The sequence below is a fragment of the Chrysemys picta genome, chromosome 4, assembly GCF_011386835.1.
Source record: "Chrysemys picta bellii isolate R12L10 chromosome 4, ASM1138683v2, whole genome shotgun sequence".
Taxonomy (NCBI): domain Eukaryota; kingdom Metazoa; phylum Chordata; order Testudines; family Emydidae; genus Chrysemys; species Chrysemys picta.
Genome location: NC_088794.1, coordinates 55,386,069 through 55,511,104, shown reverse-complemented (window position 1 = coordinate 55,511,104; position 125,036 = coordinate 55,386,069). Strand labels below are relative to the sequence as shown.

The following is a 125,036-nucleotide window of genomic DNA, read 5'->3' as shown; positions in this document are numbered from 1 at the left end:
TGGTGAACGCTTTGCTATCCTGGAAGCGGTCTGTACTGCCTGTGTGAGTTGGCCAGAGGGCTTAGTCACTGAAGACCCACCTAGCAAGGTCAGCAACATACAGGGGGCACCAAGAGCAGGAAAACGACTGCAGCACCATACTCAGCTGCTAGGAGGCACTCAAGAAGTGAGGACCTCCATTACAGCCTAGTAAAACTTGCCCCCAGTAACTCATTTGTGTATCTACCATTACCTCTTCATGGGGGGAGGGTAAAACAACTGGGGGTGGGGGGTTGTGGCAGAGGCTTGAGGCAATTAGGACTGTGGTGAACTTGAAGATGGTGGGCATTACAAATGTTGGTGAAATAATTGCTGGCTTTAAGAGAATGGACTTTCCAAATTGGACCAGAGCCCCGGATGGGACTTGTGCCTATAGTTGCCTACCACGAGGAATACATGCGTACATAAACTGCAAAGAGTGCTAACCCATCATAGGAGGAGCAGGCCCTGGTCAACCACAGCGCAGATTCCTTGACACTGACGTGGGATGTATTGGCAAGGTGCATGATGCCTGGATGTTCTGGAGATCAGGATTTCTCCTTCATGGAGAAACTGGGACATTATTTTGACCACATGACACTATAATAAAAGGAGTCATTGTCCCCATGGTTATTCTAACCCTCTTACCCCACCCCCCGCCCCGTTGCCATGGCTTAGGAAATCATATCCTGATTTCAGAGGAGCTGGCAAAAGAAAGTTCAGCTGCACACTCAGTAGCTGTAGGATTGTGGCAGAATGTGCATTTGGCAGATTGAAATCCTGTTAGCGCTGCCTGCAAAACCATTTGGAGGCGTGTTGTCAATGCAGTCTGCATTATTGTGGCTTGCTGTATTCTGCACAATGTCTGTGAGGACAAGGGGGAACATTTTTTGGTGAGGAGTAGAATCAAGTCACTACTGGACTGCTGAGCCGGTAACAGAACCGGACAGTGCTCCTGTCATGACTGCTGGATCTATGCACACAATGGAAATCAGGGATGCTTTGTGTGCCCACGTAATGGATTTGTACAATCCCATGCATGAGGGGGAAGAAAATGGTATTTAAAGTTGGATCAGGTGCCTCAGGCAAAGGGGAACCCCCTTTATAACTTGAGCCCAGTGGGGAGGGTACTCAATGGGATGTGGGAAACCACTAGTTCAAGTCCCTCCTCTGCCTGAGGAGAAGGGATTTGAACAGGAATTTGCCACATCTCAGTAGTATGGAGTCATGCAACTTTCTCTGGTCCAGTTCTTCTTAGCATAAGTGCAATGTGCCTCAGGCAGCATGTGACCAGGATTCATCCCTGATTTTGGTTCGCTGGCTGGATCATAAGCTTCCCTGGTCTGGGCCGGGTACTGATGGGGGGTGTGAGGTGATGCTGATCCATGCCCCCCCATGGTCCAATTACTATTGATTTACTTCAATTAATGAAAGTGGAAGATCTCCAATAGGAGAGGGTGAGGGAGCACTGCATCACCCAGTGGTTAGAACACTCACCTGAGAGGTGGCAGATCCCTGTGCACTTGGACTTGAACCCACATCCCGGGTGAGTACCCTATCCAGAGCTCTTCCTTCCTCCAGATGTTTACTGTGAACTTGCCTGAGGGGCCCGATCTGGTAGACAGCCTCTCAGCATATTTGCCAGAATGGGCCCCACATGTGACTTAGGGGTGCATGTGTCTTTCCTGGTTTGTGACTCACGCTGGGACACAGGCAGGAGACCAGCATCCAGGTGCCTAGAGTGAGGCAAATGTGCACATGCTCGGAGCAGAAGCATAAGTGTCTAGGAAACTTTTACTGCGAACACTTAGGTGCTGAGTGAATTTAGGGGCCTACAGGGTTTTGCAGCTTGTGGTAGCACTTAAGTACTGTTGTGGATCACACCCTACGTGCTGACACAATGCAAGTGTTTAATAAAACACATTAGGATCTACTTGTTTTTTTTTAACCTCTAAGTGTGTAAGATGACTCCCTCAGTAACAGTGCTGGGGCGGTTGGTATCCGTTGGGCTTTCAGATGGAAGGTCAGTGTTTCTTTGTCATGGTCATGTGGACGAGGAACTAATGGAGCACAGGGATTTGTATATTGTGTCATTACTGAGCGTTGTGTAAGGGCTTGTCTACATGGGGAGTTATTCCAGATGACATATTCAGGGGAAGAGATAGCTCATTGGTTTGACCATTGGCCTGCTAAACCCAGGGTTGTGAGCTCAATCCTTGAGGGGGCCGCTTAGGGATCTGGGGTAAAATCAGTACTCAGTCCTGCTAGTGAAGGCAGGGGGCTGGACTCAATGACTTTTCAGGGTCACTTCCAGCTCTATGAAATAGGTAAATTTCCATATATTTCTTTTTTTAACTCCACATGTGGATGCGGAACTGACCAGCCCAGGCAGTCTGGCCATTGACCAGTGTCACTGCCCTAAGCTGCCATGTTTGGCAAAGCCAAATCTTGGGAAATGGGGCGGGGAGGGTACAAAGTAGAAGCCAGAGAGTAGGGTTGGGGTGGGAGGGAAAGAGACTCCAGATATTGAGGTGTGGGGAGAGGGGGCTGGGTGGTGGAAATAAAACAGTGGGATGGGGTGAAGGGAAGGGGGAGTGAGGAAGTGAAGCATGAAGAAAGAGGGATCCAAGATACAGGGTGGGGGAAAGGAGAGAGCCCCCACTGGCGCTTCCTTGAGACCCTACTCACAAGCAGGTTTGTCCCCCTTGCCTTTGTAGCGCTAGGAAAAGCTACTCTGATGTCAGTACAAGGCAGTGGGGACACTGACATGAGCAGTGCCCAGCTGGAGAGGTCACATGCACTGCTCATCCTCAGGGTGCAGGTGGAAGTGGGCATGAGGGAAGAGAGGAGCACAACTTGCATTTTTCAGCCCTGGATAGCCCCACCTCTCCCACCACACTCCTGGGGCAATCCTGGGGTGTCTGGTAGCTGGAGAGAAATGGCAGTTGTTTCATTTCAGTTAGTGTTGTAGGGGCTGATGACCTTGCTTCTGTTCTTTGCTGAATGAAGCAAGGCCCTACTATCAACGCAATGGCACTTCCATCCTCTGTCTCTTCTGTGATTTGAATGACCCAATGCCGGCCTTCAGCCAGCATGGAAGAGGAAAGGTGGAAGATTTGAGCGCATGGGAACAGGAGCTGACTGGGGGAGAAAAAGAGTAGATTAGGACAAAACCTTGGTAAGCCGGGGGTGAAAGAAGAGGAGAGAAACTGAGAGTTGGAGTAGAGGATTGAGCTGGAGGGAGACTGGGACTTGTTGGGTGAGGAGACTGGGGCTGGGTAGGCAAAGCGAATGGCGATGAAGAGCCAGTTGTGGGGAACAGACAGGTTGGAGGGGACAAGACAGAGGGATCAAGCTTGGAGGAACTGGCAAAACGTTCTCTGCTCAGTAGAGCAGATACTCCCCTCCAGAGCCTGAAATGGAATCCAAGACTCCTCCGTCCCACCATTCCTCCAGTCAGCAAATACCTGAGACTAGTGGCTAACTGTCTCATCCCCCTCTAGTGCAGTCCACAGAGGACAACCTGCTATTCTTCTACTTCCCCACTTCATTAGCTCTGCAGAGGTCTGTGCAGTTGATCTAAAGGTTCCAAGCCTGCTAATGAGCCATACTGGTGTCAATATGGTGGAATGTGGTCCCCCCCCCCGCCCCCAGTTTGCTTTTTTAAAACCTGGGAAACTACCTACAAAACTATGTAAGAATATTAAGGTTGCAAAGTCAAGCTCTCAAAAGGTAGGAAATGCCAGAATTAAGGCTGTACAACCTTCAAATTTGCCCCTTGTGCATATGCATTTGTCAAAATTATCAAGGCTAGGACCTGTATAAGGTATAACTCCTCCCCACCTATGCCAATCTATGTAGCTAATCCTCATTAAATACATCTTCACATTCATTGTAACTGACTTTCATGGGACTTGTATCAGGCCCTGAGTGGAAACCGCTTGGAATCTTGTCCAACGCCTTGCTGTGCGTATAGAAAGCATGGACCAAATCAGCAGAGCCACTCACAACTTTCCAATGTCCATTTTATTCTTCATTCTATAAAATGTATAAGTGCAGAAATGTATTACAGGTTATTGACAATACTGATTATTAATCACCTTGGCATTGCTATGTGGGTTAATAGCAAAGCCCTTTATGTGTCAAAGTGATTGAATTTAGTCTCCTCTTTAACTGGATGGAATTTTTGACACAAACACTTATATAAATTGTTAGTATTATTGCTACTTTTTAAATTCCTGAGATATAAAAGCTGAGAGTGTTTTCTCTCCCACTTAGTTATAAACGTCCTCCAATCAACAGCGTGTGTTCATCAGCCACAAAGCTATTGGGTGTATTGCAAACGCTGTGTCCACTTAAACTGATATCCGCACGCAAGGAAATTTTCTGTAACAAAAAACAATGAGATAGGAAAGAAAAAATAACAACGTAGCAAAGCTCCACTATTTACTCTGTTCTTTCCCCAGAGTAGCTTCTACAGACAAGGCCAAGCACTCTGAAATGCATATCACTCCAAAAACTACTTGCCTGCTAAGAAAGCAAAATATTAGTAACTCAAATAGCCCTGAGATATCCATGAGGAAATAATATGGCATTGTCCAAACTTCTCTCACGACTGTTCAGGGTGGGAAAATCTTCACAGCTCAGGAAGGAGATAATCGTCTGATGTATGGGTGACTGCAGGTGCAGATAGAGGTTGCTTGAGATAGGGTGGCAAAACAGTTTTCATTCTAATTCCGTTTTCAGTTACCAAGAATTTTCTGAAACATTCCTCTCCTGTGCTATTTCCCATGTTATTCTCTGAGCTATGATAGCTCTGTAGCACTTGTAGGATATGAAAGTAGTGAAAGCTAATTCTGATCCCTCAGTAGATATACCTTAGGGACACAGCACAAAGAAAATCTAGTGAGTAAGATGGGACCTTGCTGCTCTTTCAGGGTAGAATCTCAAAAGAAAGGTGTAGTGTTGTAACTAGGCTGGTGGGGCTGAGTTTACCAGCTCTGATATTTGATGAATGATGTTAAGTTTATTTCACGAGTCTCAGGCTATAAAGCATTGGACACAAACTTCACTTTACCTGAAAATCACGGATGTAGGTGAGGAAAAAGCTGAGGAAGGAGAAAGCCAGAGACCATTCTGAGATTGTGCTGATGATGTGAACTATGTAGCCCTGTATTGAAGAGAAAATACATCTATGTAATGAGGCTGTTTTTTCAGTCTCCAGTGGCAGAAGGCTTATATTTTGGCATTTCAAAGGATGTTCTCCTAGATCTGTCAGGATGTTCCCATTACCTCTATCTAACTCTTTCATAAGAGAATGAAGTAAGCTGAATTTACCTGGTGTCTGGGAGGGAAAGGGTGACGTATTCTTTCCCCAGAAGGGTGCAGAGACGTCATGTGCAGATGGCTGACAACTTCTAACTTTCTATTTTTTGGAAGTCATGTACCTTGTACACATTGTTTCTAATGTATATTGGGGGCTAGAGTGTTGCTTTACTACATAATGGCCTCTAAAGGTCAACTAACAAAGTACAGCTACATCACATGTACCTTTAACTTGCCCACTTTCCTCTCTTCTTCCTTCTTTCATCTCCTGCTCTCTTCCTCTCTCTCCATTCTTCCTATTAATCTCTCATACCCACTTCAGTAACCCACCAAACAGCAATGAACACGCAGGCTTCATCTTCAACGCAGAATGCTACCATGTTAAAATGTGACTGAAGAGTCTTGTTTGCTCACCACAAAGTTATGATCAGAATTGTCAGCCAAGACAAGGCAGGTCATGTACAGCATAGTGGCTGCTAGTCATTAAACCTGTACCTGGCGGGCCGGTTTGTTTACCTGCCATGTCTGCAGGTTCGGCCAATTGCAGCTACCACTGGCCACGGTTTGCTGTCTCAGGCCAAAGGAGGCTGCGGGAAGTGGCGCAGGCCGAGGGATATGCTGGCCACCGCTTCCCGCCGAACCTGCAGACGCGGCAGATAAATGAACCGGCCCAGCCCGCCAGAGTGATTACCCTGGCAAGCTGTGTGCCAAAGGTTGCCGATCCCTGAGTTACAAAGTCTGCATTAGCCTTCATACCTGGAACACTTTTTCCAATGCTAAATGCACACAACTTCCTTTATGGAACTGTCCTACCTTTTCCTCCCCGCTTTCAAAATCCAACTTACTTTCTCCTGTGGGTTCCAGTGCAGCTTCTGTACTAGGTCAGTTCCATACAAGCCACTGTACAAAAGGACCGAAGAAACAAACACTAAAGAAACAAGGTAAGGAAGATGCGAGATGCTAAATGGCAAATTTGGAAAGAATGTTCAAGTTAAAGTCTAGACTAAGTTTCACCCTGTGGCCAGGTATCTGCATAAATGGGATGGGCATCTGGGCTCTGAAATGCATTTACAATAATGAACAGTAACCTTGAGGTGAAACTGAAAGCTACTCTTTGCAAGAAAAGCCATAATTTCTTACCCCATAACTAGGGCCCTACTAAATTCATGGTCCATTCTGGCTTAGTCAATTTCACGTTTTCAGATGTTTACATCTGAAATTTCATGGTGGTGTAACTGTGGGGGTCCTGACCCAAAAGGGGGTCGTGGGGCAGTTACAAAGCTGTTGTAGGGGAATCCCGGGATTGCCATCCTCACTTCTGTGCTGCCTTCAGAGCTGGGCTCTGAAGGCAGCAGCCGTGGAGCTTACGGCAGCTGGAGGAGGCTCCAGGAGGTGGAGGCGAGTGTGATCTCCCCTATCCTGCTGGGAATGCCTCAGCCATGGGCTCCTAGCGGCTAGTCCAGGCCAGTGGCAGATTAATGCATGGGCCCATGCCCAGGGGCCCCTGAGAAAAGTGGGCACCCTGAGCCCCGGTGGGAGCTGTGGGGGAAGAAGCCCCAAGTCTGACTCCCGACCGGGCTGGGGAGGGACAGGACTTGCTCTTCCCCTGCATGGCTGCTCTTGGGCAGAGATCAGATGCACCCCCAGGTACCTTCCCTGGCTGCAGGAAGCTCCGGGTCTGTGCTGCCTCTGGAGATGGGTCTGATCTCCCCACCGATAACTGAGATTCTTAGTCAATTAATTCCTTCAGTCCTTAAAAAAATAATTAATGGAGGGGGAACAGTGAATCAGTGGAAGTTGTGGTGGTGGGGAATCACATGGCTGATGTTTGGATGACCGCATGGCACAAGTGGGAAGGGGCAGATTCATGGATTCTAAAACCAGAAAGGACAACTGATTAAGTCTGACTTCATGTATAACACAGACTACAGGACTATCTTGAACTGATTCCTGTTTGAATTAGCACGGATCTTTCAGAAAAACATCACATCTTGATTTAAAAACTTCCAGTGATGGAGAATCCAGCACAATCCTTAGCCATTGGAACAACTTCCTAACGCCCTTGTTGTTAATTTGTTTCTTACTTCTAGTCTGAATTTGTCCCGCTTCAATTTGCAGCCACTGGATCTTGTTATATCTTTGTCTCCTAGGCTAGGCCTACACTTGGGGGGTGTCGACCTAAGATACACAACTTCAGCTATACGAATAGCATAGCTGAAGTCGGCGTACCTTAGGTGGATTTACCTGGCCGTGAGGACGGCGGCAAGTCGACCATTGCCACTCACCCGTTGACTCCGCTTCTGCCTCTCGCAGCGGTGGAGTTCTGGAGTTGACGGCAGAGCGATCGGGGATCGATTTTTATCGCATCTACACTAGACGTGATAAATCGATCCCCGATAGATCGATCACTACCTGCCCAGCTGGCGGGTAGTGTAGACATACCCCTAGACTGAAGAGCCCTCTTATCAGTTTGTTCTTCCCCATGCAATTATTTAAACTATAATCAAGTCACCCTTTTGTTAAGCTAAACAGCTTGAGCTCCTTGAGCCTAGCACTAAAAGCATTGTTTCCAATACTTTCATCTTTTTCGTGGCTCTCTTCTGAATCCTCTCCAATTAATCAACATCCTTCTTGAACTGTGGACACCAACACTGGACACAGTATTGCACTACAAAAGTGATTTTTCCTCCCTTGGTATTCACTCCTTCTTGTCAACTGTTGAGAATAGCCCACTTCCACCTTAATTGAATTGACTCATTAGCACTGACCCCCCACTTGGTAAGGCAACTCCCAGCTTTTCATATGCTGTGTATTTATACCTCTCTACCGTATTTTCCACTCCATGCACCTGATGAAGTGGATTTTAGCCCACGAAAGCTTATGCCCAAATAAATTTGTTAGTCTCTAAGGTGCCACAAGGACTCCTCATTAGTATTGCAGTAGTGCTTGCAACAAAGCCATTTACAGAGGTAGTAAAACCTCCCTACTCAATATTCTCATTTATACATCCAAAGATCTCATGAGCCTTTTTGGCTACAACACTGCACTCAGAACTCATGTTCAGCTGACTGCCCAGGTGTCTTTTAGTCAATGCTTCCCATGACAGATGCCCCTATGCTGTATGGCCCATCTTCTGTGTTCTAGATGTATGACTTTCTATGGAGTTCTGTTAACACAAGCTGTCTGCTTGCAATCAGTTTACAAAGCAGTCCAGACAGCTCTATATTCATGACCTGTCCTCTTCATTATTTACCACTCTCCCCAATCTTCATCTGCAAACTTTATCAATAATTTTGTTTTCTTCCAAGTCATTAACTAAAAATATTAAATAATGTAGGGCTCTGAACTAATCCCTGGAGGACACCAGTTGATACACACCTACTCAATGATGATTCCCCATTTATAATTAATTTTTGAGACCTGCCAGTTTTTAATCTGTTTAATGTGAACCATGTTGATTTTGTACTCTTGTAGTTTCTTATCAAAATGTAATGTACTTTGACTTGACAGGGTAGTGCACTACAACAACTTCAGCTCCTTTAAAACTCTTGAGTGCAAGTTAACCACACCAGCTAATTTTTAACATGTCTATCTTTAGTAGCTGCTCTCTAACATCCTCCTTAATCACAATTGGAATGGAGAGTATTTCATTACCATATCAGAGGGGTAGCCGTGTTAGTCTGAATCTGTAAAAAGCAACAGAGGGTCCTGTGGCACCTTTAAGACTAACAGAAGTATTGGGAGCATAAGCTTTCGTGGGTAAGAACCTCACTTCTTCAGATGCAAGTAAGTCTTGCATCTGAAGAAGTGAGGTTCTTACCCACGAAAGCTTATGCTCCCAATACTTCTGTTAGTCTTAAAGGTGCCACAAGACCCTCTGTTGCTCATCACCATATGATATATTTATATCATCTGGCTTTTTCCCAAATACAGAACAGAAATATTTATTGAACACTTTTACCTTTTCAGTTTCTTTTTGACAGGTCAACCATGTCCAGCTAGTAATGGACCAATACCATTGTTAGGAACAAAAGGAATCCTACACTTAAGGATAAGATGTTTAACGCTGCTGGCCATAGGATTACTCCTTTTGCTTCCCTTACCAATTTCCCACAATTCATATTATTAATATAATTCAGAAGCTGTCAACTTGCCCTTTCTTCCATTTTGTGGGTGGGTGAGTTTTATTTGAAATAATTACTTTCACTTCCCATATATACTAGATTGGCTGGTGGTTTGGGGGTTGTTGGTTTTTTTTTTTTAAACTAGTGTGGCCTTTTCTTTAGCGTGGCTCTTTAGGTATCTAGTAAAATGTTCTTAAATAGTTCCCAATTATCCATTATTTTTGGTTTAAATCCTTTGTCAACTGGTTTGGCTCATACTTATTTTCAGCTTTGTGAAACTAGCCCTTTTTAAAACACCAAATGTATATAGAGTCCAAACCAGTATTCTATATTTGCCCATAACAAGTGATCAAGTTGTGATTACTTGTACCTAAGCTTCTGCTAATTTTTAGTTCTGTGATCAGTTCCTGTTTTTAGTCCTGTGATCGTGTGCATTCTGTACTAGTTTACATTTTGAAATGGATTGAAGATGTATCCTAACCTAGAGCACACTCCCATACTCTAAATGCAAGATGACAAAAGCATGGTTAATCCAGGGTTTGCTTGTTTTTATTTAACTACTGATGCTCTCCCACTAAAAACACTGGTCTCTTTCATGCACTTCCCCTTCTCAGGCCTTAGTGCTTTGATACCACATTTCTTTGCCATCTTCAACTCTCTTAGAATGAAGAATCTACTTTGCAACCTCAGTAAGTGGTGAACCATCCCTTCTGCCTGCCTTGAACTAGTGTGACAGATTCGCAGGATTAACTTTTCTTTCTGATGTTAGACAAAACCCATGAGACTACAGAAGTAGAAAGCACAATGTAGATTGTACGTCTATAGACTAGTATGTATTCTATGGTCACACGTTATTTAGCGCTGACAATTATTTAGAAGAGACCCTACACATTTTTTTGCACATTTTTCACAAACTTACTCTATTTTATGATCTAGCTTATACTACTAGTGTTACTTGTATTTCACAACAAAGGATACTGCTTGCTATGCTTGATCCGCACCAGAGTAACACAATCACTCGGATCCAAAAAAGTTTTGGCTGCATCGTGTAGGAAAGAATGGTCTGAACCAGTATGTAAATGGCTCCTATTCCAAACGTTAGACAGGCTCCAACTACGTGCATATAAAACAGAGTATATTTCTAGGTGGAAAGACAGATATAAATAAAATATAATATGTACATAAAATATACAGAACACAATTTAGCTTATTGCAGTGCTGATAGCTCCACTTTATAAAAGCTTTGCCTGCAGCTGCCACCACTTCTAACTGGGATCTCCTCACATCTCTCAAGTTAAGCAGTGCTGGGGCAGGGTCAGTACTTGGATGGGAGACCTTCAAAGGAAATCCACATATGGTTAGTAGCAATTCAGCAGCTGCCAACTCTCTGTCAGGACATGTTGTCATGGAGCAATTGGCTGCTGGAGGGCTAGTCTTTCAGATGAAACATAAAACTAAGGTCTTGGCCACTTGTGGTTATTAAAGTTCCTGTGATACTTTACTCAAGAGCAGAGATTTTAGTAAACTGGCCAGAACAGTAGGGCTTTTAGTTAGCTGCAATAATTAGGGCTATGTTAACAGTGAACGGACTTGAGCAAAATAGCACGAACTTCTTTTATTTTATTTTTTAAAACAATCCTTGTTTTCAGTTATCGGGGTGTATGTGGGGGGTCATCACCATGGCAGAATAAAAGCTTTTACTGAGCTTTCATTGGCCACATACTTCTTATAATACTGTTGTCGCTAAGCATAAACCTCCTAAACAGCACATTATTTGACTTGGCAACATTCAGTGTTCTCAATTAAACTAGTTCGTCTGTCATCACTTCCCATCATTCAGACACACAAAATTCAATGTCAAGTCACAGATTCTCATCTAATAATGAAAAGATGACAATCTGACTCCTAGGACGGCTGTGTGAAATACAGCCTTAATGAGACTGGTCTGTAAAAAACTGAACAGTACTAACAAAAAGAAAGTGGAGGAATTATTGAGGAGGGTTTGAGGCAAGTAAAATGAGAATAGGCCCATCAGACAATGGAATAATATCACCATGAGAATAGTACCAGTAACCTGCACATATACAGAGTCTTCCATCTGAGGATCAAAATATTTTTATGAAAACTGATCCTTCGTAACCTTTGTGGTAAGTATTCATATTTCCATTTTACAGATGAGTAAGCCAAGGCACAGAGTTCAAAGCCGACATTTTCAAAAAGGCCACTGATTTTTGGGTTCCCAACTTGAGACGCTCTGGGCCTGACTTTGAGCTGCTCAGCACTTGCAGCTCCATTTCAAGTCACTAGGAACTGCAGGTGCTCAGCACTTTTGTCCATGATGCACAAAGTGTATCAAGCTGGACACAGAACTGTCGAGTCGCCTGTAGTCAGTAACCACTCTTGCAAACTTGGCTGCATGCTATTTGTCCAAGGAAGCCTGTAGTTTAATGACAAGAAACCATCAAGGTCTTATCACATGATGTATTCAAAGAAAACTGGGATGCAACACTGAAACTGGATAAAGGAAGCCCTGCAATTATGCAGATGAGGGCAGGGATCAGATGGCCTATTAACCCCTTCTATCCTAAAATCAGAGGTGAAAGTAAGTCAGTATGGTCTGGTACAGCATATTGGCAAGAGCCGGTACACAGCCAACCGTACCAGCAGGGGGCAGCTTCCCCAGGCCAGCAATTTAAAAGGGCCCTGGGCGGCCCGGCAGCAGCCAGAGCCCCTGGCCCTTTAAATCACGTCCGGAGCCCTGGGGTAGCAGTGGCGATTTCAAGGACCCGGGGATTTCAAGGCCCTGCCCCTTCTTCCTGAGGCCCCGCCCTGCTCAGGACTCCAGCCCAGTGTACCAGTAAGTCCCTTAAGTTACTTTCTCCCCTGAGTAAAATCTAAGTTTATGAACACAACAGGATCACACAATACAGGCTAAAACCTAGTGGTTCTACTCTGAAAAGTGACTCTGTAAAAATGGAATCATGGGGTTCTCTGTTTGTGTCTTAATTACTTTAGATAAAATTGGCTCGGTGTATGTCTTTCCTAACTGCCAGTTCTGCAAACTCAAACAAGCTGGAGTCTCTTGTACATCACCACCAGTAATAAAGGTTCTTCAGGTCAAAGCAGGTCCTCAGTGACACCAGTGCAACCCCACTGAATGCAACAGCATTGCACTGACTGGAATTTAGTAAACAATTTTTATGTAGGAGAAATAAATTTCCCCTTACTCCCTCATAGGTATGTTCGCTCTTCAGTTCTAACAGGGGTTAAGAACAATAAAAGCTTCGCATTAAAACCAGCAGTTGGTCCTTTGAATAAGAAAGGGTCACTTTTACTTATTTTAAAAGTAGAATAGAATCACACTTTAAGTGGAATACATATTTCAAAATTTACAGTAACAAATTGTAAAACACTCTACTATTATCAAAGAAACACAGGATTTTCCATAGAAAATCAGACTGTTGGTGCACTCAGACAAGTTTTTTGTCTTTGGTCAGTGACCAGTTCCTGATGCTCAGAAGGAAGGAAGGAAGGAAAAAAATGCACATGGCTGACTGTGCATGATAGATTCCTCCTCCCCCCACAAATCCTCTTATATCCTAAAACATGAGACTGGCTTCCCCTTATTTTAGCTACGTAACTACAGATGAGATTAATGGTAATGAAATCATCCAGTCCCTTACAAAATCTGGCCACGTATTTAATCAAATGCCAATAAATTCCCAAGGCTGACCTGACTCTGTAGAAATCAGAATTTAAATTGCGTGCTGCTATACTGCCATCCAGTGGTCAAATATGTTTTTCTATATTGCCAATGTAGAGCTCAAGACTCGGCAGAAGCAGAGAAATTTTCTTTGGGCTTGTCTGTATGGGAAAATTGAGCTGGATAGCTATAGCACAATAATTATTCAATTACTCTGCTATAGCTATGCGTGTCAATTACTCCTTGCAGACAAGCCTTTGGCCTCTCACATGCACCCATCTGGGCGGAGTTCTACGAGGCAGCAGCCACTGACATCCTCAACAGTTTCTGCATTGACCACTACCTGGGGTTCTCTGCTTGGTGTCCTCCTCCGGAACCCTTTTGCTCACCCTTCGATCTTACTCCACTTTCTGCCCCCCCCTTGATTTATCCTCCATAATTAGTGGAATATAATTTCTTTTTTGGCTCCTTTTTTCTGTGGGATCCTCCTTGTTAGCATTGAGAGTCAAATATGCTAATAAGCAAAGCTGCCAAGTTCTGGTTTGTACCATGTGCCATTTTATGTATAGTATTTAATTAACTAACTTGTATATAAACCCTAAATTTAGGCCTAGTCAAACAAACCATCCCTTGATCATTGGTGGGGTTAGGACATGGAGCTGAATAAAACTTGGCATCTCTAGCCAGAGTAGGTGAGTGGCCACAGGGAGGGAGGAGTAGCTAGATGGGTGCCTGCTGGGAGGTCAAGAAGTGCTGGGCCCGTGGAAGGATAGGAAGTGTTAAAGCTCCTGAGGGCAGCTGGGGACCGTGGGTGCTGGGGCTCCCAGTGGGCAGGGGCAATGTGCTATAGAGCATGTGGTACAAGTGGATTTGGGAGAAGAGAGTAGGCTGGAGTCTGAGGCCAGTAACAAGCTCCTCACCTTGTGTTTCTGCTCCCAGCACATGCTCTAGCCACTTCCTGGCTTCTCACTTCTGGCCCTAATCCAACAGGGGAAGGAGGCACCTGGATCCTTGTTCAGCAGGCTCCCCAGCAGCCAAAAGGCTGCATAACTACAGATTAAATGCCAGCATCCTTTTGGCAGATCAGCTGGATGGATGAGACTCCAACTGAGATGTGGATATGCATGACATGGCTACCAAATGCATGACTGGTGACACCTGGAAGCCCTGCATATGGCGTTTCTTGCTTGTGGTGTGAATATTTAAAAGGTTATCAATTTGAGAGAGGGAAAACTCTGAAAAGGAAGATAATATTGTAGAGAAAAATAGACATTTGAGAGACAGGAGAAGGACAGAGGTTACTAGTGCTTGTAATTCTTCCAAAAATGTCTGTCTGTTTTGAAAGAAAACACACAAAGGACCTGCTTTTCAGAGGTGGTGAGCACCCCCAGCTATAACTTAAGTCAGTGGGGGCTCAGCACCTCTGAAATCTGATCCAAAATACTGAATTGTCCTTCCAGTATAACATCCAGAAAACTGCAGACAGAACACAAACCTGGAAGTTGGCAATAATGCAAAGTCCAAAGCAGCTTATTATTCCAAGCGTAAAGCCAGCCTTATTTAATCTGGCGATCTTGGGTTCTCCTGGACTCAGAGCATAAACTTGTTTATAGCGAACATACACAGTAGCAATACCTGTGAACAAACAATCCAAATGCAGTGAGGCTTGAGTAAACAAGGAGACTATTCTTGTCAACTATAAGGTGATAAGAGACAGAGGTCATTGTTATTTAAAAGGCAAAAACTACATTAAGGTCTGGTCTACACTAATGACCGAAGTCAATCTAAGTTACGCGAGTTAAGTTACGTAAGTCATGTAACTTAAGTCGACGTAGCTTAGATCGACTTACAGCGGTGTCTACACTGCGCTATGTTGATGGGAGACACTCTCCTGTCGACACAGCTTCCGCCTCTTGAGGAGGTGGAGTACTGAAGTCAACAGGAGAGCACTCTGCCACCAACTTATCCTGTCTTCACCAGACCCAGTAAATCACAGCTGCTGCATCAATCGCAGCAGTGCCAATTTAGCCACTAGTGAAGACAAGTCCTAAGAGAGCAAAGTGAGGAACTCAAGTCAGGAAATAAAGTGAAGTGACAGAAATGCAATTACCTTCTGATCAAGGCATGTAGTGTTTATGATCCCAGATAAGATTAAACTGATTTTTAAAGACACATGAGATTCCACTTCCCCGATGATGTCACTACTGGGCACAGTTAAGGTTACTGACTTGTCCTAAATGTGCATTTTCATACCTTAACTTGTCTTGATTTCTTTTAAGCTTAACCTTAACTATGAGTTTCCTGCACTAATAAATGCTTGGTTTGGGGATAATTACAACAATCCTATAATGCATTTCACCCTAAATAACTGATCTGTACTCTCAGCCTCATTCTCTTAATGTAGCTTTTGTCTGGGAATTATGGGTAATTTAGTAATAATGAAACTAAGTAACTTAGTGTTCCTGTTTAATAATTTGTATTCCAGAAGTGTTTACAATGTGCTAGAGGTCATTTTATCTACTTACCTAAGAAAGTGGAAATATTTAACATAATCCCAAATAAGCATCTTTCAGGAGGTATTGTCCCTGTGTCACTGTAAGAAAAACAGTATATAAAACATGGTTCTCCATCATGTACTGTAAATTTCCACCAGAGAAATGCATCTTTATAAGAGGAGGGAAGGAAAGGAGAAACAGGGTCATGAAGCATTCAAAGCAGTTTCACCTATTTTGTTGTACACTACTTAAGCAATTTACTGTGCTAGTTTCTAGGGATGCAGAAGCCAACATGACTGCCTTTTTGTTATGGGCACAATGTTTTTAGAACAGGAACAATATGTACAATCCAACATAGCTATCCTGTTTGTTTATGTTAATTCTCCATAAAAAGTTAAAAGACAGTTAAGGCTGTAAAATGAAGCACTCTAAAGTCTGGAAAGGCCAAAGTTAAGGTTCCAACAGGACATATAGACAGGGGCAGCTCCAGGCACCAGCGTGGTGCGACCTGCCAGTTGCTGTGAGGGCGGCAGGCAGGCAGCTTTCGGTGGCATGCCTGCGGAAGGTCCGCCGGTGCCATGCCTTCGGCGGCAATTCGGCGGCGAGGACGCCGAAGGCACGGCACCGGCAGACCTCCCGCAGGCATGCCGCCGAATCCGTGTGACCAGCGGACCGTGCACAGGCTCACCGCTGAAAGCCGCTTGCCTGCTGTGCTTGGGGCGGCAAAAAACATAGAGCCGCCCCTGCATATAGATTACAATACAAGTTTTAATTACATGATCACGCATTTTCAAAGGACACTTGCATCATTTAATGTGCAGGCTGGACTGTATACTGTGAATGTGGGAGCTGTTTATTATTTTTTATCTTTAACTGTTCACCATGTGGTCCCATATGTTATTCACTGCACACAATCAAACATCTGCCTGATTCACTATAAACAAGGCAGACTTGCAGAGTTAAATTTTTACACCTGTAAATGAGGGTCAAGATGTTCAAAAGTGACTAATCGGTTGGGAGCCTCAATTTTTGGGTACCCAACTTGAAATATTTTAATGGGGCCTGACTTTCTAAAGTGGGTGCTCAGCACTTTCTGAAAAAAGGACCCCTTTAAAGTGTCTCAAATTCGGCTCTCAAAATCTCTGGAAAATCTTGCCTGATATTTCTGTATCTCCATTACACCACGGTGGAACTCTGAGTAAATCTATCAGGAGATCAAAAAGGCAGCAGCACTAATCATAACAAAGGCAAAGATTGGGTATCAAGGCTCCAGGCAGGCTGGTCTCGCAAACTCTAAGGGTGAGGCTGCCATACCCACATAAGTAAGAAGTAATGTTAGAAAGGAGAGTTTTAAAGAGATTAAACAATTAGTGAAAAGTTCTTGCTGCTAATTTAACTTGTAAAGACCCAGTGCAAAGGCCAGCATGAGGCCTTAGACCTGTTTAGGAATTAAGGACCAAAGTAGGAATTAAGTGGCACATAGGCTTGGGGCTGGCTTTCCGCATGGGGTGAATGTCATCTTATGTGACTAACAACGTTTTAATACTCTTAACAGCAGCTAAAAATTGTGTGTGTGAGGATTTAAAACAAACAAACAAAAAAACAGAATCAGAAGGTAACACTGAAATCCTGGCCTAAGTGAGAGTAAACCACATGATACAGAAGGGCAATAAACTAAAGAATATCAGAGATTAGATATAAATATACATTCTGGAATTCATGGAAAGCTAATTCTCCCTAGGTTTCATGCTGGAAAGATAGATTTTTTTTTTTTTTTTTTGTAATTTGCACAAAGCATGATACCTTTTTTGATAAGGGCAGTTACAACTCATCTCTAGCAGCTCAATAGTCAATGGATCAATTTGTGAAGGCTGCCAGTCCTTCCACCAAATGGAGGAGAAATTAGAGAGGGAAGATGATGGTAGGTCCAGCCACCTGAAGGAGGACAGCAGCAGAGGCACATGCAGACCCTTAGTACTTCCAGAGAGATGTTAAATTCTGTGACTGTGGTTGGTTAGCAGAACTAAGAATTACCCATGGCTGTCTATAACACTGCATTAGCAACTGATTTTAGTTAAAAAAAACATGTTAAAACCAAAGAGGAAAACCTCCAGGTTTCAAATGAAAAAGCCATATTGTCATAGAACACAGGTTTCCAATCTCAAGATTGCATATGTAACCACCCTGCCCTTACCATACGGCTAGAAAGGAGGGTGTGTCTGGATGAATCCAAGTACAGAAAAGGCTGAGAATTGGCCTCATAGAACAAGAACTCTGGATTCAGATACTTATTCTATGGCTCTATGCCTCCAGTTATCCAACATCTCTAGTGATCACTAAAACACCCTATGATATCGTAATGACATTAACACAGGCCATGAAAACCTTAAAATGTAAATGTTTGTGTTTGTCCAAAAAATTAAACTAAATTAAATTAACAAGACATGTACTGATGTTTGTTTTTAAAAAAAATATCATCTTAGTTTAATGTTAGAACTGCTAATCCCAAAACTATACATTTTAAACTACAATTTTTAAAATTTTAGGGGAAACATTTGCATATAAAGGAAAGGCCACTTCTGGCATGAATACTGTGGTATAGTTAACAGTGCAACAGTTAGAGTTTTACTGACCTGATGTATGGCACCAAAGGGTCAATATGACGTAGAAGGACTGCGGTAATGTATGAAAATATGAAAGAAGCGGCTGACCAAACAACCAAAGCCGAAGGCAAGAAACAGAGGCCTTGCTGAAACCACCACATTGCAGCACTGTTTCACAAGTCCAAATGGTGTGAAGAATCAAATATGCAAAAGATCTTTGGTTTTGTCTCAGTGGTTTTCTCTTCTTGAAGCCAAAGAGTGAATTGTGTTAACATGCAGTCTCCATGCGCCTCCTGTTATAAACAGCCATAGTAAGAGAAGACAAATTGGATTTAGTATCACTGTCATTGAAAGCACAACAGGAGGCTTTCAGGAAGTCACTGCTCTCTCAACACAGAAGTAACTTTAATGTGAAAAGCAGAAATTTCTTTTGGAAACTTTCATACTGCAACTCACAGAAGAAAACTGGAGAAGAAACTCACGGATGTCATTTTACTGCCTTAACATTTGTCTGCTTCCACAGCTGTGTCAGGAGAGCCACTGTGTTGTGATTCTTTCTCTTCGACTCTATTTGTGCATAAAACCTCTTCAAGGTTAAGCCCCAGGGATCAGAGAGGATAGTGAGTGCAGTGAGTACAGATATGCCTCAGTGACAGTTTTACCAAAGAAAGGAAATTGAAGGTTCTACAACTGCTATTAACAACAAACTGGGCATATTTACAAAGTGACCTGACAACACAGAAATATTAGTAACTCTTGCACCTATCGAGCAGCTTCCATCTGAGGCTCTCAAGACACTGTACCACGTCACATTTAAGTCAATAAATATGTGCATAGATTTATTTTGGCAAGAGCTGGCTGCTGCCATCCAGGACCTCCAGAGACAACCACCACCTAATCCAGCTGCAGAGAAAGTTCCACTTACACACCTAGTTAGTGAAGTGCATCATGCTGTGTTTATACACCTATCCAGTTTTGAAAATCCGAGCCTCAGAGCAAGATTACCCTTCATACAGAGCTAGATGTACAGGCACAATGTGTAGCTGTGTCACCCCCACAAGAGCACAGGGAAGGAATTGTAATTCCTCCCTTGCTGCTGGGGGGGGAGAAATAGTTTGTTACCGGCTCCAAGCAGGAAGCTAAAAATAGAGCCCAGTTCTACAAAATCATGGTCTTGTGCTTTAACCACAAGGCCAGCCTTACATTTGAGAAACAAAGGTCACAGAAACTGGTTAAGCCTAGTAGATGTAAGGGTCCAAAGAGATGAAAGATTGGAGACTGTAAACAGAGCAAGGGACAGAGCAAAGAAGACAAGGAGAAGTGAGCAATGAGGAGAGAGTGGTGATCAGAGAGAGTCAAAGACAGAACCCTCAGAAAAGAGCAGAGCCAGATGATGAATAAGGCAGTGCGGAGTTAGTTCAGAGCTGGATAGAAAATACAACATTGAAACTAACCAGAATGAGGGTGGTCAGCTGCAGTGACAGGAATAGAGAGCCAGACATCAAAGTACAGGAAGAGAGACTGAGGGAGCCAGAGTGGTAGAGGATCCCATGGAGGGGGAGGGAGAGACTAGATAGAAAGGAACAGGTGGTATGGGAGGAGAGAATCTGAAAGTGAAGAGAAGGCTCCTCCTCTTCAGCCAGTGGATGCGGAAATGGGAGAAGGAGAAACTAGATTCCAAGAAGAGAGCAGAAGCCAAATCAAAGAGGGAGAGATGGGTCTCAGAGTGAGGAAGTGGGAGATAAAGTGTGAGGTCCCATCCCTGAGTTACCTCTGAGCCTGCTTGAGTGTAATGAGTCATCAGTTACCTACAGGGTTCAGCCAATCCACAGGCGAGATCCCGCCAGGTGATCCCAAGGCAGGTACATAGGCTCCTGGGAAGCAGCCTCTCTAGTCTGCTCAATGTCACTGCTTGGCTGGGAACACTGCCCTTACTGCTGCTCCTGCTCTAGCGTGTACCTGTGGCTGTTTTCCACCTAGCCCGCCCCGGTTCCAGCCTGCATCTGCTCCTATCTCAGCTGTGAACTCTGACAGAGATAATAGACTGACAGGCAGTGGAGTAGTAGGAGGAAGGAGAATGGGGATGGCAGGTGAAGAGTCCAAAGGGCAAGCATAAAGGCAGGAAACAGAGCAGGAATAGGAGAGGAAGGATATGAAGAGAAGAAAAGATATGGTCCAGAGCTGACAACCTCCTCCATGTCCCAGAGGGTTGGAGAATTTATTCTATCCAGGTTACCCTTCTGTTATGAACTGATCCAACCCCTATAAGACAGGCCAGACATACATCTTCATCTTACCCACTCTTTGCATATTGCCCTGAAACCCCAGTGTATCCCATGTCCGTCAGTGGTGTCTTTATTCTGCCCTTTCCCCACGCAGGGGTGTAGGATTTGTGTGGAGGCCAGCTTGACAGCACATGGCTGCCAGGTATCCCTCCCTCAACTGCTTCCCTGAGGTTGGTCACTAATTTAAGTACTCTTGGTCCTCTGCCCACTCAGTCTGGGTCTTACATGCTACACCAGCACCAATCCTCTGTCCACCACTTGCTGATAAATTTGGGGACCCCTTCAAGTATGGGGTGTAGAGTCTAAGCATAATAGTCGGTTGCCATTAATCAGGCTCTGGAACCCTCTTGATGTGTGACAGAAACCTACTTTGTACTTGATAAAACCTGAAGAAGGGGTGTGGGTTACATCATACAACAAAAAGGCAGATGTATTTTGCTACGATGCATGTTAGTCTCTAGCATGGAGATGGAAGGTGGATGGGGATACAGAGGCAGAATGAAGGTTTGGTGGGAATCTGAAGTGCACATGTACTAACTTTCTGCCCCTTAATATATCATTTTCAAGCTATTAATAAAATAACACTAGCACTTTCGTGAACTTCCATTATAGGACTGCTGTCGAAAGTCTTAAAAGAGCAACACTCCAATCCAGAAATTACAGAACCTGAACTACCAAAAACGAAAATCAACCTTCTGTTGGTGGCATCTGCCTCAGATGATGAAAATGAACGTGAGTCAGTCCGCACCGCTTTGGATCATTATCGAGCAGAACCTGTCATCAGCATGGAAACATGTCCTCTGGACAGTTAGGTTAGGTTAAAAAACCTATAAAAAAACAAAAACAGTAAAAACAATTCAACATTTGTAAGTTCAACTTTCATGATTAAGAGATTGCACTACAGTACTTGTATGGGGTAAACTGAAAAATACTATTTCTTTTGTCTTTTTTACAGTGCGAATATTTGTACTAAAAAATAACATAAAGTGAGCTTTACCTTGTATTCTGATTTGTAATTGAAATCAATATATTTGAAAATGTAGAAAACATCCAAAAATATTTAAATAAATGATATTCTATTATTAACAGTGCGATTAAAACTGTGATTAATTGTGGTTTTTTTTTTTAATCTCGCAATTAATTTTTTTAATCGTTTGACAGCCCTAATTGGAAGTGTTAGCAGACCCCATAAAGAAAAGTGTTAATATAACAAGATGTCAGATAAGTGTTTTAGGCTTATAGATTTTAAGGTCAGAAGGGGCCATTAATCATCTAGTCTGACCCCCTGCATCACACAAGCTATAGAATTTCACCAGTAATTCAATGCTGCCAACTGTTCTGATTTTATTGAGGATTTTCTTAAAGCTGCTCCCACAAAAGTCATGTGAATACACTAGAATCTCAGCTTTCATTTTTTAAAATTAAAGTAATTGTCTGCCTTTGTGGGAAAAACCTTGAAAACAAGAGCTTTAAAGACTCAAATACCAAAAATAAGAAGAACCCAAGATCCACTACTTTAAAAAGTCTTTGGCTTAAAAGTCACAACTCAACATGTTTAAGTGTTGTACTTGCTTGGTTAGAAATATAGTGATAACTTTCAAATCAGTGGCAAATAAGCATAAAGTCTACACACGTTCTTATGAGAAATTAAAGAAAGTCATAAGTAAAATTTGAGCTTTATTAAGATAGTTTGAGCATACCAAAAATACTAATGTACACATCCACATAAAAGATAAGGCAGAAATAAGACTATACAACTCTGTCTGAGAAATAGCTTGTGAGATACAATACTGAACTCTTGTTCAGAAATGTAACTGTCTCCAAAGGAAAAGAATCCTGTTAAATGTCAGGTACTTCAATTTAGTTATCAACTTTAGCGAGCAGAGAATTTGTCATAAAGTTAGTTATCATATATTGGACTATTACGGCAACTAAATTAGTAGAAGTATACAAAAAATGACAAACATACAAAATTATGTAAATCTAGCTAAAGATATAGAAAAGATATGACATATTGTAGTATTTGAGAAACACGATGATGTAATCAACTATATCACAGTGCAATGCTCACAAAGAGGCACTGAACATACAGCCTTAACTTTGGAATTTCCTGCCTTTGAGTGCTTAACTGTGCAACATCAGTTTGACTAATGTATTTATTTAATCTATACATAAGGTCACTATAATATTAAGATGTAGCACAAGGTCAGACTTTCTGAAGAATAGTAAGGATGTACATGAAAGAATACAAGTGACAGTCCATATAATTGTGCTTTTGTGAACATCCAATGCCAGGATTTTTTGTACAAAATTAATTCACACTAGCAACTTCTTGTGCCTTCTATATTTTGTCCACCAAGCACCCATTCTCAACTCTTTCAAATTTCTCTTTAAAACTCACTTCTAAGAATTCTTCTACTCTCCTCATAGCCAATCTCTTCATACTCCCTCACCCAGACAGCTGCCCTGTGTCCTGCCTTTTTTTTTTTTTTTTTAAATTGTCTAATTAAGGACTGTGCAGTTGGAGCTATGTGGGCAGATGCCTGTGTATAGGTAGGCCTTGCACAGTGTAAGCAGAGAAAGGAGTGTGTCTTCACTTTATCTGTAAAGTGTGCTGTACATTTATGGTATTGTATAAATGATTAACAATTTACTCTATGAAGATGTCCTATGGCCTTCTATGTAAAGAATGATGTAAACAAATACTTTAACTCCCTTGCTACATCATAAAAATCCTCCTTTGCCAACTGGTCTAGATAGTCACAAATGTAGGTGTCTTTTTTCCTGATGTAGTTAAGTATTTTTAAATAGTTATCTCAATCTCTGGCTCTTTATATCCATTTTCTTAAGGAGTTTTTTTTTAGCCTTCTGTTGGATAGAATATTAAAGCACTTAATTACCTATAATTACACTTGATAAATAATGCAAGAGGGAGAGAGAAATGATCAGGACTAGGCAAAGGCTAGAAAGGATGATTTTAAATGAAATCTGAAAAAAAGACAGAACTGGAGAGGAGAGAACTCCCACAGCTGCCGGGGTAAAACTGTGGAGTGAAGGGGGCAGAAATGAGGTGGGGGGAAATCAATAGGCTGGAGCAAGTCAATGAAGAGCTTAAAAACCTGAAAATTCCTTTGAGGATAGGTATGATGTGGTTTTGTTTCTTTGAATGTGTGCGGTGTGCAGGAACATTCTGCACATGATTAAGTAGAGAGATCTAGGACTTTATGAGGCTATGGAAAAGGGATTTTGTAATAATAAAGATGAGAGGCTGTCAAGGCATGGATGAGTTAGAGTTAAAATGGTTGCTAAGATGGCCTGTATTGCAGAGTAAGCAGAAATCCCAACAGCAGCTGTGAAAGAAGGAAAATTCTGAGGTAAGGATGATGTCCAGGAATACAGGAGTTAAATGAAAGATACAGTGTGACCCTCTCAGGAAGGGATAGGAGATGAACGAGAATGAACTGTATCTGAGATTATTTCCATCCCTGAGACATTGTGTTGAAGCAAGCAGGCGCACAGGTGCACATTACTTTGTCAAGACAAGCCCAAAGAACGGATAGGGAGGAGTCATTAAATGTGTCAAAAGGGTTCATCTGAATATTGTATTGTCTCAGGGTAAAAGCTAAAGGTAAAGCTAAGGTGACTAAAAAGGAGGAGGCGGGTTGGAAAGCCCAGATAAACAAGGAGTAATAGACACCACCACAAAGTAAGAGTATTGGTGCACAGAAAGAACCCCCTGGCAGTTAGTCTTATCTGAGCCAGGCTGAAGTGAAGATTTTAAAAGGTGGCTGGGCAGTGGTGGAGCTTTAGAAAGGAGATCCCAAAGGAAAAAGCATCAGTTAAGTAAGCAGGAAGGGTGAGGAGAGATGGAAGGGGTTGGATAACATCAGGACGGAGGGAATCAGTGGGGAAGGGTAACAGGAGGCATGAAAAGAGCCAGTGGACAGGGCAGGAAGAGGGGGTGGGGAGCTGGATCAGGACAATGGGAGGTGTAGGGATGAGATAGTACTGCAGGTCAGTGGTAAGAGGGGGTGGGGGGCTGGAGACATGGCAGTGGGAGGTGTGAAGGGAAGAGACAGGAGGAGGTGGGGCAGGAGTCAGTGGAGGATGCATGGCCAGGCCAGGGAGGCTGTATGTCCGGCGAGAGAGGGCGGGCAGTGGGGGGTGGGGTGAAGGGAGCAATTAGTGGGGTGGGGGGGGTGGGGCACAGGGGCGGTGAGATGACAGGTACAGAGCGATGGGGTGAGGGGGGCAAGGCAGTAGGGGAATCAGTGTTGGGGGTGAGTGGGGGGGTAGGATCAGGACAGTGTAGGGGGATAGGAGAGGGGGGCAGGGGAGTGAGCGGGGCAGAGTGGACTCAGACCCGGCTCTAGGGTGGCCAGATGTCCCGATTTTATAGGGACAGTCCCGATTTTGGGGGCTTTTTCTTATATGGGCTCCTATTACCCCCGCCCCCGTTCGGATTTTTCACACTTGCCCTCTGGTCTCCCTGCCCGGCTCGGTGGCTGACAGACCTGGGGGGAGCGCGCGCACTCTCTCTGCCCCGGACCCCCCCGCGGGTGCCTTACCTCGGGCTCTCCTGGCTCATCCCCATGGCCTCTCCGCACCAGGCAGCGCGCGCACGGCAGGGACAAGGGTGAGTGAGCCCAGGGCCCGCGCGCGCCACACGCCCAGCCCCGCGCGCTCCCGAGCCGGGCTCCCACACCCACCTCTCAGCGCGCGCTCCCGAGCCCCCTTCCCCCTCCCCCCCCGTCCCCGGCTCATTTACGGCAGCCGCAAAAGGGACGTAAAAGTGCCGCCCGTGGTTGTGCGGAGGGAGGCTGAGGTAAATGCCGGGTCCTCCGACGGAGCCTGAGGGGCCAAGCCGCGAACTCCGCGGGGCCTCGGCCTCCGTGTGACCGGCTCTTCCGGGGAGGCGGCGGCGGCGCCGTCGCCGCGTCTCTCTCCCTCCGTCTCTGGGTGTTTGGCCCCGGGCTCCCTGGTGTGTGCGGGGTCCTGGCTCTAGCCCCGAGGGGTCCCTGCCTTCCGGGCGGGCGGCCTGAGAGTGCCGCGGCGGGGGAGAGAGCCGGGGGGCCGTGTTGGGAGTGGGGTAGGGGTGTTTCCGTCTGGTCGTGTAGCTTCCGGCGGAGCGAGTTCTGGAGCTTCCCTGTGTGCGGGGCGATTTGCTGTCCCGACTCATCCCCCCTCTCCCGCTGAGCGGGGCCAGGGCTTGGGCTTCCCTAAAACATCGCTGGGACCAGCAGCCACTGGCAGGAAACCTTGCAAAATTCCCTCCGGTTTCTCAGAAAATCGGTGTCCTGGAAAGCAAATGTAGCTGAAAGTCCTGCAAGCTCTATGGGTTACTCAGCGACCTAGGGGTTTGTGGTAGCTTAGAAAAGTCAGTTGTATTTAAATGTCGTCTTATGTAATTCTTCTGTTTCTCTTCTTCCCCTCCCCCCAAAATGCAACCTTCTTTCTTCTGGAGTCCTAGGTATTTGTTATTCTAGTCAACAATTTGCATTCCTGCAAATTGTCTCTCCAAATGTAATCCATTAATACACTAGCTGGAGGTTTCTCCTAGAATAAGCAGCAGTGAACTAATGAACAGTGTTGATGCTTATGTGAGCTTTAGGCTGTAGAGTTAACACAGGTAGGTGCCGTCAGAAGAGACCATTCTGCTTCAAATTGCATTCCAGTTTCTACTGCAACTGGAAAAGCTGGAACCATATTGGAGGCTTAAATTAAATATTGGAAGTGTACAGTGATTTATGGAAAACTTAATTCTATCCATTCCGTGTAGTTATACTCCCCTCCTCCTACCTGAATTCGTTTAATTCTGTGACTTGACACCATGCCCTCCTCACAGGAGGAGAGCTGAGTGTACAACATAGTGTTTGGGTAGGGTTTTATTTTGTTTTTAAATGTACATGCTACACTCTATATTAGGCAATTTTGAAGAAGTGGGACTTGCACTTGGATTGGAAGATAGTTAGGTTTGTGATGGTCTTTGGTTTCTGATGCAGATCAGTGGTGTATATTTCTACTGGCGCTAGAAACAAGGCCAAGGGCAGCAGTATATTTGCCAAGAGAGGCAACAAGGAGTGAAAGCTAGTGCTACTTGTGGCTATAATCTTTTTATGTGCTCATATGTTCATAAGTAGCTGAACTGAGATGACACTTCCATTCCCCTCAAAAATTCCTCTCTGCAAATGCCTCTGAACACTGTCTTAGGACACATTTGGTTTGCAACTGGTCTGGGCTGTCAAATGTCAGACTTACAATTGCGTTACGCTTAGAGGTTGAATGCTACTAAGTTATGCACATTTTCTTTCTCTTAAATATGTCTGAATTCCTTTATGTTCCAGGTAGATCAGAATCTTAAGACTTCACAACTATAACCTGCCAAATAAAAATTCCAAGGCTAACCAATCCATGAGTGGGCATCGATCCTCAAGGAAGCGATGTGGAGAGTCCCGCTTAGAATCCCCTATGGATTGTGGTCATGTTCCTGCTACAGTGTGTGTGTTACGCAAGTTGGTTCAGTTGCCAACACCGCCATTGTCAAAACACCAGCTAAAGCGGTTAGAAGAACACAAATATCAGAGTGCTGGACAGTCCTTGCTTGAGCCACTAATGCAAGGTTACTGGGAATGGCTAGTTGGAAGAATTCCAGCCTGGATTGCCCCAAATCTGATCACCATTATTGGACTGTTAATAAACATATGTACAACAGTAATATTAGTGTATTATTGTCCAACAGCTGCGGAGCAGGTAAGAGATGGGCTTTTAACTATGACACACTTCATATTTAATGTGAGTAGCATGGAGCCAACATTATTGTGGCTGTGTTCTTGTGTTTGGGTTGTGTTGCACTGAGTGATCCACCATTGTTATTTTGAGCTGTTCTGTGGACACACATGCTTTGTGTGGGTTTTTTTTTTTTTTCTTCTTTTCTTAGAGGTCTTCCTACTTTCATTTCCTACACACATGCTTATAAGTGGATTTCCATGTTGGCACTTCATGAAGAAAACAGTTGTGTTCTGCGGCTCGCTAGTTACACTGGGGCAAGTGGAAGTGATGTCAAGGGCCAACATGCACTAATGTTGTGTTTGTCTGGCCCTGCCCAAACACTATGTGAAACATTCAGTCAAGGAATATGTAATATCACAATAGAATGGAAAGGGAGCTCAATCTGTTCTAGTAGCAATTGTGCAGGGGCTGCTGCAGGCAGAGAGGAATTGGTTTGCATCCTCACAAAAAGCTGCTGAGTTCCTATGGAAGCCTTAAGAAAAGGAAGCTGGAGCTATCCTATCCTGGCATTGCATGTATAGTTACCACCTGTTTGTTTTGTGTGTGTGTGTTTTTTACTACTTGTGGTTGGACTGTGGTCACCTGAAGCTCGGTGTAGACTAGAGTTTCTTGTTGTTGTGTTGTAATTCAAACTGAGTTGATAGGTAGGTCTAATGCTTCTTGGTGCATGCAGGGCTGTGAGTCACCTCATTACTACCTGCCTCCAGCATGAGGAAGTCTTGCCTGTGCTAGCTGGGTGATAGCTCCCTAACATAACGAGCCTGTCAGCCACTCAAGCACTCTCCCATGGGCTACACCATCCTTGGCTTTGCCTTGCAGATTGACAATAGATGCACTGCAGCCCCTGACTCCCTTTGAAGTGTTACCATGTGGTATCCAGCCTTGATCACCCAGTATACCACAGTTTTTTTTAAACCATAGACTATGGCTCCTGTATTATGTGTAGGGGGGGGATAGCTCAGTGGTTTGAGCATTGGCCTGCTAAACCTAGGGTTGTGAGTTCAATCCTTGAGGGGGCTGCTTAGGGATCTGGGACAAAAATCAGTACTTGGTCCTGCTAGTGAAGGCAGGGGGCTGGACTCAATGAGCTTTTAGGGTCCCTTCCAGTTCTGAGATATACACTTGAGTTCAATTATAAAATAAAAATTTATTAAAGAATAGATTCAATTAAAAACAACAAGCCAGTGTGAGAGATGGGAACAAGGGTGGTTTTATAGGTCATCAGAACATGCATTCTGGAGCCTAAACTTAACTAACAAGTTATGCTTATATCTTAAGCTTATCTCACTCAAAGTTCTTTCCAGCATTTTCAGCCACGCGTGCCTGACCATCCTTTTTTCATTAAGCAAACTTTGCAGTCAGTTTACTTCCTCAGTGAGGGATGCCATGGTGTCTTTCTGCATACCCATGTATACCAGAACAGGCCTTTTAATATCCACCTGAAAATAGGTTGGTTTGAAAAACACAAAAAACCCACCATTATAAATGCTGGAGGCAAAGTGGGGTTTGGGGTGGAGGCTGACAGCTTGCGTCCTCCCATGTAATAACCTTGTGACCCCCCCCCCCCCAACCCCTGAGGGGTCCCAACCCCCAGTTTGAGAACCCCTGGTCTAAGAAGACAAATGCTTAAAGTTCTGGCATCTGCCTGCATCCCTTCTTGCTATTATCACCAGTGGAGGCATACTCTTTGGAAATAAGTCTAGTGTGTTAAGGTAGTGAATGCTGCTTTAACTTTGTTCCCCTTATGTATTTCAGCGGTCTAGTTACATGATCACATACTTCTCAAATAATACAACACATTATAAAACTTGTTCTACACTATTAACTGCAATCTGTTGTAGTACAATATAATACTTACTCCTGGGGGAATTCTGCACCACAGCATGTGTGCAGAATTCATGTCCCCCACAGATTTCTCTGCTTCCCTGCAGAAAAATGACTTTGATAGGGATGCAAAGGGAAGCTGCAAGAGCAGTCCTACACTACTCCCGAGCAGTGCAGGTACATCATTTCAGGCGTCAGGAGCAGCTGGTGGAGAGGTAAATCACTGCAGGGCTGGGGACACTCCAGTCAGTGGCTCCTGTCTTGAGCCAGGGTCAGCTGCTAGTCTGGCTGGGCTGGAGGCAGGAGAGGACGGGACTTTCTCAGCCTTAGCCATTCCTTGCAGGAGAAATGTTAGACCCACCAACCAACCTCCCCCAGCTGCAGGGAGCTCAGCATCTTCCCCTGCTTCCTGCCCCCATCGCTTCTCGGGTGGGGGGAAGGGGCACCGTGTGGGGAGCTGCTCCCCCATGCATCTGGACCTCCCATACCCAGACACCCCTGCCAAGCCTCCATCTGGTACATCCAGAACCCCCCTTGCCCTCCATATCTGAACCTCAGCCCCTGCATCTGGAGCCCCCCTGCCTCTGGACCCTCACCCCTGCACCCAGACCACCCCCAACTGAGCTCCCTGCACTCAGACCATCCACCCTAATGCCCCACCCCCTGAGCCCACACATCCAGACCCCCCATGCCACTGACACCCCCTCCCATGAGCTGCACCCATACCCCACCCGATGAGACTCCCCCTCAGCACCCAGACCCCCTCTGCTGAGCCCCAACCACCTTCACCTGGAAGCCTCTGCAGAGTCCCATTGCTGCTGCACCGGGGACCCCCCTCCCATGAGCCCCTGTGCATTCAGATCCCCCCCACATCTAGGACCCCCCCCTCACTGAGCTGCCTGCACCCAGACTGTTCCACACAGAATCTTCTCACCCCACATCTGGATTTTCCCCTCTACACTTGGGATCCTGCCTCGTTGAGCCTGTGGCACAAAGGGGCAGGGCTCAAGAGTGTTTCTGGGGCAGGCCCAGGCCTTGTGCTGTGTCAGGGTCAGGTGCAGCCTCACGGCTGAGTCCGTGTCCTGGGGCGGGGGGATCTTCCACCTTTGTGCAGCCACTGGCCTATGCACCCCACTGCCATGCTGGTGCTTCTGCATTTATTTATTGACAAAACTTGCACAGTTTTAAAACATTGTGTGCAGAATTTTTAATTTTTTGGTGCAGAATGCCCTCAGGAGTAGACAGTGTACTGTGTATAACAAAGGTCATGAAAGAGACCAGGTGGGTGGGGTAATATCTGTCATTGGACCAACTTCTGTTGGACGGAGAGCGAGAGAAGCTTTTGAGCTACACAGAGTTCTTCCTTAGGTCCGGGAAAGGTATTCAGGGTGTCAGATCTTGTTTTTTAGCTCTGACAGTTTTTAGCATAAGTAGTTAGCATGTATTCTAAGGGACAATTCAGGGTGAAGTTAATGAAAGTCACTTGTATGAAAATACACACTAAAACATGCTTAGACAACATATGTAATACTGAATAATGATAGTGAAAAGTACAAGCTGGCAGAGAGGGGTTTACAATTTAAAATAACTTTCAATACCTCTGTCCTAAGTGTATCTTGGTAATTTTTACTGTAAATACCTTAATGCTAATTATTTTAACTGGATATAGAAAAACACACATGGATCTATTTAGGAAAAATCTCAATTTTTAGTTTGTACTTTTCCATTTAGAAATAATGTTAGGTGTTTAAAAAAAGTACATTCTTATGTGAAATTCAAATAACATACAATACTTGGATGAAGTAACCTTTGACTGTTATCACCATAGTATGAGTATCTACTGCAAGTCAATGTGACTTAGATGTTTTTGAAAATCTTACTGTAATCAAACAATATAAAGTTACTACAGCTCTAAAGTATATTTAGTTTAGTAGCAAACAGCTAGTGATATTCTACAATAACAAATTAGTGTTCAAAGGGTAACTGTCTCCAGTGGGGAAAACTGTCCTGTTTTGTGAAGTGCATGGGTACTAACAAAAATTATGAAAACGCATATCTTAGAGGAACTTGTATTAAAAAAACAAATTTATAAGTTGAAATTGAAAACAGTGTAAATGTATAGGTTGGTACTCTAAGATTGTAGGAGAAAACTGCATGACAGTGAAGTAATATAAAGACCTAAAACTACTGTAGTATGTGTGCACTCGGAGTAAAATGAAGTTTCACCCAGTAAACTGCAATGACTCTTAAAGTATTGGATCCATGTGATTTGCTATAGTGTGTAAAATTGGGCTATACCTGTATGCCTACCTTTTTGCAAAGAATTCTGAGAACCTCGGGGGGGGGTGGGGGGGTGGGGGAACTCTAGTAAAAAACATTATTATTTATTATTTGCATAACTCGTATTGCAACTGACCTGGGTTTAGTTTTGAGCTTGACACGTAGGTCATGATCCTACCACTGTGAAGCTTATTGCAGGATTGGGGCCTTATTTCATATGTACCAACATTCAGAGTAAAGGCTGTCCTGTGGGTGCATGCATAGCTAATTTAGGGCTTGTCTGCATGGCCCCAGAGTTCAGATTACAGAGGTGTGAACTGCAGCTCACACTAGTGTGCTATGCTGTAACTCTCCCGGGTAGACCCTGTGGGCATGAACCTGAACTAGGTACCTTTTATGCTCTCTGTATGTGTGTGTGTGTATATATATCTCCTCAATATTTATTCCACTCTGTATGCATCCGAAGAAGTGGACTGTAGTCCACGAAAGCTTATGCTCTAATAAATTTGTTAGTCTCTAAGGTGCCACAAGTACTCCTGTTCTTTTTGTGGATACAGACTAACACAGCTGCTACTCTGAAACCTAGGTACCTTTTAGTTAGCTTAGCCCTGTTTGAAAGAAGACTGTTAACATGAACTTGATACCTTTTAGCTTGCAACAGCAGTGTCCACATGAGGGAGTTGGAGTGCAGCATACCAGTGTGTTCTGCAGTTCACACCCCTGTAGTCCAAACTGGCAGGGGGAAGGTGTAGGCATAGCCCTAGTGGCATAGCAAGTATATGCATTTCATGGTGTATAGCAAATGAGACATGGCTCTGAAAGAGTCTTGTTTCATTTGTTACACATCTGTTTAGTGTGAATGTCAGCTTCACTGTGCTTCCATAAACTACTCATGGAAAATGGAACTACTTGTGCATCTCTCATACCCCCTTTTGTAAAGCACTTTGAGATCTACAGGTGAAAAAGTGCAAAGTATTACTGGTCCCACTTTGCAGACATGAAAACTGAGACAAAGATAGGTTGAAGGATTTCCGTTGATGGCGCTAATAGCGACTTAGACTTAAATCCAAATCCTTTGGTTCAGTGGTTAGATTCCTTGATCTAGCTAAGACTTGGCACCTGTTTTGTCATCTGTAAAACAGGGATTTTAATACTGAATAATGTACCCCACAGCCACATCTGGATTATTAAAGAGGAATATTTATGGTGTTTTGAGTGACCACAGATTGGGAGAAAGCAGCGTTACTTAGAAACTGGAAGAGCTGTAGGGGTGAGAACATAGTTCCCTAGCCACTGAGATTTTTAAAAACTTCACTATGTGAGTCTATCTGATCCTGGACATCTTCTCTCAGCACAACATGCTCGTGTGCTCCAGGATTTTCAAAGAATGGATACCATCCGCAACCTACTTTAAATAATTCCGATGTTTGAATGCTGAGAGTTAGATGCTCAGATCTGCAGAGGGCCACCCAGGAATCATAAAAGTGCCTAGAGACAACCTTAATTGTGCCCCATTATGCAAATGTGTTACTATACAGTTGTTTCTCAAATGTAGACTGGTACTGTGTGGTGGTTTGTTTGTTTGTTTGTTTGTTTGTTTTTCTTCAGCCTTAGATTAATATAAATACTGCACTTTCTTAATGTAGCTCTTTTTTTTTTTTTTTTTTTTTTTTTTTTAAATGTGGAATTTTTAGTTTCTTGCATCTCGCCATTTTCCCCTACCCCCAAGGATCAACTATCAAAAATGTATTCATGAATATTTGCAGTACCTGCAAATATAAAGTATTTTGGTAGGAGAATAAAGATCTGTTTAGGGCGTTTCAAATCTTTAATAACCTTTTACTGACCTTCACTTTTCTTTCCCCCACCTCCCCCCTTAGGCACCTCCGTGGGCATATCTTGCTTGTGCATGTGGCCTTTTCATTTACCAGTCTTTGGACGCTATTGATGGAAAACAAGCAAGAAGAACCAATAGTAGTACTCCTCTGGGAGAACTTTTTGACCATGGTTGTGATTCACTGTCCACAGGTATTGTCACTTGTAACTGGAAGATGATGGTTAAATAAATCTATTTATTAGGAAAATCTCTAAAATATAAACTAGAATATAGAAAGAAAAACCTTTGTCAGGGATGCTATTGAAGAGATGAGCAATTTGATGCTATTGTTACATTGCCAAATAAATCTTCTTTAGGTTGTAATTTTTTTTTTTTTTTTAAGCAGAACCTAAATCTCTGACTAGTTTAGTGTTACACTGATACTGCTGAATCAGGGCCTAAATCCCCTCAAGGTACATAAGAATCTGTAAAGCTCTAAGCATGTAAGTGGTTCTGTTGACGTTATGGCGTCTACACATGTGGCTTGCTAATTTTGAGCCTAATTTAGTAACTTTACCTAGCTTATGTTTAGAATACAAAGAACACTTCTAATTTAGTTTTAGATATCCTTTATTAAAACAATTTTAAAGTCCGATTTTGGGCCTAAACTATGACACTGGGAGTCCAAATTCAGCCCTGACTCTGCTCTGTTGAAAGCAGAGGTAACTTTAAACCTGTGTCTTCAATGAAAGATTCAGATTCTTTTTGTTTGGGTACTTAGATCACAGTTTATAAGACTCTAACATTTAAATTTTGATGGATGATCACTCTATTTTGACTTTGTAATTTTAGATGTATAGAATGCATAGTTTACTCCTGAGGGCATTGCGTGCCAAAAAAATTAAATTAAATTCTGTGCACAATATTTTATTTTAAAATAATGTAAATTTTATTTGTCAAATAAATGTGGAGGCTCCAGCATGGCTTTGGTGAGCACTGGCTGTACAGAGGTGGGAGATCACTGTGCAGCTCTCCCTCCCTCTCCCTTCTCTTCCTCCTCCTCTTCTTCCCCCCCCCCCCCCCCCCCCCCGGTACACGGATTCAGTGGTGAGGCTGTACCCAACCCTGACACAGCGCAAGGACCGGGTCTGCCCCAGGAACACCCCAGGGCCCTGCCCCTCCATGCCAGGTGTGGACAGGCAGGCTCAGCAAGGCAGGATCCAAATGTGGAGGGGCTTAGTGTGGAGGGGATTCAGGTGTTGGTTGAGAGGATTCTGTGTGGGGCAATCTAGGTGTGGGTTCTGTGTGGGTCAGTGGGTGATCTGGGTCCAGGGTGGGTCTGGATGCACAGTGGCTTGTTGGGGAGTGGGGAGGATTCTGGGTGCAACAGTTAGGGGACTCTGCAGTGGGGGGGGTCAAGGTGGTTGTGGCTCATTGGGGGAGGCCAGTGTGGGGGAGTGGGGATCCAGGTGCAGCTGGTTTGGGTTTAGGGGGTGAGGATCCAGGTGCAGGTGGCTTATTTGGGTGCTCCAGGTGCATGGGGAGTGGGGCTCATTGGAGTGGTTCTGAGTGTGGGGGGAGTGAGGCTTGGTGAGAGGGTCTGGGTATGAGGGGGTCTGGATGCATGGGTATTGGGCAGATGGGGGAGCAGCTCCCTGTACAGGGATCCCTCCCTTGGCAGCTGAGGAGTGATGGGTGCAGGAAGTGTGTGTGGGAGTTCTCAGAGATTCCTGTAGCTGGGGGAGAAACCTGGGGTTGGGTCTGACCTGGCCCCGGATGCCATGCAGGGGAAGAGGAAGTCTTGTCTTCCCTAGCCTAGCCGGGACTAGCAGTTGAGCCTGGAGCAGAGTAGGAGTGACTAGCTGGGTCTTCCCCAATTCCACCCTCTGCCCCACAGCGATTTACCTCTCTGTGGACTGCCCTGGGCACCAGGAACATACTTCTGGAGAGGGTTGCATGACCGGTCTTGTGGCTTCCCTTTGCTTCCCTGTCAGTCAATTTTTCTGCAGGGAAGCAAAGAAATCTGCAGGGGACATAAATTCTGCACATGCGCAGTAGCGAAGAATTCCTCCAGGAGTAACAGTTGCCTTTTTTTGTCATTCTCACATGAGAAAACTTGGGAATTTCTTTTAATGAAACACGCAGTGAAAGAAAACGGCAAACTTGAACAAAAGTAAACAAAAACAAGGAAATTCCAAATTAAGAGCCTGATCCCATAAGTTGCTGAGAATCTCTTTTAAAGTGCTGTGCCCCCTCTCAGCTCCCATTGACTTCAGTAGGAATGGGTGCCCTCTACAATGGGTACCCTCTGCAAACTCTCTTAGCTGATGTTCTGCAATTCTGTTATGATATTTCAGGATTAAGATTATGCAGAGATATTGTAGTTCACAGTAATGTATAATCAACAGCATCTCAGCAGTTACCCTGTGAGATGCTGAGCACCCTCAATGAACAGCAATAATAAAGCAATGAAACATTTGCATTAATTGAACTGTTTTTGTTTATTATGTGACCTGTAATCTTTGTTAAAAGTCTTTACAGTAAATCGCTACATTATATAGTAATCTCACAGTGCCGCTTTCTCTGGGTCCTTTGCTAGAATTCTGTCTCCTGTATGGCTTTGTAAAGATTTCTTTGTACATGCTTGTTTACTTTTGTCTGATTTTCTTCTGCAGTCTTTGTGGTTTTGGGAACTTGTATTGCTGTGCAGCTGGGGACGAATCCTGACTGGATGTTCTTTTGTTGTTTTGCTGGGACGTTCATGTTTTATTGTGCACACTGGCAGACGTATGTCTCTGGAACATTGCGCTTTGGAATGTAAGTAACTCAGCTGAAAGTAAAACTGTAAACAGTGAAGTCAGTTTTCTGTTCAATATATGTCCTGTACTAAGATTCTTAAATTAGTAAAAGTGTGTGTACATATGAATACATATACGTATATTCACACACTTTTTTATAACCTGTGTTGACTACTATATATTGGTGTCTCTGCATACAAAAATAACAAATAATTTTTGAGCCTCTTGTTATCAGGAGAAGAAAAACTTCTGCCCTCTGAAATAATTGCTAACAACTTCTGATGTGAATTAAACACAAAATAATGTCTAATCAGATAGATGGCAACGTGATTTCAGTTATGCAGTCATTCCTGTGTGTCTGGGAAAAATCAACCACCACATTTGCACAGCAGTTCATTTTTGCAAGATGTGCATGTTTAACCCCTGAGCGCTGATCTTAAATAATAAGTTTTACTTAATTCTTAATAGAATGTGGTGAGATTTTTTGATGTGGAAAATTTAATATAAATTGACATTTTTGCCTACAATCTGAAGCCCTGACCCTGCATTGGGGTCTGTGTTAACAGATCCCAAGTGCTTGTGAGAAGTCTGTCTCTCTGGGAGTGAAATTTTGGCCTTATTAAAATCAATTACAAAACTTCTGTTGATTTAAGGGGGGGCTAGTGCGGCAGGATTTCATCTAGAAGACTAGGCTATTAGGTTCTGATGGAAGATCAAGTCCCTAATCAATGGCTGTTGTGTAATCCTATTGGCTCTATATCTACATATGTATGAAGTCAATCTGCCAAGTATATTTCAAATGAGGTTAAGCAGCCTATTGAAGGATGTCCTCTATGCTGAACAAGAATCATAATTTTATAACATTTATAGAAATTTTTGATATTCTATTAATTTTTGGTGGTTTCCAGCATTAAGGTACATGCAAGGTATAAACATTATTCATTAAATGGTCAGTCAACAGGTTTCTGGGTATTGCAAAATTTTATCAAACTAAAATAATCAAGTTCTGGACCTTTTGGCTGAAATAGCCCCTTAAGGAGAAATTTAATATTTATTGATCTCACCTGATAAGTCTCGTTGTTAGCTCATTGACTAGATTTCTGATAGAACCATATGAAACACCAGGATAGCCAGTATTCCATAAAAATCAAGGGTCAGACTCTAATCTCAATCACATAAATCCAGAGCAACTTTAGCAACCTCATTGGCTTCTTTTGAGATTCATGTTGTAACAGATGGAAATTTGGTCCCAGTTCATGGACTTATCCACATAAGACTTATGCCCATAATGTTAGGTCCTTCTTCTTTCAGAACACAATAAGGGCGCCACCCTGGGACGGCCGAGCACCTTCAGCTCCCATTGAAATCAGTGAGCATTGAGGACAATGGGCACCCTGCAGAGACCATCCCAAAGAGTCTGATTTTTTTTTTTTTTTTTAATAAAGGCCTAAGCATGGCTTAAATGTTGAAAGTGCAAGTTATAATATATCTCAAACTATCTGATTTCCAGGTGCAGTCAGAGAAGTAGCCATGTAAATATTCTCATTTCCCCATATAAACTCTTAAGATCCCTTTCACTGGGATCAATGCACCAAAACTTGTCTCTAATTTTACAGATGCCATGTTTCAAAATCTAATTCTACAGGAACCTCACTGTTAAAATGAAAAATATCAGTATTTTCTGATAAATCAATATTTATAATACATCTTAAAGGTCACACAATTATATTATGTGCTCAGGATTACAAGTATCAGATCAGCATTTGTATAATGAACTCATACTTTTAACCATTCCCACTGTCATAAGGCTAATAGGCTTACAACAAACTCATTAATGTCTTCCACAAAAACCTGAGAATGAATATTAGGAAAGAAGACAATAAACAGTGCTAAATATTAGCTTGTCTCTGAAGCTTTCTCTTTACTAATCTTTGGACTGTAAGACTTATTCTGCCTACCTCCTGAGACTTGCAGATATAGATGTTGGTAGCTCTCATTGACTGCTTCCCCTTGGATGACTTGGCACTTCTATTCTACAGTAACAAAGGCTATTTTTGTTGCGGCTTTAGTAGTAAAGAATTACTTTGTTACCTGACATGTTAACAGCCACAAAGTCAGTGGCTATTTTGGATTTAATTGGAAATTAAAAAGTTGAATATGAGAAGTATAGCTGAAGCTTTGGAGTAAATTTGATTTTATTTGTCAAACTACAAAATTAGTTCCCAAAAGGAAATGGCAATATAACTGGACCTGTGTACTGCATTCACTAGAAATATGACTTGATATTTTTATTCAAATACAGAACTTGTATTCAAAGGTTACATACATTGAAAATGGGCTATTCAGCTGTAAATGAAAGGTAATGGTAAATGGGAGTGTGATGAGTTGGGGAAGGTAGGCTACAAAATACTCCAGCAATCTGTTGTTACATCATTAATTGTTACAGTAGCTGTGAAAGAGGAAGTAAACAGAATAATGAAATAAAATGTGGAGACTTATAAACTGGTGAAGATATAAGGAAGATATAAACAGATCTACAGAGGTTAGAAATATGGGCAGGAAATAAAAGGAGATTGAATCTGGAAGAACACATCTGTATATGTCTGAAAGAAAGTAATCCCCCAGACAATACATAAGAAGGGCAGCAGAAAGCTGTGATGCTCTAAGAGACTTGAGGGTGATAGTTGATACCAAATTAGAAATGGCCTCTCAATACCATGGTAGACTGTATACAGAGAAGCATCAAAGAACAAGGAGTTGATGGGCACTTTCTATATGTTTTGATGAGACTACATCCACAATATTGCAGTCAGTCGTGGACTCCACAATACCAGAAATTATTTTCTCTTGAGTCTGGACGTTGACTGAGAAATTTGGACCTTGAGGAAAAAAAATAACTACCTCTGGCATAGATCATCTGACCTGCTGGAATCTTCTGAAGGTATTATCACTGTAAGCCATGAGATAGATTTAGTAAACATAAGTATCTTTAAAAAACATTTGACAACTTTCCACATCAGAGCTTATTGGCTATGGAAGAGTTACAGAAAAGGAGATAAGACATTGTACTGGATAGAAAATTGGCATTAAGATCAGGAAGTATGCCCTAAGCATAGAGGGAAGTGCTACAAGTTGAAAATGTGATATGAGTGGAGTACCCTTGGGACCAGTTTTAGGATTTGCATTCATTAAATGGCTGCAGCCCCTATATTTGTCTAACACTTCACTTTATAAAAACTATTCTGACTATTTCTTGAAGAATCCTAACAGCTACATGGTTTGCAGAAAGGAACTTGAAGTTTGGTAGAGGATTGTCCTGAGGTCAGGAAGGTGCCTTTTGCTGTTACAAGGAATATCTCTTCTAGTTTGTCTGAGTTAGAAGTTGTCAACAATTGCTACTTCCCATCTGTTTTTTCCTCAGAAGAGCTTCCTAAAGGTCTGTCAGGGTTCTATTAGTATTGTGCATGCATCTTTCTGTAGCATGCTACACACAGTTGAACCTCCTGATAGGGCACAGGCAGAAAGGATGATCATTGTTGTCTTTCTCCTGCTGCTGCTTTCCATCTTTGTGACACCTTTGACAAGGTGTACTTTATCTGGGTACTAAGAGACCATGAGATAGTCACCACAAAAAGTGAGACTGATGATAAAGATTGTGAAAGGCACAGTATTAATATTAAGTGAGGCCTCATACCCCTTATGAGCTGAGTTGAACCTAAAATTCCAATATGACACACAGTTCCAGCTACACTGCCTCTCAGAAATAAAGTTCTAAATCTAAAAGTACTTGGCTATGTTGTCTGTAAAGTGTGTGTGTGCATGCAAAACTAGGAATACATAGAAATTTGGGCAGAAATGCTTCATTTAAAGAGGAGTTAAAATCTAGATGAAATATCTGGGGAAGAAAGCAAAAGCTTGGAATCTGACTCTCTGCAGCAGCTAACATCTGCTTAGAACAGACTTTTCCCCAACCCTGGTATACTCTGAAGTTTCTGAAGAACTGTCTGAGATCAGCAAATTCAGTTGCAGCATAAAGAGAAAAAGCACAAAGCATGTGCAACATCAAAATGAGAGTATCTCGTTTTGCTTGAGGTTCCATAAACCAGCCTTCATATCTAGGCTGAATTCAAACAAATCTACTGTGCATCAGCCTCATACAATACCAGGAATATCTTCAACTTGTACAAGACCTAGGATTGTAGACTATACTAAACTGAGCAAAGGTGTCCTGGAAAGTAATGTCTTACTGAAGTTTTTCTTTAGTTTCTATCTGCTGGCGAGGAACTGAGAAAGGCAAAGTAAGCCCTACAAACCCCAGATTGGTACAGAGACCTGTAAGAACAAGTTCCTTGAATGGAACTATTTTGTGCCAATAACCTAATTCTTCTGTGTGCCTCATGTATGGCTGCTGTCCAACCATAATAATTTTGTTAGCACAAGTTGAAATAAGATACCCCAAAATGCTAATTTTCTCCCCCCCCCAAAAAACGATCAAACACAATTAAAATTCATTTCCCAATAGAAGTTTTATTAAAATATAGTCCATTATTAGCTCACAATTGTGGGTTTTTTATCTAACCTGGTCATTCTAGTTAAAAACCTGCATTTAGACAATATATCTGTGAACCAGCATAATCACTGGGACCAACAATGTTCTTAGCATTGCATGTTGTCTTTTGAGGACTCCATTAGAATATTGTCATTTATAAAATTGCTGAGCAAAGAGGTAGATTACAAGTAAGAAAATACTGGCTTTCTTAATGTTTTCTTCACCTTCCTCTTAACGGTTAGAAGGAAAACAAATGAAATGTTAGGTTTCACCTGTTTAAAATGCGGGTTACAAATATTTAACAATTGTATTGCAATTGTTCTATTGCCTCTTTATTTTTCAATAAGTCTCTCCAACTATATCATAAACCATTTTTGTAAAATGCATATTTTTCACCCTTTATTTTCACTTTTGAATTTGTTTGCTATGTTTCAGAGACTACTACAGTACTTATTGGCAGGATGTATAAATAAGTAAAAGCAAAAGTTCCCTAAAGGATCTTTCTAGCTGGAGATATCCCCCAAAACAAAGTAATTTGTCTTTTACTGTTTGACATTTAGACCTTAAAATAACAGGGAAATTAAAAAACAGCAGAGTCCTGTGGCACCTTTAAGGCTAACAGATGTATTGGAGCATAAGCTTTTGTGGGTGAATACCCACTTCGTCAGACGCATGCATATGATGAAGTGGGTATTCACCCATGAAAGCTTATGCTCCAATACATCTGTTAGCCTTAAAGGTGCCACAGGACTCTGCTGCTTTTTACAGATCCAGACTAACACAGCTACCCCTCTGATACAGGGGAAGTAAAGTTTGCTACAATATGTATGAATTAATTAAAAAAAATACAACCTTTACTATGGTATAATGACTGAGATACACAAAATAAAGATAAGAAATGAGGTCTAAAACGTTTGTTTCAAGAATGGTCCCACTTAACGTTTTCAAAACCCATTTTGGTTTAAAAAACATTACATTTGCAATTTTCAAGTCCCTTATTTATTTATTTATTTTTTAATACGTGTTCTGACAGCTTTTCTACCCAATTATCTTGTGAAAACTTCTTGTAGGATAACTCTAATTATAAAGGAAGATTTCACAACCTTAGATACACATTTATAAAATTACAGTGCAAAATTTGTAAACAACCCTAATTAGTTGACATGGATTTCCTTTTGCTGCACATTTCTTCCACTTTTGTACTGTATTTTGTAAGGGGAAATGCTGGCTGTCCCTTTTTAAATTAGAAAATGCATTTCCTATAACTGGAAATAGTGCTTAACTGTAATTCAGTTAATTATTAGAGCTCTTGATTAATCAGTTAACTCAAAGTAATTGTCATTAAACACACTGTTAAACTATAGAACACCAATTTAAATTTATTAAATGTTTTTCTACATTTTCATATACCGTATATTGTATTCTATGTTGTAATTTAAATCAAAGTGTATATTTTTGATTATTTTTATTTCATGATGGAGATTACACTACAGTACTTAGGTAAATAGAAAAATACTATTTTTTTTAAAGTACAAATATTTGTAATCAGAAATAAATATAAAGTAAGCACTGTACACTTTGTATTCTTTATTTAATTGAAATAAATATATTTGAAAATGTAGAAAATATCCAAAAATATTTAAATAAATGGTATTCTGTTATTAACAGTGCGATTATTTAAGTGCTTGACAGCCCTATTAATTATCTTTAGTTCTGTACAGTACTGCTGTATTCATTCTATTCACACATCTCATTGCATTCATTTATATGAAAATGTTAAATTAGAATGAGCTGAAATGACACTTGTATACATTTAAATTCAACAGTCCCATTCCTTGCACCTTAGACTTAATAGCCTTTTCTTTTTGCCTTTAAATTATGTTGGGTTCTTGTGCATTTTTCTCTTTAGTGCAGAGATTCAAGTAGCAAAGCGGTCTCGTGTCATATATGCCTAAATCCACAGCTCAGTGCTCAAACTCCGTAATCTACCCTGTGCACTTGGCAGCTGTGTGGGAAAGGGATTTCAGGACCATTTCCACTGTAACTGTCTGTTTTCTAGTGCTCATAGCTTCCAAACTATTCACATTTGCTTGGTTCTCTTGAAAGGTGAATCTTTGAAAAGTTTGAGCTAAATCTCCCTCAATTATGAAGTATAAATAAAATTACTGTTTCTCTACTGTAGAAAAGGGAAAAACGAACCACACTTTTGACCATAACTACAGCAAAAATGACCAGAGTTTGAAACTTGGTGGGGACATAATCTTCATGGAGGAGCAGGGTCTTTTCTTGATTTTGTTTTAGCAAACATAGTAGAATTTAAACTGCATATTAAACATATACAGTGAAAACATTAAGACAACAGGCATGTGCTGCACAGGGATGTGGGGCTAGTCTGCTGTACAATCATTGGTTCGGTATGCTTATAACCTCCACTAGGAAAACCACACGATCTTAGAAGCTTCAAATGCCGATCTCTTTCTTTAAAAACTAAACACAAAGTATAAGAAATTATGTCCTGGTACTGCACCTGCATAGGTACGTGCTTAATTTTAATGAGGTGAGTGGCCCAATGGAATCCCTCTAAGTAAAGTTACAGCTAAACAATATTTGATTAAAAATCTGATGGTAAGGTTGCATACAGTCAAAGTCAGAAAATATAAAAGTTAAGGTTCCAAGAATAACATGTAATTTTCTCTTCCCACTTCCCTTAACTGTGGCAATATACTTACTGTTTCTCATTATACATACACCATAAAATAGCAGTTTTCACGCTGAAACCCTAGTGCATCACATCTAAAATTGAAAAGCATCTGGTGCACCATATTCATAAATTCAATCAATGCAGTTACAGTGGATTCTTATTCTGATACTATACTTTTAAATTTAAATTTAAACTGAGTGCAGCTTACATACCACCGTTACATACTGCTCAATTTGTGAATAGCTGATGTAAAATATAGTGGATCTGTTACTACTCGACCTTTAATTTTTGAAGTTTTTGGCTTTGTGATTCTATTTTTAATTGTTCAGCCTTAACTAAAAATATCTTTTAGTTTTATTACAGGTACTGTATTCTCTAACTGCGCCTCTGTGGGGAATATGTTCAGCTCCTCTTGCTATCTCTCTGCTTCACCATGCCACAGCTTATTACTCTTCCCACTCTTTCTGGCAGAAATACAAACTTATATTTAATAAAGATCAGCACACTGGTAACAGTTCTGTTACCACTGGACAGGTGTCCATCTCGTATTTGGCTCACTTGTTGGCAATCTCTGGCAAGAAACAAAGGACTTGAATGAATATGGAGACAGACCTCCCTGCTCACTGGAGGCAGCTAGCTGTGGGGTTAGCCATACTGGCCAGGCTGCTGTGAGGAAGCTTGCACTACCAATGCCCACATATTTGTTCAGTGGAAAACTTATGGTGCTACTGCATGTGAATGTTTAATAAAAGTTCAGCATTGTCTGAACTAAGATCATGGGGTTGGATACAAGCGGTCCTGAATTCTAATTCTGGTGCTCTCTAACTTTCTGTGTGGCTTTGAGCAAGCCATGTTACCTTTGTTTCTCAAAGTTTGTCTACACAAACTTTTAGTTTGCAGCAAGCGGGGGTGTGAACCTACCCCACACTAGTCTGCCACGTACTAACTGTCCATGTGGATGCTGGTTATGCACATTAACACTTTATTAACGTGCTATGATCTAGTCCTCTTTGAAATGGGACTAGATCAAAGTGGACTATTAATGGACTATTAATGTGCCTCAGCAGTGTCCACATGGACAGTTAGTCCGTGGCAGACTAGTGCGGGGTAGATTCACATCCCAGTGTGCCCAGTGTGCCAAAAACTAAATGTTCGTATAGATAAGTCTTGGGTGTCCCCATCCATAAAGTGGAGATTATAGTATTTGCCCATCTGACTCACAGGGGCATTGAGGACTAATTAGGTAATGTTCATACAGTGCTTTGAACATATAAAGTACTATATATACGTGCTAAGTCGTGTTTAGTCTTTGGGGCTTCCAAGCCATCATCTTTCATGGTTATTAAAGCTAAACTCACCTCCCACCCCCAAACCTCCAAAAATCTTAGTTGTAACTATTGTAATGTTTTAAAGGGGAAACCTTTCTAGATTAAAAGTACATATTTGATACTCTTTAGCAGTTACTGAAAATCTGTTCTAATGGTGCTACTTCAATGAAAATCTCAGTATTTTGAAATGTTTTTCCCTCACACGTGGATTTGATGTTACAGAGTCCCTGCTTTGTATTATAGTATCCCAGCTTTTCACAGGAATGGTGGGGCCCTGGTTCTGGAACTATACGGTAACCGCTAGAATTAATACTACCCAATGAACAATGACATAGATTCTGTAGAGCTAACACCTTTTGTCATGCACAGAGTAACTTGGAAAATGAGAAGTGTCTTTCTAATGATATTTCACAGACAACTGCTTTATTAAAAGACAAAATTTCTGTAGTTTATGAAGGGGCAGTAAAAAATCCACTCTGATTGGAAATGAGGTTTTGAGAGTGTTTCACTGTTTACTTAAAACCCCAAATAACTTTGTTTAAAAAAGTCTCCCTCTCTCCCCCCCCCCCCCATTGGTTATTCTAAAACTTACAATGCTGGCTTTAACTTTGCATATAAAGATAGGCATAATGGTGAAAGCACCTCTTTACACAAGGGTCTGGATTAGTTTGGTTGGAACCGCCTTTTGAAAGTTGTTGTTTTTGTTAAATGCTTTCCCACCAGAAAATAGAATTGTTTGGGTGGTTAATAGAATCATATGCCAGATAAGGTTATAAAGGTTATATCTTGGCCATCTAGGACAAACCCTTGCTTCAAGCTCAGGAAAGGTCATGTATCGCTTTTTCGTTTAAAGAAATTTGGTGACTATACCATAACTTCATCATTAGCAGTTTCACTGTCTAATTGACCTTTTTTTTCAAAATGCTTTTCCTAATAATTAATCTAAATGTATCCTTTTTCATCTTTAGCTTGTTATCCCTTGGGATCCAGACAAATACTTCCTTCCCCTCTTCTGTACTTGTGCCCCTCTCAAGAACTTGCATCAGTTTCCCCCCGCCCCTTTCTTTGAACCCTCCCTTTTTGTTAGTTTTGCTCTTGAAGGACATTACATCAGATTGTCAGACATTACATGCACTATTTTGAGGGGTTTTCCAATCTAAGATGAAGGGCTGATTAGGGATGTGACAAATCTAGCATTTCGGTGACTAGGAAACGGTTTGCTTTAGTATTTGCAAAGTCCAAGTATGCATAGTAGTGAGAGGGAGGCTGTCTGGCTGGCAGGAGGGTGTGATTAGGGCACCAGCTAGAATGTGGGACAAGTGAGTAGAGGTTAGCAGTGTCTGAATCAGGGAACAGCTCTGTCAACAGACAAGATTCTTTGCATTGGGAAGAGGTGACAGGAGAGAGTCAGTGGTAATGGGAAAGCCAGTGTGCGGGAGAAGGAGAGCAGGTGGTAGTCACTTCCCCAAGCAAGGATGCCTGTGAGTTAGGGGGAGCTGTGCCAGTGGGAAAGCCACAGACATTGTACCCTGGGAAATCCTCCTCCTCTTTCCTCCTTTCAAGAATGCACTGCACTCTATAGCTAAAATGGTTAGCAGCACAAAGCTAGTGCCATTTCAGTCTTCACATTTCATGTGACATTTCAATTATCATGTTTGCTGTAACTGAGATTCCAGATAAGTTCTCAAGTAACGTAGTGACAAGTATGGTGTGCAAACCTAGATGAATAGATAGATGCCTGTGGTTGAACATGAACTGACTACAAATAGTTTCAGTGCTACATGAAACAATGTGATCATTGAAAAGAAACTGCAGTGAGGGAGTTCCTGAATGTGTCCAAAAAAAAAAAAAAAGAAAGAGAGAGAAAGTAGGAAGGCAGACACCATTGGGTCTCTGTCCTATATAGTGAAGGGAAATGGGAATAGCTAATTATTAAAGCAATGTTTTAAAAGGGACAAGAGCATAAATCTTGTGCTATGGATCTGTGTGAATGCTGGGAGAATGGGTAATAGGCTGGAAAAGCAAGAGTTTCACATCCATTAAAATAATTTTGATTTACTTTGCATCACATAACAGTAGAGCGCATTCAAACAGAAATAGCCCATAAGTACATGTTAAAATAAATGTTAGAAAAATAGGGTGTGGTGGAGGAGGGAGTATTTTCCAGACTAGTTAACAAGGGAAGAGGAGTTACTTAATGAAACAGGTGTCAGCTACATCAGTATTGAAAGAAATCGTAGTAATGGGAGATTTTCAACTGCTGTATTATTTATTAGATAAGACACTTTTATAAAGTCAGGGTCTTAAACTTTGAGATAATTATTTAATTCTAAAAAGTGGAGGAAGTAGCAAGGAAATTTGCAATCCCAGAAATTTGGGAGCTGGTGACAAAAAAGCTGAAGCTAGACAAATTCAGACTAGAAATAAGGCTCAAATTTTTCACAGTGAAGGTAGTTAACCATTAGAACAACTTACCTGGGGATATGATTCTCCATCACTGACAGAACAAGGAGTAATGGTCTCAAGTTGCAGTGGGGAAGGTTTAGGTTGGATATTAGGAGCGTGGTGAAGCACTGGAATGGGTTACCTAGGAAGGTGGTGGAATCTCCTTCCTTAGAGGTTTTTAAGGTCAGGCTTGACAAAGCCCTGGGTGGGATGATTTAGTTGGAAATTTGTCCTGCTTTGAACAGGGGGTTGGACTAGATGACCTCCTGAGGTCCCTTCCACCCCTGATAGTCTATGATTCTAAGTCTTTAAGTCAAGAGTGGATATCTTTCTAAAAGATCTGGTGTAACTCAAACAGAAGTTATGGGCTTGATGGAGAGATTACTGGGTGAGCTTCCTTAACTGGTGGTATACAGGATGTACAACTACATGATGATCATGGTCTTCTGGCCTTAAAATCTATGAATCTTTGATTAAAGGTATCATTTTTATGGAGCAAAATGGCAAATTTCAGTGAGCAACTTTAGATTTCATATTAAAATGGCCAGTATTGACCAAACAATGTTTTATAGGTGCTGTAACCACTTTAGTAGAAGCTTGAAGAGAGAGAGAGAATTTCTACTACTTTTTTGGCTTGTGAGAACATAAGAATGGCCATACTGGGTCAGACCAATGGTCCAATTAGCCCAGTATTCTGTCTTCTGACAGTGGCCAGTGCCAAGTGCTTCAGAAGGAATGAATAGAGCAGGCAATCGTTGAGTGATACATCCCCTGTTGTCCACTCAATAAAACAACATAAACATTCTAGTATCTTGCATCTGAAGAAGTGAGGTTCTTACCCAAGAAAGCTTATGCTCCCAATACTTCTGTTAGTCTTAAAGGTGCCACAGGACCCTCTGTTGCTATAAACATTCTAGTACTTCTACCCTAAGAGGTGTTTTCTTTGTCCAATTAAATGTATTGTGCTGTAGCATGCTGCATAAATGGAAACTGGTATTATACTCCTGTGTTTATCATTTTAGTTTTGTGGCACAAGATCTTTCTACAATAGGGGACTTTTTTTTTCAAAAATTCCTGCTCTGGTTCAGCTCCAATTGTGTTAATGTTGGGAGCCATTATTGTAGCTGGGCCACTGGCTGCCTATGGCATTTTAAGTAACATGTCAATTAGACCTGCTCTGAGCATGGTTAGATGTTATGACTTTTAAATACCTTCTTGTTGACAGTATATGAAGGATTGGAAAAAATTACTCAGGAAATGGTAGTACAACAAGCAATGGCTTCAAGCAAAGGAAGGAAAAGTTTAATCAAAATATTAGTGCATCCTGGTAACAGCATTATAGTTACACTTGAAGAGAAGGCATTCTCTGTAAAAGCTCCTGTTCTCATTACTTAAAGCAGGACTCCAGGCTGAAAATTCTCACATTTGTCTCTTGGAAGGTGAATTGTCTTCAGTTCAAAGGTGAACTGAGGAAATGATTTGTTGTGGAGGTCATAAACCCTGAAAGGATTTGAAGGACGTTCTAAGCTTTATGTAAACATCTCTGGACTTCTAACCTCCATGTAAACTCTGGGGAAGTTTAGAAACCACAATATGAACTTGGACTGGGTCAAAGATGCCTTGCCAGCCTTCCATCCCAAACATATGTACAATGTCCCTAGCATCATTTCTGAAACACACAATCCCACCATACATGTATGAATTAATGGACTTATGTCATGGAGAGTTTCTAAGCTGTACAGGGACTCGTATGCTATTAGCAAAACCAGCTGCATTAAAGGAAGTTAAGGAGTGCACTAGCATAGGACTGAGGACTTCATAGTCCAGTTCTGAATCAGCTGGGCTGAACAGTTATGAAATGTGCCAGTGTAGTTTTGAGGTAATTTGGGGGCAAATCTAGCAATCAGGAATCCAAAGAAGGTTAATGAAGACAGGTATAATCTAATTTAATGGAATATATGCTTCCATATGACAGGGGGACTATTGTTTTATTCTTGATAAATTAAAAAAAAAAAACAAAAAAAAAACCTAAGCAACTTTCTTGAGAAGAAAACGTAGAGTTAAATGTGCAAGTAAGAATTAATAACTGCTAGGGAAAATACTTCAAAGAGCATTGAAATTTTTAACAAACAATGAAATGCTAGACAATTCAGTCAAGTTAAAATAAAAAAAGTTGAAAATTACAGAAATGCAGAGTTAAGAATGTTCAAACCACCTCATTTCCACAGGCTGCTCTTTTCCCTGTTCACTTGATCTCTTAAACATTTTACACCTTTTTAGTTTGGTCACAAGCCCCTGAGGTTGGAGATATCTTACCCCCTATAAAAGGAACAGGAGTATTTGTGGCACCTTAGAGACTAACAAATGTATTCGAGCATAAGCTTTCGTGGGCTACAGCCCACTTCTTCAGATGCATATAGAATGAAACATATATTGAGGAGATATATATACACACACACATACAGAGAGCATGAACAGGTGGGAGTTGTCTTACCAACTCTGAGAGGCCAATTAAGTAAGTGAAATAGAACTTTTGAAGTGATAATCAAGATAGCCCAGTACAGACAGTTTGATAAGAAGTGTGAGAATACTTACAAGGGGAGATGGCTCAGCCATTCCCAGTCCTTATTCAATCCTAAATTGATTGTATCTAGTTTGCATATCCATTCCAGCTCAGCAGTCTCTTGTTGGAGTCTGTTTTTGAAGTTTTTCTGTTGTAAGATAGCCACCCGCAGGTCTGTCATTGAATGACCAGACAGGTTAAAGTGTTCTCCCACTGGTTTTTGAGTATTATGATTCCTGATGTCAGATTTGTGTCCATTAATTCTTTTGTGTGGAGACTGTCCGGTTTGGCCCATTTACATGGCAGAGGGGCATTGCTGGCCCCTATACTTTGGCAGTTTGCTTGTAGACTTGAAGTCTGCAACTGCAATGTTTCCCCATCGTTTATGTGGCAGGCTTACATAGGGGAACCCAAATACATATTTAGGTGATTGAAGCTGTAGGGAATTTGACTTCTGTAGATAATAAAATGTTTAAATGGTCAGAGAGGACCTGCAACTTGATTTAAAGGTTCTGATGGTATGCAGCAGGGTTCAGGGCAGTGCATATAAATCCTGGTAGAAATCTGGGGGAGCATGTGACCCTATGTCCCTGTCCCCCTGCATCTCCTCTGTAAATGGTAGTTAAATTTCCAGCAGCTGTCATGAGGGAAGATGGTATGAAGGCTTGGTGATATATGAAGAGTGAGAAGAGAGAGATGGTTTTGTAAGTGAAGAGTGAATTGGTGTATTGTCTGTGCTCATGCACATGGCTTTGGTAAATACAATACAGTACACTGTCATGCAGGTATTGGCTCACTGCCAATGTTGGGATGTGTATTGTATAGGCATATGGTAATTTAGTGAGTTTAGGCAGAGGATGAGCAATGAAAAAACGTTTTATCGTAACAGAATTTACTTGCTTTCTAGTGTTTGTTCATTTAACTGAAATACTCTTTGTAAAATATTTTCCTCATTTACAATTTTCAGTTTAATAATGTATTTTTTCTCTGGGAATTTAGTATTACTTCTAGTTTGTTTTATTTATGAGACTCAGTGTGTTTATATAGAGATAAAAGAACCGGAATCCTTGTGGCACCTTAGAGACTAACACATTTATTTGGGCATAAGCTTTCATGGGCTAAAACCCACTTCATCGGATGCATGGAGTGGAGAATACAGTAGGAAGATATATAGATATATACAGAGAACATGAAAAAATGGATGTTGTCATACCAACTATAACGAGACTAATCAATTAAGGTGGGCTATTATGAACAGGAGAAAAAAAACTTTTGTAGTGATAATCAGGATGGCCCATTTCCAACAGTTGACAAGAAGGTGTGAGTAACAGTAGGGGAAGAATTAGCATGGGGCAATAGTTTTTACTTTGTGTAACGACCCATCCACTCCCAGTCTTTATTCAAGCCTAATTTAATGGTGTCCAGTTTGCAAATTAATTCCAATTCTGCAGTTTCTTGTTGGAGTCTATTTTTGTTGGAGAATTGCAACTTTTAGGTCTGTAATTGAGTGACCAGGGAGGTTGAAGTGTTCTCTGACTGGTTTGGCCAATGTACATGGCAGAGGGGCATTGCTGGCACATGATGGCATATATCACATTGGTAGATGTGCAGGTGAATGAGCCTCTGATGTGATTAGGTTCTATGATGGTGTCTGGACAGAGTTGGCAACGGGCTTTGTTGCAAGGATAGGTTCCTGGGTTAGTGTTTTTGTTGTGTAGTGTGTGGTTGCTGGTGAGTATTTGCTTCAGGTTGGAGGGCTGTCTGTAAGTGAGGACTGGCCTGTTTCCCAAGATCTGTGAGAGTAAGGGATCATCCTTCAGGATAGATTGTAGATCCTTGATGATGGGCTGGAGAGGTTTTAGTTGGGGACTGAAGGTAACGACTAGTGGTGTTCTGTTACTTTCTTTGTTGAACCTGTCCTAGAGTCACCTACTCCTGGAGTCACCTACTCCAGGACAGGCCCAACTGTTGGAAATGGGCCATCCTGATTATCACTACAAACGTTTTTTTTTCTCCTGCTGCTAATAGCCCACCCTAATTGATTAGTCTCCTTGCTACAATGGTAGATGCTCTGTAATGTCTTTGTTTAGTTAGTCACAGCTAAGCTCCTTAAGTTAGTGCAGAATTAATGTTTTCTGTTGTCCTTTTGCAATGTCCGTTTGCTACAAATCAGTATATTTTTCTTTCAGTCTTATGGTTTAAATGACTTTTTCTCAAGCTTCAAATTTAACACTTTGCCTAGCCTTTTTTTTTCTTTCTAATTTACAACAATATTAAAAGAAGGCTTCCTAGACCCAAAGTGTATCTTCATTGGCAAGGAGGTGGAGTGGATGATTTAAAGTATCTCTTCCATCTCTAACTAATTCTATGATTCTGTTATGGTTTTGTCTTACTTAGATTGTAAGCTGTTCAGGGTAGGGTCTGTGTTTATATAGTGCCTCACATGATGCGGGCTGACCTTCTTTGGGGCCTCTGGGCGTTCCTGCAGTATAAATATTAATAAAGAATGGCAAGGAGATAGTTGGCCTGTGTTTCTGGAGAGCCTAAAAAAGTGTGATTCTCCAGTTTATTCTGGGTAATTAAAATTTGAATGCCTATATGAAAAGAAGTACACTGTACTAGTTGAATAAGTTGCCTTTTAATGGAACTAATCTGATTTACATAAGATGAGGCTCTGGCCCAGTTATAGAAAACCATTGTGGTTTCAGAGTAGCAGCCGTGTTAGTCTGTATCCGCAAAAAGAACAGGAGTACTTGTGGCACCTTAGAGACTAACAAATTTATTTGAGCATAAGCTTTCCATTCTATGCATCCAATGAAGTGCGCTGTAGCCCATGAAAGCTTATGCTCAATTAAATTTGTTAGTCTCTAAGGTGCCACAGGTACTCCTGTTCATTGTGGTTTTGGGTCTTGTCTTGGGGTAATCTCACAAAAGAAAAAATATTTATTTTTTGTTTTCATTTCATATTTATCAGAGATCTGCTGTTTGTGCATTATTCCTCTTCCTTATCCGGTTAAAAAATATTTCTGCTGAGCTGATACGACTCCACTAAATCAGGAAGAACCAGGCAAAAGAACTGTTAGTCTTGTGGAAGAGTGGTCAAAAATGATTGGGGTGCTGAAATATCCCAATCAAGAAGCTTTCTGCTGAGCCCTCTTATTTTGGCTTTAGTATTTGTGCTGTTGGATTTCTTTTTTTTGGTTTTGTTTTTGTCATTACATTTAATGAAATAAGAAAACAGCACAAGAAAAACTAAAATCAGACTCTGAAATGTGATGGGCCTCCTTTTTTCTGCTAGGCCTGCCTGTCCTGCTCTGTGGTTCCCATCCATAGGGTCAGGCCCTCTGGACCAGAGCAGATCATCTGTCTATCTGACCGATAGTTTGATTTTTATATAAGATGGAGGCAGAAAAGACCTTCTGGGTCCAAAGGTTCTCCTCTTTTTCTCTTGTGACCCTAACTTCCAAATCCCACTTTTTTTTTTCTCTCATCTTTGTGGTGTTTGTGTATTTAAGCCAAAAAATCTCCATAGGTTGTAATGCAATAAATGTGATATGTTTTTAATATTTATTGTGCTTTTTAAGACACTTATGTTTGGTGCATATAAACTTCTATTTCTTTGAATTAAAAATATAAATTATACTTACTTAAAATGCCATGAATTGCATATTACCCAATGCTTTATAGTTCATTAATCTAATTACTAAAAAACAGCTTATGTTTGGAAAGTTTCCTTTGCAGACAAAAGGGCCAAAAATATATATATTTTTTAATTAAAGCTTATATTGCATAGAAATATTGGTAACTCCCAGTAAAGTGTTTGCAAAAACAACTTAAGAATCATGGATATAGTCCATCTTCCCCAGAGGCCAGTGCAGTATTGTTCTTAACAGTACAGCTTTTTAGTGCTTTAATCAATCTAGATTTAAACTGGTCAATCAGGCTTCTGCCCCTGCCCATGTTTTTCTTGCTCCAGTCTACTGGTATATGCCCAGTTCTCCCAGATTTTTCAAAAATAATTCAGTGGTTCAAGGAAGTTTATTGCTCCTTAATAATAATAATTAGAACTTTTTATCTTGAAAGTGCTTTACAAACTTTGGTTACTCTTTAACCCCATAGGATCAATATTATCTAGGCAGCTGACATATGTTAAAATTTTCCAAGTAATCCTTTATCTACTTTTTATCAACACCTAAATTTACAAGGTCTTCATTATGGTTTTTCCTAATTAACCAATCCATTTTTTCTTGGTAAGGACAAACTTTAAAAAGCAGTTTAGCAACGCAGCTACTTCAGAATTATAATAAACACTGGTAATAACTCACTTAAGATTGTATAAGAATTCAAGAGCCTTCACTTCTTCCCATTCATACTTCTACTCCCGTGGTGTGTGAAATAGATTGACTCCCACTCATCGCATTAGTGCTCAGGTACTTTTGGAAGGAGATCCGATATTCAAGCATTCTGAGTTTGTCCTCTAGGTAGATGAAGGAAGGAATACAGTGTTTCTTCTTCCCATCACCCACCTTCTGTTCCCATTTCCCAAGTGTTGTTCTCCTACGTTGTCCTAGCTTCAAGAATGTTTGTTAGGTAGATCCCTGTATTCATACGTTTTTAAGGTCAAAGGGACCATTATGATCCTCTAGTCTCACCTTCTGCGTAACAGGCCTGAGAATTTCATACAATAATTCCTGCCTCAAACCCATAGTTTCTGATTGAACTACAGCATATCTTTTAGAAAGACATTCAATCTTTAAATAAAAGATTTCAGGTGACAGAGAATCCACCATATCCATAGTAAGTTGTTCCAATCATTAGTTACCCCAACTATTAAGACTTTTGCAACTTTATTGCCTGGCTGAATTTGTCTAGTTCCATCTTCCAGCAACTTGGTCTTATTATAACTTTGTCTACTAGATTAATGAGCCACCTACTTTCAGAAATCTCCTCTCCATGTAGGAACTTATGATACTGGTCAAGTCACTTCTTAACCTTCTTTTTGATAAATTACATAGATTACACTTCTTAAGTCTCTTGCTGTAAGGCAGGTTTTCCAGACCTTGAATCATTCTTGTAGCTCTTCTTTGAACACTTTCCAGATTTTCAACATCCTTTTTGAACAGTGGACACCAAAACTGAACATAGTATTTCAGTAGCGGTCTCATGAATGCTGTACATAGAGATAATAATGTCACCTCCCTACTCCTACTCTATATTCGCCTGCTTATGCATCCACGGATTGAGTTAGCTCTCAGCCACTACATTGAATTGGGAGATTATATTCAGTTGGTTTCAACTATAACCTCGAAGTCCTTTTCAGAGTCATTGCATTCCAAAATTCCTCCATCTTGTAAGTGTGATCTACATTCTTTGTTTCTAGATGTATGACCTTGCATTTTGATGGTATTAAAATACACCTCTACCCCGATATAATGCTGTCCTCGGGAGCCAAAAAATCTTACCGTGTTATAGGTGAAACCGTGTTATATCAAACTTGCTTTGATCTGCCGGAGCACGCAGCCCCACCCCCCCAGAGCACTGCTTTACTGCGTTATATCCGAATTCATGTTATATCGAGTCGCGTTATATTGGGGTAGAGGTGTAGTTCAAATGATCCCAGCTTACCAGGCAATCTAGATCACTGTCTAGATTTGAACCTGTCCTTAGAATTATTTACCACTCCATTGATTTTTGTTTCATCTGCAACTTCATCAACTATGATTTTATACTTTCTTTCAGATCATTGATAAATATATTGAATAGCATTAGATCCCTGCAAAACCACACTAGAAACACCCACAGAAGATGATGATTTCCAAATCCTTCCCATTCATCTAGTCAAATGAGCATATTGATTGAGAAGAAGCAGCTCCTAAGCATTTTCTTGGCTTGGGCAGTCAATATAGAAATATGTTCAGGCACATGGTAGCTCACTGTTCTGGCACAGCCCAAATGTTTGCAGCTGTGCAAGATGTTTCTAAAACATGTTAGATGCTTCATCTGTTTGGATGAGGGCTGAGGTTTCAGATCTTCAGGTGACTCTCAACCTTTTTTGCTAATATCTTTCTGCAAACTGGATTAATCACGTTGAAGTCAGCCTATAAAATGACCCACATGGTTACTACTCTCACACTGGCGTAATAGATATAATGGAAAGACATATTACAGAGTAAAGGGAATTATACTTGTTGGAGTCTTCTCCTCTTCTACTCTGCCAGCTTCGCTTCACATAGACTTTAAGGTCAGAAGGAACCATTATGATCATCTAGTCTGATCTCCCGCATGATGCAGGCCACAAAAGCTGACCCACCCCCTTTCCCTTAACTCAGCTGTTGAAGTCCCCAAATCCTGTGATTTAAGGACTTCAAGTCGCAGAGAATCCTCCAGCTCCCGCCCCATGCTGCGGAGGAAGGCGAAAAACCTCCAGGGCCTCTGCCAATCTACCCTGGAGGAAAATTCCTTCCCGACCCCAAATATGGCGATCAGTAGAACCCCGAGCATGCAGGCAAGATTCTCTAGCCAGACCCTCATTGACCATTGATACTATTGACCAGCAATGGCACGTTGTTGACCAATTGAGTAAAATCACGTTATCCCATCAAACCATTCCCTCCATAAATTTATCTAGCTTAATCTTAAAGCCAGACAGGTCCTTCGCCCCCACCGTTTCCCTCGGAAGGCTGTTCCAAAATTTCACCCCTCTGATGGTTAGAAACCTTCGTCTAATTGCAAGCCTAAACTTCCTCACAGCCAGTTTATATCCATTCGTTCTCGTGTCCACATTAGTACTGAGCTGAAATAATTCCTCTCCCTCCCTGGTATTTATCCCTCTGATATATTTAAAGAGAGCAATCATATCCCCACTCAGCCTTCTTTTGGTTAGGGTAAACAAACCGAGCTCCTCGAGTCTCCTTTCATATGACAGGTTTTCCATTCCTCTGATCATCCTAGTGGCCCTTCTCTGTACCCGTTCCAGTTTGAATTCATCCTTTTTAAACATGGGAGACCAGAACTGCACACAGTACTCCAAATGAGGTCTCACCAGTGCCTTGTATAATGGAAGCAGCACCTCCTTATCCCTACTAGATATACCTCGCCTAATGCATCCCAAGACCGCATTAGCTTTTTTCACGGCCACGTCACATTGCCAACTCATAGTCATCCTGCGGTCAACCAGGACTCCGAGGTCCTTCTCCTCCTCCGTTACTTCCAACCGATGCGTCCCCAGCTTATAACTAAAATTCTTGTTAGTCATCCCTAAATGCATCACCTTACACTTTTCACTATTAAATTTCATCCTATTACTCTTACTCCAATTTACAAGGTCATCCAAGTCTCCCTGCAGGATATCCCGATCCTTCTCCAAATTGGCAATACCTCCCAACTTTGTGTCATCCGCAAACTTTATCAGCCCACTCCTACATTTGGTTCAGAGGTCAGTAATAAATAGATTAAATAAAATAGGACCCAAAACAGAACCCTGAGGAACTCCACTGGTGACCTCCCTCCAACCTGACAGTTCCCCTTTCAGTATCACCCGCTGCAGTCTCCCCTTTAACCAGTTCTTTATCCACCTCTGGATTTTCATATCAATCCCCATCTTTTCCAATTTAACCAATAATTCCTCGTGCAGTACCGTATCAAACGCTTTACTGAAATCGAGGTATATTAGATCCACCGCATTTCCCTTATCTAAAAAGTCTGTTTCCTTCTCAAAGAAGGAGATCAGGTTGGTTTGGCACGATCTTCCTTTCGTAAAACCATGTTGTAATTTGTCGCAATTGCCATTGACCTCAAGGTCCTTAACCACTTTCTCCTTCAAAATTTTTTCCAAGACCTTACATACCACAGATGTTAAACTAACAGGCCTGTAGTTACCCGGGTCACTTTTTTCCCTTTCTTGAAAATAGGTACTACATTAGCTATTCTCCAGTCCAATGGTACCACCCCCGAGTTTATAGATTCATTAAAAATGTTCACTAACGGGCTTGCAATTTCCCCTGCCAGTTCCTTCAATATTCTCTGATGAAGATCATCCGGTCCGCCCGATTTAGTCCCGTTAAGCTGTTCAAGTTTGGCTTCTACCTCGGATACGGTAATGTCAATTCCCCCTCCATTATTCCCCTCTGTCACGCTGCCACTATTCCTAAGCCCTTCATTAGCCTCATTAAAGACCGAGGCAAAATATTCGTTTAGATATTGTGCCATGCCTAGATTATCTTTAATCTCCACTCCATCTACAGTCTTCAGCGGTCCCACTTCTTCTTTCTTTGTTTTCTTCCTATTTATATGGCTATAAAACCTCTTACTATTGGTTTTAATTCCCCTCGCAAGGTCCAACTCTACACGGCTTTTGGCCTTTCTCACTCCATCTCTACATGCTCTGACCTCAATAAGGTAGGTTTCCTTGCTGATCCCTCCCCTCTTCCACTCTTTGTATGCTTTCTGTTTTTTCTTAATCACCCCTTTGAGACGCTCGCTCATCCAGCTCGGTCTAACTCTCTTGCCTACTAACCGTTTTCCCTTCCTCGGGATACAGGCCTCCGACAGCTCCTGTAACTTCAACTTGAAATAATCCCACCTTCAGATCCATAAATAATTTAGCCCAATCCACTTCCCTAACCAGTCCCCTTAATTTATTAAAATTAGCCTTTTTGAAATTGTAAACCACAGTCTCCGATTTAATTCTGTTAATCCTTCCATTTAGTTTAAACCGAATTAGCTCATGATCACTCGAGCCAAGGTTGTCCCCTACAACCATTTCCTCAACGAGGTCCTCACTACTCACCAAAACCAAATCTAAAATGGCATCCCCCCCTCGTCGGTTCGGCTACTACTTGATGAAGGAATTCATCAGCTAGCACGTCTAGGAACATCTGAGCCCTATTATTGTTACTAGCATTTGTACCCCAGTCTGTATTCAGGAAGTTGAAGTCTCCCATGATTACACAGTTCCTATTAGTATTTTCTTCCCTAAAAACATTAAATAGTTCTCTGTCCATATCCAGGTTAGATCCTGGCGGTCTATAGCACACCCCAAGCACTATCCCAGGGGAGGCTCTAGTAGTTCTTTTACCCAGTGTGAGTATTGCCCAGACAGACTCCGTCTTATCCATTCCATCAGTTATTATTTCTTTGCAGTTTACCTCATTATTGACATACAATGCTACTCCCCCACCTTTACCTTTGTTCCGGTCGTTCCTAAACAGCACATACCCTTCCATACCTGTACTCCAGTCATGACTACTGTTCCACCACGTTTCGGTTATTCCTACGATATCTGGTTTCATTTCTCGGACCAGGAGCTCCAATTCCTCCATTTTGTTACCTAGGCTTCTCGCATTGGTGTATAAACATCTTAATGTATGCCGTTTAGCCTCTCTCCCATTAGTTATGCAATTTGGTACGGACCCCGTACTGTCCATCCCCCCCTCCTTCTTATGTCCAATCCCTCCCCCCTAGCTATATCTGTTCATATCTCATCTCCCTCCTTTTCAATGTTGGAATCTGACGTGGAGATTAACTGGACGTCTCCCCCAAATGCCTAGTTTAAAGCTCTTTTGATAAGATGAGCCAGCCTCCCTCCCAGAAGTCTAGTTCCTTCCCTACTCAGGTGAAGTCCATCCCATGAGAACAGTTGTCTGTCCCCGAAAGCCTCCCAGTGGCCATACATCCCAAAGCCCTCCTTATAGCACCACTCTCTTAGCCAGCTATTTATCCTCACAATCCTGTCAGCCCTTTGCTGCCCTTCTCTAGGAACAGGCAGAATCCCACTAAAGATGATCTGAGCCTCGATCTCCTTGAGCGTCTTCCCTAGTCTGGCATAATCTCCCTTGATTCTCTCTAATGAGAACCTAGCCGTGTCATTTGTTCCTACATGAAGGATGATCAAGGGGTTCTTACCTGCTTCTTTTAGGATCCTTTTCATCTGCAGGTCCACATCCCGTATCTTAGCGCCCGGTAGACTGCACACCCTTCTGTTCTCTGGGTCCGCCCTGGTCACAGGCCTGTCTAACCTCCTCAGTAAGGAATCCCCAATCACATAAACCTGCCTTTGCCTGGTGACAGTGCAATCTACTAATCTATCCCCTGTTCCCTCTAGTCGCAACCCTTGTCTGTTCCTATTTTCCCTTATACTCCCCCTTGTGCCATTCTGTATCCTCCCGGGGCCCAGATTTGGTGCGGTCTCCATCAACTCCTCCCCTCTCTCTATTGGACTAGCTGCTCTTCTCTTGTTACTCACCCTCCCACCTTCAGTTACCACCTGCTGCCCCCCCTCCTCGTTATCCAAACACCCATCTTAGGAAGTTGTTCGGGAAGTCTCTTTGACTGATGGGAAAGAAGTGGACCTATACCGTAGAGACGTTAGTGTTTTTGCATTCTGCTTCCTGGTAGCTGGAATCAACAGCTCAGAGTTAGGGGTTTTATATTAAAATGTGAGAGATGACTACATTAAATACACAACTCCTGGTAAGTAAATTCACCCTTTCGCTTTCCCATATTATCAGGGAAGGTCTAAGTATGAGCCTAGTCCTATATGTTTTAGCAGTTCTGTGTATTTCTAAATTTTAAAATAGGACAACATGAGAGCCTATTGAATGCCTTTTTGGCATTTGTGGTGAGGATTAGAGAAGATTGCTTGTTCACTGTATTAAATACGCTGTTTACTTAACAACCTTGTATTGTGTCGGTGACGCTGCACTTAGTTCCCCTCCATTTTTATTTTGTAATTCTATACTTCTGGCCCTTCCCCTTCCAAAAGGCTACTTCATATATCAAGCAAAAAAAGCTGTATGATGTGCACCTAACTCCATCCAAGACTGAGTGGATCATCTTTGCCACCTGCTTAATCTCCTGAGTCTGCTTCTGAATCTAATTCCCCCTTATTGAAAACACCGCACACCAGGTCAGCTGTTCAGATTCTTTTCATCCTGATTCATTCCATTTGTCATTAAACATGTTTGTATCAAAAGTAACTGTATAGTCACATCCTAACTAAAGAACCTCTTGTTCATATCAATTTGTTTCTAAGATAAAGAAATTTTGTTTGGGTTGGGAGGGAGTTATTTCAAATAAGAGGATCTATTGCAGAACTAGGTCAGAGATCCAATAGAGAGGAGGGGGAGTGGTACACAGGAGTCTAATATTCAATATATTCAGGTCCACAGATACAGATTTAATATTTTCAGTAGCTAGTTTAAAAATATGGAGTCCGTTCTTCTCTGATACACACACAAATGTCATTGATAATGTAAGTGGATTGGCTGATCTTGGAGTCTTTTTTTAGGCATTTTACAATTCAAACTAAGATACATTGTAAATATTTGGTCAGATCTCTATAGTCTGATTGCACAGTCTTCCCGTATGAGACAGCATGTACTAATTCATGTTGTATGCCATGAAAATCACAGTATTCCCTTATCAGAGGGTTAGCCGTGTTAGTCTGGATCTGTAAAAAGCAACAATGAGTCCTGTGGCACCTTAAAGACTAACAGATGTATTATGCTCCAATACATCTGTTAGCCTTTAAGGTGCCATAGTATTCCCTTAGAAACCTCATAAATGTATTCAAGTTATATACCATAGCAGACCCCATTTTCTTTCTAAATTCTAGTTCTTTTTCTGTAATTTCATTTTCTGGCATTGATTTCTGTGCCCCTGTTTTTTCTCTCTTGCTAACAGCGAGACTTATGCGGGATCCTTAAAGCAAATTCTTAACTTCCTTCAGTGCAGTCTTTTCTATAAGGCTCTCCTTCCTGCATCTCCTCTGAGGACAGTTGCCACACTGAGAACTAGAAAGGGTTTCCTATTCTTGCTGCATTGTAGTCTTTAGCAATACGTTAATTTGTACAGTTTGCATTTGCACAAGCTCCATGGGGTTTTATGTTGCTTGTATATTTTAGCTGCAAGTTTGATATTTTTCAAAACAATATAATTTACAGGATGGCAGAGGAAGGAATATAAAGGGGGATTTCCTTCCCCCCCCCCCTGCAATTAACACACACATTTTTATTTATTTATTTTATTTGGTGGGCAAGGTTAAACCTTTGTATTTGTTTCTGCAACTAGTTATGGTCAATTTAAATAAGTAAATGAGTTCCAACTATTCCTTTTGACAAGATGGGTTTTTATTAAGCAGTGAAATTAATCAAATAGTCACATTACAGCATGGATTTTACTTAAAGCTCAAAAATATATTTGCGTAATAAATTATTGATGCCTTTTCAATTTTTCCCCAGTATTGTGAGTCCTTTCTATTGTGCATGATAGAGGAGACCTGCTGAGTTTGCAAATAATTGACTTGAAATTGCTTCAAATAATTCTGCTTTTTTGGCTTTTTTGTACCTAATCAGAATTGATGTGACTGAAGTGCAAATCTTCATAATAATCATGCATTTACTGGCCGTGATTGGAGGACCATCTTTTTGGCAATCAATGGTAATTTTGCTCATATTGTATATTAAGTTTAATGTATATTTCTGATTATTCTGCTTCTTGTCTTGTTTTTTCTAATCTGGTCTACATCTGGAAGAGCACCATATTTAGAACAGTATCAGTTTCCTTTGGGAGGGAAAGATCTCATTTCCCCGTAAGATTAAAAGATTTGTGTTCTTGAAGAACGTGAATGATTTCATATCTAACAAATGGCAGTGATGGTGCATTCTGGTTTTACTAGCACCACATGAAAAACAGTCAGTCATTCTTTTGCATGCTGTACCATCATTCATGTAGAATGTCTACCTGCACCTCTGGGTGAACTAAGTAATTTTCTATTGGTAAACGTAGCTCAGTGGTAAGTCTGTAAAGTAATTTTGGATCAATTTGACATAGATATCAACAAAATATAACCATTTTAGATCAGAAAGAGAAGAATACTTTATCAAATTGAAATTACAGGGGGAATTTTTGGAATGCAGCATGTAATTGCCCATAATTGCAATTGGTCAGAACTCGGGTGTTAACACTCTCTCCCTTATGAAAATTGCCTTAAGATTTTTAATGACTGTGGCCCCAATCCTGTAAGCTGATCTGCATGGTTGGATCCATGCATCCATACAGATCCCAGTTGATTTTACTGAGGCTCAGTGTGGGTATAAGGTACTGCCTATTTGGATCAGCTTGCTGGATTGAGGCCTAAGGGTTCTCAGCAACTCAGTTTTATATCAGCACCATCTAAAACCATCCTGGAGTGCTGGTGCAGAATTGACTCCGAGAAATGTGCTACATAATGAATTGCCAGCATTACCTTCTGAAGCATGATTTCCCTGAAGGTTTTCCATTCAGGTGCTGACCAGGCCTGACCTTGCTTAACTTCGAAGAGCTAATGTGGTCTGAGGTGGTCTGAAAAAAATTCTCATTAATTTTAGAAAAAAGCATCAAAATGTTCAAAAAACAATTCGCAGTGATTCTTTTAGGGTGAAATACGTTGCGTTGTAGCACAATTAATCTGTTACAGCCAAATAGATCCTGAAATCTACGCTGCCATATACAGAATGCCCAAAATAAGGGCCTGACTCAGTTAAAGATCTGTCAGGCTTCTGCCACAACATGTATTTGATTTCAGAGCTTGTAGACAAATGTCATATAAGAAATGCCACCTAAAGGATGTGATTGAACTCTTGTGAATTCATGTAAACAGAACTACTTCTCAAAAGTGTATTGTCTTGTCTTGTCTGTAGCATCTATTTGAGCATGATGTCTGGCTGCCAATAAAACAAAAACACTTCTGTACTATAAAATAACTACTCGCTTTCTGTTTCCAATTGTTAAAAACTATTTTGCTGCAATAGCTATTTCTGGTACAATTCAGTGTGAAGAAAACTTGCTTGTATTATTGCTTAGAGCTTGGAAAGTCTTCCCTTTATTATTTAACACATTTCATCCTTTCAAGCAATTTTTGCTGCAGCAAATAGCTATTAATATAGCAGATTTCAGGAGGTGTAAAGGTTTGTCTCACTAGCTGCAAAAAGATGAAAGCATTTTGAAGTCCAATATTTCTATTAGATTTATGGATGCATTTCTTCAGAAGACAAACTTTTCCCAGTATTGCCATGGAAATTATGACTTGCCCTGATATTTCTGTCAACCTGTGTTTTATTTTGTCATGTATTTAATTTTTGACAGAGAAAAAAACATTGTTCACCTCTCACAGAGGGATTTTGGTTTTATTTCTGTTTGAAAGACCTCTTTTATGTAATGAAAATACCTCAGCTGTATACTCAAACATTCCACTTTTCCCTCTAATAATTAGAAAGCAGGAAAATTCTGAGATAGTTAAGTGTCTATGCTGTCATCCATTATTGCTTTATTGGCCTTTTGTACAGTAAAATATGCAGTATACTCTGTCCTTCTCTCTGTCTACGAAGTTTCTCTTTAAATCTGGCTAAAGCACCACTGCATTCTTGTTAGACTCCCGGAATCCAGTGTTTTCTGAGACGTGGTGAGTATTACTACAGGTGAGATTCCCATTTGGCAGGTTTCAGTGGAGTAGTGAGGTTAGGTGGTGCTCTTAATAGATTATTCTTTGGATTTTTTTCATGTTATACTGGAAGTGAAATAAAATGCAACAATTGCTTTCATTACTTAGTAAAAAATATTCTTTGGCTGAGTGTGCTGGGTATAGATTTCATGTAATGTAAGGTAGGTCTGGTTTTGTGCTCAATAACGTGTTATTCCTGGAACAGGAATAATAGATAGAAAGTATATGTATTTCTGAATTAAGGGTGGAATTTGACCCCTGTGCTCCAGGCCAGCACTGAGCACTACAAGTCCCACCTAAATCGTCAAAATAAAGACTTCAGGAGTGCATTAGCCTTGGACTGGTCCTCTGTGCAAGGGTCAATTTCACCCTCATAGTGTAGAGTGGTGGAGAGGTGTGAACATGAGCCTGTGAACCCAGAATTCAAATCCCAGCCTTGACAGCCACTCACTCTGTGACATTGGGTAAATTACTTGAGCCTTCCTTATCTGTTTCCTTATCAGTAAAATCAGGATAATACCTCACATGGGCACTTTTTGGATTAATTAATTAGGGTAATATTTATGAAATGTATAAGTGCTATGCATTATTTTTAATTCATGTAGTAAGTGGAGTTTGCCATATGTAAGAGAAGAGCTGAAGACAATGTAGAGAGGCAGTCAAGAAATGTGTCTAATGCTTTACTAGGCAAAAAGATACTCTCAAGTAACACTGCTCTACAGCCAAAATGCTTCTGAAATAAATGTAGTCAAACTTTACTAATTCTGGGTCACTGAGAACTAAAATGATGGTTAAAATTGTTGATTGGCTCTAATTTTCAAGATATGCTATTAGGTCAATATATACGACCCTTGACTTGGGAATGGCGGAGGATAAGTGAGTTATAAAGGGAAGGGATCTCAATTTAAACCAGAAATGACTAAACTACATCTTTGACTGGATCTATGAATAAATCTATGACTGGGTTTGGACAGTACTTGCTTTTTAGGCAAAACAATGAATGAGCAATCTGAAGCCGGTATTGCGTCATACATGATATGAATTGCATCATGTTATTCCTAGAAGTCATGGATGATGCAATCATAACAAAGCTTACATCACTTTGCTAAACAAATTGCCCTATATCAGCTCTAGAAATCATACAGTGTCGTGCTCTCTTCTTTGTCAGTGTTTGATTTTGCAAAGGGATACATTTCTCTTTAGCCAAAGTGAGCAGAGATGCCTCGTACTTGTGTGAACAGTGCAGATAACTTCTGCTATGTTTGTGGTGAAGTGACTTTTGCATCACAAAAGCGCAGTATAACCACTATGGTTAAGAAAGCCTATCACCTTTATTTTGGCTGCAAAATTGGAGATCAGGACAAGAGGTGGGCCCCACACATATGCTGCAACAAATCTTCGCCAGTGGTTGAACAGGAAAAGGAAATCTATGCCTTTTGCAGTGCCAATGATTTGGAGAGAGCCAACAGATCATACCAACAATTGTTACTTCTGCATGGTGCCTCCAGTTGGGAAAGGTGTGTCAAAGAAGAAAAAGTGGACTGTGCATTATCCAAACATTCCATCAGCTATACGCCCAGTACCCCACGGAGAAGGACTGCCGGTTCCTGATGCACCAGAATCATTCTCACTTGAGTCAGACGAGGAAGAGGATGAAACTTCTGGTCCTGAACCATCAGTGTCACAGGACCCACATTTTCTCCCATCCTCCTCCTCTGAACCACACCTCATAACACAAGGTGAACTGAATGACCTTTCAGGGATTTGGAACTACCCAAGAGTAAGGCAGAGCTGTTGGGCTCCAGACTACAGCAGTGGAATCTCCTGGCAGGTGATGTTAGGATTTCCATGTTCCGTGACTGTCAAAAGGATCTTGTCCCATTCTTCTTCATGGAAGGTGATCTTGTAGCCTGCAACAACATCGATGGTGTGATGGCAGCCCTCAACATCGTTCACGATCCAGATGAGTGGAGACTGTTCATTGATTCATCTAAGACGAGTCTTAAAGCTGTTTTACTGCATAATGGCAATGTTTTGCCATCAATTCCAGTTGGTCATGCAGTCCATATAAAGGAAACCTATGACAACACGAAACAACTTTTGAGGTGCATAAACTATGACCAACATCAGTGGCAGCTTTGTGGTGATTTGAAGGTTGTTGCTCTCTTGCTTGGTCTGCAGACTGGATACACAAAGTACTGCTGTTTTCTCTGTGAATGGGATAGTCGTGCAAGAGATTCCCACTACATCAAGAAAAATTGGCCACTCTGACAGTCATTGGAGCCTGGGAGGAAGTGTTCAGCATCCACCACTTGTTGAATCAAGGAAGATTTTGTTACCACCCTTACACATCAAGCTGGGTCTGATGAAGAACTTTGTCAAGGCCATTGACAAAACACAAGCAGCTTTCAAGTACCTCCGTGGAAAATTTCAAAGGTTAAGTGAAGCTAAGATAAAGGAAGGTGTCTTTGTTGGTCCTCAGATTCGTGAACTTCTTCGAGATGATGCATTTGACCATGCACTGCGTGGCAAGGAAAAGACGGCATGGAAAGCCTCCAGTTAGCGACAATAAATTTTCTCGGAAACAACAAGGCAGACAACTACAGGTTGTTGGTGGAAAACCTCCTCAAGGCATACAAAAGCCTTGGTTGCAATATGTCACTAAAGATACATTTTTTTGTACTCTCATTTAGATTTTTTTTCCACCGAACTGCAGAGCAGTGAGCGACGAGCACGGCGAGCGATTTCACCAGGACATTGCAACAATGGAGAAACGCTATCAGGGCAAATGGAGCCCATCAATGCTTGCAGACTATTGCTGGACAGTGACAAGAGATGCTCCATTTAATGAATACAAGAGACAAGCCAAGAAGCGCTGAGTAGACACTGAATAGGGCTAAACTATGTACATAATTGTTTTTTGCCTTTTGTTTCATAATTTTATTTATATAACCCCTTTTGGTTTTTTTTAAAGTGTTACATAAACAGGACAGGTGAAATATTATCATGTAAAGCAACCATAAACACATGAAAAGACCTAGGTTTACAATTTATGATTAAAACTCTACTATCTACACAATATACATAGACATAAAATGTAAAAACTTAAATATCTTAGAAACAGTAGCCAATGTTATTTTAATTGTCATATTTGAATTCAGCACATCAAAATACATAATAAATAGCACATTTTATCTCTGAAGCAGACGACTTCTCAAAAATTGTAGACCAGTGTAATTGGAAAGTTTACAGGGAGCAGTTGATTTAAACCTTCCACTATGACTAGCCCAGTTTGTTCTGCCACACTACCTCCTATGAATCTGAACTGTGAAGGAAAGAATCCAATCACAAGAAATATTTACAGGGAGAAATACCACTATTTTAAATGTGTTCTCTTTTATGGAGTAGTATTGCTGGAATCTCCTCTGGCCCATAATGTGCTCTTCAGTGGTGCTTTTCTTTCCCCTCAACATTGGTCTTCTGCCTGTCTGTAGCTTTGCGCCACTACTTCGTTGTATCTCACCCTCCATGAATCCGGGTCTATTGACAGCCACCAACATTGATGATAGAGGTATCTTCACATGTGGTACGCAAGTCTCTAATCCCTGCCCCCATCCCTTCCCTTGTCTCATCATTAACTATTCCTTCTCCTCTGCCTCCTTTCTTTCCACGTTTCAATGTGTGCTGTCAATCAACTTTCTCTTGACCCTACTTGCTGCTTTAATGGTTTCCCTTCTTTCCTAGGTCTCCACGCTCCTTGATAACATCCGGTCAGAGCCCTTCTCCCTCTTTTATTCTCACTTTTGCTTTGGTCTTGTTTCTGGTTCTGATATCGTCTGTGTTCTGCCTCTTACCCTTCAACTTGTTCCCTTTCCTTGACCACATCTCATCTTGATGACTATCATTCTTGACTCTCTCTCTCAGATTTCCTCATTCTCCCTTGTGATCGGAGGTTTTGTTATTTGTGGACATGTTGAGCTGTGGGTCAGTTATATGTAGGCTTGGAAAAATTCAATTTTTATTTTTTTTTATAGTTTTAATGGATTATATTGTTTATTTTTAAGTATTTTTTTTCAATTATCAGTTTAAATAACAGTTATGGAAATTATGGGAAGGTCAGATAATGGGGGTGTGTGTCAGACAATAATTATCTAATGACAGGAGACATTGAGATTCAAAAAGTTAGAGCTTTACACCCATTAAAACACACATTGTCAACATCACATGTCAAAATAGTCGGAGTATATATCCTTAAACTCTAAGTTCTCAAGTAGCATTTTTCTTACTTTGCCTATCTGTAAACTTTGATTATTGTTTCATTGGTTGGTGTGTGCAGTGAAATCGACATTTACTGATCAAAATCTGGTTCTTGCAAGCCTAGTTATAGGAGGTAAACAAATTAGGATGAGTCATGAATGAGCGTCCCAAACTCATTTTCCTTTGTGAATGAATCTGGATCTGAACACTGGTTGCCCAAGGACAGATTAGAGCACTTACCCACTAGGACATTTATTTTTATTGACATGCTTATGTCTCTGTGGCAGAACTTGGAATCCCATTGCTTTTAAGCAGACTGCACTCTATTTTTGAAGTTGGGTATCCTGCTGTTGCAGCAGCATAACCAGTCTTGATCAACTTCAAAGGATTTAATAGAGAAGCATCATTTACCTGAAGATCTGACCTGGGACTCTTTTCAGCACTGTACATTCAGACCTACGTAGTGTTGCACACCTTTAACTCCCACTGAAATCAGTGGTCAACACCTGGCAAGATCAAGCTGTGTAAAGGGCAAAACTGTAGTATGGGCTACAATTCTATATAGAATACCAAAGAGCAAGTAAACCTGGGGCTTTATCTCAGCCTCCTTTGCTAAACACTCTAAAGACAGAAGTGTTAATAAAGTATGAGGATCATCCTCCAGCACAACTCTATCGCCTGTTTCCTTCTTTGACTCATGCCATCCATTTGTCTCTGCTGTTCATAATCTTTGACTCAGAACTCTTTCCACATTTATTTTATCTGCAAATCGGTTTGTCATGGCTTTGCAACATTAATTTAATATATTACTTCCTTCACTCCACCACTGCGGAAGTCTTTGTCCATGCCTTCATCTCCTATCACGTAGGATTCATTTACACTGGGCAAAAATAGGACCTTGTAATTAACCATTTGGTGCAGCTCCATCAGTGATAGCAGTGGTGGGAGCCGTAAGATAGCTATGGCTCAGGTGAAATCAAACATTTTTATCATTATGTAGTCTCACTCTACTCTGTGTCCTGTCCACGTTACAGCTTCCACTGCCTGTATTGTCCGTTGTTCCTGGAGCTGTCCTAGTGGTGAATTATAAATCCTGTTTGTTTGTTTTTTTGCCAGCGTACGAGACCTCTTGACTATTGCAACTCCTTTTTCTGTGGCATCCTGAAACCGCCCCTTCCAGATTCCAGCATGGGTAGAATGTTACTCTTGTTCTTCTCTCCTCACATGTACAAAGAAGCACAACCCCATCACCCCATTCTCAAATACTGACCACTGAAGAAAGCATAAAAACAGATGGCAGCACAGGCAGGCTGTTTTAATAAGAGTGGTACAAGCTTTGGAGCACCTCTATGAGTAACAGTGTGTTTGTTACTGAATTTTTCAGTTTAGCTCGCTTTCTCCACTCTGCAGTTTCACTGTCTGAATCTTGTCTTTGAGCAAAAGAGCAGAGTAAGCAGGATGGGTAGGAGGGGTCTCTAAGATTGTTCCAAAGAGCATAATTAGAACTTCCTACTCAAGTGGCACTCCAGAGTGCAGAGCAACAATCAGGTGAGGTGCTGTTAATCCTCCTCCTCCGCTTGGTATTGGTTGTAGGCTCCATATGGGCAACTCATGGATAGAACTATGGAGCCAAATTAGTCTCTAACTGCACCTTATAATTCAACAAAATATCTGCATGAACCTACTGCACTCTAATCCCAGTTACAGCCACTCATTCAATGTGAACTTGGGTGAGTCACTTCCTGTCTCTCTCTCTAAAATGGGGTTAATAAAGTACCAAACATGGGGGTATGTATGGACTGATTGATGTTTGCATAGTGCTCTGAAGTTGTAAAGCATGATGTAAGTGCTAAGAACTATCTATTAGAAAAGCCTCAAAGCCAGACTGGGCGTACAATTCAAAATACTAAAATAAAAACAACTTGAACCCATTTAAGCTCCCATATGAAATAGACGTATGGGGACCTTCGCTATGGAGCATGTTTACTCATTTCGGAAGTGTTATGAGTATAGATGCTTGTTACTGGAGGGTCCAAGTAGTTCTTTAGCAGTCGGTTGGATAAGGTTGGGGGACTCTTGTTGCTGGGTGGTTCTGTCTCCTCTTATAATTACTTCTCCGCCCAAGGCACTATGTCGAAAAGATGAGAGGATTATTAGATTTCCTTCACAGCCCATCTTGCCTTCATTTCTCACTCCCTTGCTAACAACCCAGCCACCTACTCCCCTTTTACTTTGAAAAGTAATCTTAGCGGCTGGTTGCCTCTCTGCTGTTTCCTATCATGCCTCTTCTCATTATACCTGGTCTGTTCTCTGGGTGTGGTCCAGTTTATGGGTCTTCACAGGTTAATCCCCACTGATATCTGGCTTCTCCCTGCACTCAGGACTGGGATACTAAGTGTGGGGTCTATCCTTTGGCTCGTGCTAGCCCTCTGTTCTCTCCGTGCTGAGGAACCCCTCACTCGGGTTTTAGAGGTTGGTTGATAAGTGTCCAGCATTGTGAAGGATAATATTAGGAGACAGAGATTCTGCACCGTGACTGTTCTTCGGTAATTAAATATAAAAGCAAATGGATCAGGAAATGTTGCTAATATGGTGGGTGAGAAAATATAGTTTCCTCCCAAATTCATTTCCTAGAAATTTAAACCGATATTAACTAATTTTTGGGGAGAGAGGAAACCCCAAATCTGGAGTTAGAAAAGTGGAGCGTTTGAGTTTACTTGAAATAGGTATACATGATTTTAGATTAATTGTACATATTTTAATCTTTTTATTTCTCTGTCAAGATTCCAGTGCTGAATATTCAAATGAAAATATTCCCAGCTCTTTGTACTGTTGCAGGAACCATATTCTCCTGCACAAACTATTTTGGTGTGATCTTCACAGGTGGTGTTGGCAAAAATGGATCGACTATAGCTGTGAGTGTTTTGTTTTGCTATTATGTTACTTTCTTTTCTGAGTGCTCTGTAGTTTGCATGATGGTTTATAGAAAACTGATATGCTTTCAAGTGTGTTAATTTAATGTCTGCTTTGAGTGTAAAATCCTCTTTCTCCTAGTTTACTAGCTTGAAAAAAGGGGTAAATCTTGTCTAAATGAAAATAGTAGCTTTTGGAATTGAGAAAAGGTTTTAAAAGGATGGATTTGAAATAGGTGAATGATAAAATCACCTCCCATGCTTTGACATTAGTCCTATGTACATACAAAATGATGGGGTCTAAATTAGCTATTACCACTCAAGAAAGAGATCTTGGGGTCATTGTGGATAGTTCTCTGAAAATATCTGCTCACTATGCAGTGGCAATCAAAAAAGCTAACCAAAAGTGAGGAACCATTAGGAAAGGGATAGATAATAAGACAGAAAATATCATGTTGCCGCTATATAAATCCATGGTGCGCCCACATCTTGAATACTGTGTGCAGATCTGGTCACTCCATCTCAAAAAAGATATATTCGAATTGGAAAAGGGGCAGAGAAGGACATCAAAAATTACTAGGGGGTATGGAACAGCTTCTGTATGAGGAGAGATGGAAAAAAACTGGGACTTTTCATCTTGGAAAAGAGATGACTAAGAGGGGAAATGGATAGAGGTCTATAAAATTATTGACTGGTGTGGAGGAAGTGTTATTTACTCCTTCACATAACACAAGAACTAGGGGTCACCCAATGAAATTAAAAGGCAACAAGTTTAAAACAAACATAAGGAAGTACTTCTTCACACAACGCACGATCAACCTGTGGAACTTGTTCGCAGGGGATGTTGTGAAGGCCAAAATTATAACAGGGTTCAAGAAAGAGCTATATAAGTTCATGGAGGATAGGTCCATCAATGGCTATTAGCCAGGATGGTCAGAGTTTGTCTGGCCTGTGCTTGCCAGAAGCTGGGAGTGGATGACAGAGGATGGATCACTCAATGATTGCCTGCTCTGTTAATTCCCTCTGAAGCACCTGGCATTGGCCACTGTTGGAAGACCGGATACTGGGCTAGACAGACCATTGGTCTGACCCACTATGGCCATTGTTATGTTCTACAAGGTCTTACCTTCTAGAATCCATGAATTTTCCAAACCAAACTCCCTCTCTGATATGCATGCTTTTTGTTTGGTGCTTTTGCATCTGACAAGAATATGAAAGCTATTGACCTTCCAGAAGAGATGGGATAGTCAAAGTTAACATTCTTGTCTGACTTCTTTCTTAAGGGATTTTTGATATGGGGGGGGGGGGGGGTTGAAAGGTTTCATGAACTTTTTAGGAGAGTCTGTGTTTTTTTTGTTTGTTTGTTTGTTTGTGCCAGTTGAGTTAGTTGGACTACTCTGTTAGTTATATTTTGCTTTTGAGCTTTGCCATCTTAACAAAAATGTATTATCACCATTATACAGACATACACATGTTTGGGCCCCTGTCATTTAAGAACAGAATCATTTCCTGCCTGTTGTACAAGAGTTAGAAGATAACCACAGCACCATTTTTGCAATTTGAAGCCTTCCCTCCCCTTGCCCCCCCCCAATACATTTTTGTTTTGTAGCTGAAACTGCATGTTTCCTTCATACAACACACAACTTGTGAGACCTTCAAACCAAAGCCTCCAACCATATTATCAGCTGACACATTTCACCACTCAGTCACATTTCACTACTGGCAGAAGTGAGTTCAAACAGGCACATTTTAATTTAAATAATATGCACACAACACATCTGTTGTTCAATTGTGTGCACTTTTCATTAAGCTAACACTTTCTTCTCCCTCGCTATAGGGAACAAGTGTCCTTTCACCCTTTCTTCATATTGGATCAGTGATCGTATTAGCTGCAATGATCTACAAGAAATCTGCTGTGCAGCTCTTTGAAAAGCATCCTTGCCTATATATACTTACTTTTGGTTTTGTATCTGCTAAGATAACTAACAAATTGGTGGTAAGTGCCTCAGAGTCATTGATTCTTTTCCTTCATCTTTGTTATTGTATAAGATGGTCTTTGTAGTTTCTCTAAGGTCTACCTTCCCCACAACGTCAGTTCCCTGTATTGACTAGCCACACTCTTCCTTCACTGTATTAAAGTGATTTAATGCTGCTGCTGTGTATCCCATGAATCTGGTTCTAATTGGTACCTACAACACACATTTTTCTTGAGAATTTGTCATAGCCCATTAAGGAACGAATCAGCAGCATGTAATTTACATTGCAATAAACTTTGGTGACATTTCATTAAAATACTCTATAACAGGGGTCTCAAACATATGGCCCCCAGAGTTATTTCCTGCGGCCGCCAATCTCCCCTCACCTGCCGCCCCCCTGCGCGCGCTGCATCCCTGCTCCTCCGCCTACCTCCAGGCGCTTCCTGCCGCCAAACAGCTGTTTGGCGGTGCTTAGTGCTTTCTAGGAGGGAGGGGAGAGGAGCGGGGAGCCGCGCGCTCAGGGGAGGAGGCGGGGCGGGGATTTGGGGAAGGGGTCGGAATGGGGCAGGGAGGGGATAGAGTTGGGGTGAGGACTTTGGGGAAGGGGTTGGAATGGGGGCGGGGAAGGGGTGGGAAGGGGCAGGGCCTCATGGAAGGGGTGGAATGGGGGCAGGGCCAGGGGCAGCGGTGGGGGGGGTGTCAGTGATGCAGCCTTCGGGCCAATGTACTAGTCCTCATGTGGCCCTCGTGGTCATTTGAGTTTGAGATCCCTGCTCTATACAGAAGTGGTTAATAATCAGTGTTAATAATAAACATTGGTTTTGGGATTTGTTTAGACTAGACTACTGTCTCTTTTTTTTTTTTTTTTTTTTTAATAGGTTGCACATATGACCAAAAGTGAAATGCATCTGCATGATACAGCATTCATAGGTCCAGCACTTTTGTTCTTGGACCAGTACTTTAACAGCTTTATTGATGAATATATTGTACTTTGGATTGCCATGGTAAGTAGGTCGTATTTTCTGTTTATCAATGATCTTTTGTGCATCTGCTTGTTCACTCACACTCCCCATACGCATACAGTTTGTGCCAGTTGTGTACAGATCACACACCGTTTGCACCAATTGTGCACAGATGACTCAAACAAAGCATGGACTTGGGAACCTTCTTGCCTGAATCAGTTTTAAACAGGGTTCAGGCTAACTTGGCTGAAACATGGTTTGGTTGGGCTTATGAACCTCACTCTGTTTAAACACAGTTTTAAAGCCATGTTGAATGAGCAGTACTCGAAGTCCTAGGTTTAGAACCCATTGGGGAGAAATGTGCTGAGATGTATTTTTGCAGGAACGTAATTGCCACACTTTGGCGTGCCCCACAGCAAAAGCTCTATAACACACAAACCCACAGGTGGAATTCCTGAAATTCAGGTAGTATCAGAGCAACGATAGCTACCAGGACGAGTCTTTCAGAGGAGGAAGTCTTGGCTATAGAACCATGTCTCTCCCTGATTAGAGCATTGAAAACCAAACCAAGTTCAGATCAGGCTGCCACTTTCTAGACAGCCATTCTAAAGCATGCTGTGCAGGTATAACATGATTACAGCTGCTTAATCCTGTGAGCAGTTGGGAACTTCTTTCTGTACTAGCTACAAGTAGTGGAAAAGCCTAGCTATTAGGGAATTACAGTACATTCACTTCATGCTCACTGGGGCATGTGTTTTAGTTGGGAGCTTGGTATGTAATAAAGATTCAAGCTGCATAAATTACACTGCTGAAACTTGATCATTCCCATTACAATGAGTCACTTTAAAATACATTCAAATACAGGGTTGTGTAAATTTTGTCCCAAAGTAAGATCAGAATTCTACACTTGAAATCATTAATATCCACAGCTCATGGGGCATCTTACAAAAGCTTTCTACAGTCACTATAATGTCCTTTTTTTTTTTTTTTTATTGAAATGTAGATTTAAATTCTAGGCTGAAAAATTAAAGCCTGGTGCTTTCAGAGACTATAGGAATAAACCTTTAGTGGAGGAAGAGAAGGACTCAAGAGAGCAGTCCTTGATGCTTTTAGAGAGACTGTGGTAACATGAAGGATAGATGAAACATGGTACATTCATGTCCAGTATAGATAATCTAACACATGCCATTTTTCCCTTTGCAGATCTTTTCCCTCTTTGATTTGCTTCGCTACTGCATCAGCGTGTGCAATCAGATTGCTTCCCATCTACGCATCCATGTATTCAGAATCAAGGTCTCTTCCACACATTCTAATCACCATTAGTGACTGGGTGGTTGCTGTGATGAGAAATACAAAACAAGTGTTTTCTATAGGGAGGAATATGAACATATTTGAGACTAAGGCAAAAGGAGCAGATAAGAACAAATCTAATTTATAATAATCAACGTTGTATAACTTTTATTCTTTGTTACTGGTAACACTCCTTAACTAGTCTTTGCCTCTGAGAGAGTGAATTCCAAGTACTCTCCAGTCAAACATCATGTAGTCAACTCTACTGGTTCTGTGCCCAGGAAAGCATGCAGGAAGTAATACTTTGTCTTTGTAATTACCTTGAATACAGAATAAACTATCTGTGGTGAATGGATCCCTAACAACTGAAATTTCTAATGTAGTATATTTACAAACAGCAAAAAATGTGCTTTATAATTTTAATATTTCATCATCTTAGTGAAATTCTTTAGTGTTCACTTGAAATTTCTTTTACTAAAGAGCTGAGCTTGTAAAACAGAGATATCCCACTAGCTTGTGTGACTGAAATAGCTGAAGGGACTTTCAGTCCAGATTGAGGTGGTTCATTTGCTTACATATACTGTTCAACAGTATATTTTTAGTGGGGCCGTGTCAGAGAAGGGCGTGACTATCAGCATGCAATATAGTGCGGTGTCTTTGTAAATTAATTTTTTTTTAAATAAAAAAAACTTATTTCACAATTTTCTTCAGTGGAAACACTTTAAAAGCAAATTTTACTGTTACTTTTTTACGTATAGAATTTAAGCAAAAATTTCTTTCTGCTCTTTAATAAATAAGGAAATTCTAAGAGCTACAATTGTTTTTCCATGTGTGTCAGCTGCTTTGTCACACTGGGTTAAGTATTTGGTCTGGTGAAGCAAAATCTTGTGTGCTGTTTAGAGAGACATTTTATAATTTTTCATGTGTCTACAGTGCCTGTCATCCAAGCATCTCAAAGCACTTTCTTTGCTAATTAACAAAGCCTTATAGCCCAGCTCCCAAAGCCATAGGCATATTATGCCCATTTTATGTGTGGTAAATTGAGGCACAAGGAATCTAAATAACTTCCTAATAGTTCATATTGGGTCTGGAGTAGAACTACTAAAAGTCTGGATTCTACTTCTCTTCTCTAAGTGACAAGCCCTATGGCTCCCTTTTAGGTATTAGGAGTTGCACAATCTCACGGTGTCAAATATTTCTCCAGGAATCTCTTCCCGTATGATTGCTCCATCAGAAGTCACATGCTGATCTAAGGGTGTATGTGCTGATGCAGAATTCCAGGACCAAAGCAAGATGTAACCTACTGAAATCAATCTAAACTGAATACTTGCAACAGATGAGCAGGAGTGTATCTTGCCATTTAAATACTAAAATGAAAGGTAAAAGCCACTCAAAGGTACAGTTGCACTGACTAGCTCATGAGTGGGCTCCGCTCAGAGCCACACCAGTGCATACAGTGAGCTGCAGGTTACTAGCAATGGCACAGAAGACAGTGATCAAGATAGGAAATTTAAAGTGCTGCTTTATCAGCTGAAGTCCTGAAGCCTTAAAATTCCTAGTCTAACTATTTCAGAGACCACTGCTCCCAGTCTGATCCACTGCACCATTTGTGTCGGTCTGGAACAATTAATCTAAATGTCCCAAGGATGAGGCTTGAGGGAGCCAACATGAGGTCTTCACTTCTGGAAATGCATCTAAACTAAAGTCTGTTCAGGAAATGCTATAAGATGCACCTTTTCCCAGGCTTTTCACTAACTGGTAGCTCCAGTACCCCAAGTGTTCACTCTAGGAGGAAGATTTCCCATTTCTGCTTGTAAAGTTTCAGCAGGTGCTGTTGTAAGCTTGCTCCTTATACTTGAGAAATGTTACTGCTCATAAAGTACATCTAGTTACTGTGTATATAGGTGCTGTATAAATTGCCTTAATAAATGAACTTTGCCCTTATGCATTATGATACTGTCTCTATTTAGGTGATTGCAGATTATTATAGAGACATGGACCTAAGGCTGTGGAATTTAATTGAGAAACTGAATGAGATTTCTCAGTAAAGTGTATCATACTTCATAAGGCCAAAGAGACAGCAAGTTGCAAGTTCAACCTTAAACTTTGCCCTTTCTAATGTAGAGTACGAGCAAGCACTGGATGCAGCACTTTTACAGAACTCTCTCTTGTATGCAGAACTTCCTGGAACGCATCAGCATGAGTACAAACCTCAGTGTCTTGAAAACAAAATATGACATAAGCTGCTTTGAACTAGCTTTCCCCTAAAAACCACACTGCCAGGCAGAAAATTTCCCCTCCACCTGGGGGCCAATGAAATTGGTTGGTTTGTGTGTGTGGTTTTTTTTTTTTTTTAAATTTATAAGATGGCTCAGACTTATGGCAAGGAGTGTGATATAGAGACAGTTTGTCTATGACAGTACGTATATAGACCCTGTTTCTATTGTATCTAAGCACATAAAAATCTTTAATGATTTTTTTTTCCCCCTCACAATGCCCCTGAGAGGTAGGGCAGTGCAATTATCTCCATTTTACAGGTCAAGGACTGAGGCACAGGGGAGGATAAGGCCCAGATACTCAAAGGCATTGAGGAGCCTAATTCCCATTGAAATCACTGGGAGTTAGGCACCTAAATGCCTTTCAGGATCTGGAGAGACAAGGTGGGTGAGCTAATACCTTTTATAGGACCAACTTCTTTGGGCAAGAGAGACAAGCTCTGGAGATACAGAGCTCTTCTTCAGATCTGGGAAAGGTAACCGTCACAGCTAACTACAAGGTGGAATAGACTGTTTAGCATAATGTCAAGTATCAGAGGGGTAGCAGTGTTAGTCTGAATCTGTAAAAAGCAACAGAGGGTTCTGTGGCACCTTTAAGACTAACAGAAGTATTGGGAGCATAAGCTTTCATGGGTAAGATTTGGAGACCGTAACACATCATCAGTAATCTACAACCCATCCTGGACAATGATCCCTCACTTTCACAGACCTTGGGAGGCAGGCCAGTCCTCACCCACAGACAACCTGCCAACTTTAAGATATTCTCACCAGCAACCACACACCGCACCATAACAACTCTAACTCAGGAACCAACCCATGCAACAAACCTCGATGCCAGCTCTGCCCACATATCTACACCAGCAACACCATCACAGGACCTAACCAGATCAGCTACAACATCACCGGCTCATTCACCTGCACGTCCACCAATGTTATATATGCCATCAGATGCCAGCAATGCCCCTCTGCTATGTACATTGGCCAAACTGGACAGTCACTACGCAAGAGGATAAATGGACACAAGTCAGATATTAGGAATGGTAACATACAAAAACCTGTAGGAGAACACTTCAACCTCCCTGGCCACACAATAGCAGATGTAAAGGTAGCCATCTTACAGCAAAAAAAACTTCAGGACCGGACTCCAAAGAGAAACTGCTGAGCTCCAGTTCATTTGCAAATTTGACACTATCAGATCAGGATTAAACAAAGACTGTGAATGGCTATCCAACTACAGAAGCAGCTTCTCCTCCCTTGGTGTTCACACCTCAACTGCTAGCAGAGCACCTCACCCTCCCTGATTGAACTAACCTCATTATCTCCATACTGATTTATACCTGCCTCTGGAGATTTCCATTACTTGCATCTGAAGAAGTGAGGTTCTTACCCATGAAAGCTTATGCTCCCAATACTTCTGTTAGTCTTAAAGGTGCCACAGAACCCTCTGTTGCTGTTTAGCATAAGTCATTAACAGATAGTGTAAGAGACCAGTCAAGGTGAACTGGCCTGTTAACACCTCTTCAGCTAGAGGAAGGACCAAAAAAGAAGAAAAAAAAGGGGGGAGGTGGTTAATGAATTACTGATTGTTGTAATAAACCATAAACTCAGTGTCTGTATAAAGACCATGATTTTTAGTGTCTAAAAGTTATGAATTTAAGCTCATCTGGGTCTGGTTCCCCACTGCATACGGAGTCAAATTCAACTCAAGCCTTAATCTTCAAAGTCTCTCCTCCTCTGATTAGGATTTGCCATAATAACTCTACTTCTCAGGGGCAATATCAACGTTATAGGTTAGATTTACAGGTGCTGAGGACAGAGCCTGACAGTCATAGATGGCCCATGACTGGAGTTCACTCCCACAAGAGAACAGAGTGACCAAAGTCTTACCACATTCAGAAGGAATTATTAGCTCCACCTCTTCATCACCACAGAGACAAGAAAGATGGAGAGAAAACTAACGAGAGCTATTGGCCTTCGGTAATTCTTAAAGCATTCAAGATTACCACCGTGTAAAGATTCAACCTAGAATCCTAAACTGCCCAACCCTGTCAGGATATAAAGTGGGTATATAAGGGTATACACACACCCTAAAACTAATGCTTACAACTATTGCTAGTACCCTAGCAATCAAGCCCACAAATACAAAAATGAACATCATTCAGATAGCTTATGCAAATGAAACATTTTGAGGGTGGTAATCAGTGGGGGACACCAGAGATTTTCATTTACACTGAGGTGGTAGGAGAGAGAACTATCAACTAGGGCATCCACCATGTGTGCGCCAAAGCTCTCACTAATGCTAAGCTCACTGTTTAGCTGTCCTCTGTGCAGCAGATGGTCCCTTGATTCCACCAAGGTCATGGGGAGACTGCTGTGCCATTCAGCCTGCACATCAATATGTGGCACAGTGGGCTTGACAAAGGTTTAGCAGCTATGCATCCCAAGAGCCAGTACTGGGCTACGAAGGGAAGAGGGGCACTGTCATACGGTTTATGCCAGAAGGGATCACCAGATAAAATAAATAAATTTAAGTTAAATTAATGGAGATATCCTATCTCCTAGAACTGGAAGGGACCTTGAAAGGTCATAGAGTCCAGCCCCCTGCCTTCACTAGCAGGACCAAGTACTGATGTTGCCCCAGATCCCTAAGTGGCCCCATCAAGGATTGAACTCACAACCCTGGGTTTAGAAGGCCAATGCTCAAACCACTGAGCTATCCCTCCCAATCATCCAGTCTGACCTGCACATCACAAGCCCCCAGCCCCATCCAGGACTTGCGCCCTAAAAGCCAACAATTGAAATGAAACCAAAGTATTACAATCATCTCTATGGCAGCACCTGGAGACAGTTCTCCCTGATGCTAGAAAGAGCGGACAGAGTGCAATTGCATCCAAGAGATCAGCTATCAGAAAGAGGAACAGCCCCATGGGAATGGGAGAGACTGAGCATTATCACAGGTAAGTAAAAAGAGAACCATTAGGAGATCGAGTTTTGCTATTAAAGCAAGGCTTCAATGTATGTTACATCAGAACACTCTATTTCTTGTCCCCCAAACCCACTGCAGCACATTTAAAAAAAAAATGCATTTTATATGGTAAGTCCTCTAAGAAATTTAGCACTCTGGTTCAGATTTTTTTTTGTCCTTAATGTTCTTTCTTACTGGACAACACAGACTCTTCAAACTTCCCATATAGTTAAAACTCATGGAAATCTTCTGCATTTGAAGAAATCTTAGGTTTAATGATCATTCCTTGCAGTTATTCTTCATAACTTTCTTCAGCAGTTCCAGAGAACTGCACAATGAGCTATCCTCAAAATGGCTGCCACCTCCCTTTTTCTCTCTCTACTGCCTGACAGCACCTCAACATGAAATGGGAAGATTTAGAGAGAAGGGCAGGTGACAGGCAAGGACGTCAAATGTGGGTAGCCCAATGTGCAGCAAATGCCTGCATCTGTAACTTTCACTCTATGCATCTGAAGAAGTGAGGTTTTTACCCACGAAAGCTTATGCCCAAATAAATCTTAATCTTTAAGGTGCCACCAAAATCTGCAGAGTCGTTTTTAGCTCATGTAAGTCTGGAACAATGAAGCTGTTCGCTATAAAAAGAACATGAAACCACCTTATTAATGGGAGCCCTTCAGGAATACACATTGGCTAGAATGTCTCTCAGCTAGAAAATTTAGATTTTTTTTAATAATTAAAATGTATCAGTAAGAAATATTTTTATCTTAACAATTATTCTACATTCTTAGCCATTATACAGCAAGCAGACAATCCCGCCTCGATTTCACTCTATTTCTATGTAAGGTCCGTGATTGTCATCCAATAGGAACTCATTACGGGGCCACATGCTGCCCTTTGGCTAAGAACTGCAGCTTGGTCCATGGTGTCAGTTGGCCTGGATAAAAGAATCACATCCATGTTTGCTAGCAATGTAGAAGAGAGGCTTCCAGTGCAATCATGCCCTGAGAAAGAAGAGACTGGGAAGAAAATGGCATCTTGTGTTGACCAGGCATCTCATCATTCACAGGAAAAGGGGCTAGGTTCCAGAGATGCTCAGAGCCAGCAAAGCAAAGGGCGCTCTGCCTTTGAATGAGATGCTGACCCAGTCTGGTCAGAATTATGCTGCAGGAAGATATCCGCCCAAGCCCAGCCAGGCTCCCCTCTTTCAGAACAGTACTTCAGGAATTTCTCCTTTGTTTCTTTTTTTGTTCTTGATATTCAGTTACTTTCTGCTGGAAATATCCTGTGGAAAACAAAAGCTGGATCAGTCATACACTACATTGGAGTTTCATCAACAATTGACAGATTTCAGAGTGGTAGAGGTCATTGGCTGGTTTCTGTTTTATAACAACATGCTACGGAAGCGAAGCAGAGATTAGCAGGGAAGAGGGAGGAGATGGGGCAATTTACCTTCTTGGGTTATCCTGCTCCTTTCCACTTCCTGGATAAAGAGGGAAAACATCTGAGTCCTCACAAATCTTTTCACAAACTTGCGGCAGGACCTGGAGGTGATGGCTTTGCAGAACGCCTTCTCCTGAAAGGAGCCCTGGCCGCTCTTATTCCACTTGAGGTGTGATGTATAATGGCCAACAGTTTTGACGAAGAATTGCACGAAGGTGTTGGAGACGTGGGTGTTCACTTGTTCAGATGCTGAAAAGGGAATAGAAGACACACAGTTTGAGCATGGGGGCTGATATTCACACGACCCCCCATTAACTCAGGACGTGGGCACCTCACAATCTGAATGTATTTACACTCACAACCCTTCTGTGAGGCAGGTAAGGGCTATCATGAGGGAACGGAGGGTCAGATCCTCAGAAGTATTTACGCTCCAAATTTCCTTAAAGGATTTGGGCCGAAATAACACACCCAATGCTCACCCAGTCTGTGGTGGGGCAGGAACTTGAAACCAGGTCTCCTGAGTCCCAGGCTAGTGCTCTGACCACTAGGCCATCCCACCTCTTGTCTCTTCTCTGTGCCACAGTCTGGGGCATTCCAAAGACAACCCCTCTGCTTTTCCATTCAAAAGCAGCTGTAACACCTGAATTGTGCTAAGTTGTGTGACTCACAAACCCAGTCATGGCATAGGAGAAAAGCCAGGAGGTCCCATTCGCTAAGGAGCCGGCAGGAGTATAAACTGAACCATTGTTCAATCCCAATGTTGTATTCAATTGCCCCAGTCCAATGGATAATTACTGCTGACCACCAAACTTTGACAGAACAAGGAGTAATGGTCTCAAGTTGCAGAGGGGGAGGTTTAGGTTGGATATTAGGGAAAACTTTTTCACTAGGAGGGTGCACTGGAATGGGTTACCTAGGGAGGTGGTGGAATCTCCTTCCTTATAGGTTTTTAAGGTCAGGCTTGACAAAGCCCTGGCTGGAATGATTTAGTTGGGGACTGGTCCTGCTTTGAGCAGAGGGTTGGACTAGATGACCTCCTGAGGTTCCTTCCAACCCTGATATTCTATGATTCTTATAACACTTTGCTTCCAAGGAACTCCGAACACTGTATACACATTCAAGGAATTGCGTCTACCATCTTAAAATGTGAAGTACACCAGCCTGCCGAGATGCTAGATGGATGGCCTCACTGCACGCTGACCTAATTCACATGCTGTGTTCATGTCAGAAGCAATTGCCATCTCCTTCACACACTAAAATCCAATTTCTTGGTGTTAAATCATTAAAGAGTTGTAACAGCCACTAGTACATGGTACTGCCCTTCACAGGCCGTTCTGGATAGAGGACTCCCCCTGCTGCATTAGCACATATACTCTGTAGTGGCAGAAGGGAGTCTAGCTGTCCAGATCTCCCAGGTTCAGATTTCACTGAGGGATATTCAGGGTCACTGGCTTTCTGTTTTGTCCAGATAAAGCTATCAAGAGCCTTCTGGATTTTTTGCACCCCTCCCTACTGATGGATTATTTCTCTTCCCTGACTGGTCTTCACAATCCTACATGGTTGTGGAATTTAGGGAGGAAGATGCTCTACAGCAGCACTACGAGAATTGGCAGGAGATGATACTATTCTGAAAATGACTCGGTAAAAATCCCACATTCATTGTGTTCCAAAGACTCCAGATCCCATGTGCTCGCACGACAGCTAGCAAGGCTGTGGGATTTTTAAAATCTCTGTATAACAGCCAGCCCTGCAAACTCAGCCCGGCATCTGAGGCTCACGCTGGGCTCTGCCCATTTCGCCTATCACCACCAATAATGAAGACTGGAATTTAGTAATGTCTGCTAGAATCCAGCTCTTTCTCCCAGAGCTGCACTGGCTCTGCGGGGCTAACAATAAAAAGGATCTATTTTTGTCAATGAAGTCAGCAGGTCCGACGCTGCTGCACACAGAAAGAAGGTGCTATAACCACGGGATTTTCTGACCACAACTGCACTTAAGTATCCATACAGAGCAGAAACAATGTACTATGCCTGCTAGCTGGGGATGGAGAATAAAGCAGAGCACCGCTGAAATGCAGCCACCTCTGGGGTGGGGAGCTGCAGCTAATCAGAGCATATCACATTGAACAACAGGCGGGGCAGAAGGGGTGAGGGAAGCAAAAGGCTGGGTAAGGACCACAAAGTAAACCACAATCACAGCTAAGTGCCTTGGGATCCTTGACAGTTCCAAGCTGGTCTTTTGAGCATTGTATTGCAGACACACTGGGACAGATCCTGAGCTGGTGGGAGATGTCACAGCTCCACTGAAGTCAATGTCGAGAGGAAGCCAATGGAGTGATGACAATTTTACACCAGCTGAGGACTTGCCCCACACTCCATAAGCTGCACAAACCTCAGTCTCTTTCTACCTCTGAAGTGGGAAGGGCTGAGGTGTCCCTGCAGAAGCTGAGCGCATAGAACCAAGGGACCATGTCTATTCCAGTCCAGTTGCTTAGACCACTAAGCTAGTCTCTTTGCGTGCATGTGAGTCCAAAGCATACACAGCCCTAGAGATGGGTTGGCTGGAGCTGAGAGGGCAGCGTAGGAAATTGGGTCCCGGGTTCTTAGCCCACTAGCCCCAGGATGGCTGGTTAGCCCAGGACACTGGCAGTCTTTGTGGGGCATTCACAGATACTCCACCGTGCGCACCCCAAAGAAAGAACTCTCTGCCTACTCTGTATGTTGTTGTTGCTGTTGTGCATCTTCAAAGAAGTCAGCATCTCGGTCTGCAGCTTGGCCGGTAAGATGTCTCTTTCGTCGCCAACCTGAAAGAGGATGGACCAATGTTAGCACTGCCCCAGCTCTTGCAAACCAGGGATGCCCGAGACGGTGGCTTTTACTGGGAAGAAGGTTTTGAAGCGTGAGAGAGGATTCTAACTCGCCGAACCACTTTCTGAGCATACCTTCAGGCCCAAAGCATCTTGGAATGAACACATCTTCCCCCACCAGATCCCCTGTGACCCATTCTTTAATGCAGCCGTGCAGTCTGCATTACCATAGTCTCAGTGGGGCTCGTTAGCTACTGCCAGAAGCCATCATCTATCAATTTTTATCCCAAAGGATGTTGGAGAGAGACAGTGTGCTATGTAAGCTCGGCCAAGAGGCCCTGCCCCCCTAAGCCTGCAGAGTGCAAATAAATGACAGGTGGGAAGGAGTGAGTGACAGCTACTGAAAACCCAGGATTAAGGAGCCTGCAGCGGCCCAGCGATACTGGTCAAGCGACGAACAAGAACATTTCAAGCGCCCGCGTCTGGCGACGGCATGGGGGACAGTCTGCATCGCACCAGGGACACCTACCGATCTTAAGAACTTCCCTTCGCACAAGTCAACCAGCAGCACCTAAAACCAACAGACAGGACCCAGCGTTAGCCAGGCTGCATTGTAAGGCTGCTTCTGACCAGCAGCGATTTAAGAGAATGTATTTCAAGATCAGTCTTCTGTGCCTCAAGTCCATTTGAAAAGCTCTGAGCTGCACCTGATGACGAACTGCTCTAGGACACTGTAATGGAAAGGGCTCCTCCAAACTTCCTGCCTGGTGAAAGAGGCAGCAGTGCCTGGTCTGGGGGGGATGAATGGACCCAGGACATGGAAAGGAGATTTGGAGCCTCTCTCCTCTAGAATCAGTCACTGGGTCTAATCCAGCCCAGACTGAAAGTGGTTCCCATCCAGTGTCTCTTGGGAAGCCCACATGAGATGAGTTTAGGAGTTTCAGCCCACATCCCCATGGGGAGAGGGCCACAGCCGCCACATTGTTAGTGCTTCCAGCAGAAGGCCAAGGAGCGAACCAGCATGGAAAATCTGGCAGCGTCTACACTAGTTTTCTAAGCTGCGTGCTCACCTCCCATGAGCTATGAGCAGTGAGACACTCAGGGCAATGTTGACTACAGGGTGAGCCAAGGGCAAGGCATGCCCCTTTTGCCCCAGGGGATCCGGGCTGAGGTCCTTGCCCAGCTAATGGGTAGGTGATATCAGCATCCATCTGGCCTAGGGAACAGCTTGGGTGTTACCCTAGGAGCAGGCTGGAATCTGCTCTTGTTTCCTTCTGGGCCTTTCTCCTCCTGAGGCTGGGATGGAGACAAAATCAGAGCCTGCTACCAGGGCTGGATTTCCAATTGGGCACAATAGGCATGTGCCTAAGGGTGCCTGCATTCTAGGGGTGCCATGCCTCTCTAAAACTGTGTGCAACACAAAGGTCAGCTGTAGGCAGGGGGAGGGGGAGAAGGGCGCTGAAGATGCTGTGCCTAGGGGTGCGCAAGTTGTAAATCCGTCCCTGCCTGCTGCCACATGGAGATAACAATCAAGGGGCACGAACTGGCAAACATTCATTTTCAAGCCCATCTGCTGCCCTGGCACAGACCCCTCAGACAGTACCTCCTCCATCGGCTGATCGAGCACCTGCTCTAGGCAACGTTTCTGGACTCCAACCATGAAGGGTGTGGGGCAACAGACGGTATCGATCAGGCATTCCGGAACCACGGGGATGTAGGTGTGCGCCCAGGAGAAGGGGTAGAGAAGAGCTGCCACGGCATGGATGCACTGGGACAGGACGCTGCCGAATAAATAAGGGTTCTGATCACTAACTGGATTTGGCAAGTAGCTGGCCAGCATGTTAGGCCTTGGGTGAGATTTTCAAGGGCACCTGAGTGGCACAGGAGCCAAAGTCTAAGTGACTTCCAAGGAGAGACAGGCTCCTAAACAGGTGGGTGCTGTTTTTCATAGATTATAAAGCCAGAAGGGACCATTGTGATCATCTGGTCTGACCTCCTGCTGCATAGCATCGGCCAGAGACCATCCCTGAACTTATTCTTGTTCCAACGAGCGCAGATCTTTTAGAAAAACATCCCATCTTGATTTAAAATTTGCCAGTGATGGAGAACCTACCATGGCCTTTGGTAAACTGTTCCCATGATTCATAATCCTCGCTGTTAAAAAGTTTGAAACTTACTCCTATTCTGAATTTGTCTTGCTTCAATTTCCAGCCATTGGATCTTGTCTCTTAGATTGAAGAGCCCAGTATCAAAACTTTCCCTTATAGATATTGCTCAAGACTGATCAAATCACCCCTTCACCTTCTCTTGGTTAAGCTAAATAGATTGAGCTCCTGGAGCTCAGTTCTACCCCTGTCTATGTCAGCTGTTTTGGGGAAGTCTCCCTCCCCTTAGCACATGGCAGTGTTGCCAACTCTCAGGATTTCATCACAAATCAATATCTGACGTTCTTCTTAGATCCCCATCTCCTGGAGTCAGGTGATTACATCAGAATCTCAGCTCATAGACTTTAAGGTCAGAAGGGACCATTATGATCATCTGGTCTGACCCCCTGCACGCTGCAGGCCATAAAACCGTCCCCGCCCCTTCCCTAGACTCTGCTGCTGAAGTCCCCAATCCTGTTATTAGTGACCTCAATCGGCAGAGACCCACCTGCTAGAGATCCCTGCCCCATGCTGCGGAGGAAGGCGAAAAACCTCCAGAGGCTCAGCCAATCTGCCCTGGAGGAAAATTCCTTCCCGACCCCAAATATGGCGATCAGTAAGACCCCGAGCATATAGGCAAGAGTCTCCATCCTGACCCCTTTTAGCCATTATGCTATTTACCTACCATTGCTTGGTTTTCCTTGACTACTATGTTTTACCATTAAACCATTCCCTCCATAAACTTATCTAACTTAATCTTAAAACCAGACAAGTCCCTCGCCCCCACCGTTTCCCTCGGAAGGCCGTTCCAATATTTCACCCCTCTAACGGTCAGAAACCTTCGTCTAATTTCAAGCCTGAACTTCCCCACGGCCAGTTTATATCCATTCGTTCTCGTATCCACGTTAGTACTAAGCTGGAATAATTCATCTCCCTCCCTTGTATTAATCCCTCTAATATATTTAAAGATAGCAATCATATCCCCCCTCAGCCTTCGCTTTGTCAGACTAAACAACCCAAGCTCCTCTAGTCTCCTTTCATACGACAGGTTTTCCATTCCTCTGATCATCCTAGTGGCCCTTCTCTGCACCCGTTCCAGTTTGAGTTCGTCTTTTTTAAACATGGGAGACCAGAACTGCACACAGTACTCCAAATGAGGTCTCACCAGCGCCTTGTACAACGGAAGCAGGACCTCCTTATCCCTACTAGATATACCTCGCCTAATGCATCCCAAGACAGCATTGGCTTTTTTCACCGCCACGTCACACTGTCGACTCATAGTCATCCTGCGGTCTACAAGGACCCCTAGGTCCTTCTCCTCTTCCGTTACTTCTAACCAACTTGTAACCCCATCTTGTAACTAAAATTGTTATTGGTCATCCCCAAATGCATCACCTTACACTTTTCACTATTAAATTTCATCCTATTTCTGACACTCCAATTCACAAGCTCATTCAAGTCTCTCTGCAGGATATCCCTATCCTCTTCCGAATTTACAACGCCTCCCACCTTCGTATCATCCGCAAACTTTATCAGCCTACTCCTGCAATTGGTTCCGAGGTCAGTTATAAATAGATTAAATAAAATGGGTCCCAAAACCGAACCTTGGGGAACTCCACTGGTAACCTCCCTCCAACCTGACAGTTCACCCTTCAATACGACCCGCTGCATTCTCCCCATTAACCAATTCCTTATCCATCTCTGGATTTTCATATCGATCCCCATGTTTTTCAGTTTAACCAATAATTCCTCATGGGGTACAGTATCAAACGCTTTACTGAAATCCAGGTATATCAGGTCCACCGCATTTCCCTTATCTAATAAATCCGTTACTTTCTCAAAGAAGGAGATCAGATTCGTTTGGCACGATCTGCCCTTCGTAAAACCATGTTGTAAATTATCGCAATTGCCACTACCCTCCAGGTCCTCAACTAGTTTCTCCTTCAAAATTTTCTCTAACACCTTGCACACTACAGATGTTAAACTAACAGGCCTGTAGTTACCCGGATCACTTTTTTTCCCTTTTTTGAAAATAGGAACCACATTAGCTATTCTCCAGTCTAACGGGACCACCCCTGAGTTTACAGATTCATTAAATATTATCGTTAACGGGCCTGCTATTTCCCGCGCCAATTCCTTCAATATTCTCGGATGAAGATCGTCCGGTCCTCCCGACTTAGCCCCATTAAGGCGTTCAAGTTTTGTTTCTACCTCGGATACGGTAATCCCCCATCCCGAACGCCCCTCTGTAATGGTGCTAGTATCCCTAATCCCTTCATTGGCCTCATTAAACACCGACGCAAAATATTCATTGAGATATTGCGCCATGCCTAGATTGTCATTAATCTCCTCTCCGGCAATAGTCTTCAGTGGTCCCACTTCTTCTTTCTTTGCTTTCTTCCTATTTATGTGGCTGTAAAACCTCTTACTATTGCTTTTAATTCCCCTCGCTAGGTCCAATTCTACACGGCCTTTAACGAAAATATCTAAAGAAAAGTAAGTTTTTAGCTCTGTGGTTGTGGATAAAACTTTGAATACCTGCCCCTAAGGGCTCAAAAACCAGAAGAAAAAGCCCCCAAATATATATATATTTTTAAAATCTCATTATTTTTAACCCAATCTCACAATTTTGGGGGCCAAAGCCTCACAGGTTTTAAACACTTGGAGTTGGCCATGCTGCACTGCTGCCCAAGCAATGCTCTGAGTGGCAGGGCATCACTATCAGTGGTGCCTCCAGATTTGCCTTTTTGGTACAAAAAGTTTCCCCAACTAGAAAACAATAAATTGAGTTTCAGACTAAACTCCCCTAGAGAGAAGAGGAAACCCCCTGAATTCAGCAGGGGACCCAACAAGCTAGATGGCCATCAGCCCGCACAAGTAGCCTTCCCCTACCCCTCAGCACAAGCTGCAGTTTGGCTTTGCCTCTTCGGAAGGTCATAAACCTCATTCTCTTTCACTCTAACACAAAACCCTAACTGTGATCTTGGCAGAGTTAAGGCAAAATAACCTCCCCAATGCAGGGAATGGGGGACAGTCATATGTGCTGATCAGTTGACACAAAAGCTGTTAAGGTTCTGAGTTAATAATAATCATATCTAGCTCTTTTCATCAGTAGCTCTCAAAGGAGGACAGGCTTATTATCCCCATTTAGCAGATGGGGAAACTGAGGCTCAGGAGGGAGCATGACTTGCCCCGGGTCACCCAGCAGGCTGGCGGCAGAGCTGGGAACAGAACCCAAGTCTCCCGAGTCCTGGTCTGGTGCTCTACCCGCACAGCGCGAGTCTGAGGAAGCTGGGGTATGAATTGCTTTTCGGTACATGTTGGAAGTGGAAGCCTCAGGGAGTGCTGGAGTGCGATATCGACAGCATTGTGGGCAATAGGATGGTTGAAAGGAGTGCACAAGTCTTCCCCCTTCGCTCCTTATTTCAATGCTTTTAAGGCTTAATCCTCACTAGACATAGTTAGTGTTTGCTAATTTTATAGAGAGGATCCTTCCGCAGGGCGGTCAGTATGTGTATTTTTCTTCCTAGGGTCTGAAGAGTGAAAGTCTCTGGTGGCTGGGATCAAATCAGAGACCTCCTTCCTGCTGATGAGTTGTAACGACGAAATCCGAGAGGGAGAGGAGAGATTTGCGTCGACTGGCTGTCTAACGAGGAGCGAGCAGAACCTTTACGCTCTGCTGATGTTAGCGTGGGGGGGGACTTTCCTGGCTACCTGCCTCCCTGGGCTTGTCAGCTTAGTGAGAATTAACTCTTTGGGCTCAATTGGGAACAGACTCCATCTGTCTTGTTATTCCATCATACATAATAACACCACCTCGTTCTTATCTAGCACTGTTCATCCACAGAGCACTCTGCCAAGGAGGTCAGGGGCATCATCCCCATTTTACAGCTGGGGAAACTGAGGCACAGAAGGAAATGCAACTCGCCCAAGGCCATGCAGCAGGCCAGTGGCAGAGCCAGGGATAGAACGCAGCCTCCTGAGTCCCAAACCAGTGCTCTGTCCACTAGATCATACTTCCATGCCTCATGAACTGTCGGAGGTCAGTGACCCTTCGCTTGCTCAGACTCCTCAGGGTCTACTCTCAGAGTGGAAGGTTCTTGGCTTCGCTCTCCTCCCCTGCACCTGGAATTAATTTATTCTGATTTTATCTCCTGAACTAGATGGGGCACAAAAAATTAATCACCACTCACTGCACTGTGGGGATGGGGAGAGGGCCATCAGCCAGCCCCAACTACACCCAGCCTGGGACCGAGATCCACAGAGTAGTGGACTTCAGGACACATCATTCAACACTTGATTCTGCCCCCTTATGAACGGGGAGTGGAACTGAGGGCACCTGCAGGCTGCATTCTAGGGCTGGGTGAGCTGCACGTGACCTGTACTCATGAGCTGAGAGAATCATAAAATCATAGGATTGGAAAGGACCTGGAGAGGTAATTTAGTCCAGTCCCCTGCACTCATGGCAGGACTAGGGGTACGTCTATACTACCTGCCAAATCGGCGGGTAGCGTTCGATGTATCGGGGATCAATTTATCGCGTCTCGTCTAGATGCGATAAATCAATCCCCGAATCGATGCCTGTACTGCACCTTGGCAGGAGAAGTAAGCGGAGTTGACAGGGGAGCCGCGGCGGTCAACTCGCTTCCATGAGGATGGCCAGGTAAGTCGAATTAAGATACTTCGACTTCAGCTACGTGAATAGCGTAGCTGAAGTTGCATATCTTAGTTCGAACCCCCCCACTAGTGCAGCCCAGGCCTAAGTGTTATCTAGACCATCCCTGACAGGTGTTTGTCCAACCTGCTTTTACAAAACTCCAGTGATGGAGATTCCACAACCTCCTGAGGCAATTTATTCCAGTGCTTAACTGCCCTGACAGGAATTTATTCCTAATGTCCAACCTAAACCACCCTTGCTGCAATTTAAGCCCATTGCTTCTTGTCCTATCCTCAGCGGTTAAGAAGAACAATTCTTCTCCCTCCTCCTTGTAACAACCTTTTATGTACTTGAAAACTTATCATGTCTCCTCTCAGTCTTCTCTTTGCCAGACTAAACAAACCCAGTTTTTTCAATCTTCCCTCATAGGTCATGTTTTCTAGACCTTTAATCATCTCTGGACTCTCTCCAATTTGTCCACATCCTTCCTGAAATGTGGCACCCAGAGCTGGACACAATACTCCCGTTGAAGCCTAATCAGCGCAGAGTAGAGTGGAAGAATTACTTGTAGCTCTCTGAACTAGCTCGCTGGTTAAATGCAGGGGCTCACCTGAGCTCCTCTGCCACGAAGATAATCCGTCGCTCCAGAACCGCAGAGGCGAAGAGCCAAAGGATGTTCTCTGGACTGAGATGCTGCAGAAGGGCCTGAAACTCCACGTGTTCCAGCCAGGAGTCCAGGGGCCGCGTGAGTTCGATGAGCTGTTGAGAAGGAGGGGACATGAGTGAGCTAACAAATCACTAATTAATTCTATTAAAAGCACGGTGCAGAAGGTTTCAGACATGCTGGGCTGGGTCCTGCCTGCTTCCATATGACGGAGAAAGGAGGCAGGAAGGGTATGTCATGAGTGCGGGGGTGTGTCATGAGAGATCTTTGCAATATTACAATTAGTTAGGATTACTTTTTGGTAGTGCCCAGCACTGTCCCGCCCAGAGTTCACCGATCTAACAGACCAAGGGTGGGGGAAACTGGTGCACCAAATAAGGAGCGTGACCGAGGCAATAAGTGGCCCTATTTGACTGAGTCCTCCCTGGGGTTGTGCCTTGATGCAAACCCCTAGCACAGATGGACACAGCCACTGTTTACTGGTGGAGATAACTCCGGCTTGACAGCGGGATAAGATCGCGACAGGCTAGACAAAGCTTTCCTGGTGTGCACCATACAGCTATGCCACAGGCTAGAATCGGCACAAGGCCCCAGCGGGGACCAGTCCTCCACTTCAAAGCTGCTTTACCAACACCATGAATTCATAGGTGATCCTCAATTACCAACAATTCCCAGGAGTTCTCATCAGCCCCCAGCAGCCTCGCGGCGCTTCTCATGAAGGGCTCTCCGAGTGCAGGGTGGGAGAAAGTACAGAGACGTTGATAGGAGGAGCCCAGGTATCTGGGGTGTCATGTCTGTCCCGCCCTGGTTTTGATGGAGGGTACCTTGTCTACGCACACACTTGCGCTGGTTTAACTAGACCAGTTTACAAATCACACCCTTAGTTAACCCGGTACAAACTAGTATGTACACCAGGCCTTGGGGGTTTGCTTTGCAAGCCTCATGGAACAGGGTGGGTGGTGTTGAATCTTTAACAAAGATATCCTTTCTTCCAAGAGTTCATTAGGCATTGGAGTGTATAAATTCTAAGGCCAGAAGGAATTACTCTGACCATCTAGCCTGAGCTCCTACATGACACCAGCCAGAGAATTTCCCCCAGCAACACCTGCACTGAGGCCAGTAACTTGTGACTGAGCTGGAGTGAGACACCCAATCTGGATGTCAAGACTCCTTGGGATGATGTCACAATAACCTTCATTGTTGAAAATTTGCATCCCAGTTCCAGCTGTAATTTTTCTGACTTCTAGCAGTTAGACATTGATCTGCCTCTGTCTGCTAGCATCGATTCCTGCTTTGCCCCATGCAGGTACCTATGCAGCACCATCTCGTTGCCTCTTGCACATCTCTTCCAAATGGCCACATTAAGCAGCATCGTAATGCTGAAAGCAGAGGTAATGGAGTGGCTGCAATCACTGTAGTTAAGGCGAAGGTGGCCATTTGGAATGCCTGTTTCCAGACACTCCTACCTTCCTCTACATCTTTTCCTGTTAGGCTGGTTAGACTTCGTTCCAGCCAAGAGCCCAGGTGAGCTCTTACAACTAATTGGTGTCATTGTATTATGTGAAATCAAACCTCTCACCAGCCTCAAAAGCTCAGCCCTGGATTACTGATCCAGGAGAAGCCCCAGGTATTTGGAACAACCTCCCACCACTCAGTGAAGGGCCTTACTTAGACTTTAGTCCATCCCGTGCTTTGCTGCACATTGGGCTACCCACAGGTCTCCATTGCGCTCTCTCTCCCACGCACTGCCAGCTCCCAGCCTAGCCTTCCCTAGCAGCAGCTCCCTTCTCCACTGACAGTGCTGGATAAGCGGCCACGCTGACTCTTTTGAAGAAAATGCTCCCATCTCTGCAGTTCTGCCAGCAGCCAAAGCATGAAGCAATAGGCCAAGTCTTTACACAATCTTGCTACAGAATCACAAGAGATTTCATAACCCAGGAAGCTGGCAGAAAAGAACCTGTGCCAAGCCAGCTGCTGCTCTCAGTTACACCCAGCACCCAATGTGCAATGGGATGAGGTGGCTGCAATTCCCCATTCCAAAGCAAATGCTGCACCAGCGCACTGCAGAGTCAAACCTCTCATGTAAAAAATATGAATGCATTGTCTACACGAGGCTGCACACGAGCAATGCACGAGCTCAGCCCCCCTTCAAACCAGGCTAAACCACACCAGAGCAAGTCCCGGTTTGCACCTGTGTTACATAAGCATCACTGCACAAGTGCAGCCCCCACCCCAGTGCAGATGAGTCCTAAAGGCTGTCTTTATTGCAGGGCTTGCACTCCACTGACAGGATTGAATTATACAATTGCAAACTCCTAAAGCAAAGCCGACTGCCCGGAATTAAGCTAAGGACAGATACCAGCAAGGCTGAAACTGATCCCCATGCATCTGTATTAGGGTTTGTTAGGGTTTAACTAGCTAGATATCTAAAATCTGTTTCCTTAAATGGGCACAATTGTCTAATATAGACCCAGTGTCTCCTCTCTAGCCCTGCCAGCTGAGAAGAGCAGATGCAAAGCAGTCTCTGCACTCAACATGAAACAATAGCTCCAGGAGAGGTGTGAATGGCTTCCATTCAACAAAGAGAGGTGTGAATGAACGTGATTAAAAAGGCCATTTTTGTAGAAACCCTGTTGCTGAGCAGAGTGTGTCACTTCTTAGCAAAGGCGGCTGCTGGAGAAGAACCCACCCATGTCCTCGCTGCCTCTGATCAAACGGGGGAGTGAAAGTGGACAGGCTTCTGCTTCCTTGTGCGGAAAGCCCAAGTTTTCGCCAACTCAGCAACCAAACAACTCAAATTTAGGAGTGGTCAGTATAGAATTCTGAGCACACCGAAAATCCGGAGACACAGTCAAATCACCTAAGTGTAATACAAGATTCAGTAACACAAGGGATCCTGCACTGATTGGATGGGACTGCAGAGGTGGGGGAAACAGCGCAGGCTTCTAGGGGCAGTGTCATGTAATTCCAGGGACCTGGGATACACTGGTGTAATTCCACTGAAACCAGCTTCAATCCAGATTCACACCGGTGTCTCCAAAAACAGCCGCATGTCCTTTGACCTGATGCCAAACTCCCCAGCTCCTAACCAGGCAGGGTTTGCCCTGTCACTGATGACAATTGCTTACAAATCATTTCTTCGCACAGCTGACTCTGCCACGCCACCCTTGTCTGCACCCGGCATGATTTTGCTCCCCTTTCCCATCATTCAGTCCAATCCACCACATAGGCGCCAACTCCGTGGGAGCTCCAGGGCCGGGGGTGCTCGGCCGGGAGGCCCGGGGGCCGGCAGTGCTGGGCGGGCCGGGGGTGGTCGGCCGGGGCCGGCACCCCAGGGCCCAAGCCGACCCAGGCTGGAGCCGCCGGGGGGGCCAGCCTGGGCCGTGCTTCCTCTCCCCACACCCCACTTACCTGCTTCCCGCGAATCAAATGTTCGCGGGAAGCAGGGGAGGGGGCGGAGACTTTGGGGAAGGGGCGGAGTTGGGGCGGGGCTGGGGCGGGGCCCCGTGGAGTGTCCTCCATTTGGAGGCACAAAATATGGTAACCCTAAGGGGAGCAGGGGGAGGAGCAGGAACTTGGCGCGCTCAGGGGAGGAGGCGGGGAAGGGGTTGGAATGGGGGCAGGGAAGAGGTGGTGCAGGGGAGGGGCCTCATGGAAGAGGCGGAGTGGGGCGGGGCCGAGGGCAGAGTCGAGCCCCCACGGGAAAGAGGGGAAGTCGGCGCCTATGATCCACCACGCCCCAACCATGGGCCCCCTGCCACATCACCACACCCCAACCGTGGGCCCCCTGCCACATCCGCTTTCTCCCCCCAGCTCTCACGCTGCCGGGTGTCTCTGGAAAATCCAGGGTACACACCCATTTCCTCTGCTATAGAGGTGTCCTCTTCTCCTCCAGCTCTGCCCCCTGCTTTGCTACTAGAACTTCTCTCCCCTGGTTGCCTGTTAGGGCCGAGCCCCCCAAAGCACGCTTGGGAGCAGAGCGAGCTGTTCTAGGTGGCACTAGATATCTAGTGCTGGCTGACATGAAAGGATGCCTGGCACCTCTGGAAATCAGGCCCAAGGGGCTTCAAGCTGGGCTCCCAAAATCAGCAGCCTCTTTGAAAGCATGGCTGGGAGCCTGTGGCTTCGGAAAGCCAATGCACTGCAGTCTGGAGGCTGCACAGAGACAGGTTGCAACAGCAGCTTTGAGAAGTGTGAACGCCACATCCACCGGCATTAACGGCTATTAGGGCTGATAGATCCTCGCAGTAGGACCGGCGCTGAGCATTTCACGGAGCGCTACACCCGTTGTGCACTGGGCAGCGCCCATCTCACTGCACCTTCCGGCCACCTGGGAGAACCGGCCATAGCGGTCAGGCTGGATGGCTGGAATATGGAATCTGACCGTCACTAACTCTCCCACAGAGGGTAGAGAATGGATTGAACTGCTGGCTTGATCTCCACTGGCACGAAGTGGCCAGCTTGTTCCAAGGGGTCATTCCCTAACCTATCGTTCCCAGGCAGCACAGCCTTGTTCTTCAACTCAACCAGAGCTCCTTGTCCACCCTGACCTGTGACCCTCGTGTATTACTGCCCCAGGCAGCCGGAGACATGAGGTGCGTTAGCAGAGACTGCACTGAGCAAAGCCTACAAAGCTCCAGCTGTCCAGACGGCCGGACACACGCACGCAGAGCCGGCTGCTCCGGCATCGCCTCCTCTTAGACCAACTCCTAGGGCTGGAGAGACAGGCCTGCTGGAGGTCAGCAGCACCTGAGCACGGATTACTGAGCCGACACAAACCTCTGTTCCAGAATCAGGGATGAAGCTTTTAATGGTGACCGTTTTCCCCGGAGCCGGAAAGGGGGATTCGCGGAGGCCCTGCATGAAGGGGTAAATGACGGCCATGGAGATCTGCCGCCTCTTCTCCACTTCATCGAGGATCTACGGGAAGGAGAGACCCGTCAGCAACAGCAAGCCAACGAATTCCCTGATCACCCCCCTCCCTCCAGCACCACAGCAGTGGCTCAGTTGCTTCCTCACTGAGGAACAGCAGCCAGCACCAGTCTCAGCACCACAGGCCTCACCCTCCTCAACCCTGGACAGGTAGTGGCCTCACCACCTGCTCCCACAGGCAGATGTCCTTCCCTGTACCGAGATGTAGATCAGGCAGCAACAAGACAGGGATCAGCAGCTGCACGAGACCCGGGCTGGGCATGCAAGCTGGGTTAGTGTTTTGCCTGTGAGCATCAGCGTTCCTACCTTGGAGAACAATCCGAAGCAGCCCAGGCAGCTGATGATGCAGAAGACCTCTGGGAAACGAGGGCCCCGGCCAACAGGCTAAAAGAAGGATCAGCACCCAAAGGGTTAACTGTATGCCACAATCTCTTACCCCCTCTATCAGGTGCACAGAGACAGCCCCCATCGTTATGGGGACTGCCACTCAGGGCGGGGCCATGGCCTCTCTAAGGAATGCAAAGTCAGACCTCAGCAAAGCTAGGAGCCCTCCATGGCTTGGCCTTGTCTGCATCCCAGAGACCTGGTTAATAATACCACCCAGCTCAGCTGGTCCTCACCGGCTACTTAACAAAATACAGGTCAGGAAACTTGCAGAACAAGCTGAAAAAGCAAGGAGGGTGGGGAGGCTGGTACCAGCCCTGTTCCTCTCCAAACTCAGCTGCAGGAGATGCCCCACCCCAGAAGCAGACGCATGTACACAATCTCTGAGGCAAAGGGAAGGCGCTTAGGACTCCCGCTGGCCAACAGACCTCCAGAAAAAGGCTCTGCAGACAGACTAGAGGAATCATTGAGGATGCTGCCCAGCAGTGCCGTAACAAGGGCGAGGCGAGTGAGGCACTTGCCTCGGTCACACAAGGGGGGGGGGGGGGGGGGGAGACGGACAGAAAGCGGTGGAGAGAGGAAAAAAAAGCTGCTGGCAGGCAGAGATATTTATAACCCAGGTGATCTCCCCCCCTGCCACCGCCCCCCCCCCGGGCCTCCCCCGAGTGTCCCCTGGCCCCGAGTTGCTCCCCCCACTTCCCGGCCCCGGAGCAGAGCAGCTCCATGCTGCCTCCCTGCAGCAACTGCTGCCACAGGGTCCTAGTGCCCCCAATCTCAATGCCAGGGCAGACTGACTCTGAGCCTGCCCTTCCCCCTCAGACCCTTTCATTTTCCAATGGGACCCTCCAGTAGCACAGGGGCCCCCCCGCCCAGAGTCACCGCTCCTGCCCCATGCTGGGGCAAAGAGGCAGCCCCATCCCTCACCCCCAGTGAAGCTACAATCAGGGGCAACAGCAGGGAAGGAGGCGCACACAGCGCCCCCCAGCACCCACCATGGGGGAGGCGAGGGAGATTCCTGGACCTGAGAGGGGCCCTAGGAGCACATGCAGTGACAGTGGTGGTGGCAAGTGTGCTGCTGGGGGGGCAGGAAAGGGGGATCCTCCCCCAGAGCTTGCTGCTGCCAGCTGGGGGGGGTCCTCTCTGGCCCCTGTCCCAGAGCAGGCTGCCTGCACCCCAAACTCATCCCCAGCCCTGCCCCATCCCAGAGCCCCCACCCCCATCAGAGCTTTCACCCCCCCACCACACCCTCAACCCAAGCCCCTCCAGCACCCCAAACACCTTATCCCCAGTCCCAGCCAGAGCCCTCATCCCCCCACACCCTGACCCTCTGCCCCAGCCCTGAGCCCCTCCCACATCCCAAACCTCCCATTCCCAGCCCCAGACAGAGCCCTCACCCTGAGCCCCTCCCACACTTCAAACACCTCATCTGTAGCCACAACCCATTGTCCTTACCCCTGCACCCCATCCCTCTGCACCCCTTCCCATCCCCAAACTCCCTCCCAGAGCCTGCACCCCAATCCCCTGCCCCAGCCTAGGGCCTGCACACCAGACCTCCTCCCTCACCCAAACTCCCTCCCAGAGCCTTGGGCGGGTGGGGGCGGAGTTTGGGCGGGGGTGGGTTCTGGGCACCACCAAAATTTCTACAAACCTGCCACCCCTGATCCTGCCCTGCAGACCTGAACTCCCAGCATTCTCAGGACACATGCTGATCCCTAATGGCCACTGCTGATATCCAGCACCTCCCTCCTCTCTTAACCTGTGAGTCCCTCTCTGGATTGGAACTGGACTGGAACCAAAGACCATCTTGGAAGCAACATTACCAGCCCAAGCAGTCAAATATCATGGAGTTGACCCCCCAAAACCACAGGCTCTACCACCGCCCCTTCATTCATTCTTCAACGGCAATTCGGTGGCAGGCCCTTCCTTCCGAGAGGGACTGAGGGACCCGCCGCCGAATTGCCGCGGAAGAGCCGGCCCTGGGGGAGGGCGCAATTTTATGTTCTTGCCTCGGGCGCAAAAATACCTAGTTACGGCTCTGCTGCCCAGCATGCTGCTGGAACCCCTGGGCATGGGGTGGGGGTGTGGCAGGTCGGGGGGGGGGGGGGGTAACAGTAGAGACCATGGAACAGAGTATGTGTCAGGAAGGGAAGTGAGGAATTAAACTGGTGGCTAGCTAAGCATGGCAGGTTTGGGAGAGATGGGTTCAGAGACTCATGGGGCAGGGGAGGGGGGATAAAGCTGCAGGCAGGACACACTGAGGCAGGGTCTGTGGTTTGGGCAGCACACTATAGCCCTGTGCTGAGCTGCCAGTCTCCACACACACCACCCCTGGAGGGTGTCCAGGGCTGGCTCCAGGCACCAGCTTACCAAGCAGGTGCTTGGGGCGGCCACTTCGGAGAGAGGCGGCACGTCCAGCTGTTCAGCGGCAATTCGGCGGACGGTCCCTCACTCCTGCTCGGAGCGAAGGACCTCCCGCCGAATTGCCACCGCAGATCGCGATCGCGGCTTTTTTTTGTTTGTTTGTTTGGCTGCTTGGGGCGGCCAAAACCCTGGAGCCAGCCCTGAGGGCATCAGTTACACCCCCCGCAACAAAGTCTGCCTCCCCAGCCCTGAGGGCAAGCAGCCAGCGGTGTGGCTCAGGAGGGATTCAGACTCCCTTCGTAGGGTGGAATTCAGGGCCGGGGCACACTCTGGTTCAGGAATCGCTGTGCAGAGACGAAGGACGCGTCGCTTGGCAAAGACCTCGGTTTGTTTGGGGGAAGTGCTAGCATGGACTTGTCTGAACGCCATGCGCACAGAGGCATGCCAAGGCGGTGAGGCCTGTCAGGCAGCTGAGCGGGCTTGTCTCCCCGGCCGAGATGCTATGTATTCCATGCTGGGGGCATCTTTAGGGTTATTTGAAGAGAACTGAAGCAGGCAACGATTTCAGAGCCCATTAACAGCGCAGCACAATTCCCAGCATACACCAATCTCCGCTATCGCATCACGTCGGGCCTTGAATAGAACGAACAGGAAACAGGGCCTTGGTGCTGGGTAGAGGCAGGACCTCGTGGGTTCCACCATTCCTGGCCTGCAGGATTGTGCTTCAGCATCTAAGCACCAAACTAAAAAAGATGGTGTGTTCCTAGCCTTTAAGGGCTTGAAGAAAAGCTTGAAAACACGAACTAAGAGTCACCGAAGCTCTGCAGCTTTCCTGAGCCTGCAGACAACCGAAGGCACTGCTAACCTCCTGTTCTCTGCCTGTCGCATCAATAGTTAAGTCTCCTGAGGGCTGTAATAAATTGGGCTAATTCTGATTGTGGGGCTCGGTGGTGCGTGGTGGCTTGTGAAATACAGGAGATCACACTAGATGACACGCGGGTCCCTTCTGGCCTAGAACGCTATGGGCAGGTCTACACTTAAAATGCTGCATTGGCACAGCTGCGCTGCTGTAGCGCATCTGGTGAAGACGCTCTAATCCGACAGGAGAGAGCTCTCCCGTCGACTGAATTACTCCACCTCTGTGAGAGGCTGTCTAGCTGTCATAGCGCTGTCTACACTGGTGCTTAGGTCGGTGTAACTTACATCGCTCAGGGGTATGGATTATTCACAGTGAATACTGCGTGCAGGTGTGCTCACTCCATCTCAAAAAAGATATATTGGAATTGGAAAAGGTTCAGAAAATAGCTTCCGAATGAGGAGAGATTAATAAGACTGGGACTTTTCAGCTTGAAAAAAAGAGATGACTAAGGGGGGATATGACAGAGGTCTATAAAATCATGACTGGTGTGGAGAAAGTAAATAAGGATGTGTTATTTACTACTCCTCATAACACAAGAACTAGGGGTCACCAAATTAAATTAATAGGCAGCAGGTTTAAAACAAACAAAAGGAAGTATTTCTTCACACAACCTGTGGAATTCTTTGCCAGCGGATGTTGTGAAGGCCACGACTATAACAGGGTTAAAAAAAGAACTAGATAAGTTCATGGAGGATAGGTCCATTAATGGCTATTAGCCAGGATGGGCAGGGATGGTGTCCCTAGCCTCTGTTTGCCAGAAGCTGGGAATGTGCGACAGGGGATGGCAGGGCCGCCCAGAGGATTCAGGGGGCCTGGGGCAAAGCAATTTGGGGCCCCCTTCCATAAAAAAAAGTTGCAATACTATAGAATACTATATTCTTGTGGGGGCCCCTGTAGGGCCCGGGGCAAATTGCCCCACTTGCCCCGCCCCCAGTGGCCCTGGGGGATGGATCACTTGATGATTACCTGTTCTGTTCATTCCCCCTGGGGTACTTGGCATTGGCCACTGTCAGAAGATAGGACACTAGGCTAGATGGACCTTTGGTCTGACCCAGTGTGGTCTTTCTTATGTTCTAAACCTTCCAGATAAATCAAGTTGATCTGAAACTGCCATCAAATTTCAACCAGAGGCTGAAGAATCTAGTGATCTCCACACAGAATTTAGGTGACTCTTGCCTGGGTCAACACAGGGCCTTGACTATAGGTGGCCAACACCACGATACACAGTTCGGAGGCCCTGGTAACAGTCTTCCACCACAGCTGAACTGGGCTGGAGTCAAACCAGCATCCGAGAGGTAACCATCCATATCTCATTGTGCTGCCTCTGAGCCAGTCAGGCCCTCAAGGGTAGCTAACCAGTCCTGTGCCCGTCTCTCCCAGTCTCTCTAAGGGAGCCACGAAGGAGTGCAGCAGTTTCATCATACTAGATGTGTGTACCAAGGTGCCCTCCACCACCCCTCCTCTTCCTCCTGCCTCTCTGCACATTTCCCCCACCCCCATCCTGCACCTGTCACTGGTTACCCTTCACCACACACACGCCCATCCCCGACCGTCTCTCTGTCTGGCATCAGGCCGTGCCTGCAGCTGCAGCAGGGCTGGGCACAAGCACTTCCCCCGAGAGCCGACTGCAGAGTGAGTCTCCTGTAAGCGGTTCCCTGGGGCTAGCCTGGCTCTGCTTGCTCTCCTGGTGCTGCCCAGGGGGATGGAGACGCGCTGCAGCCAAGCTGGCTGCTCAGGGTGCTAAGGGCCGGCATGAGACCAGATTATTTAAAGTGAGGGATACTCACCAGCAGCCGCCTGCAGTAGCCTATCTTTCTGCTGCCATCAACGTTGGTCAGGACAAACGAAAAGGTTTCACTGAAAGACAAGGAGAGACGTGTTTCCACTGCTCTGCTAAGGGTCGAGGTGTGAGAGCCGCAGGAGCTTAGCTTGGAGCCACTGAGTGACGGGGCAAAAGGGGGCGGGGAGAGAGTCACCAGCACTGCCCAAGATGGTGACTGACCCTCCCAACAGCTGGATCCTCCACTTAATTACCAGTCAGGTCCATTGGCTTAGACTGTCAGCCCCCTGGGGCAGCACAATGGGGCCTGGCCCATGAGTGGGGCTTCAAGGTGCTATGGGCTGGCAGTGTGGTTAGCGGACAGAGCCCTAGATGGGGACTCAGGAGAGCTGGGTTCTATTCCCAGCTCTGCCACCGGCCTGCTGGGTGACCTTGGGCAAGTCATGACCCTACTCTGGGCCTCAGTTTCCCCATCTGTAAAATGGAGATAATGACACCGACCTGCTTTGTAAAGCACTTGGAGATCTCCTGATAAGAGCTAGGCGTAATTGTTATCACAATGAATAATAATTATCAAGAAGAACAAATAAACAGACCACTAAATATCTAGAGGAGAGATGCTCAGCTGTGAGTAATAAGCAGCGTGGGATGATGAAGGACTAACCCCTGGCCAGATAAACTGCAATGGTTAAGAGCCAATAAGGTGAAATCTCAGCCAGGAGTGGTTTGATTTTGCAGAAGCCAGGCAGGGAAATTCTCCCTACCCAAGCAGCTCACTGGGTTCTTGTGACATCTGGGCAGTAGGAGGGAGCATGAGGACTTGCCTTCCCTTCCCCGCTCCCCGCCCATGGGCCCCTGCCTGCAGTGCTGGCTCTGGGCTGGTCCCTTAGCCCGTATTAATCAGGGAGTCACCTGGTGTATTCCGTGAGTGGGGCCCAGTGATTGCCGTCGGGGAAGCAGAAGAGGGGGATGGCTTGCAGCAGCCTCTCTTCCTCCTCCTTCTGGCCCCGCAGTAAGTTCTCACGCTGAAATGAAAATGATACAAGAAGTAAAATCACAATAAAAAGGGATCCAGACCCAGCCACTGCACAAGGGAAACAAGTCTGGACTCTCTAGCTGGGCTCTGTGGGTCAGGACTGCGGTGCGTCGGCAGAGCAGTGCAGGGCCCCAGGACTGGAAGAGCGGGTCACTACCTAGTCCGTTGTCCAACAGCTGACTGGTTCCTAATCTCTCTAGACTGCCTCCAGGGTGGACAGGAGGATTCCCCAGTCTAGCACGCCCACCACTCCCTGGGGGGAGCATAGGCTTTGAGCGAGAAGGGCAGCATAGCTGTTGGTAGCAACAAGGCCAGATGCAAGACTCAGCTATACTGACACAGCCCAAAATGAAGCTTTCCAAACTGAAAAGGAGGCACCATGACCATGAACAGAGGTGCATTCTGGAGCCAGGCTGACCCTCCCAAGGGAAGGCAAGAGCCAACCTCCCATCAGAAGCATGATTTTCAACCCTTCTCCTCCTTTCCCCCCAAAAGGGATCAAGTCCCTGAAATGTCACATGCCGCATCTCGCCCCCAGGGAGGATTCTGCTAGGAGATGTGGGGTGGGTGGGACAGAAGAAAAGAGTTTGGGGCTCTGATTGAGAGAGCCTGTGCTCAGCCTCCTTTGCACTTCCCATATTCTGGCCCCACTGGGGGTCAGTTTGTCCCCCCAGACTAAGTTAAAATGCTGCTGTAATCTATGCTCAGGCTGCCCAGAGCCCTGACAATTTTGAGGTGACTTCTAATAAATACGTGCACATTCTGGAACCAGGACAGGGCTCCTCACCTTTGGGAACTGGTAGATTATCTTGGGTTCATAATCACCCCCTGATTTCTTCTTTAGTGAAACCACGACGAGGTATTCGAAGAAGAACTGTCCTGGTGAGTAGCAGAAGTGGCTTCGCTCTCCCGGCCTCCTTGCAGATTCGGATTTGCTTTCGTCCGGGGGTGCGTCCCGATTTACATCTGTAACCCAAAAGTTATGGTGCATGGTGATATGGCAGCCAGTGGGGTTGCCTTTTTTAGTGATCCAGAATGCAGTTTGGCTCAGAGAGTAGGGGGTAATGCACCAGGACCTGCACCGGAAATGGAGAAGGGAGGCAACCAAACAAGGAAACACAGACTGTGGGCTTGTCTATACTGAGATGTTAATTCGGATTAAGGCGGTGTGCAAATGTAAAGCATAATAGCTATTCCTGGTTAACTCCCTGTATGCACGATCTTATTCTGGATAGAAGAATCTTATTCAAAATTAGCTTAATCCACTTCCAAAATGGATTAAGCTAATTCTGAATAAGAACGTCCACAGGCCCCTTCACACAGGAAGCAGCTGTCATTCTAATGCAACGTACACCAACTTACTTGTAGTAACTTTTTCTACACCTCACCCTTACCAACACAGCAGAGCCTGTAGGTCCGAAGTCTGTCAGAGACCCCGCCTATCAGCAAGGATAGTATTTTAAAGTGGGGGCCACTTAGGGATCTGGGGCAAAATCAGTACTTGGTCCTGCTAGTGAAGGCAGGGGGCTGGACTTGATGACCTTTCAAGGTCCCTTCCAGTTCTAGGAGATAAATAAATTAATGGAGATATTCTATTTTTTTTATTTATAACTCCTATAATGTATTCATCCCAGGATGCACTTGGCCACCTCTGTTATCATTTGGATAGTGCCATTAACTTTCAAGTTGAATTGCCTGCTGCGCAGGTGACAGGAGAAAAGAGAAGTCCCCTGTTCAGACATGAAAGGAACAGACAAGGGCTGCTGTTGTTGCTGCAAAAAGAGATAATATCATCAGGGGAGAACAGGAAGGGCTTTTACAAATTTGCCAAGGGAAAAAGGAAATCCTAGTGGGTGTGAAAATTGCCCTGCAGCTTCTGGAGAGAAGGAAGTTAAAAACAGTTGCAGTATCGAGCCATGTGGGCTATTTCTTAAGGTTACATGAGTCACTCTCACACTGTAACCTAGAAACTTGGGCTCTCCAGGTCACTAGTCGCTGCTTGTTTAACTTTTTCTACACCTCGGCCTGAAAGAGTACAGAGCAGGCTGACTGAGCCAGGGCAGGGAGGCCAATCACCTCCTAGCACCAACACTGCAGAGCCCGTAGGTCCAAAGTCTGTCAGAGACCCCGCCCATCAGCAAGGGCAGTATTTTAAAGCCACAAATGTGCAGGGTGCCCCCCCCTCGCCCCTGCAAGGAATCCAGAGGCCACTTGTCTGGAGTGTGGGAGTTTTGCATTAACGCTGTTTTCTCCATTCTGTGTCACGAAGAGCAGCCGTTGCTATTGCAAAACAGAAAGCCTGGAATAGCCAGTGGTCTCCCATCCTGGTACCAACCCAGCCCAGACTTGCCTAGCACTTTATACCAAGCACAAGCAGGCCCCTTCAGACCCGCAAGACACTGGGTGCACACACAAAGCAGGTGTCCTTCCAATGCAATGCGCACCAACTCCTTTAAGCTCTTCATCCCAGGATGGACGTGGCTGTTATAATTTGGATTGTGCCATTAACTTTCGAGTTTTATTGCCCCCAGAGCAGGTGCCAAGCAGCTACAATAAAGGGTTGCTCACCCCGAGTCCAAGGCTCAACAGAACAGAAATAATAACCACAAGTTGCATCACACAGGGTGGGGGTGGGCAGAGGGTCAGCAAAGCATATGGGGCAAATGCACTTTAGGGTACCAAGAAATCATGAAATGATGGGGCTGTATTTACTGCAGTCTATCTGTTCTGCACTGCGCACTCTGGGAGGAATTGTCATTCCAGCCCATGTACTAGGCTGCTTTGCTCCTGTGGCACAAAGTGCCCCTACAGCTGGTATAGCCAGACCTGGGAGGGGGAAACGTCTGGGAGCATACAGCAGGTGCAACAGCTCCTACACCACCCCCTGCCCTGTGGTTGGCACAGGGAGAGGCGGCTCCCCCACACTCTGGCTACTGGCAGTTAATGTAAGTTATGCCAGGTGAGTGGCCTGGTGCACAGCTGACCCATGATCTCAAGGATAAAACTTCCCGCAGCCCCCATTGGCCTGGAGCAGCGAACCGCGGCCAGTGGGAGCTGAGATCGGCCGAACCTGCAGACGCTGCAGGTAAACAAACCAGCCCGGCCCGCCAGGGGCTTTCCCTGGTGGGCCGCGGGCCAAAGGTTGCCAATCCCTGCAATAACCTATAATAACAAACCTTAAGGGAAAGTAACATTTTATGCCCTTTCATATACTTTTTACAACTGAGATTGCAACTAGGGTACATTGGTAGGCCCAATTATCACAACAGGCATTAACTAGTGTGACGTTTCTAGATCTACTCTCCCATTCCTCCGTCTTCTTGGAACCCTCAGCTTGTTTTCAATGACCTGAGAATGTTCTTGGGGAGATGACTGCTAGAGATGAATAATAGCGTGCAGCTGGGAGGTGTACTCCCTCCATGGGTCACATCTCAGCTGAGCTACAACCTCCATGGCCAGTGTCTATACCCATCATGGAGCCTATGAACAACAGCTCTGCCAGTACGCCAGGATCCCGTGTGGTCTCATACCCTGCTAGTGTAGGACTGCCTGTTCTGATCCAAACTGACGTCAGCAGAGTTGGGCAGATGGGAGCCTTGGATGCAGCCAGCATTGTGACACTCGGGCCTGATGTCTGCATCTTTCACAGCACTCCGACAGCAAGGGATGAATATGAGGCAGGTTTGCAGAAGAGCCTCTCTGCCCTGCGTTCTCGCTGGTAGCATCCATCTTATTTTAAGCAAGCATCACATCCCTACTTGTACAAAGCAGCTTTAGGGCAACCTTGGACTCCAAATGTGAGGCCATCGTTCCAAAAACGCATTGTTCCCCCCACTCTGGCTCAGGACCAAATGAAGTAGAAGTGGAGTATTTTGATCTAATGGAGGCTCTCTTCCTCTCTGACCAGCTATAGGAATAAGGGAGGGGTGCGAGGACTGCGTGCATGGTGGGTCACCCTGTAGCCCTTTCTCCTCTGCCCAGATCACAAGGTCTTGGCTGCCACCCTCTCCTTCTGCCCAAGCTTTGGGGATGGGCTCTCAGAAGGGTGGGGGGTGTCTAACGGGCCAGTTACAACCACGTTCCTCTTCTCCAGTGAGAGGGGGCCCAAAGCTGCAGCACCATCCTTGTAGCCTGGCATCAGTCTTCTACTGCCCACACGCGGGACATGCACTCTGAAGAGGGGCGTGTGCATTCCTCAGTGGGCGCTTTGACCTGATATTGTCAGTGACACACTGGGAAACCCCACATTAGCCCAGTCCTCCGATTGTCCCAGGCACAGCCAGGGCCTCCATGCAGGGATGTCCAGCATCAGCAACAAGTCAGCTTTGAAACAAGTTTCTCCCTCCCTTCCATGCCCTCCTTCCTTTCCTCCCTTCCCACCCTGCCCACTCTTGTTCCTTGTGATCTTGACTCAGGTCCAACCTTGTGATCTAGACTCAGTCCCTGGGCTCCTCCGAGTGCCCAGCTGTTTGGCTGCCTTTATTCCCCATCTCCTTTTGCCCCGTGCTGCACGTGACCATTGCGAATGGCCCCTCCGCTCTGCTTTCCGACCCCTGCATCTGCATTCTCTGGCATACACGGCACCGACACGGAGCAGATTATGTGGGGGAAGGGAGGGGACCTCTTGGGACATCAGCCTCATCCCTTTACTTCTTTAGTTCCAGCCAGTGAAAGATGCTGAGAACAGGCAGCTTCTCCTTATCCTCAGAATAGGTGCAACTCAGGCAGCAGCTCCATGGCTATCCTTCCCCCCCACCCCCCCCGCCCCACAATGCCGCCTGCCAGCTGCGACTAGGGGTAGGAGGATCCCCTCCAAGAAGAGAGGGGAGATCCATTTCCAAATTGACATCACCTGCTCTGAGCTTTTGCACCATGGTCTTCCCACACCGATTCAACGCAAAGGGAAGCTCACTCGGAAGACAAATCCCCACACAAGGGAAGCTGACACACAAGAGGAAAAAATTAAACCGGTTTGATGGGTGAGCAGTGCACGCAGACGCATAGGGGAAGCAGAATGTCCCTGCATTGGCCCTGTAGTGCAAATACCAAACCTGTTTGCCTTAGGCAGTGGGCCAGACGGATACCAGCAGCACCAGAGGTAATACACTTGCACCCCAGTGCTGTAGGACAGACCTGCACACCCCTACGTGGGCGTGGAAGGCACAGCTGCTGAGAGACTTTACCACGGAGCAGAACTGCAATTAGGTGCTGCTGCTCCGTCCTCGGAAAGGAGCAGCAGGGACACGCCTGCTAGGCACCTAGATGATGTGTGTCCTTTACTGGAAGAGATTAGATTCGCTGGATGCAGGGTGGAGCCAGGCTCCTCCTGGATGGTACAGAGGTTCTTCTCAGAGTACTTATGGAAGCTGGGACAGCAGCCTGGCCAGGCATAACTGAGAGCACTGGAAGTGGAGGAAGATTTCCATGCCAGTGTACAACAGCTGCGGAAGGTAGCTGCCATGGTCAAAAGGTTGCACTTCCTATTGGAGTGCACCCTCCCTGTCAAAAGGTCACCCTCAGCCAAGCAGCAGGCTGCAGCTAAAAGTAAGTTCTGGTTTCTACCGTACTGACCGAATTCAGATATTATTCTCTGATTTCCAGTAATATAGCTGCCACCTGGGAAGAGAGAGCCTGATTAGGCCCACCCAGCCCATGTCTGGGGAGCCAATACAGGAATGCGCATGGCTATATGTCCTCGCTAATGCTTTGCCTGGTCTAACCTTAAAATACACTCCAGCTACAGCACTTCCAGTATTGGCAGGATCAAGATGCCACCTGTCTGAATCTCTCCACCAGCTATCAAGTGACCAAGCACTAATAATTTGTTCCCTTCTGAAATCCCGACACCCCTAACTGGAAATAGCACCAACAGCACTTTTAGAGCCCCTCCGCTTGCAAATGCAGCTGAGATTTTAGGGGGAGAATCATCTTAATGGGTTACAAGTAGCACTGTGTCCACTCAGCAGCTTGGCAGTCATAAAAGCCACCTGAGCTTATCCATACCTTCCACGGCCATGCCAACTGGGTTTGTGTCAGTGCATGCTGGGAAAATCTGGGCATCTATCCCATAGTGTCTCAGCAGAAGATGAGAGTACGCAGAGGACTTACACTCTAGGACATCCTACCATACAGAGAGACGGGAGGAAGGAAACTGGGCCAAACTGGTTACACAGGTCAGCCAATGGGCCCCGCGCACACTGAATAAGAAGCGTGCCATGAACTCCAGCAAGGGACACATGGCTATTGCCATGGTGATAATCCAGTGGGGTGGTGGGAAAGAACGGGAGACTGGCAATGAGCACCATTACAAGAGCTAGAGAGACTGGCTACAAACCTATTGCGGGGACCTTGATCTCCAAAGCACTTTCAGAAACACAAACCAATCAACTCAGAAGTAGGGTGACCATACGTCCCGTTTTGGCTGGGACAGGCCCTTTTTTAAGCCCTGTCCCAGCCGACCTGACTCTGGCAAGAGCAAATGGGACAAATGCCCAGTTTTGCCACAAAAGTGGGGTGTGACCCTGAGTGGGACGCAGAGGAATGTGCAGGGGGTAATGCCAGCCCTGCGTGAGGGGAGGGAGGGCTCGGGCGAGTGGCTCCGGCCAGGCCAGCCCCGCATGGGCAGGAGTGGGGGCAGTGGTGTGGGCCGGCCCCGAGTCGGTGGGCAGCTTGGGCCGGTCCCGCCTGGCCCTGGGGTGTGAGCAGCATGGGCCAGCCCCACATGGACAGGGGGTGGGGAGGGAGGAGCAGCTCAGGCCAGCCCCACATAAGGGGGCGGGGGGCCTTCGAGCTAACCCCACGCTGTATCCCATTTTCCCTTTTGGGAAATATGGTCACCCTACTCAGGAGCCATGGAACAGGGTTCTGCCTCAGGAAGGGAAAGTCTTGGCTTCTGCAACAAACATTTAGTGCCGCTGCTACAGCTCCTCATTCACCCAACATCCTGCCCACACCCCAGCAACTCCCGGAGGCTGCCCTGCTGGTTTTGGGTTTGAGGTGGCTGGTGAGGTGAGTTCACGCTGATGGCGAATCATCTGGAACTGGTCCCCATCAGTTTGTGAAGTGGGGGGCAGGTCTTTCCTTACTGAGGTGGGAGTGGTTCTGATGGATCTCTCCATCAATGATGATATGAAAGCAGGGGCGGGAACAGGCCTGGCTGGTGAAGGCTGGGTATGAGGAGTGTGAGTGGGGGGGAGACAGGCAGGTGAGTAGCGTGACCATCTCAGGAAGAGGGGACTGGGCTCCAGACTCCTTCCCACAGAGGGAAGTCTGGCTGGCTGGGTGAGCAGGTACTGGGAGCAAACAGCTGCAGCTGGAACCCAAAGCAGGTGCAGCTGATTTCCACCTCTTCCTCCTGGTACAGCGTGGCATGACCCTCTGGGGAGAGGGTGTGGGAGGAAGATGCCCCTGAGGCCCAGTTGACACTGAAATTGCCCTGATTTCACTAAACTGGTTTCTGAACTGAGTGAGTTAAGCTCAGTGTAATTTATCTGCATAGATAAGCCCTGCACACACTCCCATCAGGCTCCTGACAGCATGGCGGGGGTGGGGGGAGACAAAAAGGCAGAAAGTGTCCCTGTCTACATGAGATCAGAACTGAGAATGTTTTACTAGGCTCACTCCGGCTCAGCAAGGCAGTTCCTGCTGTGATACTATCAGCCCCTTAAGTGCAGAATTACTTTAATATTTTACTATTTGCATAAAATGTTCCATTTCTCTGGCCACTTTTTGCAGTGCAGCAGAATTTTGTTTCATGCTCTGTTTGCAACGTGCAGACACCCAGCTGCCCTAGTGGAAAGGAAATAGGTTTTCTACAGCTCTACCAACACTTGACAAGGATCAAAAAACAAAACCAGCCTCCCCCAGAAGAGCCGAAGGGCTTGCCGCTCCAGTACCCGCAGAGCACTAGAACGAAGGGCATGCAGATTCCGGGCAAGGTGGCCCCTGGGCTCCACTCCTCCCTGGGCGCCACATGGTAAACACCAGATGACAAAAAGAAGGTCCAGTCAGTGCTGTGCCTCTAATGAGGCGATCCTCAGCTTTCCCTCCACTTTCATCAGTCATGGCATTTGAATTCAGGCCGCACTGAGCCTGAGGTATCTGGGACACTAAAAGCACCCTGTAAACGGTCGTTCTTGTTGCACAGTCCAGAGACCAGTGAATATTTCAAGGTACATTATCTTGCAAGCCATCTCCCCATTTTCCAATGATGGTCAGCATGGTAACTCTGAGCTGATTTTAGGGCCCACCATCTTGAGGACTGATAGAGCCATATCAGGGCTGGGACTTGGGAGACTCACGTTCAATTCAATTCGGCCTGTGTGGCTGTATCTCTCCGTGCCTCAGTTTCCCACCTGTAAATTAGGGAGAGTGGCACTGCCCTACCTCACCAAACAAATACAAGACAGATTGGGCCAGGCTGGGATTCTCTAGTAATGGGGGCATATAAGAACCATACCTCTGAATGCTATACCCTGTTTAATAGCTTGTCCCAGCAGCATTTCCAGGGTGTAAAACTAGAATGTCCATTGCCCCTGCATCCTGGGCAGTCACTTGCACCAGTGCAGAGAGGTATGAATCGGGGAGGCGGGGCTCTGCAGGGGTGTGAATGACCGCAGCATGTCAGGCTAGGGGAGACTTGGCTGAGGGGGTGGGAGTTCGTGTGAGCTCTCCACCCAAATCCTGCCGGGCTAGGGGCGGGGAGGCAGCAGGTGCCCAGACAGGCAGGATTCAAAGCAGGTTGGGCAGAGGGAGTCCCCGTAAAGCCCCTTCGCAGCGGGACAGTCACAGCGGGAGTGGGCCCGATCCCGCCTTCCGAGCTCCGCGTGGCTCGGGGCCAGCGCTGCACCCGGGCTGCCTTCCCGCGCCGGCCTCGGGAATCCCAGGCTGCTGCCCCCGCAGGAAAGTCCCGGATCCTCCTTCCCGAACAGCTACGAGTCCCAAGCCAAGAGCCTGGGGGGCAGGGAGACCCGGCGGGCGGGGGGGGGGGGGGGGAGCGCAGCAATGGGGCAAGGAGATCGGGGGGGGGGGGCGCTGCCACAATGGGGCAGGGAGACCCGGCGAAGGGGGGCGCAGCGGGGGGCAGGGAGACTCAGCGAGGGGGGGGGGGACGCAGCAATGGGGCAGGGAGATGGGGGGGCGCCGCCGCAATGGGGCAGGGAGACCCGGCGAGGGGGGGGGCGCAGCAATGGGGCAGGGAGACCCGACGCTGGGGGGGGGCGCAGCAATGGGGCAGGGAGATGGGGGCGCCGCCGCAATGGGGCAGGGAGACCCGGCGAGGGGGGGGGGGCAGCGGGGGGCAGGGAGACCCAGCGAGGGGGGGGGACGCAGCAATGGGGCAGGGAGACCCGGCGCTGGGGCAGCAGCAATGGGTCAAGGAGATCGGGGGAGGGGGCGCCGCCGCAATGGGGCAGGGAGATGGGGGGGGGCGCCGCCGCAATGGGGCAGGGAGACCCGGCGAGGGGGGGGGGGCGCAGCAATGGGGCAGGGAGACCCGACGCTGGGGGGGGGGGCGCAGCAATGGGGCAGGGAGATGGGGGCGCCGCCGCAATGGGGCAGGGAGACCCGGCGAGGGGGGGGGCAGCGGGGTGCAGGGAGACCCGGCGAGGGGGGGGGCAGCAATGGGTCCGGAGTGAGGTCAGGGGCAGGACGCGGAGTCCCAGCGCCCGCGGTGGGGCTGGGCTCGGGGGGACCCCCCGCCCCCCTCACCTCTTCGAGCCGACTTGCGCCGCAAGCTGTTTCGGAAGAAGTTGGCGAGCCCCGTCCCGGCCATGTCGGCTCCCCTCGAAGCTGCTGTGACCCTGAGCGCGGCGACCGGCCGGTGGGTCCCTCTGCAGCCCGGAGCGGGCACCGCGCTTCCGCCTTCGCTCCCGCCGCCGCTTTCGCTTTCAGGGGAGGGGAGAGCCCTGCACACCTGCGGGGGGGGGGGGGGAGGGAGGACTGAAGGGAGGGGCCCTGCACACCTGGGGGGGAGCAGTGCACACCTGGGGAGGGGGGCCCTGTACACCTGGGGAGGGGGGAGCACTGCACACCTGGGGGGGGCTTGCACACCTGGGGTGAGCTGACGGGAGGCGGGGCTGCACACCTGGGGGATCCCTGATAGGGGGTGAGGAGCTGCATACAACCTGGGGATGGGGGAGGGCCCTGAACCAAGTCCTTGGGGAGCTGGCTGCAGACCTAGATGGAGGACAGAGCCCTGACCCCCGGGGCCGAAGCTTGTAACACAGATGCCCCACGCTGGCAACCAAGGACTCAGTCTGAGTCTCTACCCAGGGCCCTGCCTATGCCCCGATGGTCATGTTTCCCCTCTGATCACCATCTTCATAATATTTCACCCACAGGAGTGGGGTGCAGTGTCTGCCAAAAGCGAAGAACTCGCTGGTTGTCCTGACTCTCACAGGAGGTGTGCATGGGAAATATTTTGGGGATTCTGTCACCTGTAGAATATTGGGGTCCAAAGCTGTGAGGTGAAACTGGTCACCTAGGAGGTGGGTGGGTCGCGGCGTTAACTCCAACAAGTGTGAGAACCGTTGACATCTTTTGGCCCAGCCCAGCCACATCTTGACAGTAAAGACAAGGCATGAGCTTGAGCCTTTGCAAAGCCCAAAATAGCCCACGAAAAATACCCTTAGTGGGGGGACCATCAGGTGACCTGAAATGAACAAAGTGCCCCAGCTATGAAAAGAGACACAGAGTTTGGAACTGTACAAAGGGAGAAAGAAAGGCACAAGATGGTGTCCATTATGCAGGCGACACTCTGCCAGTGTCTCGTGAAAGGTGGCTCAGAGAGCGCTGAAGGAGGGGAAGCTATTGAGTTGGGTGGCAGAGGCAGAGAAGCTAGGTGCGTTTCAGAAGTCGAGGGGCTGGGCACTCGAGGATACCGAAGTGCTGTCAAGAAGGAGGGAACCTGTGCCCCAGGGCCAGTGTGAGGTCTGGGGGCCAACGAACTCCATAGATTTAGCCCCACATTGTCTCTGCTCACTTAGGGATCCTAAGGGCTGGGGTGTACTAATCGCTTAGCCTGCAAAGGGAAAGAATGGGGCTCGCGGAGCCCGGAGTGGGGTGCTTGTGTCATCAACAGCTGGTTGTTTGGGGCAGGGTTCCCCAGGTGGGCACAGACAAGGCTACCTTGTGCTCCAAGCAGGCAGTGGCGATTTACCCTGTACCCCTCAGGTAACCTTGAAAGTATCACAGACCTGCACACCGGGGGGAGGGCCCCGTTTGGGGGGGCACTGGCTGCACACTTGGGGGGGGAGCCCTGCCCCTGATGGGGGAGCTGCACCTGTGGGGGAGTTGTGAGCCTGCCCCTGTAGGGGGAGAAGTGGGGTTAATCTGCACACCAGGGAAGGAGAAGGTGAGATTGGGACAGGACAGCCTTGCTCCTTGTGGTGGGAGGGGGGACAGCTCTGCTTCATACCTGGGGGCAGCTGCTGTAGGGCCCCGCTGCCCTGCCCCATCACATTTCTGCTCCAGCTCCTGCTGCAGGGGCCTCTCCATAGAAGGGGCTGTGCTCCTCATCTGCCACTCAGCAGCCAGCGTGGCTGCCAAAATCCAGCCCAGCAGAAGGATTCCTGCTTCAGCCAAGGCCCAGAGGCAAAATGCATCGCCTGGCACCCAGGGAAACAAAGCCAGCTTCAGGTCCTTTAGCACAGTATAACACAGGCCAGAGAGCCTCAGTTACTCAGTGGTTTCAACATCTTTTTGTTTATGCGTCCAAGGATTATATTAGTTGTTTTAGCCCCCGCATTGCACTGCGAGATAATGTTCAGTTGGTTTCCACCAGGACTTCTAAGTCCTTTTCAGAGTCACTCTTTCCATGATACAGTTCCTGCTGTAAGTGTGACATACAGTTTTTGATCCTAGATGTATGACCTTATTTGGCTGTATTAAAAATGCATGTTGTTCAAATAAGCCCAGTTTTCCAAGTGCTCCAAGGTGCTCTGTATCACTGACCTATTTATCACTTCACCAATCTTTGTGTTGTCTGCCAATTTTACCATCAATTAACGTATATTTTCTCCTAGATCATTGGTAGGTATAGTGAATAGCATCTGGCTGAGAACAGAGCTCTGCAGAACTCTTCTAGATGAGGAGTTCCCATTTTTAAATGACTTTGATCTATCAGTTAACCATTTTTTTTAAATTAATTTTATATGTGCTACTTTGAGTTTTGTATAGTGCTAAACTGTTAATCCGAATGCTGTGTGTGACAGACATGCCGATTTCCTGCACTGTCTTTGGGAGATCTCACTGTATGAAGTTTCCATATTATTGTGGGACAGTGGTTGTCTGTAATTCCATGGGGAAGGATGACCCCAGCCCTCCAGGAACTAAGAATAGTGACAGTGATTAGCCAAATTGTCTCAGGCTGTAACACCTCCAGAGGCTGCACATACTGGTTCAAAGTGGATTCTCCAAAGGCCAGCAGACAAAGAAAGGACTTTTGGATAAATAGCCTGAGTTTAAACTGACTCAGGGCCTGTTTTCTGATCCAGCAAATGGACAGGACCTTCTGTCCGGGAGGGGGGCAATCCTTCCTGGTAAGGACTGGCCCAGTCTGTGTGCTAGTTCTGAGCAAATGTCTATTATGAACTTGTAACCACAGATAACCCCACTGAATCGCTGCACACCGGCCAGAGCTCTTGTTGAGTTGGGGTGATCTCTGGAAGCATTGATTCTTTTATTGTTTTTAATGTGTTTTCTCAGTAAAGCTTTCACCTTAAGAATCAATGTACTTGCTTACAAAGAGGTGGGGGGTAACTTACACCTGTGGGCAATTACGCTGTTTATAGCCTCTGCAGAGAAAACCAAACAGCCCTGACTTGCTGGGGAATTCTCATTGTCGGCAGGGAACTATGCAGCCTGGAAAACCTTGAGGTGGGGGGAGAGAGACACTGGTCTTTACCCAAGAGTGGGGCCTGGAGGCTAGAATGGATGCCCTTGCTAAACCATGGAGGGGGAATACAGGTACATTTGCACTGAAGTATAACACTGTGCAGTACTAAATCAAACACCTTACCGAAGTCCATTATCTTAACACTTACCTTTACCAACCAAACTCGTGATCTCATCAAAAAATGATTCCGTTTGTTTCATAGGACGTATTTTCCATACAATCCATTACTGACTGCCATTAATTACCCTTTCTCCTTCAATTTGTTTTCATTCATTCCACCTATATCGCCATTCCACGATTCTGCCAGGGATCAACGCCAGGCTAGCTGGCCTTAGTTCCAGATCTTCCTGTTTGCCCTTTTGAAACATTGGCACAAAATTAGCTTTTTTCCAGTCCTCTGGAACTTCCCCAGTAAGCCGAGATTGATTAAAAATCAACATCAGGGGCTGCGAGCGAGCGCCAAGGCTAATTCATTTAATACACTTGGGTGCAAGTGATCTGATCGTGCCAATTAAAAGTGCTCCATTTCATTCAAGGCTGGTTACTGTTGGAATAGGGAGGATTCCACTATCACTGTAAACTGTGACTACATCATCCAGCTTCTTTCTAAACACAGAACAGAAATATTTATTGAACACATCTGCCTTTTCTGTATCATTACGGATGATGTACCCATCCCCGTTTGGTAACAGCCCTCTCCCATTGCCAGAATTTCTTTTGTTCCCGATATGTGTAAAGAATTGCTTCTTATTGTCCTTGCTGTACCAGCTGTAGATTTTTCTCATTGTTGCCTTTATCTTCTTTATCAATTGTCTGCATCTCATAATTTCTCCTTTATATCATTACTACAAACTTCCCCTTTCCCCACGTTTATAGATACGTATCGTTTATTGCTGCTTTCACTTCCCTTAACCAGATTTTTTTCCCCATTAAATTGGAGTAGCTGATGTAGTAAAAAGCTGCTTCTAGTTAGCTATAGTGATCCCCTCGGCAACTCCCTGTAACCCTTCAACCTTTCACATCTCCCAAGCTAAGCTGAGTCAGTAGGGGATGGGGGAAGGCCTCAAATGAAAACCTAAGTGCTGCAGGATTCAGTGGGGCGTGACTTTTAGAATCAGAGAGTCATAGAAGATTAGGGTTGGAAGGGACCTCAGGAGGTCATCTAGTCCAACGCCCTGCTCAAAGCAAGACCAATTCTCAACTAAATCATCCCAGCTAGGGCTGTGTCAAGCCAGGCCTTAAAAACCTCTGGAAGGAGATTCCACCACCTCCCTAGGGAACCCATTCCAGTGCTTCACAACCCTCCTAGTGAAATAGGTTTGCCTAATATCCAACCTAGACCTTCCCCACTGCAACTTGAGATGGTTATTTCTTGTTCTGTCATCTGCCATCACTGAAAACAGCCAAGCTCCATCCTCTTTGGAACCCCTCTTCAGGTAGTTGAAGGCTGCTATCAAATCCCCCCTCACTCTTCTCTTCTGCAGGCTAAATAAGCCCAGTTCCCTCAGCCTCTCCTCGTAAGTCATGTGCCCCAGCCCTCTGATCATTTTCGTTGCCCTCTGCTGGACTCTCTCCAACTTATCCACATCCTTTCTGTAGCGAGGGCCCCAAAACTGGATGCAATACTCCAGATGTGCCCTCACCAGTGCAGAATAGAGGAGAATAATCACTTCCCTCGATCTGCTGGCAATGCTTCTACAAATACAGCCCAATATGCCATTAGCCGTCTTGGCAACAAGGGCACACCGCTGACTCCTATCCAGCTTCTCATCCAATGTAATCCCCAGGTCCTTTTCTGCAGAACTGCTTTGCCAGTCGGTCCCCAGCCTGTAGCAGTGCATGGGATTCTTCCGTCCTAAGTGCAGGACTCTGCACTTGTCCTTGTTGAACCTCATCAGATTTCTTTTGGCCCAATCCTCCAATTTTTTTAGGTCACTCTGGACCCCATTCCCCAGTGTATCTACCTCTCCCCCAGCTTAGTGTCATCTGTGAACTTGCTGAGGGTGCAATCCATCCCATCATCCAGATCAGAGTTGGCGTTGACTCTGGCGCTCCAGCGCTGTGCTAGGAAGCGGTGCTGCACTGCAGAAACTGGTGGGGGCGCTCTCCGCTCTGCTAAATTCAGCGGGAACGTTTTTGGAGCTCAGGTTCATCGGAGACTGCGGGCTCTCAAACACAGAGCTGCTATTGTGGAATTAATCACTTCTGGTGGCTGCAGGCCAGCCTGAAACTCATCCATTTGCAACATTGGTGGATGCTTTACAAACACACATGATAGTATAATAATACTGATACCCCCTCCCTGCAATACCCCATCACACTCCTCGGGGGGCTGTGCTGCAGGAGGAGCAGTTAGTGACTCAACAGATGGTGCATATTCCTCCATCAGATCAAGACTCCAGCACGGCATTAGTTGATGCTCTGTTGCAGAGCTTGGTGCTGGAGATTCAAGTATGGAACCTATAGCACAAAGCAGTGTTAGCGACTCAACAGAGGGTGCTTTTCCCATGGCAGCAGTGAGGAGCCAATCCCTGGGGATGAGCGAGGATGCAAAGTGCTGCAGGATTGGCAGTCATGTTGGGGGAATGGTAGGGGGCCTTCGTACTAAGAGTCTGTGGCATGGGCAGTCACTGCTAGCTGTTATTCAATTGAGCGTAATGAGCGTAATGCCATTCTGCTCCATCAACTCAGGGCAGCATGGTAGAGGCTAAATTACACTCATGGGGCAGCAACAGCGAATTTGCATACCCAGGATGCAGTGAGCAGAGGTGATTCCCCTAGCAGAATCTGATGTTTGCAAAAGAAAAAAATCCAGTTTTTCTTATGCCTAGAGGGAAAGGTCCCTGTACTTTCAGTTTCCTGAGAACAGCCGAGAGCAGAGGATCATGCTGCTCGGGCACTAGTTCTGAAATCCATTCTTTTCTTTGGGGGTTGTTCAAATCTGTATCTTTTCTTAGGGAAAGTCCATGGATCTAGTCCCACTCTGCTACAGCCTGGATACTGCTGAGGTTGCTTCTGGCTGGAAGAAAACAGAGCCAAGAGTCTTATCTACAACACATCCCTGAAGAAACACTACGCCTTTGTGCAGATAACACAACTGAGCAAACTCGGCAATGCTAAAAGGGCTGAACTTTTAACATTTGCACTGCAAGCGCCTTTCTGAGGGATTGCAGAGCCACCCACAGTGACAGCAAAATGGACACATTGTAGGGTGTGAATTGTATTCTTTTGGCTTGTTGCCATGATAGACAAACTTTACTGCCAGGCTGTTGTTTCATGATGGTTAGATCACTTCTGCTCACAGGGAACAAAAAATCAGGGTGAGATTTTAATTTTTTTTTAACTCCAGGGCCAATAAACAGAATCTGGATTTTTACTTTCTGCAAATATCATGTTCTCCCAGGCAAATATATGGAGATATACCTATCTCATAGAGCTGGAAGGGATCTTGAAAGGTCATTGAGTCCAGCCCCCTGCCTTCACTAGCAGGACCAAGTACTGTCCCTGACAGTTCCCCCCCCAATGGCCCCCTCAAGGATTGAATTCACAACCCTGGATTTAGCAGGCCAATGCTCAAACCACTGAGCTATACCTCCCCCCCACATCTGTGTGTTTACAATGCACCCTGCATATGCAAATACACAGCTGCTGGAGGAAGCCTCTGTAACTCCTTGTATGTTACTGCCCTTGCAGGATGGACACGAAGAGTTTGGCTAGCATTGCTGTGCCATAAAGATTGCTATGAACCATATAGGTGTAACTAGGGTGACCAGATGTCCCGATTTTATAGGGACAGTCCCGATTTTTGGGTCTTTTTCTTATATAGGCTCTTATTACCCCCCACCCTCCGTCCCGATTTTTCACATTTGCTGTCTGGTCACCCTAGGTGTAACCCTTCTGCCAGGTGGAGCCAGCAGCAACAAGGGCCAGGTTCAGTATCTAGGGGTGCCTTTTTAACAATACAACACAAAACCGGCTCAAGCCCCCACCCAGTGACCTGCGACAACTACACACCACCCCCTGGGTGCCTCTGAGAGGCAATACTTTTCCCCTCGCAAGCACAGAGTCTGAGTGTAGCAAAAACATTTAATAAAAAGGAGGGAATTAACAGCATTAATTTGGGAAAACACCACAATTAGGGTTCTTGAACACAAACCACGAGCAAAGGACCCACCCCCAAGTAAGTAGGGCAGTGTCCTTTTCCCCTCAGGGTCTTAAGTCCAGTAATCCAAAAGTCCCTTTAAAGTGCCCATCCCTTCTCTGTACCCCACTCACAGTTACTGTCCTTAGCCAGTGCAGTCCCAGAGTTCAGAGGTTCATCCACAGAGTTCACCTCCCACTCTGTGTAGAAGGTAAAGGAGGCACCTTACACACTGCACTGGTACTCGCTCATTGCCCCAACAGCCGATTGCCACGCCTCTACAGGGCTCTGCTGGCCGCTTACCACACCTCTCCACCAGCTGCCCACTCACCAAGATATCTTCAGGGCTCCCCCCCCCACACACACTTTTAACACAGCTCTTACTAATTTCAGCTGTTAGTGGGGGAGCTTCACTGCTGGTGCATACGGGCAGTCTCTTGCAATAGAAACACTATCCCACAGTAAATCTAATACTTAGACCAAGGTATCACTCATTTCAGCTTTACAGCCTATAACAAGACTCCCAATTGAATCTAAATTAGCCTTTTATTATACCATGGAAAAAGAAATGGTTAACTAGTATCTAAGATCCTTAAGCATAAGAAGGTAGCTATATGCTTTGGAACCCATGTCCCCTGCCTAGCGAGTGCTGTTGAATTGAGGGTGAGTCCCTCAATTGGGGTATGCCAGGTACAGTTCTGCTGCCCTCGGTTCACACAACAAGGATAACAACCCATTATTACTCCTGCCCCAATAACAAAAAGACTGGGAATCCAACACCGGACACAAGTGATCACTTGGGCAAGCAATCCCATCATGCTGAGCACCTAGGCAGGATGGGTGTGTCCATGCAAATGAGATCAGCTTCTGAAGTCTTTTTCCACAGCGCACCACTAGATGTCAGGAGAGAGCTCATCCAGACTGCTTACACAGGCACTCGAATAACTCCACAAGGTGTCCCTGGGGTGGCCAGCCATCTGATGTTCTGGGGGCAGATGCTTAGATGAAGTATAAGAACTTACATTGTTGTTTGCAGTGTTGCTGTAGCTGTGTTGGTCCCAGGATATTAGAGAGACGAGAGGGGTGAGGTCATATCTTTTATTGGACCAACTTCTCTTTGTGAAAGAGACAAACTTTCGAGATACACAGAACTCTTCCTCAGAAGAACGTCTTCTTTCTAGTATAAGAACTTAGACAGGTAGAGAAGAAACTCATTGCCGTAAGGTATTATTGAGGCTGACAGCGAGGCAAGATTTTTTAAAAAGGGATGAACCTTTTCATGGCTAACAAGAATATTCAGAGTTACAGTCATGAACACTAAAAGAAAACCCAAGGGGTTTGGATCGGACCTAAACCCTCCTGCTTCAGGGCTTAATTAAGCCAACCTCTTACAATGGGGTCGGGAGGAATTTTCCCTGAGGGTGAGCAGCTATTGCACAACTGCAGAGTTTCTTGCACCTTCCTCTGAAGCATCTGCTATTGGCCACAGTAAGAGATAGGAGATGGGGCTAGATAGACATGGGGTCTGACCTAGGCTGGCAATTCTTATGGTCCTAAGAAAGAGAAATTTTCACTTGACCAGAGCTCAAGACACAGTTTAATAGGCTGTTTTGTATCCTAGCCATGTCCCAGTCATCCTTCATTTCAGCTCTTTCCTCATTTATTAAGAGGCATGTTTTCTCTCTAGCAGTTTTTTTTTAGTTCTTTCCCCCTGATAGATTTGTAGAAGTCCTTGGACCCTTCGGATAGATATTAATCCATTCTGCACATTTGTCTGACTGCCTCTCCTTCCTCTCCCATGCACATAGCTTGGTATTATCATCAGCTCTGTGAGGCACCCCCTCACAAAGCCATATTGCTGCCTGCTTGTGGTTACTTGTCATCTTCTTTATCAGAGGATTATCCTGTGGTGCCCCTTAATTGTTATAATTAACCCCCCCCCCGATTTTAAATACATACAAATCTGAACTGAAATTTTTAAAAATGATTGGTTTGATTAAAAAAAAAATCTTGGATTTTTATCCACCATGCAGAGGTGTGAGCTAAGGGGCTGGGCACTTCATTAGCTGTCAGCCTCCACCCCAAAACCCGCTTTGCCTCCAGCATTTATAATGGTGTTAAATATAATAAAAAGTGTTCTTAAGGTATAAGGGGGGGGGGGTCGCACTCAGAGGCTTGCTATGTGAAAGGGGTCACCAGTACAAAAGTTTGAGAGCCACTGACCTAGGCAGTCGGGTGCAGACCCACCAAGGGAAACTGAGGCGCCAGTTGGGATTTAGGTACTTACATGGTCAGGCCGCAGCTGAGTGCTGGTTTTGACAATGCTGGTGCTGACCTAAATGTTAGGCACCTAAGTATCTTTGTGGCTCTAGCCCTGGCCTTCATAGCTCTGTGCCTCAGTGCCCCATCTGATACTAGCCCTGCCCTGCCTCACGGGGCATTTGAAGACTGTGAGGGGCCCAGGAACTGGAGTAAGGAGGGCCGTATCAATACCTAAGATAGACAGACTTGGGCACGGTTAGTCCATAGCTACAGCTTTACCTTTAGAGGAAGGGTCAATGACCCAAACACAGCTCCCTCCCTGGTGGAGGCTGCCCTGGATCCTACTGCTGCGGGTCTGATGTTCCCGGCCTTTTCTAACAGCAAACTCAAGTTGTGGGAGGTGTCTGTGGGGTGCTGTCCAAAGACCTGATCTTCAGTCTTTTCTTAGGTTTCAGAGTAGCAGCTGTTTTAGTCTGTATCCGCAAAAAGAACAGGAGTACTTGTGGCACCTTAGAGACTAACAAATTTATTTGAGCATAAGCTTTCGTGGGCTACAGCCCCCTTCATCGGATGGAATTTTCACCACCCGAAGGCAGTATTACAGCAACATAACTGCTCTGGGGCGGGGAGAGGCCCGAGAGAGACTCCAAGACTCTAAGTAGTTTGCTGTGTTGAAAATCCCCTGATTGCCTAAGAGAGGAAGATCCTTGCAGAAGACTCCCTTTTCCCTTTCTTGTTGTGCTGTTAAGCTCTGAGGCTTTTATGCCTCTGACTGAAAGCTGGGGGTGAGCTCCTTTGTATTTCGCTCAGGCCTCTTCCCCCCCTCGCTCGTTTTTCTGTCGGGCTCTTTGGCAATGAGAGACACTGCATACAGCTCTCCCTGCACCCCTGCTATAGTAGGAACTCTGTGCGTTTTAAACAGTGGCTCCACTCAGCACATATATCTTCGCAGCTCCGTCCCACTCAGGCTGATTAGATGCTGGCATGATGTCAATGGAGTGACTCCTGATTCATGGCTTGGTAATGCAGAGCCCCATCAGGCCCTCCTCCCTGTGCTCTTGGTTCTCTATTTGCCTTTAACAGAGGCAATTCTGTGTAATGATGTGCCCAGGTCTGGGGTGCTAGTCACTAGATAGAGCTACCAGCCTCTCCTGACCGGGGAGGATCAGTGAGAGCCTGTGTGGATGGCTGGGTTGCCAGAGGAACATGCACTCCAGTCAGTTTAATACCTGCTCTGTGGCAGTTCCAAGCGGATTAGGGAAGTGCCTCTGTAGGTCTCTGAGTGTCAAAGCAGGGGACAACAAATGCGAGGGGCTGGAGATGGCACAGGGCACATGCCGTGTAACTCCTCGTCTCCCTATCTGCGCATGATGAAGGGAGACTGGCCCTCATAGCAAGGGGGCTTCAGCAAGGAGCAGGTTTAGATGAGGAATAAAGGTTATTTGAAGCTGCTGTGACCCACCTCCACTCAGCATGGGAGATCTTGGAACACAACTCCCCCGTGGGGGAGAGGGGTTGTTGTCTGTGGGGATTGAACCTCTGGAACTTAGCACACGAGTCTCTACTTCCAGAGCTGGAAAAAAAAAGCCATATTAATTAACCCAGGGTACAGGAGGCTCCTCAACCTCTATGTATGGCCCAGCCATTGCTAGTGGGGGGCAGAGTGCCACACTGAGTGGGTGGGGGGTACACACCAGAAAGGACCTAATGGGGAACAGCTCAGATGAGGCAGGTGCAATGGGCTAGGAAGGGTTAAGGAAAGCCCCCTTTTTCCCCCAAGCCCAAAGGCAGGTTATTCCATCATTGCCCACTAGGAGATGTTTCTTGCACCTTCTTCTGAAACAGCTGGTGC

General features: G+C 45.1%; 3 protein-coding genes across 10 annotated transcripts; 1 reads left to right on the top strand and 2 right to left on the bottom strand.

Annotated features, from left to right (window-relative positions):
* Positions 1-4,029: 4,029 nt before the first annotated feature.
* On the bottom strand, positions 4,030-25,263 carry DRAM2 (DNA damage regulated autophagy modulator 2). Of its 3 annotated transcripts, XM_042842447.2 has the most exons (10): positions 25,122-25,259; positions 21,246-21,380; positions 18,299-18,561; positions 17,469-17,600; positions 15,696-15,763; positions 14,666-14,805; positions 10,446-10,608; positions 6,189-6,271; positions 5,096-5,188; positions 4,030-4,404 (listed from the first exon to the last, which is right to left on the bottom strand). In XM_042842447.2, the coding sequence occupies exons 3-10, from the start codon at positions 18,427-18,429 to the stop codon at positions 4,297-4,299; spliced, it is 918 nt and encodes a 305-aa protein (XP_042698381.2). In that variant the 5' UTR covers positions 18,430-18,561; positions 21,246-21,380; positions 25,122-25,259; the 3' UTR covers positions 4,030-4,296. The 3 variants fall into 3 exon arrangements, with proteins under 3 accessions (XP_042698381.2, XP_005309999.2, XP_065448398.1); XM_005309942.5 differs by lacking the exon at positions 17,469-17,600 and having other exon boundaries at positions 25,122-25,263; XM_065592326.1 differs by lacking the exon at positions 17,469-17,600 and having other exon boundaries at positions 21,229-21,380.
* Positions 25,264-25,272: 9 nt separating this feature from the next.
* CEPT1 (choline/ethanolamine phosphotransferase 1) lies at positions 25,273-76,223 on the top strand. 6 transcript variants are annotated; one of them, XM_042842446.2, is made up of 9 exons: positions 25,273-25,378; positions 26,902-27,303; positions 33,327-33,474; positions 35,938-36,079; positions 62,000-62,084; positions 71,166-71,297; positions 73,132-73,290; positions 74,149-74,274; positions 75,436-76,223. In XM_042842446.2, exons 2-9 carry the CDS (start codon positions 26,965-26,967, stop codon positions 75,553-75,555), a joined length of 1,251 nt encoding a protein of 416 aa, XP_042698380.1. In that variant the 5' UTR covers positions 25,273-25,378; positions 26,902-26,964; the 3' UTR covers positions 75,556-76,223. The 6 variants fall into 6 exon arrangements, with proteins under 6 accessions (XP_042698380.1, XP_005309994.1, XP_005309996.1 ...); XM_005309937.5 differs by having other exon boundaries at positions 25,284-25,378; positions 26,898-27,303; XM_005309939.4 differs by having other exon boundaries at positions 25,357-25,534; positions 26,898-27,303.
* A 5,242-nt stretch (positions 76,224-81,465) lies between these two features.
* Positions 81,466-113,785, bottom strand: DENND2D (DENN domain containing 2D). Its single transcript, XM_005309935.5, has 12 exons — positions 113,595-113,785; positions 104,674-104,852; positions 103,763-103,875; positions 102,858-102,927; positions 97,713-97,790; positions 97,254-97,394; positions 92,421-92,569; positions 86,613-86,790; positions 85,539-85,580; positions 84,916-85,006; positions 82,213-82,452; positions 81,466-82,045 (listed from the first exon to the last, which is right to left on the bottom strand). Exons 1-12 carry the CDS (start codon positions 113,656-113,658, stop codon positions 81,981-81,983), a joined length of 1,410 nt encoding a protein of 469 aa, XP_005309992.1. The 5' UTR covers positions 113,659-113,785; the 3' UTR covers positions 81,466-81,980.
* Between the last annotated feature and the right edge of the window lie 11,251 nt (positions 113,786-125,036).

Bases quoted from the DNA above. Each gene is read 5' to 3' on its own strand.
- DRAM2 (XM_042842447.2), bottom strand. From the start codon at position 18,429: ATGTGGTGGTTTCAGCAAGGCCTCTGTTTCTTGCCTTCGGCTTTGGTT. The intron at 14,806-15,695 runs GTAAGTAGATAA...GTTTGTTCACAG, and splicing joins AAATATTTCCACTTTCTTAG to GTATTGCTACTGTGTATGTT. The intron at 10,609-14,665 runs GTTTGTGTTCTG...CTTTCCACCTAG, and splicing joins GCATTATTGCCAACTTCCAG to AAATATACTCTGTTTTATAT.
- CEPT1 (XM_042842446.2), top strand. From the start codon at position 26,965: ATGAGTGGGCATCGATCCTCAAGGAAGCGATGTGGAGAGTCCCGCTTA. The intron at 27,304-33,326 runs GTAAGAGATGGG...CTCCCCCCTTAG, and splicing joins GTCCAACAGCTGCGGAGCAG to GCACCTCCGTGGGCATATCT. The intron at 36,080-61,999 runs GTAAGTAACTCA...GTACCTAATCAG, and splicing joins GGAACATTGCGCTTTGGAAT to AATTGATGTGACTGAAGTGC.
- DENND2D (XM_005309935.5), bottom strand. From the start codon at position 113,658: ATGGCCGGGACGGGGCTCGCCAACTTCTTCCGAAACAGCTTGCGGCGC. The intron at 104,853-113,594 runs GTGAGGGGGGCG...TTTGGGTTACAG, and splicing joins GCGCAAGTCGGCTCGAAGAG to ATGTAAATCGGGACGCACCC. The intron at 82,046-82,212 runs GTAAATTGCCCC...TGTTTTCCACAG, and splicing joins GAGCAGGATAACCCAAGAAG to GATATTTCCAGCAGAAAGTA.